The following is a 140,199-nucleotide window of genomic DNA, read 5'->3' on the forward strand; positions in this document are numbered from 1 at the left end:
CTCGGTTCCCTCCTCTCACGCAGGAAGAGGACGGTCGTGTCACGCAGCTCATAAAATCGGCTCCAGAAGAAACTTTCGGTGAATGGACCCGGAGCCAGCCCCGCGCAACCCCAGCGCTCTGGAGCTGGCGAGGCGAGCCACCGGCTGCGGGGGCCTGCGCCGCGGGCGGGGCGACCACCGAGCCTCGCGGGCCCCGCCCTCGGCCGCTGACGTCACCACATTCCCGCCGCGGCTCCTCCCGCCGCCGCTGCAGCCGCAGTGACAGGCGAGCCGGGCGGGTGACGGGAAGTGCGGGCCGCGGGCGCGGGCGGGAGGTGACAGCAGCCACGCGGGGAAGATGGCTGAGGACTTCGGCTTCTTCTCGTCGTCGGAGAGCGGGGCCCCCGAGGCCGCAGAGGAGGACCCGGCGGCCGCCTTTCTGGCCCAGCAGGAGAGTGAGATTGCTGGCATCGAGAATGACCCGGGTTTCGGGGCACCTGCCGGCAACCAGGTGGCTTCTGCGCAGCCGGGACTCGCGAGCGGGGGTGAGTCAGCGCAGCGGCCTGGAACCGGGGGCTGAGGCCAGCATCGGGGGCAGGAGGCCCAGTCTCGGGCAGACCCGGCCTGGGTCCCTCCCTGCAGTAGTCTGGAGCCAGGCTATCTGGGCTGACCAGGGGCACCCTGGGGGCTGTGTGTGTCGGTGGGGCCTGGGAAGGCAGGGAGGAGCCGGGAAATGAGTTGGAGTCTGAGCTGAGACTGGATCCGCTGACTCTGGGGACAGGAATTTAGTCGTGACATTTTATCCCCAGGCCAGCTCCTCCACTGTCTGGCTCTGGAATCCTCCCCCTGCTCAGTTCTGAGAGTCATTCTCTGTCCCAGTGTCCTAGCTAAGTGGTACAGGTGTGGGACGAACGCAGTCCTCCTGACCCAGGGCTTAGCCTGCATTCTGCTGGGAAGCAGGGGGCACTCCAGGAACTCGCAGCTCTTCCTTGGGGACCACCTGCTGTCCTGCAGCAGTGGAGGAGACATGTTAATTACATTTAATAATTTCACAGACGTTACTGAACCCATTTCCGAACTGGCCACGGGAAGCCTCAAAAGGTACACTGTTAAAACAACTAGGAAGTAGCAACCAAGAATTAAACCCCTTGTCCGATTCGGAGTCCTTCGTCCCCTGACCACACAGTCTTCCATGTGTCGGGCTTTAGTCTGGACAGGGGCACAAAGGGCCATGAGTCCTACCCTTCCTGTTGGTTAACTGTTTAGTGGATTCACAAGGGTGGCCCAGGACCTTTGTGGATGGCTTCAGACATAAGGGTTCAGGACCTGTTTCCTGCAATGTTATGTTTATCATCTATACTTCTTCCTCAAGAAACAATTTCTTATAAATATTTAGTAAAAAACATGGACTTTCCTGGGAACACTCCTAATAGACCTTGTTTCTCATTTTTTTGTTGTAATTTTAGGGAGGTTCAATGGGCTTGTTGCAAGTAAATATTATATGTATATGTTCACAAGGTTCGTTAACAGTCAGATTTCTTCCATTCAACATTTTGCTGTGTTGCCATCCCCAGTTGAGGGGTTATCAGGATGGCTTAGTGGGTAAAGGTGAATCCGCCTGGTGACACCTGAGTTTGGTTCCTGGAACCCACAGATAAGAGATATCTCACGTGCATGTGTGCACCAAAACCACACACACACACACACACACACACACACACACACACACACATACAATGAGTAAATAAAGTGTAAATAATAATAATTAAAAAGAAGAAACTCGGGTCACACAGCCATGAGTGAGGTCTGGGGCTTGATTTCAGGTCTCCTAGCTCCATACTATGTTATTCCAAAGACTAACTGTGGAGGTCTGCCTAGGAGATGATTGGATGTGACAAGGAGAAGCAGGGGCCTAACCAAGCCAGCTGTACAGGTCTACAGTAGCAGCTCTCAGTTGCTCAGCAAGGCCCTTGTTTTCCCAGGGAACCTGCTCAGGTTCCTCCATGGAACTCACTTGTCCAGTTACCCCTTGAGAACATACTTCCCTTAGCAGGAGGAGGTCTCAGGTCGTTAGAAACTCATGAGAAAGGCAGATGGAGTTCAGGCTGAGGATGGCCATACGGGCCTGGGATTTAGCAAGCTGTGGTCTTTCCAGGGACTTACAATCTGGACGGTAGGGCACTGCCTGGCCCTAGATATGAGATGATGTGGAGAGAAACAGTGGGTGATAATCCTTGGGGAAGCCGCCAGGGACACGGCCCTCTGAGAGTCTTCCAGACTCCTACATTTGATGTTGCAGGTGCCCAGCTGCCCTCCTGAGTGGCAGTTTGGGGGAACAAGGAGGTACTTCAGGATGGAGCTCAGCGGGTGTTCAGGCACGAACAGAATGGACCTGATGCTCTTAAGCCTAGCACAGGCAGCCACCCTCCTCTGAGCTGCAGGGAGTGGCAGGAGCCTTGGCGGTCCGAGGGAAGTGGCCTAGGCCTTCTGGGAGCTGGGAAGAAGCTGGGTCCAACAGCAGCCCCCAAGGCATACCTCCGAGTGACCTCCCCTTAGACAATGGAGTCTCCTGAGGAGCAGTTCCCATGCCGAGTTCACTAATGCTGGCTCTCAGTAGGCCCTGGGGAAAGCCCTGTCTGGTGTAGGCCTGAGCCCGGAGCCCCATGGAGCCTTCCCTCTAAGCAGATCTGCAGCGGGTTTTAGCCATGGACACTTTGTTTCCATTCATCAGCCTTGGGTAGGGCCCAAATGGTCTACGCTTTCACACCCAGTTCTCTGGGCTCTTAGCCTGACTGACTTATGGGCCAGCTCTGTGTAATCCTGTTGCCCCTGCTGGGCCTCAGAAGGTCACGGGAATGTTCTGGATTCCCAAACGGGCCAGGCATCTGAGGAGGCCCCACAGGGAACAGCTTATCCTTGGGACTTGCATTGCTGTATTTGTTCTGTGGGCTCTGTTGTAGACTCGGGACCATAAATGTGTAAGAGCCAGAGAACACTGTGGATTAGACTCTGGTGATTCTGAGTGGGTGCGTGTGTGGTCCCAAAGAGGCTGACCATGCTCCATCTTTCTGGAGGCCGAGGTGGGCACCAGGAAACTCATGTGGCCTTGCCAAGAGAGGTAGTGCAACTTCTCCAAAGGCTGTCCCCACAGGCACACAGCATCAGGAAGGGACCCTGGCAAGTAAGGCTAGGTAGAGAAGCTGCCCAGAAGCCCCTCTGAGGAGGCTGCTGCCACCCATCCCCTTTGGGCTCACCCTCATTTAGAGAGCAGGCCTCCTGTACAGTAGAAACCCTGAGTGGGCGAGGGGAGAGCTGTCCTAGAAATCTGGATTATCACGGCTGGACACTGTAAATAAGTTCTAATTGATATCAGTGGCAGACGACTGACTTTAGGAGGAGTACCCCCTTCAGTCTTTCCAGGCTCAGGCCGGAAGTACTGTTGTTCTTCACAGCCCTGTCCTCCTGTGGTGACTACATAAGCCCTGCTTCGGCTCACAGCTAGGAGGCACGACAGTTTTCAGAGAGGCCTTACCAATTACAATGAGCCCCAAAGAGCAATTCAGCTCTCAGTTGGCCAACTGTCTCTGTTCGCCCACTCTATGCAGGAGCCCTTAGCTAGGGAAAAATATGCATTAAATGAGTTGCACACCATTTAAAAAAGAAAAAAAGAATTCATTTGTTTATTCAGCATCTAGTGACAACTTGTACAAAGGCCCAGGTCCCCAGCATGGGCACGGCTCTGAAGAAGACAGCCATGGTGCTCTTCTGGGTGTCTGCCACCAGCAGGACAGACCAACCAAAGCAGGTGTGTAGGTATGAGCTGGTGAGGGCCCAGGCTGGGCTGGCATAGGAGTGAGGGGGCAGGCAACTTGGAGAGTCACTGTTGCAGCAGGAGCTACAGGTAATTTGTGACTAACTAATGTTGGACAGAGGGGCTGGGAGGAGTCACTGCGAAGGCAAAATGAAGCCCTGGGAGGGGCACAGAGAGGAAAATAGGCCAAGTGTTGCCCAGGGGGAGCTGTGAGTCCTGCTCTCCCAGGCAGAGCGGTTGCTCAAGGTTCCACCAGGACATGCAGAGACACAGACCCCTCTCTTCCTCATCCCTGGTGGCCTCTCCCTAAGCCTGCAGTACCCCTGTCTACTTACCAGGTCCCAGCTCCACAGTTGACTTCAGGTAGGTAAGGAACAGTGCCCTGGCTAGGTAATCTTGAGCAATCACAATAGGCTTTCTGAGCCTCCACTTGAAAATCTGTAAAATGGGTCACTAAGTTTTAACACAGGGCTGTAGTAAACATTAAGTGTGACAGTGGGTGCACAGGGAACAGTCAGGGTCTGGGTCTCCGTTGTTTACATATCCATTATGTTTGTGGGGGAGGGTGTCAGTACACCCATGGGTGTATGCACAGGCTGGCCAGAGGCCACCATAGGGCACCCTGTGCTTGTCAGCTGGACCATGAATGATCCTGTCTCCTTGCTCTTTGCAGCTGGTTCCGAGGACATGGGGACTACAGTCAATGGGGACGTGTTTCAGGTAAGCAGAGGTGAGACAGGTTGCCCCAGGCTCAGGAGCTTGTCTCCACCGGAGGTCATTTAGGGCTCGCTGCTTGCTGTGTTACTGCGTTCTTGTCCTGTTGGGGAGGGGACCACTGGAGACAGTGACTGATGAGTCGCTCAGGTTGTCCTCAGGGGCATCTAGCTTCAGGAAGGAGTGGCATGGGGTGAAGGAATTAGAGCTCTGCCCAAGCAGGTGCTTCTGGTGGAGGCTGGCCTGACTTGAACTGAGTACTTTAACTGGCTGGACTCTTCGACTGGGAGATTACATTCGGAGTCTCTCCTAAGTGGATAACTGGGAAAGGATCCCCAGATCCTCTGCAGGGTGATTTCTAACAGAGACAAACTAGAAACAGCCCAAATGTCCCGAATCAGGGGCCTCAGTAGACTGGTAATCAAAGCTCCTGTCACAAAGGGCTACCAGAGCTTCCTGTCCCCATAGGCATACATGCCCTGATTAAACCAATGTGCAGAATGAATGATATAACATCATGGCACATCACTTTCATTTCTTTAACTGTTTGCACAAAATATTTGGGAAAGGCATTCCAGTTGTAAACGATGGTAGTCCTGAGACTGAGAAGCCCTGGCTTCCTATTTCCACCACAGGGAAATGTGGATGAGGGTAGAGGGTGTTGTAGTTAAAGGTAGTCTGGGGATGGAGCTCAGTGGAGAAGCTCCAAGTTAAATCTCCACAAAAACAAAACAGAACAAAACAAAAACACACAGACTGAGAAAGTGCAGATGCCAATGGCATTCCCAGAACACCAGACGTCTAGGTGGGGCCTAGCCTCCACTGTGTGAACTTTGGTAAGCTCTGATGTTGGGGCCTGCAGCTTCCTGATCTCCTGAGCCCCACCCTGTGGAGGAGTTGGCCTCTTGAGTCCTGGAAGAATAAACAATACTTTCTTATGTAAGTGGGATGGGCTTGTCCTTAGACAGGGAAACTTGCCCAGCCCCATTTCTGGAAAATGACTCAACATCAGGGAGTTAGAAAAGTCTCTCCCTAGGACCCCTCAGCTTCATGTCCAGTTGAGTATAGCAGAGCTAAGGAATAAGTGTTATTCTTGTACTGTTAGGACTTTTGACAGGCCATTTCTGGGCTCTAAGAACGCTTATAAGGATTTTAATGACTCAAACGGTCTTTGTTCTAAAGTAGACATGCTGGAGCAGCTCTTGGAACTGCAAGAGTATCTAGAACATTCTGAGCAGCATACTTTCACTTTTCAACTGACAGCAGGTTGAGATTCACAGATGTCACAGAGTGACATCAGTCATTGCTGGAGTTTTCCTCACTTGGATGATCTGGCTCTCCTGACCCTGAACCCCTAACCCCCACCCCAATATCAGATCTTTGGGGATCTGAAAGAGCACAGTCTCAGGAGTAATTCTTATTCTCTGCTGTTATAAGGCACTTTGATTTGTGAATAACATCACATCCACGCTGCCCTAGAATCCCCCTGGGAAAGGGAGGGTCATGGAAGAGACGTTCACTTAGTTTAGTAGCAAAGCTCCTTCCTACCTGCATGGGCGTACACTCTGAACTGTCCTTCACTCTGCTGCTGGACCCAGAAAACTATCTTTAGGACGAGCACAGCAGTATTTGGCATGCAATTGCAGGGTGGAAGCCTTGGCCTGTGCAAACCCAGCACATCCAAGAGCCTTTGTGTCTCAGTCTTTCCTGGTGGACTATGTGGGTGACCAGCTACAAACCTCAGGCCCAACAATCTGAAGGGAAGCCTACCAGCACCTATTCCAGCTCCTCTGGCCCCATGGGGACAGGGACAGGGATGGATGGCCCCTGTAGAACTCGTCTCCTTTCCGACCTCCAGCATCAATCCTCTTCCCCCCAACCCTCGCATCTCTGCTCCTCTTCTGTGAGCTACTTAGAGGAATCAACAGCTCAGCCCAGCTTAGCCTGAGCTGCTCAAGCCTAAAGGTGGATATGCCTCATCATCCTGGCCATCCCTGGAGTTTTAGCATGCACTTGGCCAGCAAGAAGTCCCTCAGAAGGGGCGGGGTGTGTGGCAGGAGGCTGGGTGGAGACCAGCTGGCCTGTGTGGCCTCCTGCCTTCAGCTCCTGGCATGCCTAGCCTTTTCCTCAATGGAGCTCTGGAGTTCAGAGTACTTCTTACTTCTTCTGACACTAGTATGGCCTCTGTAGCCCTGGGTTGCTACACCTTCTGGAAGTGACCCCGTCTCCTACCTAGGAGGCTCAAATGGATATGGACGAGCCTCAGTGTGGCCTCTGATGCTCACTAGCACAGACAGGAAAATAAATCCAAAGCAGCCAGGAGAAAAGCCAGTGAAATATTTCTCAGGACCTGCCTCCCAGCAACCCTGCTGTCCTCACACTGTCAGGAAGTGAGGGCCCTAGCCACATGACAGTGTGGCTGAGTAGTCATGCTTTTTTTTTTTTTTTTTTTTTTTTTTTTTTTTTTTTTTTTTTTTTTTTATGTGAGTGGGCCATAGGATGATTCCATGGCCGTTGCTTTATATGAGCCTCACTAGTTTCCTTGAGTGGGATACTGTCACTCTCATTTCACAGTTTTGAAATCAAAGTTGCCCAGGGAAGGGATTTTTCTCAACAATCATCACCCAGTGCATGGCAGAACAGGCTCGATAAGCCAGGCCTCTCTGATACAATGTCCAGCGCCTTTCCTGGGCCCTCCCCCGGCTTTATAATCAGCCATTTGTTCATTCCCCTCTCGGCTCACATTCTTTGTGGGCCAGGCCCAGGCTTCGCTGGTGGATGTGAAGGCAAAGCCAATAGAGTGTGTGTCCCCAGAGTTCATTTCTAATGGAGTCCAGAAACCTGGAGAGAAGTCACGATTGCCCAGGAGCTTGGATTTGAGGGTACTGCTGAGATAGGAGGGTCATAAGTTCAAGGCTGGCATGGGGCACATTTTGAGGCCCTTAAAAATAAAATCTAACAGCTTGAGTGTTTTTGTATCCAAAACCAACTGAGAGCTTTACAGGGATTAACCTACTTAATCCTCCCAATACCCTATTACGCAGTTTCTTTTATTATCCCCATTCTTCTCCAGGAGGTTTAATGGCTGTTCCAGTTACATGGCATCAGTAACTTCAGGAGCTGAAGTCTGGGAGCCCAATAGGGAAGTGGGTTTCAAGGCTGCTTAGGGAGGCACTGCTGGTCCTGGCTGAGGGAACAGCATATATGAAGGAACGGAAGATATGACATTTGGCTCAGGGCTCACCCAGAGTGCCTATGGAGTCTGCTGTATAGAGGGATGTGTCAGCAAAGCCCCAAGAGGCAACAGATATGGGGCTGATGATTTCTTAAACGGGAGTCACACCTAACTCCCAAACATAGCACATCAGTGGCCTCTTGTGTGGTGTAGGAAGTGGTCCCAGCTTGGGCAGACTTCATGTCCTGGCCCTGGAACAGGCCACATCTACCTCCTGTAGAACACTGTGCCCTGGGTGTGTAGTAGAACTGCTCCAGGGGCTGCCCAGGCTTCATCCCCACACCACAGACAGCAGTGGAAGCCTACAATTCATATTCTGGCTTTCCCAGCTGGATGACCTTGGGTTAGTGACTTAACCTTTCTGAGCCTGGTTTCTCATTTGTAAAATGGGAATTCAAGGCCCTGGCCTGCTGTTCCCACAGGGTTGTTGGGAAAAGTACTCTGTAACCATGGCAGCAGCTTCTTCTTCTTCTTTTTTTTTTTTTTTTTGTTTTTGTTTTTGTTTTTCGAGACAGGGTTTCTCAGTGTAGTTTTGGTGCCTTTCCTGGAACTCGCTTTGTAGACCAGGCTGGCCTCGAACTCACAGAGATCCACCTGCCTCTGCCTCCCGGGTGCTGGGATTAAAGGCGTGCGCCACCACCACCCAACCCATGGCAGCTTCTTATAAGTTACTGACTTGTTCACTAAGTGAGCTAAGGAGTGGCCTGGAGGCAGCAAAGTGTGTGTGTGTGTGTGTGTGTGTGTGTGTGTGTGTGCGCGCGCGCGCACACACACACACACACACGTTCATAGGCAGGGACCATGAAGGAACAAAGTCTCTAATCTTGAGAAGATCACTTCCCAGCAGCTAGACTGGGGCCTGGGTGTGTGGCTGGGTGGTGGGGTATTTGTCTAGCATGCATAGGGCCTGGACTCAGTCCCCAGCACAGGGGTGATGGTGGGCAGAGGGGACCAAGGGAACAAAGGGCAGCGCAGGAGCCATCAGACGGAAGCAGCGGTGTTCCTGTCAGCTGTCCTGTGGCAAGCATGTTCACACCCAGTTACTCAGTTTGAACCTGGCTTGCCAAGGGTGGCGAGGCACTTTGGAACCAGAGTCCCCTTACCTATAAAACACGGGCAATAAAACTTTCTAAGGGGAATTATAACGATCAGAGACATCCATTTAGTCACAAGTGCTCTGGAATCCTAACTTTAGGTGAGGTTTCTGGAGATGATGGAAGTGTAATAACACAGACAGGAGGAGATGCTGCCCAGGGCGCTTCTCCAGTGCCTCCTCACTCTTCTTCCTATGCCTGTTAGCACCCACACAGGCTTAGCATAGGCTAGCACCCACACAGGCTTAGCATAGGCTAGCACCCACACAGGCTTAGCATAGGCTAGCACCCACACAGGCTTAGCATAGGCTAGCACCCACACAGGCTTAGCATAGGCTAGCACCCACACAGGCTTAGCATAGGCTAGCACCCACACAGGCTTAGCATAGGCTAGCACCCACACAGGCTTAGCATAGGCTAGCACCCACACAGGCTTAGCATAGGCTAGCACCTACACAGGCTTAGCATAGGCTAGCACCCACACAGGCTTAGCATAGGCTAGCACCTACACAGGCTTAGCATAGGCTAGCACCCACACAGGCTTAGCATAGGCTAGCACCTACACAGGCTTAAGAGTTTCCCGAAGGCACTGGCCCTACTTGGTCCTTTAGCTAGATCTTAGCCTACAATGCCTTTTCCCTATCCTTTCATCTTCTCTCCCTCAGACAAGAATGGCCATGCCTTTTTTGTCTGATCTCTTACCTGTCCTGTACTACAGTACACCCCATCAGCTGTGGTCCTCATCTCTGAGGGACTCCCCATCTCAAGCTGCCAGAAGACAGGTTATCTTGTTCATTCCTGTCCATAAGTACCTACACATGTGATTTAATAAGTTATCTCTTCCTTCTACTCCTTCTCTTCCTTCTCCTTGTCCTTTTGGTTGAACTGGGGATTGAACTTGAACCCAGGGTCTTGTGACTGTTAGGGATGCACTTTACCATTGAGCTGTGTCCCTGGCCTCAATAAATCCTCATCTAGGCCCTCCTGCTCTGGATGCTGTATGAAGACAGTCAGTCTCTAGTTTAATGGAGCATACTTTTTAAAAAATGATTTATTTATTTTTATGTGTATTGGTATTTTGTCTATATGTATGTCGGTGTGAGGGTGTCAAAAACCCCAGAGCTGTAGTTACAGACAGTTGTAAGCTGCCATGTGGGTGCTGGGAATTGAACCTGAGTCCCCTGGAAAAGTAGTCAGTGCTCTTAACCACTGAACCATCTCTCCAGTCCTGTGAAGCATACTTTTTTAGGTAGCTAGAGGGCTAGGGGAAGGGCAAAAAGTAACCATGTAAACAAGTAAGCCATTTCAGACAGTAACAAGGGCTCTGAGGACAGTAAGATACAGTTGTCCCCTGAGATCCAAATGGAATTCGTCCAGAACTCTGGAGATAAAAAATCCAATGATTCAAGTTATTGTAATAAAATGGTGAAGTATTGGGGTTGTGGTGTGGCTTAGTAGAACACTTCCAAGGCCCCAGGTCCAATCTCCAGCAATGTGTGTGGGGAAATTTGCATCCATCTTACACTCATCCTTCTGTGTACTTTAAGTTATCTCTAGATTATGAATAATCCCTAATACAATGTAACTGCTTTGTAAGTAGTTGTTACATGATACTATTTAGGAAATAATGACAAGAAACAAAACTCTGCATATGTTCAATACAGAGGCCACCGTTGTGGAAATAACTTCATAGTTCAGGATCAGTGACTGATGAGGAGACACAGAAGGAAGGCTAACTGTAGAGAAATTGCTTAGAAAAGTGCTCGAGCCCAGGGTGGTGGCAAATGCCTGTAATCTCAGCTACTTGGAGGCTGAGGCAGGGGGATCAACAATTCAAGGCCAAACTAGATAACTTAGCACGATCCTGTCTCAAAATAAGAAGGAGGGCAGGAGGGATGGAGGGAGGGAGGGTGGGAGGGAGGGAGGGAGGAAAAATGTAGCAGTATGGCTCACCATAAGGAACTTGTCCTCAATCCTGATGACCTGAGTTTGATCCCTGGGACCTACGTGGTGGAAGGAGAGAATTAATTCCTGCAAGTTATCCTCTGACTTCCATATTTACACCATGGTGTGTGCATATACACATAAAATAAATAAAAGTAATTTAAAAGGAAAGTGGGAGGGGCAGGCCTGGGATGTAGCTCAGTGGACTTGAGTTTATTCTGTTACTAAGAAACAAAGCAAAAGTGGCCGCCATGGTGAGTGGGAAACCTCTCTCCCAGCATTGGGCTGAATTAGACAGAGAAGATCAGTGAAGATGGAGCCCTAGATCTAAGGGGAAGAGAGCTCCAGACTAGGACACTTGGGGTGGGGAGGTACCAGATGAATTGTTCAAGGACAGTGTGTCAAGAGTACACTGACCAAAACAGAAATCAGGGAGCAGGAGAGAGCAGACACTTTGGATTTTTATTCAAATTACAGTGGAAAGCCTTTGGGTTTTGTTGTTGTTGTTGTTGTTGGTGGTGGTGGTGGTAGTGGTGTGTGTGTGTGTGTGTGTGTGTGTGTGTGTGTGTGTGTGTGTGTGTCTGTGTGTGTGTGTGTGTGTGTGTGTGTGTTTTGGTTTTTTGAGGCAGGCTTTCTCTGTGCAGCCCTGGCTGTCTTGGAACTCACTCTGTAGACCAGGCTGGCCACAAACTCAGAGATCCTCCTGAGTGCTGGGATTAAAGGCATGCGCCACTAGGCCTGGCTTTTGGGACATTTTAAAACTGGACAGGACGTTATTTTAGTTAGGCTTTGCATGGGTCATTTTGCATATGGGGATTGAATCCAGGACAAAGTCACCAGGGGCTGAAAGGGAAGAAAGGGAGGTAATCTGCCTGGGGACACATTTTAGAGAGTGCCAACAGAGTTTCCTGTTAGACTGAACATGGGACAGATAAGGGAAAAAATCAAGGACACACACAAGGTTCTGGCTTCAACTACACGGTCTGATGAGGTGTGGTTCTGTGTAGGAAAGAGGCATCAGCCAGTCCTAGGTGCAAGGGCTGGGCATGTTTGGACCTGGGCACTTGGCCCAGGGCTGGCCCTGCCCTCACTGCTTCCACACCTGCCATGGAACCCTGCTGCTTCACAGAACTGCTTACCAAGTTCCTTCCCACAGCCACATACTGCTAGCTCTGGGGTCTTGGAGCATTCAGCCACAGCTCATTGAGCACCTACTGTGTGCTCAGGAGAGTGGTGGGACAGAGGACTCCCCGACGCTGTCCTGTGGGGGAAAGACAGTAAACAACAGCGATACTGAGAGTTGGGTAAATGCTTGAAGGAGGACAGGGAACCGAGATCTGGGGGAAGAGAGGGAGCTGTAGTGTAAGTAGGTCCTGCCCCGCACAGTGGGAGCTGTGGGTGGATAGTAGAGGTAGAGAAGACCGTGATGGGGCGCTGGGGTGGAGGAGCCTGGAGCGGAGGGCCTGGAACATGCTAGGAGGAGGGGATCCCAAGGTGGAAATGCCTACGGTGGAGGAAGGAGGCAGGGTACACGGCAGGAGCCCTGTGGGGTCAGTGCCCACAGGAAAAGTGGAGGGCAGAGCACCAGCCAGGCATGGTGGCAGGATCTACACTCCCCTCCTTCAGGAAGAAAGGGTCTCTCAGACTAGAGGTGCCCCACTCATACTGACCCAAAGGGCACAACCCCCAACACTTCTGTCCCAAGCTGTAGCAACTGTCAACAGATCTGAACCCCACTACATCTACCCAGCTCTCTTGGCCTTGGTGTTCTCTTCTGTCCAATGGGAATGAAAAAATGACAGTGATGGGCTGGTGAAATGGCAAAGCAGCAAAGGCACTTGTTGCCAAGCCTGAGGACTCAAGTTCAATCCCAGAACTCACACTGTGGAAGAAGAGGACCAACTCCCTCAAGCTGCGCTCTGACCCCGACACTCAGGTTCTCTCTGGCACATACAAATAAATAAATAGAATGTACCAGGTGGCAGTGGTGCACGCCTTTAATCCCAGCACTCAGGAGGCAGAGCCAGGCGGATCTCTGTGAGTTCAAGGCCAGCCTGGTCTACAGAGCGAAATCCAGGACAGGCACCAAAACTACACAGAGAAACCCTGTCTCAAAAAACCAAAAAAAAAAAAAAAAAAAAAAAAAAGATTCTAATACGACCCACTGAGCCATCATTCTGTGGTAGAGTGCTTGCTTAGTCTGCACAAAGCTTTGAGTTTCATCCATAACACTGAATAAACCTGCTAGATTGGCACACACCTGAATCCTGCACTCTTGAGGTAGAGGCAGGATAATCAGAAGTTCAAGGTTATCTTCAGTTAGAACAAGTTCTAGGCCATCCTGGGCTACATGAGTCCCTGTCTCTACACAAAGGAAAAAAATACTTTGCAAATACTGTTGCATCAAATTCCAGCATCAGGTCTGAGAGGCCATCTTACTATGAATCCCATTTTCTGTGAGGATTGATATGTTGAGGAATTCACCCAGCCAAACACACATCTTCCAGCTTCCAGCAATGGGACTGTATGGCTTTAGAGCCCAAGTTTACCACAGCAAGGTTTTATTATTTATGTGTATGAGTATTGTGCCTGTGTCTTGTTATTTTTCTATTGCTGTAATAAGATACCATGGCCAAGGCAACTTAGAGAAGAAAGAATTTATTTGGGGTTTACAGCTTCAGAGGGTCAGAGTCCATGACCATCATGGTAATGAGTGTGGCAGCAGGCAGGCAGGCATGGTGCTGGAGCAGTAGCAGAGAGCTTACATCTTGGGCCACTAGCATGAGACAGAGAGAGCTAACTAGCAATGAGGTGGGCTCTGAAACCTCCAAGCCAGCCCCCAGTGACACAGCTCTCCAAGGCCACACCTTCTAACCCTTCCTAAACAGTTCTACCCACTGGGGACCAAGCATTTAAATATATGATAATATAGGGGTTGTTCTCATTCAAACCACCACAGCCTGCATGCAAGTCTTCCCCAGAGCCTACAGGGGCCAAAAGAGGGTGTCAGGTCCTCTGGAGCTGGAGTGACAAAAGGTTGCGAGCTGCCATGTGGGTGCTGGGAACCAAACCTGGGTCCCCTGAAAAAGCAGTCATGCTCTTAACTGTAATGAGTCTTTTTCTGTCCCACCAACAGAGACTTCTTATTAATTACGCAACTTGGCCTACAGCTTAGGCTTGTTCCTAACTAGCTCTTATGACTTAAATGAACCCATTTCTATTAATCTATGCTCTATCACGTGGTGTGTCCTCTCTTCCATCTTGCACCTCCTGTCTCTTCTCCGTGTCTCCTGCACGCCTCAGTTCCTCCTGCTCTTACTTTCTCTTCCTGGAAATCCTGCCGAGACATTAGCCATCCAGCTCTTTATCACACCAATCACAACAAGTACATCTTCACACAGTGTACAAATACCCCACAACACTTAACTGCAGCCGTTCCCTCCCCACTGCCATGGCAAAGCTTTAGTCATGCTTCTTCTGCCTGTCTCTGGGCTGCATGTTCACTCAGCAATGTCTGTTGTCTCCTGTGTGCCAGGCACCATGGTGGGCTCTGTACACAACGTAACAGAAAAGGTCCCTGCTGTCACAAAGGTGGCACTCTGATGGACAAATGAGCACATCAGGAATGAGGTCATGTTAGACTGTGTAAAACATCATGTAGCACAATGTAGCAGATTTTAATGATGGTAGTAGCACAAGGGGCTCATTGTGTGCAAGACAGATGACATCTACAGCTTTTAAAAAACGTTTATTTTATGTGTATGAGTGTTTTGCTTGTATGTATGTATGTGCACCACCAGCATGCAATGTGATCCATTGGAACTGGAGTTACAGACAGTTGTAAGCCCCCATATCGGTGCTGGGAACTGAACTTGCGTCCTCTGAAAGAGCAGCAAGTGCTCTTAACCATGGAGCCATCTCTTCAGCCCCAAATTTAGTTTTAGAACTCATTTCATTCTGAATCAACTCTATGGGAGTGGATGTTATAATGTATCCTGTTTTATGATCGACAAAAGGGAGTATAAATGAATTGTCTGGGCTTGAGACAATGATCAGGCACTGAGAGGTTGAGTGACCTGCCTGAGGCCACATGGGAGCAGTGGTGCTGGCCGAGGGAACACAGAGTGTAAAGGTACAGTCACTGGTGGCGGCAGGGTGGGGTGGGTGGGTGGCCTGTTTGCGGGCTATCTTGGTGCAGACGTGACAGGCTGGGAACACTGTGCTTACGTTGTAGGAGGCTAACGGGCCTGCCGATGGCTACGCTGCGGTTGCCCAGGCGGACAGGCTGACTCAGGAACCCGAGAGCATCCGAAAGTGGAGAGAGGAGCAGAAGAAACGGCTGCAGGAGCTGGGTGAGGGCACAGCTGGGAAACAGCTGGGAAGAGCTGATCCCAGCGGGGTGGCCTCTGGGACATGGGCAGTGGGATGCCTTGGGGTCTGTGCAGGCAGGCCCACTTGGCTGAGGGTGGGCCAGGGGTGGAGCATCTGGGGTGGCTGCTCTGCACAGAAAAGTTGTACTCATTCTCCTGCCGGGCTCACAGACGCTGCCTCCAAGGTGACTGAACAGGAGTGGCGAGAGAAAGCCAAAAAGGACCTAGAGGAGTGGAACCAGCGCCAAAGTGAACAAGTTGAGAAGAACAAGATCAACAACAGGTGAGTGAATGAGGGGACTTGAGGGGAGCTAAGGAGACTATGGGAAGCCATGGAAACATGAGTCATGAGAAGATGAGGAGAGCTGTGAGAACATGAGGGGAGCCGTGAGAAGATGAGGGGATCCGTGAGAACATGAGGGGAGCCGTGAGAACCTGAAGGGAGCTGTGAGAAGATGAGGGGAGCCGTGAGAACATGAGGGGAGCTGTGAGAACCTGAAGGGAGCCACGGAGGCATTGAAGGGAGTGGTGTTGGGGACTGTTTTGAGATGGGTGATGTAGTCATGGAGAAAAGAGCTGCTAGAAGCCTAGGGTTCCTCATAGCACACCCACTCCTAAGCCCTTACCCCTCTCCATGACCGAGAGGAAGCAGAATGGGTGCCAAGGACTGGAGTGTAACTAGACTCTCCAGGACCCTGAGCCTTCTGTAAGTAACTTAGAGAAGGCCCAGGCCTGGCAGGGAGTGGAAAGCCAGCCTGAGAATTAGATTTCATTTCTTGGAGAAATGACAGAGACAGTACTTCAAACCAGTGTGACTAAGGGATGAAAGGACATTAGTGGCCTGTATAAATGAAAAGCCCAGGGCAGTGGCTTGGAGCATAAACAAGTCAGTCAGCATTCGTCTCCCTGCCACTCAGCTCTGCTTCCCTCCGTTCTGGCTGTACTACTGGACACACACCCTGTACGGGAACAGCACTTCAGGTTGCTGCTCTGCTGTGTTGGGACCCAGCAAGGGTGGAAGTTGCATCTAACCACAGGGACCGCAGGGGTAGCAGCTGATCCTGCAGAGCACAAGCCTGGCAGGGCCACGGGTGCAAACCAGAGAACACATTTGTGGAAACGGATGTTCTCCTGCTTTGGATGCTGTGCCCTTCAAGATACAAGATCTTCCCGGGAGGGAAAGGCAGTCAAAACACTGCATGTAGAGCTGGACACTGGCTGTCACATGAGGACCCTCTGTGTCCTTGAGGAGTTCAGAGGAGAGAATCACACATGTACAGCCAAACTTGGATCCACCGGGGCCTCGTGCATGAAGACCACAGAAGCAAAGAAGTTATTAGCATGCTAGAGGAGAATCAGTGTCTAGACTAGTGTTTCTCAACCTGTGGATCACAAACCTCCCCCTACCCCCAGGATATCGGATACCCTGCATATCAGATATTTACATTACGATTCATAACAGTAGCAAAATTAGTTATGAAGTAGCAATGCAATAATTTATGGTTGGGGCTCACCATACGAGGAACTGTATTAAAGGGTTCCAGCATTAGGAAGATTGAGAACCACTGGCCTGGAGACTTGTCTTCAAAGGATGACTATGGTTCATTAGGAAAGAAGGATTGATATACGGCAAAACAATCTAGACCTGGGAGCATGTAGTGTGTTGGTCTACAGGGAGTCAAAATGTAGAAGGAATGGTTTTAGGAAGTAGGTGGCATATGGGAGTGACATTGGAAGGGCCCTGGGAAGAGACCTCATTGAGCAGTAGGGAGCCATCAAAGGTACAGGCCTCCCCACTCTCTTATGGGTAATTGTTAGCTTTTAAATTGTACTTCCTAACATGTCTCCTACGGAGGTACTAACACACTGTTTCTCTTTCTCTTTAACCCTGTGCCTGCCTGTCTTGCTGTCTGTCTTCCCCCACCTAACTCCTCCTCCTAACTTTCTCCTCAAGGGTCGCTGACAAAGCGTTCTACCAGCAGCCAGACGCGCATATCATTGGCTATGTGTACGTGTCTCCTTTGCTCTCTGCAGGGGCAGCTGTGGAGGGCAGCCCAGCGGTCTTGTAGTCTCTTGTCTGTGTGGTATCAATGAATGTGGCTGGGCAGAGCAATGGTCAGAGCAGGAGGCAAACTCCAGGACTGCTGCAGTCCTTGCCTTCCATCCTTCTGTCTGTCCCTCCAGCAAACTGGAGGCAGCTTTGCCCATTGGAGTTCCCAAGTAGGGGCGGAGGAGGGGATGCATTACCCAGCCTCACATGGGAGGGGCAGAGGACACCACAGCCTAGCTCCTCTCTGAGATGCTTCTTGGGGATGGGTAGGTGAGAAGAGGACTTTTATTGGTCCAATACCAATCATAGAGTGCTGAAGGCATAAACAGTAAGAGATGTCTTCATGTGTCAACCCCTTGCCCCGACCCCTAGGCACGCTGACTTGACCAGGAACCCTTGCCCACTCCACAGCAGCTCCTCTCCTGTGCCTCTGGGTTTGAACTGGCTGGAACTGTGCTGCTCTGGATTCGGGATGGCAAGCAGGTTTCCGCTTATGCCAGCCCCAGGTGATAGGTGGTGTGTTCTGGACAGCAGTATTGGGGAAGCTACAGTGAAAAGTGATTTCTGAGGACTGTTTACTCATTTCATACATTCCCTTACTGTTCCCGCTGGAGCTGGGCCAACTGGACTGGCCCTCCGTACGCAGCACAGGGCCCAGCAGGCAGCAACCTTCCTTTCCTTCCGCTCAGCCCCTCCTCTCCCATCTGGCCCTTACCTGCTGGTGCTAATGCTATGCCGGTCACTGGTCAAACCGAGAGAGGAGACACATGGCCCTCCCCTGCAAGTTGCTCCTGGGTTGGAATACATTACATTATGAGCTCTGGAAGCCACCCTCTTCACTGGGGACCCAGTGCCTGATTCAGACTCATGACCCCCAGCTGCACCTTAAGACTTAAAAATGAGTTGCTGGGTAGTGAGGGTTGAGAAGGACACTCTAGGTGGAGAAGCGGCTGGGGCAGAAGTCGAGAGGGGACTGAGGCTGGGTTTGTAGGATGGATGGAACCTGAAGCGGGGGGGGGGGGGGGGGGGGGGCAGTTTCCCTCTCCTTTGTGCTAGGCTCAGAAACTTAGATTTGACCCTCAAGGCAGTGGGGGAGCCACGGAGGCTTCTAACGGGAAAGGGATACCTGGCAGGTGTGGGTGCTGTAGAACACTACTGGGTTCAGTGCTCCTATTGGACCCACGGAACTGGTCCAGAGGACCCAAGAAGGCTCCGAAGGAGACAGAATTGGAATCGAGACTTCTCAGCCTTCCACCTGCCCACGTATTTCCAAGGGGGCTTGAGCACAGCAGATTCTGGTTCCACAGGACTGAGGTGAGGCTCAGCCGGTTCCTAACAAGCTCCAGGGTGATGCCCATGCTGCGAGGCATAGCCCACGGATTAGCAGTAAAGACAGACGGGAGCCTCCTGACCCTGACAGGCAGCTCTAAGGATAAAGCCTGCATCCACACTCACTGTCCAGCCTCACACAGCATAGACTTGTCACCACACTGGCTGCTCAGGTCAGAGAACAGATCAGAAGAGTGGGGACCATGCGTCTCCTCACAGGCTAGCTGAGCATACTGCAGAAAGGCAAGATCACGACAGATGGTCACATCACTGAGCCTGGGCCAGTTCCTCTAGTAGCACAGCACAGTGAGATCACCTGGAGAGCTCTCTGCCATCACCCAGATCCACCTCCAACTTACCCCCAACTTTGTATCCCTTTTCCCCCTCCCAAATAACTGAGTCCAACCTGTGTATTCATAAACTCCTCAGTGTGGACGTATCGGGAGCCACGCCCTTAAACAAAACTGACTTTCCCTCCCCCAGAAGACTGTCTATATAGCTCGTGAACCTCTCCCACTCCATGCTAGAATGTTGACTAGTTTGATCTTGTACAGGTAACCACAGCTACTGTGAGTTCATGACTGCAAGGGTCCTGTCATGTCCAGAAGACACTGTCTCTCTCCATTCCTCCTGACCTCTGGCTCTTTAAGATCTTTCTGCCCTATTTCCACTATGGTCACTGAACCTTGGAGTGTGTTATAGATGTCCCATTTATGGCTGAGCACTCTATAAATCAGTGAGTTTCAAAACTGTCAACCAGAAATTCTTAAGTGTAGTAGAGCTCTTGCCTGTTATACAGACAGACAGAGATTCAACACCTAGTATCATCAAAATAAGCAGACTCCTGAAGCAGAGACCACCCCAGCTTTTATCCTAACATGATTCCAACTAAAGCAAAGCTTCCAATAGCACCTTCCCCAGGCTGTGGCTCCATCCAGACAGGACTGTTCTGAGCTCAGAAGGTTTCTGTAGTCAGACATGCTTGTAGAGAATCCTACATCCATTACATAGTTGACTAGATGATTAGGCAGGTCGTCTTGGTCAAGGTCTTGGAAGTACTGAAAATAGTTGAGGTAGAGAGGTAGAGACGCAGCTCAGTGGTAGACTTACCCAGAATGTCTGAGGCCCAGGTTCAATCCCTAGTACTGAAAAATAAGAAGGGAAAGGAAAAAAAAAAAAAAAAAAGCTGGTGGTTTTTTGTACCAGGAACCCCACTGTGGGAACTCATGATGGAAAGATACTGAGCTAGCCATGTGTGATGGCATACACCTGTAATCTCAGCAAGATAAGGAGTTCAAGGTCAGCCTTGGCTATGCACCTAGCCTGGCCTATGTGAAACCCCATTTAAACAAACACAGACAAACAAAAACAAAAGGGAAGGTAGGAGGGAGAGACTGAACAGAGTGCCCAGGCTAGGAAGGCCTTGCTGAGGAGGTAAAGCCCACTCTGGGAATGAAATGACAAGAACAAGCTAGCCAGGTGCAGTGGTGCACAGCTGTAATCTCCCCCGGGGGAGGCTCAGGCAAGAGGATCTCTTGAGCTCAAGAGTTCAAGAGCAGCTTGGGCTACATAGTGGACCACAGGCTCAAACAAACAGCAATAGGCCACGAGGCGGTGAGAAACCCTCAGAGGAGGGGGGGACACTTCAAAAGCCCTGAGTCTAGATGACTTAGGCTTCCACACTTAGGCCTAGGTTTCTTATGTCAAGACTGTTCCTGGTGGCTGAAGTAAAAGGACACAGGGCTGGGGAGACTTCTGCTCATGTCCCAGAGTAGGCTACACACCAGACTGATGGGGGCAGAACATTAGTAACCCAAGAGAAGACAACCATGAAAACCTCTGTCCTCTCTCCACCTTCAGGGCATCTGAAGAGGCGTTTGTGAAGGAATCCAAGGAGGAGACCCCAGGCACAGAGTGGGAGAAGGTGGCCCAGCTGTGTGACTTCAACCCCAAGAGCAGCAAGCAGTGCAAAGATGTGTCCCGCCTGCGCTCGGTGCTCATGTCCCTAAAGCAGACACCGCTGTCCCGCTAGGTGCCTGCCATAAGGATGGCCACAAAGCATGGGCCTTGCTGGGGCAGAGGAGCAGCTGCTTCAGCCAGGGTGGAACTTCCTCTGGCAGCTGTCACACACAGCCTGTTCTGTTCCTCTGCATCTCTGGGAGCTGGGAAGTGGGACCCTTACCCCTTTCAACCCCAACTCCCTCCTGGCCCCATGTTCCAGCCCCTCATGACTCCTCTCAGTCCACTCAATTGTGACTGTCCCTCCTGATGTATTTTTTCTTGGCTTAAAGGGTATGTTAACTCTTTTTACACTTATTTATTATTATCCTCATTTCTCTGGAAGCTGCAACTGGTGTCAGGGCTCAGTTTGTGCTTAGAACTTTCCCAGCTTCGTGCCCTTAAGAGGTAATAATGTGTTCTTGGAAACTCGGGAGCTCCCAGCTGAAAGTAGGAACCCCAAACTATGTCTGCTGTCTCCTCCAACAAGAGGAAAGACAAGCTCTCACAGAACACTTTTGCAGCCTTGCTCTTTGTGATTCTTTAACAAGCCTGAAGGTAGGGTTTCTTCTAAGAAAACAGGCTCCCAGAACAGAATCAGCTTGCAGTGTAGAAAGCAGCTGAGGCCAGTGGCCTCTACGGTGGTGTCTAAGACTGAGTACATCACCTGCCAGACCTTCTTTCTTGGGAGTGACCAGGGCCCTCTAAGATGTGGCAGGGCCTGCTGCATTGCAGATGTACCTCCCCTCCTCAGCCCTTCCTTCCTGTGGACTTGGGATAAACAACAATGACCACACCTCCTTCCCCTTCAGCAGAGGCTGTAAAACAGAACATTTAAGCCATTATGATCTACAGTAACTGCCAACAGTACAAGTTCCCTAAGTCTGCCATAACAAAGTACCAAAAACCCAGGTGTCTTAGAGCATCAGAAATTTATTGTCTCACAGTTCTGGAGGCTAAATTCCCAAATCAGGGAACCACCAAGCCACTCCTCCTGTGGCTGCTGAGCTAAGACCCGTGCCTCTTTTCTAGCTTCCAGTAGTTCAGGCCTTCCTGGGCTTGCAGATACAGCCCTCTAGTTCTGATTCCATCTTCCTTCCACATATGTCTTGTGTGTCCAATTTTTAAAAAAATATGGATACTAGTCTAACTGGATTAAAGCCCATCTTAAAGACTGTATTTTAACTATTAATGGATATAAAGTCCCTATTGCCAAAATAATACCTAAAGAATTGAGAATTGGAATTCAACTCTCAACTGTATTTTAGGGGTGGGCATCAAAACACTAACACAGTGAACATAACCTTTAAAAGTGGTGACATCTTCAGCTCTGTATGCCCTATCTTTGCATCTGGTGGGCTTCAGGATGCAGTGCTCGGCACTGGCAATCTGCTTCACAGCTAAGATCACGATGGAGGTGCAAACACCTGGCTCTAGTCATGGACCTTCTACTCAGAGATCTAAGACATGTCAGGCACAAGAAATGGATCTTCACTTTCTTCCCTTTTCCCAGCTTGAAGCAGGTGTTGAGAGGGTCAAAGTCACACACAGGAGGAGCTCAGCTCCTCAAGTCAACACATTGATGACCACAGGCCACAAATGCCTGTTGAGACTCAGTGTCAAAAGCTGGATGATACAGATGGGCAGAGCCTGAGGGTCTCAAAGGAGGCAGAACTGGAGTAAGAAGTAGACAGAGAATGGTGGTGGTCTGAGTGTTGAATACCGACTCCATCCAACAGGACTATGACAGCCCTTATCCAAAGGCTATAGAAACCTGAAAGTTGCTGGCAAAGTTCCCCCTATTCCACCAAACCAATTTTGGCTCATTAAACTAGAATCCCAAGGATGAACATTTGGGAATCTCTCCTTTTAACTTGTGGCCATGTGATTTGACTGTTACCAGGAAAGTTTGGGTGGCACTAGGCTCAGTGTTCCTCTCTCACGACTGGAGATTGAACCTAGGGCCTCACAAGGACCACATTCTGTACCAGAGCTGTAGCCCCAGACCATTTTAAATTTTGATACAGGGTCTACTAGCTGACCTTGAACTTTTGAATTTACTCACAGGCAAGATTCTTCTCCCTCAACCTTCAGAATAGTTGATGCTATAGTGATTTCTAAAGGCCAGTCCTACCAACATCCTGTTCCTTCCTAAAAACATAGACCAGGCCGGGCGGCGGTGGCGCACGCCTTTATTCCCAGCACTCAGGAGGCAGAGCATGTGGATCTCTGTGAGTTCGAGGCCAGCCTGGTCTACAGCGCGAGATCCAGGAAAGGAGCAAAGCAACACAGAAAATCCCTGTCTCGAAAAAAACGAACAAACCAAACCAAAGAACCATAGACCAAAAATCATGGTTTTAACCGTGGGAGTGAGATTAAAGAAAGAATTCATCACATTACAAGTGTATTAAGGTTTTATTAAGTAAGTAGTTAAGGGGACGCATCACAAATTTTTAGTATGCAACCCAATTGAAGTGAACCTGGGATTTTGGGAGGGGATGGAGAGGAGGCAGAAATCAGTCACAAAAACCGGCCACTCCCTCACCCAAATGACAATAGGGTACTGTCAGAAAAGGACGGAATAAATCTGACAGGGCTGTTTGTTGCTCCTGGGTTTTATAATGATTTCCATGGAGCTTTCAAGGCCCGACCATACACTCAGGGTCGAGACTTCATAGCAGACGCCGCTAATCCCAACAAGATGGCTACGACCGTGAAACCCTGGGCAGCGATCCGGGTGCGCATCATTATCTGGGAGCGATGGCTCTGGCCGCGGTGGAAGCAGTAAAGGCCATAGGAGAGGGCAGCCGCCGTACCCAGACAGCCTGGGGGGAGGGCAACACACAGAGGGGGCAACAGGTTGGGTCCCGCAGGTTCCTTGAGGATGTACCCCGCCCCCGCTTTCCCAGAGCCATGATTTGTAGACGACAACAGGAGGGCGGGAGTGGGTTGTTCTAGAGTTGGCTTCATCAAGCCCCGCGACATGTTCCGATCCGTTTCAGTCCTCCCCACCCCATCCTTTCGTCATATCTTCGGTCAGCTCCCCTTCCCATACCCAAAGCGTACCTGGTCCTTCCCTATTTCATTCCCCCAGGAAACCACTGTCGCCTCGGTCTTCGGTTCCTAAAGCACACACTTACCTATAGGGACCAATGGGTTCTCACGGGTCTTGCGAATAAATTTCTCCTTGAAGCTCTCTGAGTTGCTGTACACCGTGGGGCTGAAGCCCTCGATGACTGGGCTCTTGGACGGATCGAATGACGCCTCTGGATTCACAGGACCGGGAGCCGCCATACCAACCGGCACAAGAGCAGGTAGGACAAAAATCCGGACGCCGAACCCCGCCTTCTGATGAGGTCACCATGAGGGCGGGGGAAGAGCCTGCTGAGGGTAGTACGCAGGCGCCATTGCCAGGTGCATTCTAGGAGTTGTAGTAAATCCATGTGGCGGCGCCACTAAAAAGACTACATTTTCCGGGAATCCCTGCGCGCGCTGGGGGACGGAGCGTGTTAACACGCGGCTCTGAGAGTGTGCTCTAGAGTTTGTGCTGTTGCTTCGGAGTTTGAGCTTCTGGTGCGGCCGTCTGCGCGATGCCCAAGGCCAAGGGAAAGACTAGGAGGCAGAAGTTCGGCTACAATGTCAACCGAAAGCGTTTGAACCGGAATGCTCGTCGGAAGGCAGCGCCACGGATCGAGTGGTGAGGGGCCATTTCGGAGGCAGGGGCCTCGGCTGGCAGGATCGACGGCGAGGTGACAGAATCACGATCTCTGTCTGTTTCTTTGCCGTTAGCTCCCACATCCGACATGCCTGGGACCACACCAAATCCGTGCGGCAGAACCTGGCGGAGATGGGGTTGGCCATGGACCCCAACAAGGCGGTTCCCCTCCGTAAGAGGAAGGTACTGATGCAGCAAGGTTCAGGCATTTTCCTCCTCTCCACCCTAGCCCTTTCCTGTTTTCCTTCTCCACCACCTTCCTACATTGAGCTGAGTTTCAGAATTTGATCTCCCACACACACCCTTCCCATATTTTCGACAGTTATTTTGCTTGCACTAATTCTGGTCAAAGCCCTGTAACGACTCACACTCCCTCCTCAGCACACATATGGGCTTGGTTTGTAGTATCATTCCTCCCCCACTCACCATTTCTTCTCGGGCCTGTTTGGGAGCTCAGTGGAATCTTCTAGAATGTATCTTTTTTCTGTCCTTGACTGTTCAGAGCTTGAGATCTTTGTTTTCTATACTGCCTTCGGTTATTCTTCACCTGAGACATCTAGTTACTTCCCAACAAATCTATCTGAACCACCCTTTGCACCTTTCAAAAATAGCACCCCACTTCATCCACTAGCGTCTTTCCTGCTTTATTTCAATTCATAGTAATTTGAAGTACATTGTGGTATATTCATTTGCACAGCTGTATCTTGAATGTGCCTCTTAATCCCTTAACATAATCTTGTGTTTTGTTCTTTACTAAATTCCCAGGAATCCTAAGATGTGGCAGATTAGTTAACCTAATAGATAAGCTTGCTGACTGAATTTGGTCCATTGACTTTGGGCAGGCTTTTCTCTATTCCTTCATGGAAGTGGAAAGTGGCACACCGGTTTTTTTAAACAAACGTAAAGCTGTATCTAAGTACTGCCAGGTAACTGACATGGAGAAGATATCTGATATCACTCTCTTGTAACTTACAAAGCATTTTTCATGTGCATTGTTTCACTGTGTTACCACACAGCAGAGTAAGAAAGAAAGAGTCACAGAAAGATGAATTGCTTGTTTCTTAAAAAAATATGGGTGTAATATCTATGAGAATGGATATGAGCATACTATGGTGCTTGGGTGGAGGTCAGAGGACAACTTTCAGGAGTTGGTTCTCTTTCCACTGTGGGTTCTAGTGATTGAACTCAGGTGGTCCATCTTGAAAGCCCTGCTTGTACTTCTCTTGGTAGAGTTATTGGGACTTCAGGGGCCTAGTTCTTGTTATCTAGTTCTGTCTGACCTCTGGCAGGGATTTTCTTATATCAAGTATAGTTGTGTTGTGGTTGGCAGTGTCCTTTAATCCTGGTCAAACTTTCTCTGTTCAAAGTGCTTGTCTATTGGCCTCATAGGCTTTGTTCTTTACAGGTAAAAGCCATGGAGGTAGACATGGAGGAGAGACCCAAGGATCTTGTGCGGAAGCCCTATGTGGTAAATGGTGAGTGTGGGCTGTGTCAAAAAAAAAAAAAGGTGTGAGTGCCGCCCTGTCAAAGCTGGAAAGGCACTCAGTCTCTTCACTACAGTGGGAGAGACCAAGATTCAGAGAGGAGAAACAATCTGATCCAGGGCTCAGAAGTAGTACTGTGTCATAGCCGAGACATTCTCTAATATTGATGAGATTTGAATGTATGAACTAAGGTAAGACAGAGACACTCACAGAAGATAAAATTAGGTGTCTGAAAGGATGAAGAAGCAGTACCAGGTTTGTTCCCAGTTTCTTAGGAACTTAAAAATGAACTATTTGTAGAGATTCTGCTGTCTTTTAATCTTTCCAGTGACAAATCTAAATTCCCTGTATGTTTGACCCTGCAGGAAAGAAAGAATATTCTGCAATTCTTACCTATCCTTCCCCTTGCTTATTGTGGGCTTATTTTTATTTCTATATTTGTGAGTTGGGAATTGAACCCAGGGCCTCATGAATGCTAAGTATAGACTCAACCTTTTATCTATACATACCTCCATTCAGGTGGGGATTTTTTGTTTTTGTTTTTTGTTTTTCTTACCAAATCTGATTTGAATAGACATGTTTGATATGAAATTACTTGAGTCCTGTCTTTAGCTTATTTTTGTGATTCACATAAGAATTTTACACAGTTCAATATGGGGGAAAAGAAGAATTACTACACCTGACTGTATATACAAAACCACACGCACTTAATGTAGTATTATTTATAATTGTTTTTGTTTTTTTCTCTAGACAGGGTCTGTGTTGCCCTGGCTGGCCTTGAACTCACAGAGATCCACTTGCCTCTCTGTTTCATAAGTTCTGGAATTAAAGGCATGTGCCACCCCTGTAAAAATTAATTTTTTTTAAATTTTTAAATTGTAGCTAAAAAATTACATAAAGTTTACCTTCTTGGCCTTTTAAAAATGTACAGTTTGGCTGGGTGGTGGTGGCGGCACATGCCTTTAGTCCCAGCACTTGGGAGGCAGAGGTAGTTGAGTCTCTTGAGTTCAATGCCAGCCTGGTTTACAGAGTTCAAGGACGGCCAGGGCTACACAAGAAACCCTGTCTTGAAAAAGCAAAAAACAAAAAAATAAAATGTATAGTTCAATCATGTTGAATATATTCATTCTGCTATATATCAGCTCTCCTGAACTTTGGTTTTGCAAAGCTGAGGCTGCCTTTGACAACCAGGTCAAAGATGATTTTGACTGTAAGAAATTTTAGTGCCTTACACTTAGATCAGATTTGACTACATCATTTCTATATTTTGCCCATTTGCCTAGCTTTTCTTTTCTCCTAGCTGTGCTGAGATTGAATTCACGGTCTTGTTTGTGCTGGGAAAGCACACTCTGCTTTTATTTGTGGATTTTGTTTGCTTGGACAGAGTCTAGTTATACAGCTGAGGCTCTCCATGAACTGGAGGTCACTTTGGTTTAGCTCCATGGCTCCGATTTTCCCTTCTTATGGAGCAGTGAGGTATCTGGGTCTAGCCCTGCAGCCCTAGTGTTCAGCAATTCAGACCTTCCCATTTCAAATACTGGCAGAATACACCAGGAAGAGCTCTTCTGGGGTAGTAGAGCTGGAAAGGAGCCCAACTTTCCTTGTTTGTGCCCTCAGGCCGGTACTGATTAAGACTGGGAAGCTTAGTGTATTTCATTTTAAATCATCACTTGAGAATTACTTTTCAGGGAGTTACCACACTGGTGGATGAGTAGTGGTGGGAGACTGACTTGGAGATTTTAGGGCTTGAAAAAGAGAGTTCTAGCTTTGAATATGGGAATGTGCTGTTAGTATAACAAGTCTTGTGTCATGGGATTGGATGGAGGGGTGTTTGGGCAGCTCAAATAAAGCAGAAGGTAATGCCTTATTCCATTTCTGGCTTCTTTTACCCCAGAGCTGGAGGCAGAAGCCAGCCTCCCAGAGAAGAAAGGAAATACCTTGTCTCGGGACCTCATTGAATATGTTCATTATATGGTGGAAAATCATGGGGAAGACTATAAGGTGAGGCCTACTGGGAAGAACCGCTTGGGCTTATTGGGAAAATACACTGGACTGTTTCAGCCTGATCTGCAATTAAATAGAATGAACGAGGAGTCTAAGAAAGCATCCCATTGTTTAGAGGTTGTTATGTGTATGAGTGTTTTGCTGTATGTATGTTTATGTGCATCACATGCATGCTTGGTACCTGTGGGGCTCAGAAGATATTGGATCCTTTGTAACGAGATGCCATGTGAATGAGAACTTAACCTGTGAGCTCTCTCTCCAGCCCTTTGGGCCTTCTTTGGATTGTGTGTGGGTGTGGGTGTCAGAAGACAATTTTCAGAGGCAGATTCTTGACATCCATCTTACTGAGGCAGGGTTTCCCATTTTTGCTGCTGTGTTGCGTAATCCAGGTTAGCTGGCCTTGTATTCCATTCTTCTCTTTCTGCCTCCCATCACACTGTGGAAGTACTGGGATTATGGATGCACACCACAGAATTTGTCATTTTATATAGGTTCTGGGGAATGAACTCAGAAAATGAGGCTTACATAATGAGCTGGCTAGGTTTATGTCAACTTGACACAAGCTAGAGTCACTGGAGAGGAGGAAGCCTCAATTGAGAAAATATATATTAGGGTGTAGGCAAGCCTATAGGGGATTTTCTTTTCTTTCTTTTTTTGTTTTGTTTTGTTTTGGACAGGGTTTCTCTGTGTAGTCCTAGCTGTCTTAGAACTTGCTCAGTAGACCAGGCTGGCCTCGAACTCATAGAGATCCACCTGCCTCTGCCTCCCAAGCGCTGGGATTAAAGGCGTGTGCCACCACACCAGGCTCCAATTTTCTTAGTGGCCCTGGGTTCTATAAGAAAGCAGGCTGAGGGGCTGGAGAGATGGCTCAGTGGTTAAGAATACCGACTGCTCTTCCAGAGGTCCTGAGTTCAATTCCCAGCACCCACATGGTGGCTCACAACCATCTATGAGATCTGGCACCTTCTTCTGTATACATAATAAATAAATAAATCTTTAAAAAAAAAAAAAGAAAGCAGGCTGAGCAAGCCAGTAAACAGCACTCCTGTGGCCTCTGCATCAGCTCCTGCCTCCAAGGAACATGACTCAGAATATATAAGCCAAGTAAACTCTTTCCTCCCCAAGTTATTTTTGGTCATGATGTTTTGTTACAGCCATAGAAAACATAACCAAGACATGTAGCAAGTGGTTTTTTTTTTTTTTTTTTTTTGGTTTTTCGAGACAGGGTTTCTCTGTGTAGCTTTGCGCCTTTCCTGGAACTCGCTTTGGATACCAGGCTGGCCTCGAACTCACAGAGATCCGCCTGCCTCTGCCTCCCGAGTGCTGGGATTAAAGGTGTGCGCCACCACCGCCCGGCTGTAGCAAGTGTTTTTACTTGCTAAACCATTTCCTTGTTTTTTGTTTGATTTTGAGTGCTAACTTTTGCTTCATTTTGCAAATTCATTTGATTGAATTCCAGCCTCCTGTACAAAGGCACATGTGTTAAGAATTTCCCTGGCTTTTTAAAAAGATCTGTTTACCCGGCCTGTTTGCACACGTTTGTTTTTTGACACAGGATTTCACTGTGTAACAGCCTTGGTTGTCCTGGATCTCGCTCTGTAGTCCAGGCTGGCCTCGAACTCACAGAGATCCATCTGCCTCTGCCTCTTGAGTGCTGGGATTAAAGGCGTGCACCAGGATAGACAGGACTATTAGAGAGACCCTAAATCTGGTATGCTGGACCTCTGCACTTAAATGGAAGTAATTGATTATGATGCGGTGTGAACTCCCTACTGCTCTCTCAGGCTCGTCTGGTCCCCTCTCTAAGGAGGGAACCCTTTTTCTAGCCCTGCAGTGCAGGAGGGCTCCATGTCTCTGGCTGTTTTGTTTTTAAGACAAAGTCTCTCAGCAGGGCAGTGGTGCCTTTAATCCCAGCACTTGGGAGGCAGAGGCAGGTGGATACCTGTGAGTTCAAGGTCAGCCAGGGATACACAGTGAAACCCTGTCTTTAAATTAAAAAAAAAAAAAAAAAAAAAGACAGGGTCTCTGTACGTAGCCCTGGCTGTCCTGGAATTCAGACCAGGCTGGCCTCAAACTCACAGAGATCTGCCTCCTCTGCCTCCTTTCTTTTTTTTTCCTTTATTATTTTATGTATGTGAGTGTTTTGCCTGCATGTATGTATGTGCACCACATGTGTGTCTGGTGCCTATGGGAGTCAGAAGAGGGCATCGGATCCCTTAGGACTGGAGTTAAAGACGGCTGTGAACCATGCTGGGTCCTCTAAGAACAGCCAGTGCTCTTAACCACTGAACCAACTCTGCATATCTCTAATGGCTTTTGAGGTGAGAAATCTGGACCTCAAGGATAGGAGGCGACATGTTCAATTTAGGCAATCCAGGATTTAGATGTGGCCCTCCTCATGTTGTCTTTCTTTCTAGGCTATGGCCCGGGATGAGAAGAATTATTATCAAGATACCCCAAAACAGATTCGGAATAAGGTCAATGTCTATAAGCGCTTTTACCCAACAGAGTGGCAAGCCTTCATCGATTCTTTGCAGAAAAAGAAGATGGAGGTTGACTGAGTGGTGTATACCCCCCAGACTTAGGTCTACTGGACCAAAGAAACCAAAGCCAGGTTTTAAGGCGAGGAGTGTATAGTTTCATATGATGCTGGCAAAGTCCTATAGAATCAGGTTTTACTCCTTTCTCTCTCTCTCTCTTACGAGAAGAAACTTTTTTTTTTTTTTTTTGAGAGAGAGTGAGAGTCAATCTAATAGCCCTAGATGTCCTGGAACTTGGCTTTGTAGACCAGGCTGGCCTCAAACACACAAAGAGCCACCTGCTTCTGTTCCGAGTGCCGGATTAAAGGGGAAGGTGTGTGCTCCCACACCTGGCTGGAGAAGGAACTCTTTAGAAGCCATGGTTTATGCTTTCTTGGGGGGCTCACAGAAAAGCCAGGGCTTGCTGTTCAGTGTCCAGAGGTGATGCTTTATTTGAATGTGATCTGTACATGATAAAAGCATTTTACCTGTGTGATGGGGTTTTGGTGGTTGATTTGAGTCGGGGTTTCTCTGTGTAGCCCTGGCTGGAATTAAAGGCATGTCCTACTACTTGTGTAATGGTTGTGTTTACTGTGCCCAGCTAAGCTCTGTCCCAGGGAAAACTAACTTTAGTTTTCCTCCAGAAACTTGCCAGGAAGCCTGGGCTGCCATGGAAGGGTAAGGAGCCAGGTCCTGTTTGCTCACTTTTGATGGCTATGGCTTAAAGAAAACATCAGGGACCTAAAGCTGCCTTCTGGGACTGGCAGACCACTAGGTTCCACTCCATTGTGTGGCACCCACTGGGTTCTCCACAGTGTGGCCATCCTCTGGGCCCAGGCCTGCTATGTGCATTGGCCTGAGAAGGTGATGCCTGTTTTACAGCAGGACCATGGGCAAGGTGAGCATTTGAAGACCTAACTGCCCCCAACTATGAATCATGTAAAAACTTCAGTTGCCAAGAATTCCTCTTGGGAGCACCTAGAGTTTGTCTTCAGCATTCTTAAAAAGCATGGCTTTATACCTATGGCATTTGGTCAGATGCACTTCTTATCATATCCTCTCCCTACCAGGGTTTTTATCATATCCTCCCCTAGACAGGGTTTCTTCGTGTAGTCATGGCTATCCTGGAACCTGCTCTGTAGACAAAGCTAGCCTCAAACTCAGAGATCTGCCTGTCTCTGCCTCCTGAATGCATGTGCCATCACCCGGCTAAGGTGCACTTTTATCTTTGTTATAGGGAAGGAAACAGGTCGGAAGTATCCAAAGTGAGGGTGGATATGACATCAAGTTTGTTCTGAAGGTAGCAGCCTATCCTTCCCACAGTATTGAGCCCTACAATCTTATTTGGTGCCTAGAACAGTCCTTAGGACCTAGAGTGTACAGAGCTCCTGTCATTTGGCTTTGTATCTTCTACCCTCTACAGAATGTAAATTTGTCGTTGACTAGGTCTCCTTAACTCTGTCATTTGGGTGCCTGCTTCCTGAGGCCACCTCTGCTATGTCCCTTGCTCCCAAGGCATGTAAGCTTCCTGTGTCATGGCTGGTGGTGCCTGTTTTTGCAGTCGCTGAAGATGAGACCACTGTGCAAGCATTCTTGTCGAGGTGCACTCACTCATGATGCCTTTCATTTTGCCTGGTGTCCCTTGCCAAACTGAGCTTCTGGACAAGGACTCGGCCTGAGACTCTAGTGTCTGCCCCCGGCATGTGCTTAGGACATGCTTCCACAATGTTCTCTGTGTGTGTTCTTCTCCCTCCTTGCCCTGAGCATGGAGGGAGAAGACTTTTTTAGCTCTGGCTTATCTCAAACTATGTAGACCAGGCTGCCCTCCAACTCACAGGGATCCATATGCCTCTCCTTCCGAGTGCTGGGATTAAGGGCGTGCTCCACCATGCCCAGCTGGCAAAAGGCTTCTGAGCTGGTTTCTATCCCTCTTGATCTGGCCCCAGCAGGTAGATCCCCTTCCAAGGGTTTGAATGCTCTGAGTCAAGAAAGAAACAAAACAAAACAAAATAACAAAAGAAGGTGGCTTTGGGTCACTGTCTGTCCCAAAGGTCAAAGGGGTAAGTGACTGGAACTTGCTGTCTGATAACTCACTTTCCAGAACTGCCCAACAGGAGCTATAAGCACTGAGCCCACTCCTTCCTCAGGATGAGGATTCACTGAACATACCCATTTTGGCATTGTGTACCTCAGAAAGCTGGTGACACTCTAGTTTATGCAGTTGTCCTTTGTGGTTCTGTGCATCTGGGTTCATAGAATGGACAGAAAGACCCTTTTCATACACTGAGGAACTCCACCCCTGGTCCCTTGTGTCATCTTCCAGGGACAGCAGTGGGGGAAAAGTTGGAGATTCCTTCATCATAGAACCTAGAAAGGTCTTTGCCCTCTGAGGCTGGGAGGTCAAAGTGTCTGCTCAGCTCTGAATCTGGTCTGAGATCTGGACCCATGGTAGGTGGATGCTATAGACAGCCTGCAGGTGGCTTGTAATGTTGGCAATTCCTCCCAAACTAGTAAGTACAGAATGTCCAGAAAGTAGTTATGTGGTTTGTTGGGTTTTTCTAGTACTGGGGATTTGAACCTAGTACCTGCTAGGCAAGCACTCTACCAAACTCAGGTCACCATCAGGCTTTCACAGCAAGTTGCCTACTGAGCCACCTCATAGGCCTTTTTACTTTGAGTCAAGATCTCACCTAATGTCCAGGCTGTCTCTGACATGACTCTGTAAACCAGGCAGACCTCAACTGTGCCTTCTCCCAAGAAACTGGGACCACAGGTAAATAGACACAGTGAAACTCTTTATTCTGAAATTCATCCCCTCCACCTGGGGAATATGACAACTATACACGATGATACTCATTAGACAAAGGACTTTAAATCAACAAGTCTGATTCCAAGGTAAACTTTAAGCACTGGAGAATAAGGTGGAATCCTTAGAGCAATGATACAAGTTTCTCACCTTTCTAATGACAAGATGAAAAGTTGCCAACAAAATTTCAAATACTCTAAACTCCAAGTCATTCCTTAAATATTTAATACAAAAGCAGAAAGCACTTCTAGCAAGACTGATTTGTCTTGTGGCAATTCCATTCTCGTGGGCAGGTGTCAATGGCACAGAGGGACTGATTTGTCTTGTGGTAATTCCATTCTCATGGGCAGGAGTCCAAGGGCACAGTGGGCCTCTCTTCTGATGACTTTGCTCACTTCAACTTGGAAGCTTTCCACTTCCCAGGTTTTGTTGGCCAACTGGCAAACAGCACACAGCCTCTTCTCAAAATGCAAACTGAAAAGCCAGGCATGATGGCCCAATGCTCCCTGCAATCCCAAAAAAATTGAAGGCTGAGGAAGGCTGACTGCCATGAATTCAAGGCAGCATGGGCTGGAGCAACACCCTGTCTCAAAAGGAAAAACAGCACGGGATACTGCCTGGAAGGCAAGCAGTCCGCTGGTGTTCTCTCAACAGCGCTGGCAGACCGAAGGCCCCTTTGCCTGCACCAGTGTCAACACAGACCATATGCACTGGTAATCATCACAGTCATGGAATGTTCATTGCAGAAACAGAACCTCATTCTCTGCTTTGCTGGCAAATAAAGGTCCCAGAAGGCTTGATGATGTGCCCAAGGCCACTCTGATGGCTCTACTAGTCCTGTTCTGTGTCCTGGGCCATATGCTAGAATCTAAGCACTAGGTTCCCTTCAAGTACTTGTCTCCAGTTATGGTCTCAAGACCAAGTTGCAGCAGGGGAAGCTACAGTTCTGTCTCCATTGATACCTGTAGGTTTCCTCACTGTCCATCATGATTCCAGACAGTTCTCAAATTTTCTGACAGTCTAGGATTTTGATTTCAGCACCTAGAAACAGAACCTTGAACTTTGGCCTATTCCTTTGATAAATAAATAAATAAGTAAAATGCCCCCTCCCCCAACTCCAGTCTTGTTCCAGTACTCAGGATGCTTCCTTCTCTAGACTTATGTAAACATGGGCATTGGCACAGTTAGTACAAAAGCAGCAGGTTTCCAGACCTGGGGAAAACCGTCCTTCACCTGTGTGGTGAACTGTACTTTGTGGTCAATAAAGGCAGACCTTTATTGGCAGGCCAGGCCTTAACAGTAGGGAGGTGGTCAGAGTATTCTTTAATAAAGTGTTCAGGGTGATCCTCATTTGGCATTGCCAGGGCTGGCATTTAGAAAAAAGCTAGGAAATTACCTCCCCTTAAAAATGATGGCTCTGGGGCCAGAAAGGCAGAAACACAAGGCCACAGACAAAGCAGGGGCTGGAGGATGAGGGCCTGGGAGCAAGGATTTACTGTGTTCCACCCAGACCCTTCCCATGTGGAAAATGTGTGATGTCACTAGGAGTGAACAGTGAAATGGGAGACCTGTGAAGCCCACACAGGTTTGTCAACTAGTGGGAGCTGCAGGGAGGAAGCACTAAGCCAATGAGCATCACACTATGTAGGAAGGCAAGGGAGCTGGAGCTACACTATGGCCTTAGGTGAGGCAGTCACCATCTCTCCTCTGCCTTACACCTCCTGCCCCAAGTGCGCCTCATCAGGAAGGCTTCTGCATGGTTCTGGCCTTGCTCTTGAGGGGACAAAGGAGGTGTTGCTATGATGCTCCTGCCCAAGGCCAGGGCTGGCAATGAAGATGCAGGAGGAAGCAGAACTGTGGTCTCCATGGCTGGGCAGTAAGAGGTGGCTCCAGCTTAGGAGAGAAGCTGCAAGAGCAGTTTCCAGACGTGCACAGTGCCGGGTGCCCCGAAGCCAGATCCTGCAGGGGCAATGCTGGCTCCCAAGAGGAAAACCTCCCTCTGGTTGTCACTGGAAAGCAGGCCCAGCTCCTGCTGCAGCTCCACCATACTCATGGCCCCGCTCAGGTCCTGCAATGAACACAAGTGCAACAGGGCTGTCAGACAATGCTTGCGGTGTGAGACCACCCTTGTCAGCCATGAAAGCCATACATGTTCAGCTATTACTCGGGGGAAAAGCAAGACACTACATTCCAGGAGGAACCTCTAGATCCTATGGAAGAAACTCAGTGCCCTCCTTCATCCTGACTCTTTGAGGCACCCCCTTTTCATGGAAGCATCCACCAGTGTGGTAAGAAGTAGAGCCCTTCCTACTTGTTAGGCACCCTGAAGGGCATCTGCCTACCAAGTCTCTGATTCTCACAGCCCACTTCAGTGATAAGGAAGTTAGTTCAGTCATTTAGTTCCAGTAAAAGTGATAAATGGCAGAGTTAGGTTCCAAATTCATGTTGATGACCAAACTTTTGATCCTTTTGGAATCTCTCCATTTCTTTTCTTTCTTTTTTCTTTTTTTTTTTTTTTTTTTTTTTTTGGTTTTTCGAGACAGGGTTTCTCTGTGTAGCTTTGCGCCTTTCCTGGAACTCACTTGGTAGTCCAGGCTGGCCTCGAACTCACAGAGATCCGCCTGGCTCTGCCTCCCGAGTGCTGGGATTAAAGGCGTGCGCCACCACCGCCCGGCCTTTCTTTTTTCTTTTACTTCTCTTTCTTTTTTCTTTTTTTTTGACACTGTTTCTCTGTGTAGCCCTGACTGTCCTGGAACTAACTCTGTAGACCAGGCTAGCCTTGAACTCAGTGATCTGCCTGTCTCTACCTCTCAAGTGCTGGGACTAAAGGCATGTACCACCACTGTCCATTTCTTATACCGACTTCTTAGAGAAGGCAATTATGCTGATATACAAAGACAATTTTTATATGATGACCACACCCTATCTTTATGCCGCATGGCAGCCTTGACTGCTTGGGACAGAACTGAAGAAAATTGAGTCATTTACAAAGTTATACAGGGTCCAAAGGAAACCTGCACTGATTTCTTACAAAGACTGACTTCAGCAGTAAATAGAATGATACCAAAATCAGAAGCTAGATAGATAATAATTGAATCTCTGGCTTCTTTTTTTTTTTTTGTCTTTTCTTTTGGTTTTTTTGAGACAGGGTTTCTCTGTGTAGTTTTGGTGCCTGTCTTAGATCTTGCTCTGTAGACCAGGCTGGCCTCAAACTCACTGAGATCCGCCTGGCTCTGCCTCCCGAGTGCTGGTATTAAAGGCGTGCACCATCGCTACACAGCTGAATCTCTGGCTTTTTTTTTTTTTTTTGGTTTTTCGAGACAGAGTTTCTCTGTGTAGCTTTGTGCCTTTCCTGGAACTCGCTTTGTAGACCAGGCTGGCCTCGAACTCACAGAGATCCGCCTGCCTCTGAATCTCTGGCTCTTTAAAATGCCAATGCACAATATAAAAGGATAATTAGGCCATTAAAGGCAAGATCAACACCCTTGGAGGAATGGATCCGAGATACAATAAATATTTAATCTCATGATCATGATGATGCTTGGATAAGAGAGATGATTTCCAGAATTTGAAGAAAAATAGTAATGTCAGATATTTCAATTGCAGCAAACAAGATCACCTAAAAAGGGACTGTAAACAGGCCATTCCTAGAAACAATGTTTTTGCTAGAAATAATCCCAATAAAATGACCCTTCCTTCTGGAGTATGCAGAATGTGTGGTAAAGACAGACATTGTACTAACAAATGTAGATCAACAAGGAACAGTCAAGGTGATCCTTTGTCATCAGGAAACTCCCTAAGGGGCCTCTTGCAGACACCATGTCAAATTAGGTTCAGTACTTTTCTGTCACTACGGCCAAGGAAGAAACTCCTTCCCAGAGCAATTAAAGAACCTAATGCCTATTATAAAAAACCATACTGCTTAGGGTGATAGAACAGCTATAGAAGAGAGAACAAAAAATTCAGGAGAACCATAAAGTGAATTTTTTGGCAAACTTCTATAAATGAACAAAGACCAAAATTAAAAATACAAATAGGGGTTGGGGATTTAGCTCAGGGGCAGAGCGCTTGCCTAGCAAGTGCAAGGCCCTGAGTTCGGTCCTCAGCTCTGGAAAAATTAAAAAAAAAAAAAAAAAAAACCAAATAAATGACGTTCTCATTGAAGGTCTTGTAGACACAGGTGCAGATGTAATAATAATTGCACCAGAATCTTGGCATCAAAATTGGCCTCTTCAGGAGGTAAATGTTCAGCTTTTAGGGATTGGAACATTATCTTAAGTGAAACAGAGTGCAAAATGGGTCGAATGTATAGGGCCAGAAGGACAGAGAGGAAAATGAAAGTCGTATGTGGCTAATACAGCTATGAATTTATGGGGATGTGATTTATTACAACAATGGAATACCGAGATTAACATTCCTCCAATCTCAGAAACAAACCATAAACTAACATATGCTTCTGAGAAAAATATTAGAAGGTATTATAAAGAACAGTCACCGACCATCCAGACAGTACAAGAACAGGGCACGACAGCCGCTGATCTTTCAAAGACACCAACAGCCCTACCTTTAGGTTAACAGAAAAGCCTGTATGGGTTCAGCAATGGTCTTTAACAACAGAGAAACTACAGGCCTTAGAACAGCTGGTACAAGAGCAGTTAAATGCTCAGCATATGGAAGAATCAACCAGCCCTTGGAATTCTCCTATACTTGTTATTAAAAAGAAATCTGGTAAGTGGAGAATGGTAACAGAGCTGTTACCAAGGTAATTCAGCCAATGGGCTCTACAATCTGGAATTCCTTTGCTTTCACTGTTACCTAAGTTATGGCCTCTTACAGTTATCGATTTAAAAGACTGTTTCTTTTCAATACCCTTAAGAAAAAGATGGAGAAAAGATTGCCTTCATGGTGCCTACTTAAAATAATTCTCAGCCTGTTAAGAGATATCAATGGAAGGATCTCCCACAGGGAATGTTAAATAGCCCAACCCTGTGCCAATATTTTGTATGACGCTGTTGGAATACATAAACAATTTCCTCAATCTATAGTTTACCATTATATGGGGGGGGGCGGGGTTTCGAGACAGGGTTTCTCCGTGTAGCTTTGGAGGCTGTCCTGGAACTCGCTCTGTAGACCAGGCTGGCCTCGAACTCATGAGATCCACCTGCCTCTGCCTCCTGAGTGCTGGGATTAAAGGCATGCACCACCACCACCCGGCTCCATGGATGACATTTTACTAGCTGATTCAAATGTACATACTTTAGAAAGAATGTTTGAAGAAGTAAAGAAAATTTTGCCATGTTGGGGATTACAAATTGCTTCCAAAAAGACACACAGAGGAGATTCTATTAATTATTTAGGATATAAAATAGGTCTACAAAAAATTAGACCCCAAAAGGTGCAAATTAGGAGAGATCGATTATGGACTCTTTTTGTTTTTTTGAGACAGGGTTTCTCTGTGTAGTTTTGGTACCTGTCGTGGATCTCACTTTGTAGACCAGGCTGGCCTCGAACTCACAGAGATTGCCTGGCTCTGCCTCCTGAGTGCTGGGATTAAAGGCAAGTGCCACTGCCATTCAGCATATATGGTTTTTCTTAGATTAGTTATAACCTTCTTTTATTATTTTAGAAAAAAGGGGAAAAGTGTTGATGATATATTGTGTACCCTAATATAATTTGCCAGAAGATCAGAGAACAGAACAAGCCACTATATTAAACATAGAGGTCAGGCAGTGGTGGCACATACCTTTAATCCTAGCACTCATCTCTGTGAGTTCAAAGCAACCCTGGACCACATGAGATTGACTCAGTCTAGGAGAGAAACAGAGTAGTGGCTGGCATACACCTTTAATCCCAGTACTTGGAAATCACATGCTTTCAATGCCAGCACTTGAGATCTCTTGCCTTTGCTTGGGAAACACACACGCCCTTAATCCTGGGAAGTGATGGCTGGGCCGAGAAAGGTATGAGGAGACAGGAACTAGAGGTTTTTCAGGGTGAGAAGTTGGTGAGGTTAAGAGGTGGTGGCTGTGGCTTGTTCCTTTGTCTCTTCAATCTTTCAGCATTTACACCAGTATCTGGTACCAGGTTTTTTGTTAAAAGACCATTTAACAATTTCGTGTTATACCTATTATGTAAGATCATATGGTAGGGTAACTTCCAGACAATCTAGCTTGGGTGGGGGTGAGGGAAAAGGCTACTTAAAATACTGTAGTTGGCGATGGTACCTCTGAGTTTCATCATTGGCTCAAGATTCTTGGAGCAGTCCGTACATAAGTTCCTCACTTGTTGCCTTCTGTGGTGGTTTGAATGAAAATGGCTCCCATAGACTCATATATTTGAATGCTAGGTCCAAGGTTAGTAAAACTGTTTGGGACAGATTAGGTGGTATGGCTTGGTAGGAGAAAGTGTGGTGGTGGTAGTATTCATGATTTCAAAAGCGAAACTGTAAGCAAAGCCACCAATATACTACTCTTAAGTCACCTTGATCACAGTGTCTCTCACAGAAACAGAAAAGTAAAGTACCTCCAGTTGGTTCAAAATGCTATAAAATATTTTTTAAAAGACAACAAAGTATTTCTAAGGCCCCAAGACACCATTAATAGTGGCACTAGGGCCAGGCACTTGGGAGACAGAGGCTGGTGGATCTCCCTAGGTTTGAGACCAGCCTGGTCTATACATCAAGCTCCATGACAGCCAGGACTACATATCAAGACGCTGTCTCAAAAATACAAAAACAAACAAAAATGTTAGGCCAGAACAGGCATAAATGGGAACTGTCCCAGGTATACCAGGACAAATGGTAGCCATATTTATATATAATTATCAAGTGTCCCATGATAGGCAGGGTAAATCTGAGATCAAAGAGACAAGTCAGAAACGTTGGCACAAGCCCCAAGGAACACTGACTGTGGCAGTTGCCCTGGAGTGGAGGATGGCATATAAAGTCTGTCTGTAATCCTGAAGGCTGCTGGACCCAAGAAAGATATAGTGTCAAGGACAAATCTTTTCTTACAGAGGAGCTGTGGGGGTTGAGAGTTCAGAACCCAGGGAATCATGCATACTAAACCAGCATCTTACCACCGAGTTCCACTCCAGCTCAACAACACAAACTCTGAGGAAGATCTCTAGTAACTTCAGGCATTTAGAGACAGCAGAGCCTGTCATGGGGTGTATCCAGACTTAAGTGGGGTGATGGCTGTCAGGTGTTCACACTGTGTCCCAACATTGTGCACTCATATTACTTAATGTACCCACTTCTTGTCACCTTTCAGCTTAGTGCAGGAGCAGGATGGTTCTAGAAGCAGGCGTTCCAACTCCACCACCCTGTGTGTCCCTGTGGAGATTACCCCCGCCCCCAGCTGCAGAGGCCCCACTTGTGAAGTGGAAACAGTATTCTGTCTTGGATAAGGCCAATAAATGCCATTTGAGCCAGGTGTGGTGGTGTACAACTACAATTCCAGCACTCGGGTAGGGACAGATTTATGAATTCCAGGCCAGCCTGGGCTGCATAATGCACCTATCTAAGTGCTGGAAACCCGGTCTCGAAAATCCAGAAAAACAAAGTATTTGAAACTATACCTGGTATATAGTAAATTCTTAATAACCATTTCTTGCATCTCTCTTTAGTTAAAGAGGGAGACAAGGAGAAACAACACAAGTAAGGCTGGGAAAGATGAGAGGTGGAAGGGGTGGGGACAGTATTTCAGGCATTCTCTGGACATGGAGCTTAGGCTCCAGTCCTTCTACGCACCCCCTCACCATGCCCAGGTATTTGTGACAAGTCCAACTGGCTTCAGCCCATCTCCCATAATTCTCACCTGCTTGTTGGCCACTATGACAACAGGCAGATCAGGGTCCCTGTCCAGCAGTTTCTGTAGTTCCTGCCGAGCCCAGGGCAACCGTAGCCGATCAGATGAGTCCACCATGAACACCAGCACGTCCACCTCATTCACAAACTCCTTCCAGTAGAAGCGCAGGTTCTGGCTGCCGCCAACTGAAGAGAGGCCAAGGGCCAGCTCAGAGCCCAGAGCTCCCTGTGGCCTGTCTGTCTCCATCCACAGCCACCACACCCCCCCACCCCCACCCCACCTCCAGCTCCTAAGGTTCCACCAGCCAGGGAAAAGCATTATAATCCAGAGCCAGCCAGCTCTCTTAAGAGAGACCACTACCTTTGTGTGTTGGTCTCTTTTGACTGAGCCAAGAGGTTTCAGCAGACCCCAGCAGACTGTCTGTGATAGTCCCTTCACAGGACTGGCACAGTGCTCTACAAGTGGCAGTCATTGGCTGTCTTGTCTTGGGCTGCCTGGCCTCTTACCAGTTCCTAGCTTCCTCGCTGTCAGTGATAACTATGATAAGAAGTCGGGGTCCTGATGTCTAGAAGCCTTGCCAGTATACTGCCATTCTCAACTCAGTCCCCATTCATCCTTGTCCTCCTTTTCTCTTTCCTTGGAAACACTGTACGGAGTCACACTGAACAAGGTTACCCATGTAGTGTCTGTTCTTGGGCTGCCTTTCTGCTCCTTTCTGCCCCTCTGCTCAGCTTCCCTTGGTTACTCTGCATCCCACTCTGGTTCTGCTTCTATTATCTGTCCACTCTAAATCCCCCCAAAGCCTCAGCACAATGCCTTGGCACATAGCAGGCACTCATCAAGTATTTACTGAGTGCTTACCAGGTGCCAAGCACTGATCTGGGTGCTGGGGATACAGAAACGACGAGGCTGGAGTCCTGCTCTCAAGGAACTCCCTCCCTTACCAGAGTGGACCAGGCCATCAGATACGACACTCTAGAAAGCAAGCAATCACAACATGGGGAAGTGGCTAGAGGCTGTGGGTGGTCTGGGAATGTCTCAAGGAGGCTGGATGTGAGCTGAGCAGAGGCTGAGCAAGAGCTAGCCATGGAAGAAGCAAAAGAAAGCATCTCAGGCAAGCAAAGAACGAGTTCCATGTATGTGAGAAAGAGAAAGTAATGTGGTAAGGTACCTCCAGAGAGAGAGGAGAAAGGACAGAAGCTGGCCCTTCCCGGTCCAGCGGCCAACACTGAGGACAGAAGCAGGAAGAGCTATGAGAAAGCAACTGCAGACCTGACGGGGGGGGAGGTGGACGTGCTTGAACCAGGCAGCAACAGAGGGAGTAGCAGAGACAGGCTGCCCAAGCACAGCTGCAGAACCAGCGCAGCTGCAGCACCAGCGCAGCTGCAGCACCAGCACAGCTGCAGAACCAGCACAGCTGCAGAACCAGCACACCAGACTTCGTAGGTGAGTTCAGGAAAGTGTCATTGGTATTGAGTTTACCCCTTACCAATTCTGCCCAAAGCGTGTGTTCTCAGGAAGACCCCAGGCCAGAATGCTGAGACCATGTGAAGGGACCGCTGTGGGGTAGAAAAGCTCTAGGACGTAATTAGAAATGTGGGATTTTTTACTGTTGTTGAGTTGAGACTGGATCTCACTATACAGACCAGGCGGGACTGAAACTTGTGGCAAGCTTCCTGCCAAGGCCTCCCACGTGCTGGGATTAGAGGTGTGAACCACCATGCCTGACAGCAATCTGTTTGAATCCCAGACGAGACTCCACTGAGCCTGGAAGGTTAGCTGTCAGAATACAGGCACACGAGAACACCTTCTCACATGGGTTCTGTCAGTACCCTCAATGAACTCATGTCCTTGGCACAAGAAGAGACAGAGGAAATTCGATATCAGGGAGATCCAAAGCCCTAACTAAACATCAACATTTGCTACAACCAGGGAGAAAGGTGTGGCCAGAGCTGGCCAGACCACAGTGCCGAAGAACAGAGAAAAAAGTCCGCTCAGGCCAAGAGTAAGGCTCCCAAAGCTCAATTCTGTCACCCGTACTTCATGAACACATCTACTCCTCATGGTTTTAGTCCTGTGGCTGGAAGTCCCCTCACTGCTTCTTCAAAGACTGAGGCTAGACCTAGGTTGCCAAGAACTGTCGCCTTCTCCATACTCACCCCCTTCCAAAAATCCCAAGAAGTCTAGGACTGACGGACGGTAGGCTCCTCAATCCTCTCTCTGATCACACACTCAGTAAGCCCTCAGACACCTCCTGAAGGTCTTGGGCCAGGGTGGATCGCATCAACCTGTGACCAGGGTGCTCGCAGCCTCACCAGGGACAAAGGGTGATGGGACAAACACTGTGGCAGAAGGGGACCCAGAGTCAGGACAGAGCCAGGGAAAGCTCCAAAGGATGTCTTCACAAACTGCAATTGAGAACTGGTCATGGTAATATGGACCTGTAACCCCAACACTCAGAAGGTGGAGAGGGGGGGGGTCCAAGAGTTCAAGAAGAGCCTCAACACTATGAGACCATCTCAAAACAAACAAAACTACAAAAACACTAAATAATGGAAGAAACCACAATTTAAAGAATGAGTAACTGTAGTTATTAAGCATTCCAACAACAAAAACAAAACAAAACAAAACAAAAAACCTTAAATAATGGAAGAAAAGAAACCACAGTTTAAAGAATGAGTAACTGTAGTTATTAAGCATTCCGACAACAACAAAAACAAAACAAAACAAAAAACCTTAAATAATGGAAGAAAAGAAACCACAGTTTAAAGAATGAGTAACAGTAGTTGATCGAACAGCGCATGCCAAGCAGAGGAGGTAAGAAACAAGTCCCTTCCTAAGGGCCTGGAGGAGGCTCTTCTGCATTAGAACACAGGAAAGCTGGGGACCTTTCGTGATTTACCCATTTCTACAAGTACCCTCTAAGCAGATTAACTGAGTAGTCTTATGAGGTTGTCTGGGGTATTTTATCAGCAATGCCTGTCAAGTGCTTGGCACATGAATCCTTAGCTGTGAGTCTGTCAATGGAAGGCACAGGTTGTGAAGGGTAGGAAGTCCATTTAGAGACACCGGAAAAGGAGGAATCCTAAATGCCAGAATGTTCTGTATCTTGTGCCCTGGAGAAGAACAGGAAGGATTTCACAAAGGGGAAATGTCCTGCTTAGATATGCATTTTACAGACTCCTCCAAAGAGTCTAGGCCCAGCCAACAGTGATGATGATGAGAAGGGGTCCCTTGCTCACTCTCTAACAGGTCCACCTGGAAATTCTTGGTGGGCAGCCTCACAGAGTTGAAGCCCCAGGTGGGGACGTGGCCTTCCAGTGGTGGCTTCCCAGAAAGCATGCGCAGGAACGTGCTCTTCCCAGAGCCATCTAAGCCTAGCACCAGCACTTCCCGCTGCTCCAGTTCCTCCAATGCCGGCTCATCTTCCTCGTCCTCGGGCTGCGGGACAGAGATCAAGGCTGCAGTCTCCAACATCCCTCCTGACCCTTCCTTCCTCAGGGACAACCGAGGCCTGGCGGTGCCCAGGCCCGCCCTCCACGCATCCCAGGGCAGGCAGTATGGCCTGGAGTAGCATGGCAGGAACTGCCTTTCGAGTTCTGAACTGAAAAAAAACTCACTTTTCTGTTTGACTCCTAGTGATCTCGGGCACATTCTTCCCCATCGCAGATCCTTGGCTTCCTCATTCTGTAACCCCACGCCATTCCCGAGACCTCAGGGTCAATCGCACCGGGCCTGAGGGCTCTACCCGGCATCCCCCAGGGCGGCGCCACTGCGCAGGTGCCAGGCAGCTCCTGCCGCGCCCTCAGAGCTCCCGAAACCCGACGCCTGTCTGGCATGGTCCAGGCCCTCGCACTAGCACTCCGCGCTCCCAGCATGCGCAGGCCGCCCAGCCCTGGGCGGCTCGCCACACTCACCTCCCATTCGTCCCACTGAGGGAGGCGGGCGGTTTCCGCGCCCCACCAGGCCTCGCCCTGGTCCCAGCGCCGCTCCCGACCGCGGCCGAAGTAAGCTTTCCAGAGGATAAAGAGCACCGAGCCCAGCACCGCCGCGGCGCCACCCAGAGCCAGCACCAATGGGCCCAGCGGCCGCGGCGCCATCTGGCCAGGGAGCGTCGCTGGGGCCGGAGCAAAGCCGACCAGCCAGCCGCAGAAGATGGTGCTGTGGCCGCGCCCACCCGCCCAACCCCGCCACACTACAAGCCCCACAATGCACCGCTCCCTGCGACGGCAGCGCGCTTCTTGCGGCGGGGTGGGGGGTTCGGGTGGGGCGGATCTTCCGGGTAGGGGGCATGGTCTGATATTTGGGATGGTAGGTTCAGCCCGGGGTGGATCCTCTGCTCCCTTTGCCCTGTATGGGAGGTGCGAGGCTGTGTGGGTCTGTTGATCCCCCTCAGTACTTCAGAGAAAGGACGCACCTTAGTACAGTGATCTAATTTTACGTTCAAACCCAAGCTGGTATCACTTGGGTATCTCTCAGAACCACAGAGAAAAATCGAAGCTGTTGCTAGGGAATCATACGCCAGTAGGGTGGCAGAAGGAACTAGAACCGGAGTTCCCAATTCGAAGCAGCTTCTAACCCTCCTTTGGTTGCCTCCTAGGGGCCAAGGCTTCTTGCGGTTCTGTGCATGGTGAGGTATGTGGAATCAAAGTTTAGAGCAATCATCTTGTAAGTCACTTCCAGAGACAGCAAGATTTCCAGGTTCCGAATTAGAAGGAGAAACTGGAAAAAATGATTCAAGCTACAGCACTCCCTTAGCCCTTCACTGTGGCTGCAGGATAATGGGAAAGAGCCAGTGAGTTACTCCTAGTGTCCAGCTGTGCCCGCCTTTCTCTTGAAAAGTTACCCACACTACACACTCCTTGTAGTGCCAATTTCTCTGTGTCCCAGGCTCTGTCCTTGTTGGATCCCCTTTCCTTCTGGCTACGTATCTGTGCTGCTCCCTTCTTTTTAAATTATTTTTCTATGTGCATTGATGTGAGGGTGTCAGATCCCCAGGAACGAGAGCTACGGGCAGTTGTGAACTGACATGTGGGTGCTGGAAATTGAACCTGGGTCCTCTGGAAGAGTGGCCAGAGCTCTTAATCACCGAGCCATCTCTCAAGCCCCGCTCCCCCTCTATCTTAAGTTCTTATCTCTTACTTAAATTTTTTTTTCTATAGGAGGTAGAGAGATGGCTTACTGGTTAAGAGTGTGGACTGCTCTTCCAGAGGACCCGAGTTCGGTTCTTTTTGTTTTGTTTTGTTTTTCGAGACAGAGTTTCTCTGTGTAGCTTCCTGCCTTTCCTGGAACTCGCTTTGTAGACCAGGCCGGCCTCGAACTCACAGAGATCCACCTGCCTCTGCCTCCCGAGTGCTGGGATTAAAGGCGTGAGACACTACCGCCTGGCTATTTCTTTTCTTTTTTTTTTTTTGGTTTTTTGAGACAGGGTTTCTTTGTGTAGTTTTGGTGCCTGTCCTGGATCTTGCTCTATAGACCAGGCTGGTCTTGAACTCACAGAGACCCGCCTGCCTAAGCCTCCCAAAATGCTGGGATTAAAGGCGTGTGCCACCACTGCCCAACCCGAGTTCGGTTCTTATCACCCACATAGTTGCTCACAACTGTAAGTCCAGTTCTAGGGGATCCAACCCTCTTATCTGTCTTCTGCAAACACATGCACATGCCTCCTTGGTGCTGGGATTAAAGGCATGCACCATCATGCCAGACAGCTTGTCTGTTATTTTAACAAACATCTTTCCAGGACCCTGATGATGTATTCCAGGGGGTCATTATGAAGCAGAATAAGGGAGAAAAGATCAATTATTAGATTTACTTAAAGCACCACTTGTACCGTTTATTGCCAAATATGACTTCACATGGCTACCAGAAACAGAATGACCTGAAGCAATATCTAAAACACAATAAGTTGTAGCCCATATTTACCTAACAACAAATGTTTAGACCTGTCTGTAGCACAAAACCTAATTGGTCTTAATAAAAAGCTGAAAGATCAGAGAAGCAGAGCAGCCAGCCACTAGTTCTCACTCTACGAAATCCTCCGCCTGAAAGAGGACTGAGTTCCTGTCTCCTCCCGCCTTACATTCCTCTCTCTGCCCAGCCATATCACTTCCTATCTCCATCTCCCCAGTGCTAGGATCAAAGGTATAAGATCCCAAGTGCTGGGATCAAAGGTATGTGCTATCACTGCCTGGCTCCTATGGCTAACTAGTGGCTTAGCTCCACACTGTGATCTTCAGGCAAGCTTTATTTGTTAGATCACAAACAGAATGTCACGCCTGTCCATGTAACATATACCTTTGAAACCTCAAAACTAACTGCCACCTTGTAGTCGGACTTTTTCATCAGGACCGTTGGCTCCCCAGCAATGACAAGAGACTTATTAATTATGGAAGCTCAGCCTATAGCTTAGGCTTGTCCCATTAGCTCTTAAAACTTAAATTAACCAATTTCTATTCATCTATGTGTTGCCACATGACTCATGGCTTTTACCTCTCCTCTTGCATGTTGTGCTCTCTGATTCAGCTGGTGACTCCACTTTTCTTCTTTCCAGACTCTTGGTTGCCAGAAGTCCCACCTAACCTCTTCCTGAATGGCTAATAGCCATTCAGCTCTTTATTAAACCAATCACAGTGACACACACATCTTCACACAGTGTAAAGGAATATTCCACAACACCACTCTATGCTTCTGTTTGCTTGCCTGCTTGGCCCCACCTTATGGTTTTATAGTATAAAATGAGAATGCAAACTGGACCTGATGCTGGGTGGTGGCGCACGCCTTTAATCCTAGCACTCAGGAGGCCGAGGCAGGTGGATCTCTGAGTTCAAGGCCAGCCTGTTCAGCCAGGGCTACACAGAGAAACTTCTCAAAAAATCAAAACCAAAACCAAACCAAACAAAACAAAAAAAAAAACAAAAAACAAAAAACAAAAAACAAACTGGACCTGAGACTGAAGACTTTCAGGAGATATCTTGGCTTCCGTCCACTGGTGACATCCCCTCTCTCTGACCTCACCTAGTTGTGGCTTAAGCTCCATTTTATGCTAGGTATCCATCTTGGTACCCACTAGCTGTTTGTCACTGACTGGAAGATAAGGTCCTAGTAACTCCAAGATCTGACATCCTCACATAGTCATACATGCAGCACAGTCATACATGCAGCAAAACACCAATGCATGTAAAATAAAAATAAATAAATTATTTTAAAAAAGATTTGTTTTGCAGGGATGGAGAGATAGCTCACCATTGAAAACATTGGATACTCTTCCAGTTGACCCAGTTTGGTTCCCTGCACCTCGAAGTGGCTCGCAGCTGTCTGTAACTCCAGTTTCAGGGATTCCAATAGCCTTCTCTGGCCTCCATGGTTACCAGGCACACATATGCACATATGTATATATGTGGGCCAAGCACCAATACATATAAAATAAAACAAAAATTTTAAATGTTTATTGGGGTTTGGAGAGATGATTCTGTGATCAAGAGGACTGGCTTGTTGGAAGCCATGCAGCCTTGTCTTGGATCAGCATATGACTGACTACCTGTCCAATGGGTTTCCTCGGGGCAAGGCACCTGTGGAAACGGATTTTCAATTGGCAAGGACCAGTAGTCCAGGGGACAATGTACGAATTTGCAAAATTCATGCAGTTTGCAGGCTCTTCCTTATTATATTGTTGATTCCTTTTTTTTTTTTTTTGGTGGTGATATTGTGTTCCCAAATATATTGTGCACCCTAATAAACTTATCTGGGGTCAGAGAATAGAACAGCCACTAGATACAGAGGCCAGAAAATAGTGGCACACACATCTTTAATCCTAGCATTCTGGAAGGCAGAGATCCATCCGGATCTCTGTGATTTCAAAGCCACACTGGAAACAGCCAGGCATGATGACACACGCCTTTAATCCCAGGAAGTGATGGCAGGAAGCAGAAAGGTATATAAGGCGTGAGGACCAGGAACTAGAGCCTGGTTAAGCTTTCAGGCTTTTGAGCAACAGTTCAGCGAGATCCATTCTATTAGAGGCTGAGGACTTACGGGCTTCCAGTTTGAGGAAACAGGATCAGCTGAGAAGTTGGCAAGGTGAGGTTAGCTGTGGCTGGTTCTGTTTCTCTGATCTTTCGGTGTTCACCCCAATATCTGCTCCTATATTTTTATTAGTAAGACACTTTAAGATTCGTGTTACAGTTTTTAGTTTTATTTTGTCCGTCACACTTGGAACAGCTGTAATTTGCCCTGGGAATTCTGTTCTTGAATATTTTCCCCTAAGATTCAGCAGTGGGCTAATGTTTCTCAAATCTCTTATCTGGAATTACTAACTACAATGTCTGAGTCTGGGAACTTTTCTGACTCAATAGAGACAGTTAGGTACATATGAGAAAACAACACTTGGAACATTAACTATGTCTCACAGTTCTGGAAAGGAGAGTAAGGCAAGAATATACAGAATAGGGAAAAAGCCTCAGGAGTACACATTGTGTCAACTGTTGAGAGTAAGTTCCCTGGACACCAAACACATAGAATCAATGATAGGATCTAGTGTGATCCAATGGGAAAAATGCAATGTAAATACGGGATGGAGAGATCCATCTTTACCACACACAGGAGCTTATATTGGTGGAAGAAGTATGGTATAGTGGGATGGGAAAAGAGTGCCTTATCACAGTCTGCCTTGTACAGAGGGATTGAGACATGGGACCTTCTTGTAGAAAAAGGAACTGGATAAAAGCATATCTTGCAGACACGAAAGAATTGTCTGGGTTTGAATATTGTTGTCCTTTAAACATTGTTCCCATCTCTATTACTTTTTAACTTTGTAACCACAGGTAGCTGCCGGCTGACATAAGTGCTGCGAGAGCAGGATGTGTCTGGCCTGATATTTAGTTAAGCTGGCAAAAATGCTGAACTCTGTCTAGAGTAAGGTTATGTAAGGGATGAGAAAGTGTATTTGGGGACGCATAAAGAGGAACAATGGGGCTTTTTATAATAATTGCAATGTATTTTTTTCTTTTCTTTTTCTTTTTTTCTTTTTGTTTTTTTGAGACAGGGTTTCTCTGTGTAGCTTTGGCGCCTTTCCTGGAACTAACTCTAGCCCAGGCTGGCCTTGAACTCACAGAGATCCGCCTGCCTCTGCCTCCCGAGTGCTGGGATTAAAGGTGTGCACCACCACCTCCTGGCTGTATTTCTTAAAATATGATATATTTCTTAAAAGTCAAAAATAGTAGCCAGGCAGTGGTGGCGCACGCCTTTAATCTCAGCCCTCGGCGGCAGAGCCAGGTGGATCTCTGAGTTCGAGGCCAGCCTGGTCTACAGAGCAAGATCCAGGACAGGCACCAAAACTACACAGAGAAACCCTGTCTCGAAAAAACAGACAAAACAAAACAAAAAAGGAGCCAATAATATAATTGTTCATGTAAGCCTGGTAGAAAAAACTCTGTTAAAGTATAAAGACAGCTTGAGCTAATTGGGCCACTTGAGTGCAAATCCACCTGTGGGCAGACTCTTTCCTTGTGCTGACACACTCCTTCCCCATCTCAAGATCTGAACCTAGAGCTGAGGCTGAATCCCAGCACTAGCTGCTCTTCCAGAGGACCCAGGTTCAATTCCCAGCACCCACATGGCACCTCACAAGTGCTTGTATTACAGTTCCAGGGGATCCAATGCCCTCTATGACCTCTTGGGACACCAGGCACTCATGTGCTGCACATACATACATACATACATACATACATACAAACAGACACTCACACATATACATTAAATAAAAATAAAGCTGGGTGTGGTGGTGCACATTTTTTTTTTTTTTTAGTTTTTCGAGACAGGGTTTCTCTGTGTAGCTTTGCGCCTTTCCTGGAACTCACTTGGTAGCCCAGGCCGGCCTCGAACTCACAGAGATCCGCCTGGCTCTGCCTCCCGAGTGCTGGGATTAAAGGCGTGCGCCACCACCGCCCGGCGGTGGTGCACATTTTTAACCCCAGCATTTGGGTGGCGAAGGCAGACAGATCCTTGTGAGTTGGAAGCCAGCTTAGTCTACACAGAGAGTTCCAGGTCAGCCAGGGCTACATAGTAAGACAGTCTTGGAAAAAAGTTTATAAAATTTCAAAAAATTATGTGTATGTGTATATGGATATGTGCACATGAATGCAGGTACTTGCAGAGTCCAGAAGAGGACATCAGGTCCCCTGGGGCTACAGTTTTCAGGTGGTAATCAGCCTGATGTGTGCTGGGAACCAAGCCCTGTCCTCTGCAAGAGCAGTATACTCTCAGCTGCCTCCCTTTGAATTTTGTATTAAAATTTAGTTTATGTCAGAGTCCCACAGGTGGCCCTGGTGCTCAGGCTTTGCTTGATCAGTTTGTTCCTCCTAATGTGGCTGCACCGAGCAGGCTTTCCTTGCCTCACTACTGCCTCTTTAAACAGTGTGTTCAGGCGAGCGGCTGAGCAGAGTTATTGGGGCTGTGGAAGCACGGGCCTTTGTTTTGAAATTCCTATGATAGTGTGAACTAAACAGAATTGGGACTAAACACTTTCACTTTATGTCAGCACTACCTTAGAAACCAACTTGGTACCATATACAGGACGTGGCAAACCTGAGCACATGTGTAGACCATGCATAAACACCTGCAGATTACACGAAGTTGAACCAAAGGATTTTGTATCTTTTCATTTAGTTTTCATTTGTTAATTTTAAGTGATTTCTGCTGATCTGATTATTTTCTCCACAGCATTAAGTAATATTTATTACAAAATATGCATATCTAAGATATGACTATTAGAAATAAGGTAGATTTTAGGACATTTTAAAATTAAAAAATATTTATTTTTAAAATGTGTGTGGGTGTTTTTGCCTGAATGTATGTCTGTATGCCATTCACATGCTGAGGCCATAAGAGGGTGTCGGATCCCCTTGAATTGGAGTTACAGACACTTGTGAGCTGCCATGTGGGTGCTGGGAATTGAACCTGGGTCCTCTGGAAGGACTCTTTTTTTTTTTTTTGGTTTTTCGAGACAGAGTTTCTCTGTGTAGCTTTGCACCTTTCCTGGAACTCACTTGGTAGCCCAGGCTGGCCTCGAACTCACAGAGATCCACCTGGCTCTGCCTCCCAAGTGCTGGGATTAAAGGTGTGCGCCACCACCGCCCGGCCTGGAAGGACTTTTAATCACCAAGTCTTCTCCCCAGTCCCCATTTTAACCTTTCTGTGATTTGTGATTGAATGAAAAAAAGAAATAAAAAGGAAAGAAAAGGATATGACTGCTCCTAGGTATGGTTGAGGAGAAAGTTTACTGTAGATAAAAGCAAGAGCACAGGCAGAGGCAGAGACATCTGGGATGTTCAGAGTGGATATAGCCAGGCTGAGCTAGGTCAGGTGGAGAGAGGGGTATAGCAGCCAGGAGGCCAAAGGTACAAAAGAGGTGGGTAATAAAAATGTCTGGATTATATAGGGAAGAGCCTCTGGGTAAAGGGCAGCCCAGCTCCTGGACTGGAGAGTTCAGGGTAGAGGCTGGCCATACCCTGTGGTGGTATTGTGTTCCCCAAAATATTGTGCACCCTAATAAACTTATCTGGGGTCAGAGACAGAACAGCCACTAGATACAAAGGCTAGAAAATGGTGGCACACACACCTTTAATCTTAGCATTTTAGAGGCAGAAATCCATGTGTTCAAGGATACAGCCAAGCATGGTGACTCACGCCTTTAATCCCAGAAAGCAAGCCTTTAATCCCAGGGAGTGGTGGTAGAAAGCAGAAAGGTATATAAGGCGTGAGGACCAGAAACTAGAATTTTGGCTGGTTAAGCTTTTAGGTTTTGAGCAGCACAGTTCAGCTGAGAGCCGTTCGGAGATGAGGACACAGAGGCTTCCAGTCTGAAGAAACAAGATCAGCTGAGAAGTTGGCCAGGTGAGGTTAGCTGTGGCTTGTTCTGTCTCTCTGATCTTCCAGCGTTCACCGCAATGACTGGCCTCAGGTTTGATTTTATTAATAAGACTCTTTAAGATTCCTGCTATAATACCCTTTAATGGGTAGGGACTGAGGGATGTTGGGAGAAACCGGAGGCCAGGTCCCCTTTGATATGTTAAATAGGCACCTCAGCCTTTTGTTCCGGGTTTGAAACTTAATAGTGATGTGTACTCCTCCCTAGCAGTAGAAAAGGGCAAGAGTTAAAAAAAATTGGGTATATTTTCCCAAAAGTCACAGTGCAACTCAATTGTGGTATTCACAAACCAAGTATAGAATTTACAGAAGACCTTAATTCCTGGTGCACTCATGGTCCTAACAGAAGGCAGGCAAAGTCTAATGCTGGACTCTGGATGTAAGATTTCCCTTCCTTCAACAACCATTCCTTCCCCCAGAGGTGACTGCAAACCTTGGACTTGGAGCAGAATTGAAGGTAGATGTTTTCAGCTTTTTCTCAGGAGCAGATTTTTTTTTTTTTTTGAGACATCTGTATGGCGCTGAGGAGGCAAGGTTGTGGTACGCTCTATTAACTGAAACGATTAACATTATTAGACCTACTGTGGGTGGGATGGGGGTATGTATGGTTTATGGACAGACCTCGACAAGACAGAGAGGGGACGGGAAACGGTGACAGGGCCACAAGCCCAGGGAAGTTTGTTGTGAGCTTTTTGGCTTTGATTTTATGGTATATTTACTGTGTTGTCTCCATCGCCTTTTTTAAAAGATTGATTTTATTTTTATATGTATTACGTTGTGTGGGAATGAGCGTGTGCATGTAGTGTCCTCGGAAGCCAGAAGAGGGCGGCAGATCTCGTGGAGCTGTAGTTACAGGAGGTAGTGAGATCCCGAAAGTGGGTGCTAGAACCAAACTCAGGTCCTCCACAAGTGCAGGATTTAACTCTTTAACTGCTGAACCATCTCCATCTATCTTCATTCTTTTTCCCTCTCCTCTCATCCCACCTCCCACCACGCTCCTGTCTCAGCCTCCAAGTGCTGGGATTACAGGAGCAGAGAAAGTGCTGGTAACAGGTAACCCTCCCTCCGGGAACCCCGTGGAATTACCCTTTAGAGTCCAACCTAGAGGGTAGATGAAGGTGGTGATGGTGATGATCCCAGATCGTGGACTACAACTCCCGGCGTGCCCCGCGAATCTGCGAGTCAAGTCTCGCGTGACGTGCTGGGGTCTCGGTCTGGGCTGTGGTTCAGCTGCCGGCAGGCTGCAGTCCTCCGTCGGGGAGCTTTCACGATGGCTTTTCTCTGCTCAGCTCCGCAGCCTCTTGGGCCATCTGGAGCCTCGGAACCTCTTTAGTGCCGGAGTTCGGGCCGCAGGCGGCGGGCGAGCAGGTGACAGATCGCGGCCTGGCGCCGCTGGGGACAGTCTGAGCCTCCGGGCGCCGCGGCCTCCGGCCGGGTGGGAACCCCGAGTCCCTCGGCGATCCCCAGTGAGCCTCCGTACACGCGCGCCGCGCACCCACGGGCCTGGCCTCGAGGGGTGGGACCGTGGAAGGGTCTGGCCAGGCGTGTACAATCCAGAGGCTTTGTTTTGTACCCCCTGAAGGAGAGACGTGGGCTTGGGGTCGCTGGGGGAGAGGGAAGGGCGTGTGTTTGTCTTGCGGATGCCCTCTAGGCTGCGGTGAGTGGCCCCTGTGAACTTGAACAAAAATTCGGGTCAGTAATGCCTGCTGTGCAGTGCGTCGCAAGGGGTTTTAAAGACGAGTTTTCTGTAAGGTGCGATTACTCTTAGCCGGCGTTAGTAATAGCGAATTGTTCTCTGTTTCATAGCCCGTTTCTGTCTAGCGGAAATGCTAAAATGGCTTGTGAAGCTGATAGTGGGGCATGTACAGGGCATCATTTGGTGGACTTGGGAGCGCTGTATCAACCCCGGTTGTTTATTGTTATTAGAACCTCTGGATGGACTCTTCCTCGGAAGCTTTGCTAATTTGCAGCAGCTGGGCAATGCTCCTCATTACCATCTGTCTGTCAGCATAGTCCAGCATCATTTCACTGTGGTAAGGTGTCTTCACTGTGTCTTGTCTTTACCCTCTCAGGTGTTATTAAGATGAGCCAATGGATACGGTGAACCTTGAACTTTACCCTTTTGGGGTGTGTTTGTCACACATTGGTTGTAGTATATGTATGTTTCAACCTTGTTAACAAGCCATAAATCGCTGTGTGTCTGTCAACAGAACAGCACTGGAGTGATCCTCTGCTGTTCAGCATAAGAAAATGCCCTTATTTTTATTAGGTGGCAGGGACTCAACTCCGAATTCTGTGTAGAGAAAGCGCCTGGATCCTAATCTTTCAATGGCTTCAAGACAACCAGAAGTGCCTGGTAAACTGAGTTTTTTTTTTTGGTTAAATCTGTTTTGCACTTACTGATCTAAACTTATTTTCTCCAAATCACATATTAATGGTTCCTTTTTGCCGCTAGGGAAATAGATTGTCCTCATTTTAGTATTATCTCATTACCCTCCCAGCCATGCCCAGATCTAAACTTCGAGCGCTGCCCTTAAGTGTATGACAAATACATTATTTATGCCAAAGGAGAAGAATTAACAGTGTGTTTGTAGGGTATATCAGCATGATTAAATTACCCTAGGATGGAGAGGGCTGGGCAAAAGGTACAATCATTGTTACATCTACCTTAGTTGTAAAAATGTTTGCATCAACGTTTAGTATGTTCTTGGTTTGTGTTGCACAGTGCTGTCTGGGTTACTGAAGTCATTGATTTCTCCGTGGACTGTTACCAGAAAGGAAGGTGATTTTTAAATCAGTCTGAATCGCCGAGTCCTTGATTCTCAGGAGTGTAGATTGTCTTGCCTGCCCATCTAGTGTGAAGATTAAACAATTTTTTTTTTTGTTTTTTTTTCTCTCTGTGTAGTTTGTAGTTCTTGCTGTTTTGGAACTCTGTTTAGGCCTGGCTGTCCTGGAACTCACAGAGGTGCTACTGCCTCTGCCTTCTGAGTGCTGGGATTAAATGCACGTGCACCACTTCTGGCTCAAAAAGTTTTTGATCTCTTTGTAGGAACATTTTTCCTAGTAGAGGTTAGCTGGCTTTATGTCTTTGTTTTAATGAAGCCATTGGGAGAAGTCTTAAACATGGTTTTGAAATTGCTCCCCAGTTAGGCAGGTTAATGGAAGCTCCCTCTGTGTGTCCTAACATCTTTGTCTCTCCCATTACGTGTGTCTTCCATTCATACCACATTGCTGTAAACTCACGGTAACCGTGCGGAGCTGTGGCGGTGCACTCATTAGGCTAGTGCTTTGGAGCATGGAAGCTTGGGGGCCCTGGCTTCAGTGTCTACTGCACACTTGCTAGCTGTATGATACTGCTTATGTTCTGTACCAGTTTCCCAATCTGGGAATAGGGAGAAAACTTGTTTACTGAGGATTAGCTACAAGGAGGGATGTCAGTGCCTGGTAATTTTTATTTGTGTGTCTGTTTTAGTTGAGATACAATGCACATACTGTAAATTCACCCACCTAAAGTGGGTAATTTAATGGTTGGTGTGTTCTTAAGGTTGTGCATCCATCAGATTAATCTACTTACAGAGCATTTTCATTCTCTCAGAAAGACTTTGGTCCCATTAAGAGTTATACCTCATTGCCCTCTCTTCCTGGCCTTTGGCAACCAGTAATCTCTTGGGTTTGTTAGTAGTTCTTTTTTTTTTTTTTTTTTGGTTTTTCGAGACAGGGTTTCTCTGTGTAGTTTTGCGCCTTTCCTGGAACTCGCTTTGGAGACCAGGCTGGCCTCGAACTCACAGAGATCCGCCTGCCTCTGCCTCCCGAGTGCTGGGATTAAAGGCGTGCGCCACCACTGCCCGGCTTGTTAGTAGTTCTTAATATTAGTTAATAGTCACATGGTAGCTCTGGGTCCCTTTGCTGTTTAAGTGGCTGCCAGGCAGGTTGGTATCTTGAAGGATATGATGATGTAACAGGAAACTACCACTTTGAGGAAGGTTCTGGATCAGTAAACCAAACAAAATGAACCTTGCTCTCTGCTCTGGCACAGCTGAGAGTGCCCTTGAAGCATGATGCCTGCGTCACAGCTGGACATTCTGGCCGTCAGTCCTGTGGACAGGAATGGCAGGATCAAGCTGGTAGTGTTGAACAGAGTGCCTGTCTGTATTGTCTTTGATGGAAATGTTTAAGTCTCAGAACACTGGAGCTAGAGGTGGTGCCAGACCACAGACCACTGCTGCTTGTAGTTCTCTTTGTGAAGGAGACAGGAAAGGCGGCGGAGGGCTTGTCATAGGTGTGGTCAGACCTCAGCCAGCCATTTTCTCTATGAACTGAGGCAAATTCGTTCACCACTAGGGTTTAGTTGCCTCGTCAGATGAGACAGTGACAGGCTGTGGAGCGAGGGGAAAAATGAGAGAAGATACCTTTAGTCTCTTTATAGTCTCCTTAGTCCTGTGTGACTGAAGAGTTTAGTATCCAGGCTTTGAAATGGGACAGGTTTGCATTTGGACTGGAAATTGTGCTTTGAAGTTGAGACTTTGCACAGGTAAATTTAAATTGAGCCTAAGATTCTTTAGTCTATAAAAGTGGGTTAGGGCCTGGTGTGGTGTGTGTGCCTGTGGTCCCAGCACTTGGGAAGAGCTGAGGTAGGAGGACTAACAGAATTTGAGGCCAGCTGTGCAAACTACACGGTGAGTCCCAGGTAGTCAGGACTCCATAGCAAGACCCTACCTGAGAAAGGAGGGGTGAGAGAGAACAGTGTTGCTGGGTGTAGTGGAGGCTCTGGAGTGTAGTGGAGAAAGAAGGCAATTGGCCCTGTATTACTCTCCTTGGAATGGGTTAGTTGCATACAAACTGGCCTTAAGTTTCACAACTTTCTTGTCCACAGATTAACTTAAAGCCACTAGTATGTGCAGTTGGTATCCCATATTGACAGGTGTCTCTGTTCTTAGCTCTTGCGCCCAGTGGGCCTCTAGGCAAGATGTCCCTGCCCATCGGGATGTGCCGCCGGGCATTCAGCTATGATGATGCCCTGGAGGACCCTGCGCCCATGACTCCTCCTCCATCGGACATGGGCAGCATCCCCTGGAAGCCAGTGATTCCCGAGCGCAAGTATCAGCATCTTGACAAGGTATCTTACCCTGCTGACGGCTTCTGGCAAACTTACCCCCTTTGTTCTCCTCCTGCTTCAGAAGCCTTCGGTGATTCTCTCCCTACAAAATCGGGCAGCAGTTGTTCTCTTTGTACGTTATTTGTGGTTTTTAAAAAATTCAAAACTTGAACAGTAGTGTCACTTGCATGAGAGTCTTCTGGACTCTACTTCCCAACTAAAAAGCCAAACTCCAGAACCTCTCAATGCCTGAGTTCTGATGAATCCTGCTTTCCTCTTTGTACCGTCTGTTATCTAGCCATAGAATTATTGGGATATTTGCATAGACATAATGAGCTAGTTGAGGGAATAGGACCCAAGTCTAAATATGAAATTAATTTATGTTGTATACATACCTCCTACCCATAGCCTGATTACTCTTATGTAGTCATTTATTTTATGTACAAAATGAAGTTTGTGAGGTGTTTTACTTCCTCTTGTGGTGTCATGGCAGTGTGAAAATGGCTTCAGATCTTTGGTCACTTTGAGAGTTTAGTTTTTGGATAGTGATGCTCACTCAGCCTGTAATCTGTTGCAGTATTAAGCCGAAGGTTTGTCATAGAGTCCAAAAGAGCCTTAACAGGTTGGTTTTGTGATTGGCATAGCACAGGTCTCTTGAACAGCTGCTGTGTTCTTGCTGTGCTTGTGTGCCTTTCCCTTGCTGGCAGGGAGCACAGCACCTCTCCTCAGCCTCCTACACAGCTCCATCTGCACTCAGGGCAGGTCAGCCCCAGGCCACTGTGTGCACTGTGCTGCTGAAGCCTATGCCTCTCACCTGATTCCATCCCCGGAATACAAGAAAGATCATCCTACTGCCTGAGTAAACCAGGCCTCCAAGAAGCTCAGAGAAAGCCATTTTACCTGCAGCTTCAGCTGGAGGCCTCAGAGGAAGCATGCAGTGAGGGGCTGCTTAAAGCAGACCTGGAATGGATCCCAAGTGGATTGACTTGGACAGTTTAAGCCCCAAGTGCAGTGCCTCTCTGTCTGAGAGCAGGGAATTCTTTGTCTTAGAGGTGGTGAGGGAGTAATAGTCTTAAAGACTTGGTGGGTGGGTGGCTGAGCTGACCGAGGGCTGTCTGTGCTCTCCTTTCTGATGAGTGCTTTCTGTTTACCTTGTTACACTTGCAGAACGGGGACTTCTTGCCAAGACCCTGTGGAGAGCTCCTTAGTCGGTTGTCAGCTGTAGTCTGAATCAGGTAGCTGTTGAAGAGAAAATGTTGTAAAGACTGGGAAGCCAGGCGGTGTGGCACACAAGTTAGAAACACAAGTTTTATGTGAAAATATTATTATTATTTTCTGTGGTGCTGGGGATAGAACCCAGGGTTTCACACATGCTGGGCTAGAAACAAATTCTTTTTTCTTTTGACACAGGATCTCATTATGTAGTCCAGGTTTGGCCTTGAACTCATGGCAGTCTTTAGCCTCCACGGTGCTGGGTGTCACCATACTCTGTTTATTTGGTCCTGCAGATGGAGTCCTTGTGTCTCACCTCTGACAGCCTAGACCTGCCAAGCAGGCCTGAAATGTATTTGGTCAGTACTCAGGTCACTGATACGTGGCCAAGCCTGAGGGAATGTTCCGCTCGGGCTGACTAAGACTTAGTACTTGGCATATGGTTAGTGCTTTGTAAGAGGTGTCTCCATTTTGTTTCTGTTCCCTTGTGTGTCCTTTCTTTCCTCTTCCCCTCATTAATTTTTCCTCAGTTTTGGAGACAGGGTTTTGGTAGGTATTCCATCCTTGCCTTGAACTCACTGTGTAGGCCAGACTAGACTTGAACCCACACCAGTCCTGCTTCAGCCTCCAGCACTGGGATTCCGTGTGTGTGCCATCACGCCCATTCTGCATCTGCAGTCTTAGGTTAGACAGACTGGAAAGTTAGGCCAGTGTGATTCCAGGCTCTTCTCCTGAAGTCCTTTCCTGTTGTCACTGTGGGCCAGTGGAGGTTGCTGCTGTCCCTTTCAGCTCTGTCTTCCCTTAGAGGTTACATATTCTTGTAACTCTTTCTCTAAAGAAGTAAGTTTAGGTGTGTGGCCCCCCTCACCTGCTTCCCTTACCTCTCTTGAACAGACAGAGGAAGGAGTGGCCAGTGTCTCTTCCCTTGCTGTGATTCCATCAACAGCCACTGACAATTCAGACAAGGCTCCTGTGGTGAAGGCTAAAGCTACCCATGTCATCATGAATTCCCTGATCACAAGTAAGCGCCTGTGGTGGTATTGTGTTCCCCAAAATATTGTGCACCCTAATAAACTTATCTGGGTAAGAATAAGCCACAATATTAAACAGGTTAGGCAGTGGTAGCACACGCCTTTAATCCTAGCATTCCAGAGGCAAAAATCCTCTGGATCTCTGTGAGTTCAAGGCCACATTGGAAACAGCCAGGCATGGTGACTCACGCCTTTAATCCCAAGAAGTGAGCCTTTAATCCCAGGGAGTGATGGCAAAAACAGAAAGATATATAAGGCGTGAAGACCAGAAACTAGAAGCATTTGGCTGGTTAACCATTCAGGCTTTTGAGCAGTTCAGCTGAGAGGAATCCAGTTTGAGGAAACAGGATCACCTGAGGAATTGGCGAGGTGAGGAAGCTGTGGCTTGTTCTGCTTCTCTGATCTTCCAGCATTCACCCCAATAACTGGCCTCAGATTTGATTTTATTAATAAGTACCTTTAAGATTCATGCTACAAGCACCCGCCCTTCAGTCTCAGCAGAGTAAATTGAGGGAGGGAGAGCTTGAGCCTCAGCTGTAGATGATGCTCAGACCTGCTTTCGGAGGGCCCACATCTGACTGGCTCTGAATTTCGTCAAGGAGGAAGATGTACTGACTGTTAAGCACCCATTGGCTTAGATAGAGCCCTGCGGTTGCTTGATATAGTCTGGTTTTCCTGTAGTGACCAGTGGCCACTTAACACTAGATTGGGCACCTCACTTTCTGAAATCGGGGATCTAGCTGGCAGGTTGATGTTAAGGTTAGAGTTCATTAGCAGGAACTTTGGATCCATTACTATTACAGGCCTAGGTGTGTTGCTAGAGAAGGTGGCACACTGGAGGGCAGCCCTCTGGCCATGCACTGCTACACGTTTGTTTGGTTTTGAGACAGGATCTTACTATGTACTCATTGGCTTCAAACTCAAAGCAGTCCTCCTGCCTTAGTGTTTGTGAGGGCTGGTATTGGTCATGCACTACTGTACCCAGCTACTTTAGAAAAATTTACATATGCATTTATAAATAATTTATACATATTTTCACAAATTTTTGATAGTGCTGACCAAGACCTTGTACATGTAGGTCCACCAGGAAGAAGACCAGGTTTGGTGCTTCAGTTTCTTTCCTTTTTTTAAAGGTTTATTTATTTATTATGTATACAGCATGTATGACTGCAGGCCAGAAGAGGGCACCAGATCTCATTACAGATGGTTGTGAGCCACTATGTGGTTGCTGGGAATTGAACTCAGGACCTCTGGAAGAGCAGTCAGTGCTCTTATCCTCTGAGCCATCTCTCCTGCCCCATGCTTCAGTTTCTTTAGTTTTTTAGAATGTGTTATTGATGGCCCTAATGAGGCTTGATGAGAGCTTTTTTTTTTTTTTTTTAACTTACTTTTCTTAAAAAAATTTGCCGGGCAGTGGTGGTGCACGCCTTTAATCCCAGCACTTGGGAGGCAGAGCCAGGTGGATCTCTGTGAGTTTGAGGCCAGCCTGGGCTACCAAGTGAGTTCCAGGAAAAGGCGCAAAGCTACACAGAGAAACCCTGTCTCGAAAAAAACAAAACAACAACAACAACAACAACAACAAATTTATTTATGTGTATAGTATGTGTGCTTGAGAGTGTTTGGAGGTGGTGAGGAGGCCAGAAGGTATCAGATCCCCTGGAGCTATAGACGGTTGTGAGCCACCCAATGTGGGTGCTGAAATCTGAAATTGGGTCCTCTGGAAGTGATTTAATCACTGAGCCATCTCTCCAGCTCCTCTTTTTAAACTTCTATCACAAGTTACCTAAGCTTCTTCCTTCTCAAGGGCCATTCTAGTTGTTGTGAGAAGTTAATTATTCAGTACTTGGCTCTGCATGTCAGCAATAATACCTGCCCCAGGCTGAGGTGCGCAGAGGTTCTCCTTGGTTGGCTCTTTTTATGTCAAAGCTCTTTACTTTCTTCTCCAGGAGGGCATCAGTTTGTTTTGGTCACTTCTAGAAAGTTGCCTCAGAGAGTCCAAACCCACTCTGTTTCTCTGTGACTCCACCGTCTGAAGCAGTAACTGCTAGTTGTATTCTGTAGTTTGACTATTCTGGCATTAGAAAGCACAGCTGTTGTGGCTTCTGAGGGCACCAGGCATGCACGCCGTACACAGATATACAGGCAGGCAACACACCTGTAACATAAAGGAGTGGAATGTCTAGATCCTAAAGTCCACCTGGTGTGGGGACTGTTCACAGCTGCCATGCTCAGGTGTAGTGTTCAAGGTTTGTAGCTTAAGAAAAAAGATTATCTCTTGTTCATTTCACAGTAAGTGACTTGTGAAATAATAAACCAAGCTGAAAGAACATTGTTGGCTAGGCCAGGAACAGCAACAGGCAGATCATACATAAGAAACACGGCGTCTATAGGCCTGGGCTAGTTCAAGGCAGGTGGTTGTGCTATGAATCTGACTGGTACCTTGGTGCCAGCTGGCAGGAACATGACCTGCTGCCCTTTGGCAAAGCTTCTGTGCAAGTGGTAAGTCTCTTAGGGAGCTTAGTGATTTGGGAATTCTGGATGCCAGGTACCTCTGCTTGCTGTTGCTGAATATGAAGGTGTTCCGGAGTCTGAGTGAGAGGAGGTAATGCATCCAGCATCCCTTTAGGGCAACCTGCTTTTAGTGTGCTGTGAGGGAAGGCTGGCTTCCGAGGGATCAGAATTACCATGTCAGTGCCTGTTTGGGCACCCTTACTTTCCACTAGTCAGTGTGGCCTCTTGCTTCCAGGAAGAACAGCAGATACTTTTGTCCCGCCTGGTTTGTGACTTGTTAGGAGTTGAGCGTGACTGTTCTTTCTTTTCAGAACAGACTCAGGAGAGCATCCAGCGTTTTGAGCAACAAGCAGGACTGAGAGATGCTGGCTATACACCTCATAAGGGCCTCACCACTGAGGAGACCAAGTACCTCCGAGTGGCAGAAGCCCTCCATGTAAGCAACCACAACCATTCATGGCTTGAAATACGGCTACAGATTAGAAGTTTACAGCTTAGCTATTGGGCAGCTGAGTCAAGTGACAAGAAGATAATGGCAAAGGGACCAGGACTGTCCTCCTAAAGCCTGGAGGTCTTAGCTGCGGATATTATGCTTGCTTGTCTGTAAATTTAGGGCATGTTTTGCTTATATGTGACATGTATGAAAACTCTGTGAACTGTGGACTATTTTATATGCCAGAGTGGTTGGCTGTGATGAGTGAGAGGAGAATCCCACAGTTCTAAGAGTTGATAGTTCAGCTGGATAATATCATTCTGTTTACTTAGAGATAGGATCTTTACATATAAGCCTAGGCTAGTATAGTAGCATATTCTTTTTTTTTTTTTTTTAAGATTTATTTATTTATTATGTATACAGTGTTCTGCCTGCATGCCAGGAGAGGGCACCATATCTCATTACAGATGGTTGTGAGCCACAATGTGGTTGCTGGGAATTGAACTCAGGACTTCTGGAAGAGCAGCCAGTAGTAGCATATTCTTTTAATCACAGTGTATATGTGAGTGTGGGGGTGTGAGTGTGGGGTTTTCCAGGCTAGCCAGGGCTACATAGTGAGATCCTGTTTCACACAAACAAAAAACTCAGGCTAGCCTTGAACTTGTGATCCTCTTGCCTCTGCCTCCCAAGTATTGAGGTTATAGGTATGTGCCATCATGCCCAGCTTATACTTAACTTTTTAAAAATTAAATTCAGGAGCTAGGTGTAGTGGCACACGTCTTTAATCCCAGGATTTGGGAGGCAGATGCAGGCAATCTGTGGGTTCGAGGCCAGCTTGGTTTTGCATATTGAATTCCAGGCTAGCTAGGACTACTTTGAAAAACTCTGTCTTGGGGGTGCAGAGATTATTTTGATGAGGGTTTATTTAATGATGGTTAAAATTTTTCTTTGTGGCCAGGCATAGTGGTGCACACCTTTAATCCTAGAACTCAAGAGGTAGAGGCAGGTGGATCTCTGAGTTTGAGGCCAGCCTGGTCTACTGTGGGGGGCCAGCTCCCACATTTATTTACCCCAAGGACTCTTGAGGAGTGAGGGATAAGAGATGTAGATAGAAATATAGAGGAGACAGACAGAAACACAAGATAGCCTCGGGAGGGCCTGGATCAAAACCCACGGGCCCCTTCTGTCTCTACTAAGGGGCTTTTAAAGGAATGCCAAGGGGTGAAGCAAAATCCTCCCCTCAGCACAGCCAAGTGCAGACCATCCCAAACACCTGGTAACCATGCACGTGGTCAGTCCATCCCCTGATATAGTCCTGCTGTGTAAAGAAAGCAAGCTCAGATCTCGCTAGAAAATCTCTGTGGGCTCCTACAGTCTACTAAGCAAGTTCCGGGACAGCCAAGGCTGTTACCCAGAGAAATTGAAACCCTGTCTCGGAAAACCACAAAAACCAAACCAAACAAACAATTTTTTTCTTTGTGCTACCAGATATTGAACCCAGAGCTTCATGCGCACTGCAAAGTATTCTACCACTGAGATACATCTCCAGCCCCTCACCCCCTTGTTTTTTGTTTTATGGATTTTTCTGTGTATGGGTGATTTGTCTACATGTGTGTCTGTGTACCACTTTGGAATCTGGTATCTGCAGAGGCTAAAAGAGGGCATCAGATCTGGAACTGGAGTTACAGACAGTTGTGAGCTACCATGTGGGTGCTGGGAACCAAACTCGGGTCCTCGGGAAGAGCAGCCAGTGCTCTTAACTGCTGAGCCATCTCTCCAGCCCCTTCCTCTACTTTTTTTTTGTTTTTGTTTTTCGAGACAGGGTTTCTCTGTGTAGCTTTGCGCCTTTCCTGGAACTCACTTGGTAGCCCAGGCCGGCCTCAAACTCACAGAGATCCGCCTGGCTCTGCCTCCCAAGTGCTGGGATTAAAGGCGTGCGCCACCACCGCCCAGCCTCTACTTTTTTTGAGATGCATCTTTCTGTGTAGTTAAGGCGGGCCTCAAAGTCATGGTTTTCCTGTCTCAGCCTCTCAAATGCTGCGATTCCTGGTATGTCGCTATGCCTGGCTGTGTTGAAATGTTTCAGTGACTTCCTTAAAAATTTTTTTTTTACATTTATTTATTCATTTATTTTGTGTGTGTGTGTGTGTGTGTGTGTGTGTGGTTAATTCATGCCATGGAACATGTGGAGGTCAGAAAAAACTTGCAGAAGTTGATTCTTTCCCTCCACCCTGTAGGTCTAGGGATCAGACATCGTTGTCAGCCTGGCAGCAAGTGTGTTTACTCACTGAGCCTTCTCACTGTGGTTCACATGGTTCTTTTAGAGAGGCCACTTCATATGGAATGGTGTTCTGTGACTTACGAATTCACATAATCTTTGATCCTTGGTGATAGATACTATATTCTGTTTTGTAAATAAAGGAGATACTGGAGGGATAAATCAGTAAGGTGCTTGCTACAGAAGCATGAGTGTCAGTCCCTAGAAACCATGTTTAAAGCCAGATATGGTGGTCCATGCTGGCTGCCTCAGTGCTAGGGAGGTAAATAAAGATAGGCGTATTCCTAGAGTTGGCTGCTAGCCAGCCTAATCTAATCAGCTCCAGATTCCAGTGAGATACGATCTCAAAACAAACAAACTACAGTGGTGAGAGACCTAGTGATTCATGCCTTTCCTTCCAGCACTCAGAGGCAGAGGAAGGCGGGCAGGTTTCTGTGAGATCAAGGCTAGCCTGGTTTACATAGTGAGTTCCAGGACAGCCAGAGCTTACATAGGGAGACCTTTCTAAAAAAAAAAAAAAAAAAGCCCAAACCAACAAGGTGAGTGGCTTTTTTTTTTCCCCTGGAGCTGAGGACCAAACCCAGGGCCTAGGCAAGCGCTCTACCACTGAGCTAACTCCCCAACCCCAGTGAGTGGCTTTTGATTAGTGATGGGAAGATGACCTCCTTATGCATTCCTACCCTGTGTGCACCCCCCCAGTACATACACACATGCAGGCAAACACTCATGTACGCCTTTAATCCCAGCACTGGGAGGCAGAGGCAGGTGAGTCTTTGTGAGTTTGAGGCTAGGCTGGTCTACCGAGTGAATTCCAGGACAACCTGGGCTGTTATAAAGAGAAACCCTGTCTAAAACAACAAAACAACCCATATACATATACATAAATATGTATGTGTGCGTATATACATACACACACATATATATATAAACATCTTTTTGTTTTTTGTTTTTTCGAGACAGGGTTTCTCTGTGTAGCTTTGCGCCTTTCCTGGATCTCGCTCTGTAGCCCAGGCTGGCCTTGAACTCACAGAGATCTGCCTGGCTCTGCCTCCTGAGTGCTGGGATTAAAGGTGTGCGCCACCACTGCCCGGCATATTATTTGTTTTTTTTTTTTTAAAGAAAGAAAAGGCTGGGCAGTGTGGCACATGCCTTTAATTCTAGAACTCAGAACTCAGGAGGCAGAGGCAGGTGGATCTCTGAGTTTTAGGACAGCCAAGGCTACACAGAGAAGTCCTGTCTCAAAAAAACCAAAAACAAATGAACAAACAAAAATCCAAGTAGCCATGGCAAGTTCCTTTGGGCATAGGAAGAACCTAAAAAGCACCAGGAGATGGTGTCCGGTGTGTGTATGTGGGGGTGGGGAAGATGCAGGACACCATGGATGGGCTGCATGTGGAATGAGTAGTCCAGATGAATCTGCAGGCTAAGTTTAAAAGGCACTGCTGTGAGAAGTCAGTGTTGAACTGGTGTCCATTTGAGCTTAGACAAGACAGATGTTTCTGGTGCTCAGTTTTTGCCATTCATCGTGTAACAGATTGTCAGCTTACACAAACTGATGTGTTGAAAGTCAGCTTGGGTCCAGCAGAGGTGTAGCCCTCATGGAGGACAGACCTGCTTGCTACTCTGGAGCTTCAACTTAGACCTATAGCTCTCTAGTATAGTCTTAGACCTATAGTATTTTAACAATGCTGTGGAGGTGGTTGGTTATGGGAGAGGAGGGAGAATGAGGTAGGTTTCTTGGAGGAAACATTTCGCTAAAGAGGACAGCAAGCCTGCGTCTTAATTTGAAAGCCTGAGCAGAGCAGGTGTTGTACTGAAAGTCAGGAGAATTGAAGGCCAGACCTAAGAGGTTTGCAGCTTGGTGCCTCTTTCCCTGAACGACTTGGCTTTTTTGGACACATAAGTTCTAGTGCAGGAGTGTGAGGTGCTCTAGAGCACAGCTCCATAGGAACATGGTGTCCATCCAGTGTAGAAGAAACAAAATCGCTGAAGTTAGGGTGTGTATCCGAGGGCTTCTGCCCAGACTGCACTGCTTCGTGTCTGCTCTCCTCTGAAAAGTCTCTTCTTGCCATCTGAACAGAAACTAAAGCTGCAGAGTGGAGAGACAACAAAAGAAGAGAAGCATCCTGCATCAGCCCAGTCCACTCCGAGCAGCACCCCCCACTCATCTCCCAAGCAGAAGTCCAGGTGAGTCCTTCCTTCAGGAAAGCCAGTGCTGAGATGGTGCTGGCCTCCAGCCTGTGGTTTCTTGTTGCTTTGGTGGAAGACACTTCTTGTGACACGGAAGAGGCCATTCAGAAATATCTATTTACTTCTCTGTTCCAGAGGCTGGTTCCCCTCTGGTTCCTCCACAGCCTTACCTGGCCCAAATTCTCACACCATGGATCCTGGGAGTGGGAATGACAAGAACTCAGCAGAAAAGTGGAGCCTCTTTGGACCGAGGCCCCTGCAGAGATCTGACTCTGGTAAGGCAGCTCCTTCAGAAAGAGCAGCGAGGCCCTGGCTGCTGTGTGTGCTGGGGGCTGTAATCATTTGCTTTTCCTTGGCAGGTTTTGCTGTCCAGGCTTACAAAGGTGCCCCGAAACCCTCTCCTATGGAGCTAATGCGTGCTCAAGCCACACGAGTAGGTGATGATCCAGCAACCTTCAAGCCGCCTAAGATGGATATCCCAGTGGTAGAAGTGAAGAAACCACCACCTCGAACCCATAATCTCAAACCCCGTGACCTGAATGTGCTCACACCCACTGGCTTCTAGAATGCTTTCTGTCCAGGGTCTGCAACTTTCCCTGGGCTCTGACATAGGAGTGATGTAGTTAACTGGAGGCTGGAGTGACATTGTGCACATTGTCCTTGTGTGAGAGAAACCATTTTGCACTGCTTTCAGGTTGGTGGGAAATGTCAGTGGTGCTGAGTGGGGACCTCATTTTTTTTTTTTTTTAAATCATTTATCCCAGAGGAGAATTTGACCCTTGCTTTCTTAGGTAAATAGTGCTGGTGTGCTTCCAAAACTATCAACATGAGCAGTTACAAATCATGATAGAGGTGCCCACCAACTCATTTGGACAGCCATGGCTTCCTGACATGCTTTACCCTTGTGAGTGGGCCTGGACTTGTCTGAGAGCTGGGTATAGCTTATGACCACACTTGGCAGGACCCTGGCTCTCTAGGTTGAACCACAGGTTCTTTTTCCTGATTAGTCCAGTGTACACTTTGTCCTGGCCCTGCAGCTGGAAGGTTGTCTATCTGCTGTGTCACAGAACAAACACTAGTCTCGCATGGCGTCTTTTGCACTTTAACATGAAATTAATTGAGCTCCTAATTGAGCCTACTGGTTTCATGCTGATAAATGACTCCTTTTCCCCCTTCCCTTACTGGGTCTTGCTCATGCTAGGCAAGTGCTCTACCACTGATTTTTACCCCTAGTTTCTGAATCCTAAGCTTTTTTTTTTTTTTAAGTTGTGTGTGTTTTGGTTTTTGAGGTAGGGTCTTACTATTGGCTAGGCTGGAACTCACTCAGTAGACTCAGAGAAGATCTACCTGCCCCTGCCTCCAGTGCTGAGATTAGAGGTGTATACCACCACACCCAGCTCAAGCTTTTGTTAAAGATAGGTACAATTGGATTATAGTCTTCAGGTTCATCTGAACTTGGTGTCACCTTATTGTGATAACCTTGAGAGCATTTTCCACCAAGTTAGCCTCACATGTTCAGTAACACATCTTACTGAGGAAAGGATTCTCATTATTCACAGGTCTGTTGGTCTTGCACACTGTCACATTTGCTTGCTAGATCATTTTAGCTATTAGTCTGTTTACATAATGAGCTAACCTCACAGAGAGGCTCTGGAGTCTAAGATTGTTGTAAAAATTAATTTATTTGTGTTATCTTGTATTGACAATAAAAATCTTTACTACTTTCTCAAACCTGGGTCTCTCGTCCATTCTGCCTGCCCTGTAGTAGAGCCAGAGCGTTGTAAACTTAGTGCCTTTTGTTGTATCTTTCTGACATCATGTGTTTCATTAACAGGCTCTATCCTTTCTTTCTTTGCCTGTTTTGTTATCTTAGCTTTAATTAACTGGCTACAGTCATATTCATAGGCAATATGATTAACTGGCCACAGTCATATTCATAGGCAATATGAAAAGTCTAATATAGAATGTGCTCTATTCAGGAAAAACTGTCTTTCCAGAAACAGGTGATCAGTACCTTGACTGATGTAACACTGATGGAGATTGCTCAGCAGAAGGGGGTCTTTCACATCTTGAATGGAAATGTTGGACATATAGTGCATATCGTATTGCCTGTTTCCAAAGCATAGATAAATAATTTAATAAAAAATATATACACATTGTATATTTAAGCCACATTTGAATAGGCTAGGATAAGGATTATAAAAAAAGATACACTGAAGAGTTTCAAAGTGAGTACAGCCTACAGATAAATAAGATAGGTTTGGTCCTATGATATTCTTAACTACTGTTTGTACTTCAGAGCTTCTAAGTAGCTGGCGACAGTCAGGAGGTATTCTTGGTACTCAATGCTTAGAAGTCTGGCTGCCTCAGTGCTGTGGGGCAGGCTCTGTGTCGGGGTTCAAGTCGGCAGCATAGAAGAGCAGCAGCTTCAACAAATGCACTTTGTCTTGGAGCTGGGGGACTAGAGGTTCTCCTAGTATGTGGATCAGGCGGCTGCGGAAGGCCTCAATCTGCTTTTCCACGTCCACCACCGTGATGTCATCTCCTTGCTGGGGCTTGGGCTTGATTCTTTTGATGATCAAATCTTTCCGATCAATCACTGAACTCCGTAGGTGCTCTGCAAGAAGGAAGGGGTCAAACAAGTGCCTTTTGTTCCCGGGGATTTAAAAGTTAAAAGTCCAATTTTATAAGCAAGGCCTGGCTCCTGGCTATTAGGAGACAAGTCAAAAGGTCATGTGAGTTACTGTGGGAACTCCATTTCCTGAAGATTAGTGTTCTTGGCTCAACACTGATTGTCAAGAAAAATGTTGCTGGGTAAAGCAGTCATGACTAAATAGACCCTGTCTCCAAAAAACCAAAACCCAAACCCTAAAAGATATTTATTGTATGTGTGCCATGTGTGTGCAGGTGCCCAGAGGCCAGAAGGACATCACATTCAAGTGGAGTTACAGTTTTGAGCTGCCTGATGGAGGTGCTGTGAACTGAACTGCAGTTCTGGAAGAGCAGTAAATGGTCGTACCTACTGAGCAACCTCTCCAAGAAACTTTACATATTAAAAATATTCTAGTTTCTTTCATTTGACTTAAACAGTAATAACTCTGTACTAAATAAAACTATAATAACCACTTAGGGGTTTGGGGAATTTAGCTCAGTGGTAGAGCGCTTGCCTAGCAATCGCACGGCCCTGGGTTCGGTCCTCAAGCTCTGAAAAGGAAAAAAAAACCAAAAACCAAAAAACAACAACAACAACAAAAAAAACCACTTAGGGAAAAATTCATGTGATTAATTTTTTTTTTTAAACTATTTAGTGTGTGTGTTTGGGTGTGCCTTTCATTGAGGGTGCTAAAAAATGCACACTCTATGCAGCTGTGTACTGTGGCCTGAAACTGCACCCTTTGACATCTAGTTATAAGGTCTGGGGTACAGTTAAGTGGAAGGTGCTTATCTAGCATGCAGGAGGCTTGGGTTTACTCCCTAGCACCACAACCCCAGACCTCTGAAGTTTTAGATGTAAGAGTATGAAACAGAAAAGACTTGTCTGCCCCCAGACAGGCAGGCTGAAATTCAGATACTGGTGAGAAAATTTACTACTTTTTCTCATACAAGAATAATCAATTCTAAGTTACAGATCACCAGCATTGTAGAGAAGAAGTGAACCTAGAAGCCTATATGTAGCTCACCCTATAGTCCAGGATTTAGGAGGCCAAGGCAGGAGGATGGCCATGAGTTCAGGGCCAGCTTGGGCTAGAGACAGACTTTAAGTTAGTGCTAGTATTTAAAGAACGTCCTGCACAGCATTCTTGTTTCCAGGGCTAAGCAGGTCATGAGGTCTCTTTACTTTCTATATGACATCACTGAGTTAAAGTCAACCTCAACATAAGCATGGGCAAGTAAAATTTCCTCATTACTATGTGAGGATAATCTACAGATACCATGATCAATAATGCAGCATGTATTTCCCAAGATCAAGGACATTTACTATTGTAACCTGGTGTAATAAGAATAAACAATATCAACACAATATCAACACTTCAGATTCCCCAGCTGTACCCTTCATTTTTGCAGTCCTGGGACTGAACACATGGCCTTTCATGTGCTAGGCCAGCGCTTTATTGCTGATCCTCAGCCCTCCAATGCCACCTTTTCTTCTAATTTAGAATCCTGTCTAGGATCACATGTTATATTTAGCACTTACACGCTTTAGCTGCTCTTTAGTTGAGAACAGTAGTTTTGAAAGAAAGGGACAGGCCATTCATTTATAAATGGTCTCTGTCCCAGCAAGTTTAAAATCAACTTGATTTGGGAGGAGGGGCTCTGAATTGAGAAAATGCCTCTATAAGATTGGACTGTAGGGTATTTTCTTCAGTGACCATGTGGGTGATGCCAGCACTAGGCAGGTTCCTGGGTGTTATGAGGATGCAGGGTGAAGCCGGGTATGGTGCCACACACCTCTAATCCCAGCACGTGCAGGTGGGTCTAAATTAGAGGCCAGTCTGGTCTACAAAGCAGAGTTCCAGGACAGCCAGGGCTGTTACACAGAGAAACTCTGGTGGTTGGGGGAGGCTGAGTAAGGTAGGGGAGCATGACAGTCAACAGCAGCAGCAGCACTCCTCCATGACCTCTGCTTCAGTTCCTGCTTCCCAGTTCCCCTGGATGATGGACTGTGATAGGAGGCATAAGTGAAATCAGCCCTTTCCTCCCCAAGCTGCTATTGGTCATGGAGTTCTATCCCAGCAACAGAAACCCTGACTAGGACAGCCAGGCTATGTGAAGAACAGCATGTGAGGCTGTGTTCTCCATCCAACATGTCCAGGGGAAATGCCCCCGTTTCTCCCCTGTGATGTCACTATTTTTTGTCAGTCGTGGTGGTGTACTCCTGTAAACCTAGCACCTGGGGAGCTTGAGGTAGGAGAACCTGGGATACATAGTAGGTCTCAGACCATCCTGAAATACAAAACAAAGTCCAATCTCAAAAAAGAAAAAAAAATCTCTGTACTTAGTACTGTGTTTACAAACTTTCTTAGCGACAAAGTCTGTATCGCAGGCTGGCCTTAACTTGCTAAGTAGCCAAAGGTAACCTTGAATTTCTGATTCTCCTAGAATTCTCCAACTGAATGCTAGTTTATGCCGTATTGGGACTGAACCCAGGGCTTCATGAATGCTTGGAAAGTACTCAGCCAACTGAGCTATAGTCTTAGTCTTTCTAATCATTTATTAATTTGCCATTTCTTCAGCTTTACCAAGGTCCTCAATAATCCCTAATGAAATCATTCTTTCTTGATGAAGTTATTCAACCATGATCCTTGCCAGCATGTGCAGCCTGCATGCTATCCAGTCTAACTCTCCCAGGAACTCTGAACAGCACTATTTCATAGACTTTAAGGTTTCCCTGTCCGCAGCACTGGGGATTGAACCCAGGGACTCACACATTCAAGGCAAATGCTCTAATCCTGAGCTACAATCGCATCCATTTTAAAGATGTATGTCCATCTTGCTGCAGATATGCTCTATATTTGTACTTTACTGACAGCTGTTTATAATATTGCTAGTCTGTGAATAACTGACTCAACAAAGGTGCTGGAGAAGCCACCAGGGTTCTCATGATAGGATGGTTTTGCTTATCTACAGAACCTCAGAACTAGGAGGTCCACTGTATTACCATCAGCTGTAACAAAATAAGAACTTTTCTCATCAGTGATTCCAGCTGTGCTCCCTGTACTTGTAATCAAGGAATAATGCTTTAAATTTTTGATTTTGTTACTATTATTGGTTTTTTGAGAGAAGGTTTCACTGTGTAGCCCTAACTGTCCTAGAACTCACTCTGTAGACCAGGCTAGCCTCTAATTCACAGAGATCCACCTGCCTCTGCCTCCTGAGTGTGGGATTAAAGGTATGCACCACCTGATGTGGAACAACCCTTTCTACACTATGAATATGTATTACTCTCATTGGTTAATAAAAAGTTGACAGGCTGGTAGCTGGGCAGGAAGTTAGGCAGGTAAGCCAAACTAAGAAGGATGGGAAGAAGGAGGGCAGAGTCAGGGAAGATGCCAGCCAGCTGCCCAGGAAGCAAGACATGCTAGAGGACAGGAAAGCCATGAGCCATGTGGCAATACAAAGATTAATAGAAATGGGTTAATTTAAGTTGTAAGAGCTAGTTAGTAACAAGCCTGAGCTATCACTGAGCATTTATAATTAATATAAGCCTCTGTGTGGTAATTTGGGAAGCAGCTGCCAGGTATTTGGGAGCAGGAGGTCAGGACAAGGAATGTCCGATTATACCACCTGGCTTCTTATTTCTATCCCCCACCCCTCCCTGAGACAGGGAGGGTTGCTCTGTGTAGTTTTGGTGCCTTTCCTGGATCTTGCTCTGTATCCCAGGCTGGCCTCAAACTCACAGAAATCCTCCTGGCTCTGCCTCCCGAGTGCTGGGGTTAAAGCCACCAACGCTCGGCTCGTTTCTATTTTTAAAAGTTAAAAAAAATTATTTTTATTTTATGCACGGATGTTTTGCTTGCATCTCTATTACTACATATGTGCTATACCTATGGAAGACAGAAGAGGGCACTGGGTGTCCTGGAATTGGAGTTACAGTTGTTAGTTACCATGTGGGATCTAGGAATGAACCTGGGTCCTCTATAGGAACAGCAAGTGCTCTTAATCATTAAGCCATCTTTCCAGCTGGTAGTATTATTACTTTTTTTGAGACACACTATTACTATGTAGCCTTCAACTCTTCATCCTTCTGCCTCAGCTTCCTGGGTGCTGGGATTACACCAGTGTCACCAACAAGTGAGAATGATCTGAGAAACTGTCCTTTATATAACGTCACTGTGAGACTTCTCACAGGACCTCCTTGTGAGCAAGTACCCCTTACCTCTCAGCACATGCTGATAACTGGACAGCAGGAACTGCAGATGCTCAACCAGCTCATCCCATGTCTGCCACTGGGCTTTATCTGACTGCAGAGATAGTAAAAGCAGCAGGTAATGAATGCTTGCCCAGTTAAAGGTCCCAGTTACAGCATAGTTTCCAAAGCTCTTCCATGATGCCCAAACAACAGGATTAGGGGAAGTGCTCTGGGCAAGGAGCTAAAGCAGAAAGGAAAGTACCTGACACTTGAGCAGTGATGTGGAGTTGTTCAGAAAATAGAGGGCCTGGGCCAGAGACAAGGGAAGCCGGGTGGGCGTCTCACAGCTGTGGAGGAATATGATCTCTAACACTTTGCAGCGCAGAAGATGGCTTTCCATAGTAGTAAAGAACATCTCCCTGTGTGGAGAGGAGGGAGTTAGACAGAAGGACATTCAAAGAGCACATGGCACGGTTTGCCCTGAATGTTCTGACATAATGGATGTTAGCATTTAGGCATCTGTACTAGCCTGCTAACAGTATATACTGGGTCCTAACAGTATATAACCTCAGCTGCAGCCACTAAGAGCACCCCTTGTGTGCATTCGCTATGTTTCCTTATAAAAGGTGGGCCTTGTACACCTCTCGTGTGTGTGTGTGTGTGTGTGTGTGTGTGTGTGTGTGTGTGTGTGTGTGTCTTTCTCTTTACCTTCCTTGTCCCCAGGGACTGGTCCCTGCCCCCTTCTCTGCCCCTTCTCTCCAATAAACCTCCTACATGGGCCCTGTTGTATGGTATGACTCCTTCCTACCCTTTTTAAAATGCAGCAATGGAGGTCTACAAAACCACATGCTGTAGACAGAAATGGATTTGTTCATGAAGTAGTAACTTACAGGATGAGGGAACAGTCTGACATTTGAAAAAAAAAAAAAGGTATCCTGGTGCACACCCAGGGAGGGAGGCAAGGGAGGAACTAGAGGCTGGCCAGTCATGGACTGAACTCAGGGCCTGTGCTTCAGTATGTTGTCTACCATTGAGATGGACCCTTGACCTAAAGTTCCTAATGCTTTTCATCAGAGATGATATACTCGAGGTAAGCAGAACATCTTTAAAATACATAAAGTACTTAGCAAATTAGGAACTGTACTCAGCAAAAATAATGAAATAAAACCAAAATCAAGATAAATAAAACAGTGTAGCAAACCAGGCATGGTGGCGTATGCCTTTAATCCTAGCACTCGAATCAGAGGCAGGAGGATCTCTGTGAGTTTAAGGCCAGCCTAGTCTACAAAGCTAGTTATAGGACAGTCAGAGCTGTTATGCACAGAAACCCTGTTTCACCCCACTCCAAACAACAACAATGTAGGTTGTTTCTCTTGGGTTGATTCTCTTGCCTCAGGTTTGAGAGTTGAGATCACCAGCTTCAAACACCAGGCCCAGCTCTCACTATTTTGTATTTCACAATATATCCTGGAAATCAGTTAATAGAAATTTCCTTATTTATATAGCTACATAATGTTCCATCATATAATAGGTATTTATCCTAGCCTGTGTATGGGCATTGGTTGTTCCCAATATTTTGTAATTGTGAATATCACTGTAGTGAATATCCTCATGCACATGTTTCATTATTTATCCCAGCACTCAGGAGGCAGAGGCCAGCAGATCTCTGAGTTCAAGGCCAGGCTGGTCTCTAGGGATACACAGAGAAACCCTGTCTCGAAAAACAAACAAAGAAAGGTAAACTCTAGAATGCACGTGTAGTTCTGTTAGACACTGCCAAATACTCCTACATGTCTCTCTAAGGCTCATATCATTTTTATTCTCATAAGCAATGAATAAGCACCTGTTTTCTCATAACCTCTTTAATAGAGAATATTATTGGTCTTTAAGTTCTACTGTGTGGGTAGGTAAGAAATGGCATCTTGGTGTAGTTTTTACTTTTTAAAAATATGAAACTGAACATCATAGGAGAATAAAATTACAGACTATTATCCTTTATAAACATAGATGTAAAAACCTTAAATATTAGCAACATGAATTCATCAATATCAACATATTAAAAGGATAGCATGCACTGGGTTGTGGTGCACACTTTTAATTCTAGCACTTGGGAGGCAGAGGCAGGCATATTCCTTTGAGTTTGAGGCCCACCTAGTCTACAGTGCTAGTTCTAGGACAGCCAGGGCTATACAGAGAAACCCTGTCTAACCACCCCACCTCAAAAACAAACAAACAACAAACAAACCAACCCAAACCAAACCAAACCAAACCAAAAAACCCAACCAACCAAAAGAAATGACAGCATGCAACCAAGTAGAGTTTTGATTCCTGGCATGTAAAGCTAATTAAACTTTATTTATTTAATTTATTTTTTTAAAGATTTATTTATTTATTATGTATACAGAAGAAGGCACCAGATCTCATTGCAAATGGTTCTGTGCCGGGCGGTGGTGGCGCACGCCTTTAATCCCAGCACTCGGGAGGCAGAGCCAGGCGGATCTCTGTGAGTTCGAGGCCAGCCTGGGCTACCAAGTGAGTTCCAGGAGAGGCGCAAAGCTACACAGAGAAACCCTGTCTCGAAAAAACAAACAAACAAACAAACAAACAAACAAACAAACAAACAAATGGTTCTGTGCCACCATGTGGTTGCTGGGAATTGAACTCAGGACCTCTGGAAGAGCAGCCAGTGCTCTTAACCTCTGAGCCATCCCTCCAGCCAGCCCCTAATTAAACTTTAAGAAATTAATTAGCATAATTCCCCACATGAAGAGAAGAGGAAAAATTATGATTATCTTAATAAATGCTGAAATCTTCCATATTTATTCTTTAGAAAAGTACCAGTCAAGTAGAAACAGAACTTCTCAGTGTGACAACAGGTGCCTACAGACATCTATGACTTACATGTAATGCTCAAGACTAAATGGTTCCCTGAGATGAGGAATGAGGCCAGGGTGTGTGATCTCACCACTTCTCTAACACTCTACTTGGAAGTCTTGGTGGAGTAAGGCAAGAGAAACAGGCGAAGTCATACAGACTGGAAGGGAGGATGTCAACCTCCGTCTGCAGACATGAGTATATATATGGAGAGAGGGCTAAGACAATTACAAAGAGACAAAAGTCCTATTAGAATAGGTGAATGTGTCAAGTGTGCAAGATTTTCTTTTTTTAAACATTAAGGAAACCATCTTCCATCTTAATTTTTTTTTTACATTTCTTATTAATTTTGTCTGTGTCTGTCTTCATGCCATGGCATGCGGGTGGCAGTCACAGGACATCGTGTTGGGACTCAGTTCTTTCCTCCCACTGTGCGGGTCCCAGTGATTGAACTCACACTGGCAGGCTTGGCAGCAGGTACCTGTACCTACTGAACCATCCCACCAAGGCTGCAAGATTTTATATACTGCCAGCAAGCCACTGGAAAATGACAGGTCAGGCTTTGTCAGGACTCACGAATACTACCTGTGTAAACCTGTGTAGTTTAACAGTTAAAAAAAAGATAACTACAAATTATACCTGAATTAATAATGAATCAAAGTAAACGGTACTTCATGTATCTTCTAGTATAATTTGGGTGGGTGGCCAATTTACCCCTTCTGAGAAAAACTTAGTGTTAGCTTTTATTTATTTTTGTCTATTCCAAGTCTAAGCTTGAAGGATGACTTGTTAATCAAATTGCTATGGTAGGGAGATTCAGGATGCCTTGACGGTGTCCTGCTTCTTCCCAAGGAATTATGCCTTGACTGCACATAGATTATTTGGGAACCTCCGCCTTTCATCTCAAAGACATAAGCAGTTCTCCTACCCCTTTCTTCCTTTTTCAATTAGTTTGTGTTTTTTTTCTCTTAAAATTCTGTTTCTGGCAGGCAGAGATTTCAAAAAAAAAGTTAATTAAAAAAAATGGCTTTTTAGTTCTTTTAATGGAGAAATCAACCCAAACTAAAACAAACCAATCCCACTAGACTTACCTCTGACTCCTCTCAGGGATGTCCAGCACAAACCCAAACATCATCTCAGCTATTTTATTGGAGCTGCAGGTAGGAGTCCTGTCCACCTCCACAGCGATGGACAACATCCTCTGAAGCTGACACACAACCCTGGATCCAGAGCACAGGATATAAGTGAGTGGGAAGACTTGGTGAGAGGCTTCCTGAAGCTGGAGGTCCCCACCAGTATATCCCAAGAACAGACTGCTGGATGTGCAGGTGCATGCCTTTAATTCCAGCACTCAGAAAACCTCTGAGTTCAAAGCCAGCCTGGTCTACACAGTGAATTTCAGGCCAGCCAGAGTTACATGGTTAGACTCTCTCACAAACAAAACAAACCAAAACAAAACCAACAAGCAAACAGCAACAACAACACAAGGACAGAGACTATTAGAGGGTCAGCAAAACACAACAGGCCAGGGAGAATAATCAAGTTATTAGCTGGCTCTCAGTGAGCAATTCATCCATATGAATCCCTTTGCCAGATCATATGTGAACCTTTCAGAATTTGAGGGTGAAATAAGCAGAAGCACACAATCCTAAGGGTCTAGAGAACTTAAGACACTGTAATGTCCCTACTTTGTAAATGAAGAAACAGGTCCAAAGTGACTAACTTTATTTTAATTTCTTTGTTATGGGAGAAGACAAGCATCTGCCATTAAATTTTTAAAAAGTTTAAATTAATTACTTTTATGTATGAATATTTTTCAGGCAAGTATGTCTACATGCCACATACTGCCTGGTGTCCTTACAGGTCAAGAGGGCTCTAAATCCCCTGCAACTGGAGTTATAAGTGGTTGTGAGCCACCATGTAGGTGCTGGGAATTGAACTGGGTGGGTCCTCAGGAAGAGCAGCCAGTGCTCTTAACTGCTGAGCCATCTCTGTAGCCCTACCATGTAATTTTCCTATTCCTGGTTTCTTTATGACACAGTAGTTCTTACCAAGACTAGTTCAGAATGTCCACCGCTAGACTTTCACCTTCTCTCCCTTCAGACACAAATATGGGAAAGAGGCAGAGACGCGGCTGGGAATCTTGGGCAACACTTCAGAAGGGTGAGTCTGGCTTACTAGTTATTTAAATAGGTATTTGATGGAAGGGCATTGTTTTCAGAGGAAACAGCAGACAGTGGCAAATAACCGACAGATTCTGGCCTACAATGATAGGTTTATAAGTTACTATGTTGTCTCTGTCCAAATCTAATCAAGTTTTTTTTTAAACATGAGGACAGTTTTATTAGAGTTTGAGAGAAAACAACAGGACAGGCAAGCTAGAGGTCTTGAGCAGCCAGGAGGTAGGAGATGGATCAGACTAGAAGTCAAGGAGCAGGTAGGGGGTGTCCCCAAAGGGAGCAGGTGCCCAGTGTCGGGCAAAGAAGGCTCAGGACTTTGGTTAGTGTCCACAAAAGGGAGCTGAAAAGGGGGGAAGTGACACCGAATGAGAACTGGAAGGTGCAGGCATGGAGGCTTAGCAGTGAGGACCTGTAAGCAGCAGCCCTCCCTTCCTTTCTGCTGGTGGAATCCAGGTCCTAAAGCACGCCACACAAGGATCCTATCATCATTACACTCCTAGTCCAGACTAAGTCTTTAGTGAGAATCAGTCTGTTACAGAGGTTGGTAATCTGGGGCAAGCTGCTCTTTGGGACTGGTCCTACTCTTTAAATACCAACTCTTTGCAGCCCTGGAAGACAGCTCTTTGTTTGCTCCTTACAGCTGATTGGTGTTCCTGGTCAGGTTAGGCTGGGGAGACAAGTGGTCACTGCTAGCTTTCAAGACTCCTGCTCCTGAAGAGGTCTGAGTCCCATCTGGGGGCTGTGTTAATTCATTTTCAGTCACTGCTTTGACCAGCCACTTGATAACATCTCTGGAACACAGAAGAGGCGAGAAAGAAAAGGTTTGCACTGCTCTTGCACCTATAGTGTTCAGACCTGCATCTTACACTGGACTCCCAGACCAGGAGGTCCCTCCAAAGGCAGCCAAGGACCTTCAGGTTTTTTTTTTGTTTTTTTTTGTTTTTTTAAATTTTTTGTTTTTTTTTTTGAGACAGGGTTTCTCTGTGTAGCCTGGAACTCTCTCTGTAGACCAGGCTGACCTCTAACTCACAGAGATCCTCCTGCTCTGCCTCCTGAGTGCTGGGACTAAAAGTGTGCACCACCACTGCTAGGCTATTTTCAAAATTTAAATAAGTCTAATGAAAATCACACATTTAACTGCAGCCTGATTATAAAAGCAAACTGAAATACAAACATTTTTCTTTTTTCTTCTTTTGTGGTACTGGAGACTGAGCCTAGGACCTTGTGTATGAATGCCAGCCAAGCACTCTACTACTGGGCTGTACCTCTAGCCTCCAACACTTTCCTAGAAATTATTATATATTAGTTGCGTTTTACCATTGTGTGGTAAATACCTGACAGAAATACCTTAAGGGAGGAAGGCTTTATCTCAGCTCACAGTTTTAGAGGGTTCAGCCAATGGGTGCTTGAACCCGTGCAGTCAGGCAGAACATCCTGGAAGGGGAGCATGGGGCAGAGGCTGTTCTTCACTTCTTAGTAGATAAAAAACAGAAAAGGGGAATGTAGGAAGTGGCCAGTATGAGTATGTGGCCCTACTTCCCCCAATCAGTGTACTATGAATTCATAAAAGAATTAACATTCATTAGGGCACAGCCCCCAAGATCTAACAATCTCTGGAAACACCATCACAGCCCACTGAGGTGTGCTTTACTAGTCCATTCAACTGGACAATCAAAAGTGGCTACCACAAGTTGTAATTACAGAAAAGCACCTCTGGGGCAAAGATGACTTTCTGACCAGCAATCTTACCTAGAGGTGGAAAGCAGGACTAGGTGAGAGGTGAGTCATCTATGAAGGCAAGAACTAGGGCTGGAGGATGTGCAGTTGGACATACTTCACATGGGGCTCAGGCACTATCAGTAAGATGGAAACAGCTCATATTGTTAAGATTTATTTTGTTGTTGTTTTTTGTTTTTGTTTTTGTTTTCCAGACAGGGTTTTTCTTGGTAGCCCTGGCTGTGCTGGAACTTGCTTTGTAGACCAGGCTGGCCTCAAACTCACAGAGATCTAGGTAGATCTGCCTGCCTCTGCCTCCCAAGTGCTTAAAGGCATGCTCCACCACTGCTCAGCCCTAAAATTTATTTTGATGATTACTAATTGCTTAAGTAACCAAGTTTAAAAAAGTTGTATTGAATACACACACCTAATTGTTTCCCTCCTAAAACCACAGTAACACTAGAGAAAATAAAATTGTAGAGTACTGACTTGGGTGCAGTGGCGCACACCTTTAATCCCAGCACTCGGGAGGCAGAGGCAGGCAGATCCAGCCTGGTCTACACAGTGAATTCCAGGCCAGCCAGGGCTACATAGAGAAACCATGTCTTAAAAAACCAACAACAGCCAGGCAGTGGTGGTGCATGCCTTTAATCCCAGCATTCGGGAGGCAGAGGCAGGTGGATCTCTGTGAGTTTGAGGTCAGCCTGGTCTGCAGAGCGAGATCCAGGAAAGGTGCAAAGCTACACAGAGAAACCCTGTCTCGAAAAACCAAAAAAAAAAAAAAAACAAAACAAAACAAAAAAAACAAAACAAAAAAAAAAAACCAAAAACAAAGAAACCCAACAACAAAAAAAGGAATCAGAGACCCAAATAACCAAAACAACCCCACTCCCCTGCCAAAGGCAACTAACTTGGGGAAAACAGATGTTATGCACAAAATCAGAGAACAATTACCAAAGATAAGAGATGTGTGAGCTCCAGCCCCTTTCTATTATTTTTCTCTATAAACTATTACTGGTGAAATTTAAGCAGCTTTATTTTTTAATCTTAGGTGTTTGCTCATTTTACCTATATGTATGTCTGTGTACCACATATGTATGTGCCTGGTGCCCATGGAGGCTAGAAGGTGGTGTCCTATCTTCTAGAACTGGAGTTATTTATGTTTTTGAGTTGCCATGTGGATACCAGGAATCGAACCCAGGCCCTTTAGAAGGGTAGCCAGTGCTCCTAACCACTGAGCCATGTCTCCAGCCCTGCTTCTGATTTCTAAATATATATGTGCTTTATTTGCATGTATACCTTTGTGACAGAAGAGGGCATCAGATCCCATTACAGATGGTTGTGAGCCATTATGTGGTTGCTGGGAATTGAACTCAGGACCTCTGGAAGAGCAGCCAGTGCTCTTAACCTCTGAGCCATCTCTCCAGCTCTGCTTCTGATTTCTTAACAGCACTTCTGACAGCTAGAAGACAATTTCTTCAAAGTTCTGCACAAAATGTATTTCTAAATATCTAAACTAAACTAAAAGTAATCAGCCTACTTATTAGTCAATACACAAGAGAAAAAAGATTTTCAGACATATGAGATCTCAAAACTTTTACTTTCCATATAATCTTCAGAACAAGGGAGTAATCCCCACTACTTAGACACATTTTCAGTTCAGTTCTTTTGATGGTCCACAGTTTTGTTATTGATCCAATTTATGGTATTTAGCAATGAGGAAAATCTCATCCCCTTGTAGTCTCTGGGTTCATGAGTGACTGAGAACACTAGCAGATTAGTGTGTCTGTGAGAGAACTTCCTAAAACAATTATGCCTCACCATCACGAAAGCTCTTCTCTAATGTTGGTCCAATCTACTGATGAATTCAAAATCTGAGTAGACTGTTGAGAGGTCAAACTGTGGAAGGGAGAGCCTAGTTGGAAAAGTGGATCATTGGGGATAGGGCCTTGGGGATCATGCTGCTTTGGCTCCTTCCTTTATTAATCTCCTTTGCTTCCTGGCTGCCATGAGCTGAATAGCTCTGCTCCTGCTACGACAGATGAAAACCCCCAAAATGATGACCTTAAATAAACCCCCTTTCCTTGACTTTTCACACACTGTCAGTGATGAACTAACACACTTGTTACACACTACAGTCCCTATTCTTGTCATACCAGAGGGCTAACAGCTCATTACCTGACGTTGTGGGGCTGTTTGTCACACGAAAGAACAGTGTTTGCAATGGATTGCTGGAGGTGCTGCCGCTGTCTCCTCAAAATCTGCTGGAAGTCATCTTCCAGGGTTTGTACTACATAACGTAGAAAGAGGATTCGTCCTGGCAGAGTCTGTCCCTGTGGAAGAATGAATAAGTCAGGCTTGCTTCTCAGTCTCTTGAAGACAGGAAACCATAGGCTGTCATAACCCAAAGTCCAAGAAAATGCCATGAGTCAGAAAGTCTGTCTATCAAAGAGAGGTTGTGGGAGACAGCAGGTACTCTGAGTCATGGCAATAGAAACTCAACTGCTTTGTAGAGTGCTGTACCATTTGCATTCTCACCAGCAATAACACAGACTCATTCCTCACAGTCTTGCCTAAAAATGTAAAATAGATACTATATCAAATTTCTATCTTAGCCCTTTTAAAATAGTGTTAGAGTTTGAATGTGTGTCCTCTACAGGCTCATGTTTTGGAGGATAACACCTCAGCTGGTATTCTTTTAGGAGCTTTGGCACCTTAGGAGATGAGGCCTAGGTGGATTGAAACAGGTCACTGGGAACATGCCTTGAAAGGACGTATCTTGATCCAGCCCCTTCTCCTGCTGTTTGAATGCTTTTAAGTGAGTGATTTCCCTTCACTGCCACCCTTCTACTGGGGTGTTTGACTCATTACAGTTTGGACTGAAATCTGAGACCAAAAGCCCAAATAAATCTGCCCTTTTAAATTCTTTCAAGTATTTGTCACTGTGAGGACAATCCTGATACAACTATCAGCTTATTCATAGTCATGCACAAGGATCCAAAAATTGGTCATCCTGCAAAATGGAGCTGCACTGAGATAAAAATTCTTCAATGGAATGTCCCAGAATGCCTTTAGTATCCAACTTCCTCCAACCAGTACCAACCTCCTCTAATGCCATCCACTATGAACCCACCAATGGACTAAAAGCCCTCATTCAGTCACCCTTTGTTTTATTTTGATACAGGGTCTCTGTGAATTGCTGTCCTGGAACTCACTCTGTAGACCAGGCTAGCCTTGAACTCAAAGATCCACCTGCCTCCCCAAATGCTGGGATTAAAGGTACACACCACCTCTGCCCTCTATTCAGTCACCTTTTATCTACAAGCTGGGGACAAAGCCTTTAACATGTGAGGAGGTGGTAGTTTTATATTTATATATAAATATAAATATATATTTATATATAAAATATATATATATATATATATTTTCATGATTTGCTCATGGCAAGATATACATGTCTAAAAATTTATCCATTTCTTATATATTATCTTTTTTTGGCATACAGTTGTTTAATCTCATCTTTTTTTCCTTCTTTTTTTTTTTTTGGTTTGTTGAAACAGGGTTTCTCTGTGTAACAGCCCTGGCTGTCCTGGAACTCACTTTGTAGACTGTTGGACCATGGGCCTGGGTACCAGGTGTTTCCAAGGTCTAACCAGCAAGAGGGAGGTCTTTCGATCCATCCCTTGGCATTATTATAGACCTTTGGATAAGGATCCAGGCCCACCCAAGTCTATCCTGTGTTTTCTTTCTCCCTCTGTTTTTAACTAAGTCTCTTATCCCTCATTTTTCAAGAGTTTCTGGGGTAAATGTGGGGGCTGGTCTCCTACAGTAGACTAGGATGTCCTCGAATTCACAGAGACCAGCTTGCTTCTGCCTCTGCCTCCCAAATGTTGAGATCAAAGGCGTGTGCCACCACCCCCAGCTCCTCTAATGATCTCTGTTTACCTCCTTTTTCTTAAGTCTAGCTAACAGCTTTATTTATTTTTATAGTTTTTAGAGAATGAACTCTTAGGTTGTGACCTTTTTTTGGAATTAGGTATTTGAAGAAAGTACCTTTTCTAGTATGTACAGATTGGATTTATTTAGGGTAAGACATTTAGCAATCAGTATGGCTTGAAATTCTGGACCTGTCCCTTTTCTAGTAATACCCACTTTAGACATGTACATGTACTGTCCTTATTCTGTTTTGTATATGTGGTGTGTGTATGTGTGTGTGTGTGTGTACCCATGCACTTGCAGGGAGGGCAGAGGAAGACATCAGGTGCCCTGCTCTATCACATTGTCTGATCCCCATGGTCTCTCACTTAACTTAGAAGCAGGCTGATGGCATGCAAGTCCCTGTAATCCTCTTGTCTCTGCCCCCACAGTGCCAGGGTTATAGGTGTATATAGTCACACCCATCTTTTTACATGGATGCAGGGGATTTGAATTCAGGGACTCATGCTTGCACAGGAAGTACTCTTACCTACTGAGCCTTCTTCCCAGCCTCATGCACTATATTTAAAAAACTTTTTGTGCTGGGCCGTGGTGGTGCACGCCTTTGATCCAAGCACTCAGGAGGCAGAGGCAGGCAGATTTCTGAGTTCAAGGTCAGCCTGGTCTATGGAGCGAGTTCTAGGACAGCCAAACCAAACCTTATTGTTTAAATATTAATCATATTTATATGAGCGTCTATGCATGCACACATGCACATATCTATACATCTGTGGAAGTCAGTTCTCTTCTTCTGCTGTGTGGGTTCAGGGGATTAAAGTCAGGCTGTCAGCCTTGACACCAAGTCCCTTTCCTTGGTGAGCCATCATGCTGGTCCCCATATACCATGCTTTTAAGTGCATATTTAGCATTCCATGATCTATATGTGGCAGTTAAAGGCCAGAGGATAACTTAAGAGTCCTTTCTTCTCTTCCACTTTGTTGAAACAGGTTCTCTCTTTTTGGTTTTTCAAGACAGGATTTCTCTGTGTAACAGCCCTGGCTGTCCTAGAATTCTCTTTGTAGGCCAGGCTGGCCTCGAACTCACAGAAATCTGCCTGTCTCTGCCTCCTGAGTGCTGGGATTAAAGGCTTGCACCACCACACCCAGCCTGAAACAGGTTCTTTGTTGATCTGTTTATTCCAGCGTACCTAACCTGACATCTCTTAGGGGATGCTGTCTCCTTCTCTCAACTCACTATGCTCACTACAGGAGTGCTGGGATTACAGATTTGAAAACTGCAATGAATTTTTAACACAGGTTCAGGACATCACGATGTTACCCACTAGCCTCCATGTAGTATACTTTTGACTGTCCTAATTTCCCCAAGTGGCTTGCTTCTCTCAGCGCTCTCTTGCTTCCCCTGGTGTCTGTCTATGGAATTGCAGACACTATCGGTAGTTCTAATACTTGACATTATCGCCTGTTTTCAAACCATTCTATTGTTTTTGCCACGCTCTGACGCAGGCAGGACAAAAACTAATCTCTTGAGCAGCTCCCAGACAAACTGGCACTCTTGGGGTATGGTAAATCTGTTTCTAAGAAGGAGCTGGGAATGAGTGGTTTCTTTCTGGATGTAGCTTGTTACATTGAGTAAGGGGAAGTACCTGAGCATGGTAAACACTACAAAACGGCTACCTCTATTGATGGAGCACCTTCATGGTCATGAGTTAGACTATACTCTGCAGCTACTCTATAGTCTCTGAAGTTCTCACAAGTCTTGTAGTCCATATGTTGTCTGGTGGTTTGAATAAGATGTCCCCCATAAGTCTCAGGCATTTGAATACTTGGTCTCTAGTTGGTGGTTGTTTGGGAAGGCCTTGGAGGAGGTGTGTCACTAGGGGTGGACTTGAGGTTTCAAAAGCCTACCACTATTCCTATTCTCTGCCTCCTGCTCTTGGATCAAGATGTGAGCTATCAGATGTTCTGCCATCATGACTTTGCTCGGTTATCATGGACTCTAACTCTCTGGAACCATAAGTTACTTGTACCTTACAAGAGTTTTAATGTGGTCATGTCTTAAGCTTTATGTGCACATGGGATTGAGTTATTTATCACCAGGAAACTTTCCTCCAAGGTTGTGCTCTGCTTAAATATGCCTAACTACCAGGTGTCAGACTCTCAAAGTTTGAAACAACGCCAGAAATTGAGTCATGTTGAACCAAATTTCCTTCTTGCCTCCCCTGGATCCACATTCTGCTGGCCTTGGTGTATGCAGAGACCTCTCCCCCACTCTGACTATGTGGTGTTTTTGGATGAATGTGGACAACTTTGAAATTTTCAACTAAAAAAGTGACTAAATGCTGTAAGTTTAATGGGCCAACCTAGTAGGAGCCTGGCAGATAGTGCAGAGCCATGTGGACTTTGGAGGCCCATTCAGAGGTTTCAGGGGAACAATATTTGCAGCTGGGCTAAAGACTGTTCTTGTGATATTCTGGCAAAGAACATGGCTGCTTTTTGACCTTGTCCTAAGAAGCTGCCTGAGGCTAAATTATGAAGTATTAGTTTCCTTGTAAGACATTCCAAGACAGTCCAATATTCACTCTGTGTTGTGGTTATGACTCTATTCAAGTCTACAATGATGAAAGGCAAGTGGGGCAGGAAGAAATACAAATGTCCAGTTTGACAACAAGAGCAGCATCCCAGGAAATTTAAATGTTGGAACTAGCTTGTGTGAAAGACATGAGGAGATTAAAAAGGCCTGACCACATTAGAGTGAATGAAAGGACACCTTGATGGAAGACCCCACCCAGCTAAGCTTCTGGCTTTTGAAAGGAAAAGACAAGAGGAATTTTCTGTTCCTAAAAACTGCTGCAAATATGATTCAAGGGGCCACACTTCATCTCAAGCAAGCAGCCAAAGTTGGCACTGTTGCCCATGTAGTTCAGGACACATGAGTAAGAGGGTTGTGCAATCTTCCTCCACAGTTAAGGAGAGCTGCTGAGACCAGTTATGTGGCAAGGGAGTCCTTACACAGAAGCCCTGAGAAGTTATTGCACAAAGCTATGAAAGTGAAGCCTGGACTGCATTGGAAACCCCAAAATATTGGAGACGCCAGAGCCATTAGACATCTATCTGCCAAGGGGAACTGAATACAGGGAGTAGGACCAGCTCAAGAGAGATGTATGTTGCAGGCAGCAAAGCCAGAAGGGTGGAGTCATCTAGCTCTTTGACATTAGACATGAGATAAAGGATTTGGAGTTTGCTCTGCTGTTTCCCTGTGGTCCAGCACTTCCCACTCTGCCCCATTTCCTCCCTTTTGGAATGGTAATGTTATTCTGTATCATAGTAGAGGGAAGTATATAATGTGCATTTTGAGTTTAGAGGGTTACAGTTACATCATAAGAGATGTTAGACTTTAAACAATGTTGAGATTTTAAGACCATGAGGCTTTTGAAGTTTTGCATTTTGCATTATGATGTGGCCATGAGATTATGGGGCCAGGGAATGAAATGTGGTGGTTTGAATGAGATTGGCCCCCATAGGTTCATATATTTGAATACTTGGTTCCCAGTCAGTGGGACTACTTGGGAAGGATTATAAGGTGTGACCTTGTTGAAGGAGGTGTCTCATTGTGGGTGGTCTTATGGCTTCCTGTTTGTGGATCTAGATGACTTTTCAGCTGTTGCTCTAGTGCCATGCTCCTTGCCATGATGGTGATGGGCTCTTATCCTCTGAAACTTTATGCCATAAATAAACCCTTCCTTCTTTTTATTTTACTTGTTTTTCAAGACATAGTTTCTCTGTATAACAGCCCTGGCTGTCCTGGAACTCGCTTTGTAGACCAGGCTGGCCTTGAACTCAGAGATCACCTGCCTCTGCCTCCCAAAAGGCGTGTGCCACCATGCTCTAAATTCTTCCTTCTAAGTTGTCCTTGGTCATGGTGTTTAATTACAGCAATAGAACGGTAACTGAGACCTGTTGCTGACACAGTGTCTATTGGACAGCAAGGGCCTGGAGCATCTTACTTCGCCATCCTGTTGATGTCTCTATTACTGTCATTATACCTTGTTATTCCATGTCATTCTGGAATTACTGCTCCCTTGGTTTTCTAGTCAATATCATTTTGGAATTTTTCTTTAATATTCTTTTGGATTCCATCTTGTCTCCTAGGATCCCATATTTCCCCTTTTTGGGGCACTCAACCTCCTGAGAAACAGAGTATGAGAGTATACTTTCAAGTTCCTGCATATCTGGATATCTGGAAATTTATTTAATGGGTATGACTATTTTGCCTGCATGTATGTATATACCACATGTGTTTCTGTTGCCCACAAAGGTCAAAAGAAGGAGTCAGATCCCTTGCAACTGGAGTTACAGATGGATATAAGCCACCTCGTGGGTGCTGGGAATTGAATCTGGGTCCTCTGCAAGATCAGCCAGTGCTCTTAACCACTGAACCACCTTTCCAACCCACATCTTTATTTCATCCTCATACCTAACTCACAGTTTGTCTGAGTATAGAATTTGAAGTAAAAAGTCACTTGCTTGATTACTTTAGGGTGAGCAGATAAAATAACTCCAGCAGTTAAAGTTGGATGTCACTAAAGAGAGAATGTGGAATTTTTTTTTTTAACTAACTTTATAGCATCTGCTTTTGCTTATTACAGATGGTTCATGCCATTTCTTTAGACTTTTCTGCCTACTATGTTCCAGAATGTAGTAGCTGACAGCTCCATGTAATGATTTTCAGCAGATACTCACCATCCGTACTGGATTCATTCATCCTGCTCAGCATATATATTGCATTTCTGAGTGGTAAACTCCTTTGGTGCTCCAAAGTGAAGATTTCCTTCCCTGGCTACGGTCTCTTCTACAAGTGTTCTAGTTCCTGGCTGTCTCTGACCAGCCTCTGACTCATCACCTTAATGTCTTCTTCCTTAGACCCCTTGAATCTTGACTCACTTTCCCCTATTTTCACAGCTATGGAGTATAACTTTCTTCATTCATTCATTCATTTTTTGTTTTTTCAAGACAGAGTTTCTCTGTGTAGCTTTGTGCCTTTCCTGGAACTCACTCTGTAGCCTAGGCTGGCCTTGAACTCACAGAGATCCGCCTGCCTCTGCTTCCCAGTGCTGGGATTAAAGGCGTGTACCACCGCTGCCTGGCTTCCTTTCTTCATTTATTTACTAGCATTAATGTTTACTTGTCTGCAGTACTAGGGACTAGATTCAGGGTCTCATGCATGGCAGGCAAGTGCTCCACCACTGAGCTGTGTCACTAACCCTCCCACTAATATTCTTAGTTTGGTTTCAAGGAGAGAAGACATGAATATATTAATATCTGAGTTGGGAGACCACATTTTTTTTAACAGTAATTTTTTGGTAGGGTAGGACTGTCAGCAGGAAATAATGGCTCAGAGGGTAAAGGCAATTGCTGCCAAGCCTGACAATGAGTTCAATCCCCAAGACCCACAGGATGGAAGGAGAGAACCAACTCCTGCAAGCTGTTTTCTGACTTCCACACACAACATGGTGTTTTCAAATAAACAACCACACACACAACCACACACACACACACACACACACACACACAAATAAATGTAGTTTAAAAATTCCTCCGCAAGGGCTGGAGAGATGGCTCAGCTGTTAAGAGCACTGGCTGTTCTTCCAGAGGTCCTGAGTTCAATTCCCAGCAACCGCATGGTGGCTCACAACCATCCATAATGAGATCTGGTGCCCTCATCTGGCCTGCAGGCATACATGCAGACAGAACACTGTATACATAATAAATAAATAAATCTTAAAAAAAAAATTCCACTGCAAAAGATATATCTTCATAATTTATGTTACCTCTTCTTCCATGACATAGGTGAGCAGTTTCCAGTCCCATTCCACAGTCTTGGCATTGGCTGGATGCAGCCTGAAAGTTAAGTGACATCAATCAGAATTCTGGGGAATTTAGTGGCAGAAGGGATAGGGTCTGCACGAAGACAGGAGACAAAGCATCTTCTCACCCTGAGATTCTGGCCTACCCTCCAGTACCACACTATGTCAGTCTCTGGCCAGCTCATAGCCATTGAGCTTTACCTACCAGGACTGCATGAAGCATGTGATTTGCTGAGTTAATTACAATATTCTATCATTCACTGTGATTGTCTCAAAAATGGATTCATGTATCATGTTAAGCCAATTATGACTCAGTTTCAGAATTGTTATGTAATTATGGAAGTTGATTTTCTAACTCAAAGTACCATAAAAATCTAAATCTGAAGACTATAGTGTACAGCCCCAAAACTAGAACCAAGGCAGAGTTAAAAGCTGGGTCCCAGTAGCCACTTAGGAAAAGAGTATCAAATAACATCTTATTCCCAGGTTTCTAGTGAAAATAAGTTATTAAATTCCTTTACCAGCAATTGAAGCCAGTTTTGATTGGGTTTCCTGTCACTTACAACCAACATTATTAAGAACCCTCCCCAGGTCAGCTGAATAAAGCTTAGATAAGGGAAACTGTGCCCTGAGTGTACAGTCCCTAGAAGACTTGGTCAGCCAGTGGTAATGATTCATACTGTTGAATTTTCATGAGAAGCATGTAGGCCTCCTTGAGGACATCCACAGTCTCAGAGCCACTGAGCAGGATTTTCTGGATGATGTGAGCCACAATTTCTCTGGGTGGGTAATGCTGGGGTGAAACAAAGTCCATTAAGAACTGCACAGTCCCCAAAGGAAAGTTTTCTTCAATAGTGTTTGTCACCATTCTTAGTCTTCGATGAGGGATGGGCTCTAATTTCTGACCCTTGCTCTGTAGAGACAAAGAGATAGACAGACATCAGGATGGACTCTACACTTCCTAAAAGCAAGAGGTTCTGCAACAGGTTGAAAACAGCAAAGTTTTCTATGCATTTGAAACATTTTATTACAGAGACAAGAAAGCTCTATTTAAAAAAAAAAAAAAAAACCTCTTAATGATGGATGTAGAGAAGTTAAAAGACAAGAATTCTAAACACAACATGATTTCATCTATATTAAAATGTAACAGAAAGCTGGGTGTGGTGGCACATGCCTTTAATCCCAGCACTTGGGAGGCCGAGGCAGGCCGATCTCTGAGTTTGAAGCCAGCCTGGTCTACAGAGTGAGTTCCAGGATAGCCAATGCTACACAGAGAAACCCCATCTCAAAAAACAAAAAACAACAACAGAAGTAACAGAAACACAAATACCAAAGAGCCACGAGCAGTCAGAGACTGGCTTTGAGTTCCTAATCTTCCTGCCTCCATCTTCTAAGTGCTAGGATTATAGGGTAGTGACAAAGGTATAGTAGACATTTTAATAGTGATAAGAAGACTTAAGTGGGGCTCAGCGGTTAAGAGCACTGACTGCTCTTCCAGAGGACCCGGGTTCAGTTCCCAGCACCACATGGCAGCTAACAACTGTCTGTAACTCTAAGATCTGACACCTTACATAGACATAGATGTAGGCAAAACACCAATGCACATAAAATAATAAAATAATAAAAATAAATAAATTAAAAAAAAAAAGAGCACTGGCTGTTCTTCCAGAGGTCCTGAGATCAATTCCCAACACCCACATGGTGGCTCACAACCATCTATAGTGGGATCTGATGCCCTCTTCTGGCATAAAGTTGTACGTGCAGATACATGAAAAAGACATAAAAAGACTTGAGCCCATTATGTTGCTAGAAGAATGAATACCACTTTCTTCCTCCTCCTCCTCCTCCCAATCTTTCTCTTTTCTTTTTGAGAGGGTATCACACAGCCCAGGTTTGCATCAGTACTGGCCTTGAACTCCTGATCTTCCTGCCTCTATCTCCCAAGTACTAGCATTACAGGCCTGTATCACCATGCATGGTTTTAACTATTACATTCTATAAACAACAAAACAATAACAAATACATATATATATATATATATATATATATATATATATATATATATATAGTTTGTTTTTTTGAGATAGGGTTTCTCTGTTTGGCTTTGGAACCTGTCCTGGAACTCACTCTGTAGACCAGGCTGGCCTTGAACTCACAGAGATCTGCCTGCCTCTGCCTCCCAAGTGCTGGGATTAAAGATGTGTGCCACAATCACCTGGCACAAATACGTATGTTTAAAAAAATACCAATTACTTTAAAAATTGAAATGGTTATGTATAAAAGGCAACTGGGAAGGGAAAACATGGAATTATTCATAGTAAATGTCTGACAACACTATGAGTGAGTTTAAACACATTAAATTTTTTTTTTTTTTTTTTTTTTTTTTGGTTTTTCGAGACAGGGTTTCTCTGTGTAGCTTTGCGCCTTTCCTGGAACTCACTTGGTAGCCCAGGCTGGCCTCGAACTCACAGAGATCCGCCTGGCTCTGCCTCCCGAGTGCTGGGATTAAAGGCGTGCGCCACCACTGCCCGGCATTAAAATGTTTTTTAAAAAATACTTTTTAAAAAAAATTTTAAAAAAGATTTATTTTTATTTTCAATTTTATATATGCATGTATGTCTAGGTGTGGATTTGTGCACTGAGTGCCCTGGAGCTGGAAGTTCAGGAGGTTCTGACCCACCCTATATGGGTGCTGGGAACTGAACCTGTTCCTCTGGAATAGTAGTAGACACTATTAAGCACTGAGCTATCTTCCAGCCCTGCCTTTTTGACTTTTAAAAATCACATTTCATTTATCTGCCTGTCTGTCTATCTATCTACCTATCTATATCTATCTGTGTGTGTGTGTGTGCGTGTGCGTTTATGAGCACAAGTGTATACCACAGTGCAAATGTGGGGGTCAGAGGACAATTTATAGGAGCCAGTTCTCTACTTCTACCATGTGGGTTCAGTCTATATATAGAATACAAGTTGCCAGGCTTGGCAGCAAGTGCCTTTACCTACTGAGCCATTTTGCCAGCCTGCCTACCTTTTGACTTTGTTTGTTTGTTTGTTTTTTCAAGACAGGGTTTCTCTGTATAGCCCTGGCTGTCTTCAGACTCAGAGATCTGCCTGCCTCTACTTCCCAAGTACTGGGATTAAAGGCATGCCCCACCACTGAGTACTTTAAACTTCTCTTCTTAAGGTTGAGGGTGTGGTTTTGGATAACAAAAAGGTTTCATGCTGTGAGATTGTCACATTTTTGTCCATATATATCTAATTTAGTTCTCATAGGTCAATGAAGACAAATGGAAAATGGTATTCACATTAAAGTTTTAAAATTTAGTTTCTATTCCCAGATTCTAAGGATGATTTGAGGCACTGAAGTGACAAGAGTCTTCTGTGATATAGGGGCTGTGTGGGTATCAGGAAGAGAGAATAAAGGAATGGAAGACAAGAACTGATGAAGGCCAATGATGAGGCTCACAAAGGGAATGACATGCACAGTGCTGGTTTTTAAAGTGTGGGCTGAGATCTGAACACAGATCTAACTCCACCTTCAAGTGGGAGAAAGATAAAAATTCCATTTATATTTGGTCCATTCTCTAATGCATGGACTCTAGTCATTGTAGCACAAATCTAATTAATCTTATCAATAAAAACCAGGAGTCAGATATCAGGGTAATAACCTGAAAGATCAGAGAAGCAGAGGAGAAGCCACCAGTGACTTCTTACCTCTACGAATCCTCAGACCAAATGGAGCCAAGAGCCTGTCTCTGCCCCAACCTTATTACTTCCTCTCTCCGCCTTCTGCGTGCTGGGACTAAAGGTGTGAGCCACCACTGCCTGGCCTCTATGGTTAACTAGTGGCTAGCTCTGCCCTCTGATCTTCAGGCAAGATTTATTTGTCAGAACACAAACAAAATATCACACAAGTCATTGTAACTTTATCCAGGACCTATGGGAAGGAGACATAATCCCCAAGGGGTGAGTATACTTAGCTTACCTCCCGTGTGTCTTTATCTGGTATTAATGTCTGGAAGAAGAGATGATGCACTGGCGGTCGTAAGAAGTATTTCAGTCTATGCAGGCAAGGTCTATTGTATACCCCAACTTGTGGTATTTGTCCTTGTATCTGGGCAGACCCAGGGTTGGCAAGCTGTGGAAATGATCTCTCTTTTCTGGCTAAGCTGTCTGTGACAGAGAGCCAAGGAACTTTTTCTAAGGAAAATTCAGACTGTGGAGATAGTGGGCTGGCAGAGCAACTTGGAGAGGACGGAGCTGAGATATCCATAGGAGTGTCACGATTCTGCACATCATCTGGGGCAGATTTTGGCTTGTCTCTTGCTAAGTCCAATAACCCTTGTGGTGAGTGAGACACATCTCCTGGTAAGTGTGGTGCATCTCTAACTGACTGTGGCACACCTGGTGACTGCATCACATCTCCTGATGACTTTGACACACCTGGTGACTGTATCACATCTCCTGATGACTTTGACACACCTGGTGACTGTATCACATCTCCTGATGACTTTGACACACCTGGTGACTGTATCACATCTCTTGATGACTGTGACACATTTCCTGGTGACTGTATCACATCTCTTGATGACTTTGACACACCTGGTAACTGCATCACATCTGATAACTGTGGCACACCTGGTGACTGCATCACATCTCCTGATGACTTTGACACACCTGGTGACTGTATCACATCTCCTGATGACTGTGACACATTTCCTGGTGACTGCATCACATCTGATAACTGTGGCACATCTGGTGACTGCATCACATCTCCTGATGACTGTGGCACATCTGGTGACTGCATCACATCTCCTGATGACTGTGGCACACTTGGTGACTGCATCACATTTCCTGGTGACTGTATCACATCTCCTGATGACTGTGGCACACTTGGTAACTTCATCACACTTCCTGATGACTGTGTTACACCTCCTAGTGAGTGTATTGCATCTCCTGATGACCGCATCACACCTCCTAGTGAATGTGTTACACCTCCTGATGACCTCATCACGCCTCCTGATGACCGTATCACACCTCCGGGTAACTGCATCACATCTCCTGATGACTGTGTCACATATCCTGGTAATTGCATCACTTCTGATGACGGTGGCACATCTCTCAGCAGTGGTGGCACATCTTGCAGTGACTGTAGCACTTCTTGTAGTGACAGTGGCATGTCTTGCAGTGACCATGGCATGTCTTGCAGTTGTGTCACATCTTGTGGATAGGACAGGTTTTGAGGTCGACCTGGCGCATCTTGAGGTAGGCCCAGAGTGTCTTGGGGTGGGTATAGTGGGTGTTGATGAGGATGCCATGATAAATTTTGACGTGTGCTTGGCATATTCTGCTGAGGGCATGGCACATCTTGAGGAGGGCATGGCACTTCTTGAGGTGGATGAGGCAAAGCTTGGAGGTGGCACTGCACAGTTTTTGATGGACATGACAAAGTTTGTGATGGACATGACAAGGCTTGTGGTGGACCTGACAAGGCTTGTGGTGGACATGAGGAAGCACGTGGTGGACATGGTGAAGCTCTTAGTGGGCATGATAAGGCTTGTAGCGGGCACAGCAAGCCTTGTGGTTGGCAAGGCACATCTTGCTGTGGGCATGGCAAAGAGGCCCTCTGATTGCTGCTGCTACTGTTATTGCTTGTTGAGGAGAAGGAGGTAACATCTGAAGAGAGATGTAGGCTTGTCAAGAAGCTGAGGCCACCTTTGTACATGACTGAGCTACAGTTTGGCTCTGATGGATAAACAGAGTCCTGGCTGATAGCTGTAGGGGGTCGAGAACCTTCAAACATGTTTTCCTCCAACAAATCCAAATCTACAGGATCATTGTTGACCATTCTCTGTGCTGTAGGCTGAGAGCCTCTATCTCCCTGGGCTTCCATCACCTCTTTGCCTGATAGACTGGCACATGTCTGAAGACTGGGTGGCTCCTTCTGAGAGGAAGCTACAGGTTCCAAAGTCAAATCAAGAGTGGCAATAGGTCTATTTTCTTCCTCACTTCTTGTCAGATCAATCACACAAAGTCCATTACGATCTTTTGCCCTTGTTCTGGTCTCTCTAGTTAGGTCAATGAAGTCCTATTAAAGATTATGACAAGAGTAGAGAAGGGCACATTAACTTTGAGAAGGCTGAGGTTTTAGCTTTTAATGATAAACATCTCTTTACTTTTTTTTAAATCTCATTGATATTCTATATATATCTGCAGTGCTAGTGATTGAACCCAGGCCTTGTGCATGCTGGGTAAATGTTCTACCTCTGAGCTATATCTCAAGCTTCCTATATATCTTCTATAACGTAAGTATTAGTTTTATTTTCTTTAGTTAACATTTTGCTAATGTGTGGTAGAATATTATTTTAACTAGGCAAAGATGCGTTAATGTTGTTTATGCTGCAGAATATTACTTTAATTGTGTAAAGGTGTGTTACATTTGTGCTGCATGTTTACGTAAAGTGTGTTTCATCTGTTTTACCTTGTTTGCCTAAGGCACCTGATGGGTCTAATAAAAAGCTGAACAGCCAATAGCTAAGCAGGAGAGGGATAGGCGGGGCTGGTGGGCAGAGAGAATAAGTAGGATGAGAATCTAGGCTCCAGAGAGAAGAAGGGGAAGAGAAGGAGGGAGAAAGAGAGGGACATGCCCAGGGCCAGAAGTCAGGCAGCAAAAGCCAGACATGGAGACAGCAGGAAAGTAAGATATACAGAAAGAAAGAAAGGTAAAAAGCCCTGAGGCCGAATATATATAAGAGAAACGGATTAAAATAAGAGCTAAGATAAGGCTGAGCATTCATAACTAATAAGTCTCTGTGTCATGACTTGGGAGCTGGCTGGTGGCCCGAAAAGAAAGCCTAGTACACTAACGTCAAAGCTGTCAACTTCTATACATTCATAAACTATCTAAATGCCAGATGTATGTGAGAATGCAATGGGTTTTTTTGTTTTGTTTTGTTTTTCTGATCCTAGAAAGACAGGTAAATAGTAGAGAATATTGTATCCTTCACAAAGAGAAATCCCAACCTTTGCTTGAAAAGCAAATTTCCAGGATAATCTGCAACAGAAGCTAAGCAAGATGGTAAGTTAATATGAGAACCTAAGTACTAAGAACACATTAAGTGTTTGTCACTGGATTCAGGATTCCCAAAGATTCCTAGTCTCACCAGAGAAGGCTCTTGAGGATGGCTATGTAAATAGGAACAGATTTATTAGGGGAAAATTTCAAAAGTACACTCTTAAAAGGGAGAGAAAAGTAGGCAACTTAGCTGGATAATTGAGCTTTTAAGGGCTAGAGTAAAATCCTCCATAATATTATGCATATGCAAGTGTAAATTTTTTTCTGGAAATTGGGAGGACATTTTGAGACTCAGAGGAGAGGTTTGACTAAACACAAAATGTCAAAGGCAGCATCTATGTGAAAGTACAGTCATAATGAAATGCTAAAGAAATGATGGGGCTTTGGGGTCTCTGAATCTCCAATAGAGCACAGCTAACTATAATAGCAGGATGCTGTGCAGTCTGTATCTGGATGAAGCCATAACCATCAGGTTAAATTTACATTCAATGGGGCTAGAGAGATGGCTCAGTAGTTAAGAGCATTAGCTACTCTTCCAGAGGACCGGGTTAGACTCCCAGCATCCATAAGATGGTTTACAAGCATCTGTAGCTTCAGTCCCAGGGGACTGAATACCCTCTTCTGGTCTCCATGGACATAAGACACATAGTTGATAAACAGACACAGACACAGGCAAAACATTCATACATATAAAATAAAATTAAAAATATTTACATCCCATTATCTTGTCTCCCTGATTACTCATGTCATTTTCCTATGATTTCTTAAATTTTCACAATGATACTGCAGGACAGTATTGCCATCTCCATTATATACATGCAAAAATTAGTTTTGCGGGACCAGGTTACTTACCTAAGGATTATACAGCTAAGTAATAGGGGCAGACATTCAAATCCAACTGTCTGCCTTTCCTGTTGAGGGCCTAGGGATGCATAACTTTTTCCAATATGCAATCAGCTTTATTGTCTTTGTCTTTTCTTTTTAAATGACTTATTTATTTTATTTTATGTGCATTGGTATTTTGCCTGCACATCTGTCTGTGTGAGAATGTCATAGCCCCTAGAATTGGAGTTCCAGATAGTTGTGAGCTGCCATGTGGGTGCTGGGAATTGAACCTGGGTCCTCTGGAAGAACAGTCAGTGCTTTTAACTACTCTAAACCATTCTCCAGACCCCATCTTTCCTTTTTGGAGACAGGATCTCACTTTGTAGCTCTGGCTGTCCTGGAACTCACTATGCAGACCAGGCTGGTCTTGAACTGACAAACATCCACTTGCTTCATCCTCCTGAGTGCTGGGATTAAAGGTATGCACCACTACACCTACCCTGTAATCAGCTTTAAAGATTGTTTTTAAAACAATAAGGGGTAGGTATAAAAGCAATGGTCTGAATTTTAACTAATGGAAAACCACTAATCTTCAATCCCATTCCTCATCAGGTTGATCAAACAAATTATAGAGTTGATGATGCCAGCCAGAGATACTGTCACCACCTGTTGTGCCATGAGCCTGGAATAACACTGTGTTAGTTTCCAGGTGTCTTCTCACCTGACTGGGTACCATCACCATTGCATATTATGGTCTGGCCATGCTAACTATTGCCCATAGCCAGCATACAATTTCTCTCACTTTTAAATGTTATTATTGTTATTTTAGTTAGCATACAAAGTGTTTCACTATGATACTTCTTTACAAATGTTTGTCTTCTTGGTGGTCATGAATGGCTTTCTTCATCTCCCCGACTCCTTTCCCTCTGCTTTTATGCTGTTTCTCCTAATAGATGTGAAGGTCACCATTGTCAACAGATTCAAAGATATGGAGTTCTGAGTGGGTCAAGTACAAGTCTGGTATGTACCTAGTCCTGGAATAGGAATTGTTTGGCAAAATCAAAAGCCTCAGTTTCTAGGAAAGGACCACACCGCATTGGTGCCTTTGACGATACTCAACAGCCAGTTGAACATACAGAGCTAAAAGTCTACTCCAAAGGTCTGAATTTAACTTGCCTCCCACAGACAACTGCTAAAATGCAACGTCACCAGATTCGGGGGTATAGCTCAGTGTTAGAGTACTTCCTTGCAAAAGACCCTAGACTCAAGCCGGGCGGTGGTGGCATACGCCTTTAATCCCAGCACTCGGGAGGCAGAGCCAGGTGGATCTCTGATTTTGAGGCCAGCCTGGGCTAAAGAGTGAATTCCAGGAAAGGCGCAAAGCTACACAGAGAAACCCTGTCTCGAAAAAACAACAACAAAAAACAAACAAAAAAACCTTGTTTGCCAGGTGGTAGTGGTGCACGCCTGTAATCCCAGCACTTGGGAGGCAGAAGCAGGTGGATCTCTGTGAGTTTGAGGCCAGCCTGGTCTACAGAGCTAGTCCAGGACAGGCTCCAAAGCTACAGAGAAACCCTGTCTCGAAAAACAAAAAAACAAAAACAAAACAAAACAAAAAAAAGTTATTTATGTGTGTGAGTGTTCTGTATGTATGTGTGTCCTGATGCCCTCGGATCCCCTGGGATTGGGGTTACAGATGGTTATGAGCTGCCAGGTGGGACCTCTGGAAAAGTAGGCAGTGCTCTTAACCACAGAGCCATGGTTCCAACTCCTATTTCTTAAAGTGTTAGTTTTTAAGCCTATATTTAGAATTTCTAATGCTCTTCATTTCTTTGTGGAAATACACATTTCCACTTGATGTCATTTGTTTTCAGCCTAAATATCTTGTAATGCAGGGGTTCTAGTGAAAAGTTCAGATTATATTTAAAAATGTTTTTATTTTGCTTTCATTCTTGGAGGTAATTCTGTAGACACAGAATTCTTAACTGAAAAGTTTCTTCCTTCCATTATTTGAACATGTCAATCTGAGTGTTTTGGCCTCCACAATTACAAGATGTATAACTGTTTTTTATGTGTAACATGTAAATTTTCTCTGTGTAGATTTAAAAAAGAAGTTTTCTTCGTTTATTCTTCCATGTTTCTTATTTTTTGGGTCTGTACATTGGTCTCCCCCAATCAAATCTGATAAATTTCATCAACTGTTTTTTCAAAAACATTTCTCTCATCTATCCCTGCTCCTTTAAGACTCCATTACACACATTTTGGTAACCTGCATAACTATATAGTTATTAAGTTTTATTAATCTCCCTGTCCATTCTGTTTTTGAACTTGGTGATTTCTATATTTGTCTTGAACGTCCCTGTTTGCTCTGTCACTACTTTCCATTTTCTGATGAGCTCATTTAGTATATTTAAAAAAAAACATTCAGTTATGGCAGATCTTTACCTCTCCCTCCCCTCCTCCAAATCCAGCCCCTCAGTTTTGTAGCAGACAACCTGCTTCAGCTTCCTATCCACCATGCCCCCATCTCCAGTGGACCCTACAGATCTTCCCTCCTAAATTCCCTCCCCCACTCATTGCTTTATCCCAGTCCCCAACTCCAGCAGGCACCTCCTGGGAACCTGTAGGCATCTCCAGCCAGAGAAGCAGCCCCCAACTCCAACACGTATCAGAAGTTATCAAAAGATGGAAAGATCTTCCATGCTCACAGATGAGTAGGATTAACATAGTAAAAATGGACAATCTACTAAAAGCAATCTACAGATTCAGTGCAATTCCTTTCACAATTTCAACACAATTCTTTTTTTTTGAAGATTTATTTATTTATTATGTATACAGTGTCCTGCATGCATATATGCCTGCAGGCCAGAAGAGGGCGCCAGATCTCATTACAGATGGTCGTGAGCCACTACATGGTTTCTGGGAATTGAACTCAGGACCTCTGAAAGAACAGCCAGTCAACACAATTCTTTACAGACCTTGAAAGGGCAATTCTCAACTTCATATGGAAAAACAAAACCCAAAGATAGCTAAAACAATCCTGAACGATAAAAGAACTGCTGGAGGTGTCACCATCCCTGATTTCAAGTTATATTTCAGAGCTATCTATGGTAATAAAAGCCACGTGGCTTTGACACAGAAACAGACACACATTGATCAGTGTAACTGAACTGAAGACCCAGACATAAATCCACATACTATGGACACCTAGTTTTTGACAAAGACACCAGAAATACATACTGGAAAAAAGACAGCCTCTTCAACATATGGTGCTGGTCAAACTGGATGACTACATGTAGAAGAATCCAAATAGATCCATTCACACTTATCACCTTGCACAAAACTCAACTCCAAATGGATCAAAGATCTCAATATAAAACCAGATACACTGAACCTGATAGAAGAGAAAGTAGGAAATAGCCTTGAACTCATTGGCATAGGAAAAGACTTTGAACAGAACACCATTAGCACAGGCACTAAGATCAATAATTAATAATTGAGACCTCATGAAACTGAAAAGCTTCTGCACAGCAAGACATCATCATTCAGACAAAGTGGCAGCCAACAGAATGGAAAAAGATTTTTACCAACTACACATCCAATAGAGGGCTAATATCCACAATACATAAAAAAACTAAAAAAACTACATATCAAGAAAACAATCCAATCAAAAAAATGGGGTAGCATACAATCCACTGTAAAGAACTCATTCTACAAACATCCTATCATAGTCTTCAGTAGCAAAAGCAAAAAAGATTCTCTGTGTAGTTTTGGTGCCTGTCCTAGATCTTGCTCTGTAGACCAGACTGGCCTCAAACTCACAGAGATCCACCTGCCTCTGCCTCCCGAGTGCTGGAATTAAAGGCGTGCAACACTACCGCCCAGCCCAGTTGAATCATTTTTATGTCAGAATAGCATAAGCTGATACAGAACTGTATATCAGGATCCATACTTTATACAGGGAATAACAATATTAACAATATGGCCTATAATCTGAATGAGGTAGAGAAGTTCAATTTAAATGCCTAAAATTATTATGAGATTTTAAAAAGTTACTACAATCTCAGAGCTGGGGATATATCCCAGTTTGTATGGTGTCTGCCTAAGAGACATGAAGCCCTAGGTTTGATCCCCAGCACCCCATAAACCAAGTACAGTCATACATGTCTGCAAGCTCAATATTCAGGAAGTGTAATAGGGGGAAGCAGAAGGTCATCCTCAGCTACACAGGAAATTTGAGACTAGCCTGAGCTACAGGAGACCTTGCCTCAAAAGAAAAAAAAAAGTTAGTACAACCCTATTAGAAAAGAATTAGATACTTAAAAACATCTGTGCATCCATATAGGGAAATTTTTCTGTAAGTAATACACACAAAAAACTGTAGCTCTCCAGACAGTGGAAATGGTTTATTATTGCTTACAATCCTAAATTTCTTACCTCTCCTTAAAATTACGTTTATAATCTAAAGTGGTGAAAATTCATTTTTCCAAAGATGATTGTGGACCTTAAGAACAGCAATAAGTTTTCCCTTTATGGTGAAGTAAATGATTTATTAGCTATGATGGCTGTACAATCCAAGGTATTGTATGAATGGATTTTATTATGTGGATATCATATCATAAAGGTATTTTTAAAAGATGCACTAGAATAAAGACATTTATAATCTGGATAATACAAAAATACAAATTAAATTCCTCTCCTAAGAGAGAGAACACCTACTGTGCTGGCTAGTTTTATGTCAACTTGTCACTCTAGAGTGATCTGAGAGAAAGGAACTTCAATTGAGAAAATATCTCTATAAGATCAGGCTGTAGGCAAGACTGTAGGGTATTTTCTTAATTGGTGATTGATGGGGGAAGCCCAGTCCACTGTGAGTGGGGCCACACCTGGGCTGGTGGTCCTGGGTTCTGTAAGAAACTGATGGGCTGGAGAGATGACTCAGAGGTTAAGAGCACTGATTGCTCTTCCAGAGGTCCTGAGTTCAATTCCCAGGAACCACATAGTGGCTCACAACCATCTATAATGAGATCTGGTGCCCTCTTCCGGCATGCAGGAATATATGCAGACAGAACCCTGTATTCGTAATAAATAAATAAATGTTGAAAAAAGAAAGAAGAAAGCAGGCTGAGCAAACTAGAATGAGTCACTCCTCACGGTCTCTGCATTAGCGCCTGCCTCCAGGTTCCTGCCCCATTGGAGTCCTGTCCCTTCTTCTTTCGATGATAAACAGTGATGTGGAAGTGTAAGCTAAATAAGCCCTTTCCTCCCCAAGTTGCTTTTAGTCATGGTGTTTCTTCACAGCAATGGTACCCCTAACTCAGACACCTACCTTTGGGTGTAGGAAGAACCTCCAAAGGCAACCTAGAATGAATGAGCACTCCACAAGTGATTTACAGGCTTATGTAGTAGCTGACCTTGATTTAGTACATCTATTAGGAAGAACAGAGAATGACTCCTGGACTAATAGAAGCCACAGCATCTGGAGCATGGTAGGGGTTCACTAGATTTCTGTGGAGGGTTCTAGAAAGGCAGATATTTCTATTCACCACTTCAGGAGTAAGGACAAAGATAAAAGGATCTTGAGGAAAAACAAAGGTGTAAGTGCCCCGCCCCCGGGCTTTGTACGTGATTCGTATTTGCAAAGCAAAATAAACCGTCCTTCTCCACAACTCAAAAATCGGGCCCCTGGCTCGGAAAGTAGGCCCTGGAGCGCAGCCGCCTCCGTGCCAAGGGCGGCGCTTCCCTCGCTCGCAGCCGGGGCTCCTGTTACCTCCCTGCACACATCTGTGCCCATCACAAGCCAAACAATTACGCGCTCCCGCGCGCCCGCCTCGAGGTCCGGTGGCGGCTGCGGCCTGGCCGGGATCCCCACCTCCTCCCGCTGCCAAAAGCTCTGGTGCCACCCCGGGCCGGAGGCCGCCGGCGGCCGCGGCATGGCAGTCCGCCCCGGGGCTCAGTGGGTCGCCCATGTGCTCGGCCCGCTCGGCGGCGCAGCCCCGGAGGGCTGTGCGCTGGCCAGCCCGAGGCCTGCCGTCCCGGCGGCGCCGCCGCGCTCCTCGAGGCCCGAGGCCGCCAAAGGCGGGAAGACACGGCGGCGGGGAACCAGGGTCGCAACGCCCGGCTCCCGTGGGGCGTGGCGAGCGGCAGCGGGCTCACTCACCACGGTTCGGCGGGGCAGCGCGCCGGGGGTCCGGGACAGGGCCCGGCGCAGCCTCCGCGCCCTGCCCGAGCGGGTCCCGGCCGAGCTCTCGGAGCCGCTGTCGTCGGAGATCACGATGAAGTCCTCCATGGCTACGGGCCCGGCTGAGCCACGCGCCGGCGGCCAGCGACCCTGGCGACTGCGACTCCGGTTCCAGCTGCTGAAGCGACTGCAGCGACCGCTTCGCCTACACTGGGGTTAGTACCCCGCCGGCCCCGCCCCCTCCATTGCCCCGCCCCGCCCCGAGCCCCGCCCACCGCGGGGCCGCGGCGCGAGGGCCAGGGCGCTGCCGTAGAGCCCTGCAGGCGCCCGGCTCCCTTTTCCTCAAAGGGAGGGAAAGGAGGAAGGGGGCGGGGGAGGGGAGGGAGAGAACTGAGAGGCTGGGCCGTGCGGTTCGCGGGCAAGGAAAAACGTTGATGCTGAGGGGTTGTCCGCCGCGGCTCTCAACTGACCACGGGGTGCCGTCCTGGTGACGGGCCCCGGCTGCAGGTGTGAGGAGGTGTGATTAGCCAGCTCGATTTACAGGGAGAGCGGGCACGGGAGGTGGGCCGACCTGGTGACAGGCATCTCATTGACCAGGTAGCGGGGCCTCCAACTGCCAGACAGTGGGCGACTCGACAGGTTGAGGAGGCCGCGAGGGGCTCAGAAGGGTTACCTGAACTTGGTGTCTTACTGACTGGGGCAGAGCCAGTGGATTAGACGGTGACCTGACTTCTGGCTGAGGCAGGGGAGAAACCCCACGTCTTCGTATGTGCAGGTAGATGCGTAGGGTAAATTCCAGAAGTGGAAGTATTGGATCAAATCTATGTGGGGTTTTTTGTTGTTGTTCTTTGGCAAATACTGCCAGATTACCCTAAAAACTGTATCCCCAACAGAGGGAATGTTGGTAAGTAGTGAATTCTTTGGTTTGTTTGTTGTATGGCAGGGGCATTAAAATAAAAACCGGGCCCATGGTTATTTTTAAAATGTGGGCTATTGACAAAATCCTGCTGCTTGGGCTAAAATAACTTTGAAAAATAGAGTAATGCATTCAAATTAAAATGTCTTTAGCAAAAAGAGGTTTTTCCTACAGGAATAGCTGTTGGGTGCTGTAAGCAGTGTCCAGGGGAGTGTTTTTTAATCTTTAGGTGAACTTCTGAATCAGCCAGAGGATATGATAATAAAGATTGCAAGACCACACACCAGCATTTTCAACTGAGAAACTGAATTTTTGTGAGTGAGGCCCCCAAATTGGTATTTCTTTCAGGCTCCTAGGTGATTCTGACATTGCTTAAAGTCTGGTAAACACACTTTGAGACTTGCTGGTCTGAGCCAGGCATGGTGATACATGCCTTCAATCCTAGTACTTGAAGGCTGAGGTCAGCCAGGGTGAGAGAAAAGAGAAAAAAAAAAGGGGGGGGGGAGCTTGAGTGATGGCTCAGTGGTTAAGAACACTGGCTGCTCTTCCAGAGGTCCTGAGTTTAATTCTCAGCATCCACATGGTGCTCACAACCATCTGTAATGAGATCTGGTGCCCTCTCCTGGCATGCAGGGAGAACACTGTATACATAATAAATAAATAAATCTTAAGAAAAAAAAAAGAGCAAAAAGGAAGAAGAGGAAGAAAATGAGACAGAGGGAAATGAAGGAGACAGATCACTGGCCTGGTGAGTGTGGGGGACCCGCCCCCACTTTTTCCCCCAGGGTACTCTTGAGGAGTGAGGGACAAGAGATTTAGATAGAAATATGGAGGAGGAGAGAGAGAGATAGAAACACAAGATCGCCTCAGGAGGGCCTGGATCCTTATCTACCCGCCCCTCCTGTCTCTTCTAAAGGACTTTTTAAAGGAATGGCAAGGGGTGGAGCAAAGACCTCCCCCCAGCACAGCCAAGTGCAGACCCTTCCAAACACCTGGTACCCACACACGTGGTCAAGCCATCCCCTTGTGCAGCCGTGCTGGATAAAGCAAGCTCACATCTCACTAGGAAACCTCTGTGGGCTCCCACAGGTGGGCAAGTAGTTCATGACCACAGATTTCAGTTGTTTTGGTCCAATAGGTGAATTGGATAACAATAAAGGGAGTCGGTAAGTTGAACTCCCTGTATTGCTATCAAACATTCATTTTAACTCACACAGGCCTGCACACTGGGGATTGAGTCTAGGATGCTATACAGGCGAAGCTATATCCCTGGCTCTCCAACATGGTGTATTTTAGGCTTTGCGACTGCATTTCTCTTATCAGTTCTTTCAGTCTCTCGCTGACTCCTATCCCTTTTCTCAGACCTTAAATTTTTTTTCCTTTTGGTTTTTCGAGACAGGGTTTCTCTGTGTGTAACCTTGGCCATTACAGAACTTGCTCTATACATCAGGCTGGCCTCAAACTCAGAGATCTACCTGCCTCTGCCTCCTGAGTGCTGGAATCAAGGCGTGTGCTACCACTGCCCAGCTAAAAAAATTTTTTTAAGTTTCTTGTTTTTAAAAAACTTTTTTAGATTTTTAATTTTATTTTATATGAGCATTTTGCTTGTATGTATGTATGTATGTATGTATGTGCACTACATGGATGCCTAGTGGCTTCAAGAGGTCAGAAGCAGGCATTGAATCCCCTGGAACTGGAGTTGTGGATGGTTTTGAGTCATGTGGGTGCTGGGAACTGAACGTGGGTCCTTTGCAATAACACAAATTCTCTTAACCACTGAGCCATCTCTCCAGCTCCCAGTCCTTAAATCTTAGTGCTCCTTAGTGTTTTGACATGGGCCACTTCTGAATGTCATTCTCCTCAACTATTCCTGTGACTTCAGTGACCATCTTAATGCTAGTAACACCCAACATGTTTATCTCCAGCCCAGCCTGTCCTTAAAGTTCCATTTGCAAATCTCCAAATGGATATTGACATTTCTAGGCATCTGAACTCACCTCTGTTCTCCCCACAGAAACTATTTTCTCTTAAAAACAAAACAAAACAAAACAACAACAACAACAACAAAAACCCAAAAAACCCCTTCTTGCTTTCTTTTAGTATTTTCTAAATATTAGTATTTAGTATGAGTGGATGGTGAAATCATCAGCCAGCAACTGTTCACATGAGCAATCTGCTTGATTTCTACTTCAAGTCTTATTTTAATTCCTAACTATCTTTTGCATTCATTCACTTTTTTTAGGCTTCTGCTAATGTGATTCTAGCCAGGTTACTGTCACCTCTGGCCCAGTCTTCCTGAAACGACTTGTCTTCCACTCCTTTTTTGCTCACTCAGCCAAAGGAGTCTATAAGAAAGTATGTAACATAGCTGGGGCACAGGCCTGGAGTTCCAATACTAGGGAAATGGAGGCAGAATCAGCAGTTTGAGACGAGTTTGGGCTCCACAGCAAGACTCTGTTTCAAACAAACAAACAAAAAGTATGAATGCATCATTTTTCCTTCAGCCACTTTCTTTCAACTTTGTCTTAACTCTGCCGTAATAAAATACCTCAGACTGTCTGGTTTAAGCAGGCATTTATTTCTCCAAGATGAAGGTTGGGTGCTGGTCCATTCGGTTCCTGGTGAGGATTTTCTCACTTGTGTTGCACATGGCGAACTTAAAACTATGTCCTCACATGGCCTCTGGGTCTCCTGGGAGGAGAAAGAGCGTCCTGCTTTTCCTTTGCAAAGCCGCCAATCCCACTAAATCAGGCCTCCTGTGCTGCTCAGTTGTTGACAACTTGACACAAACTAGAGTCCCCGAGGATGAGGGAACCTCAGCAGAGGAACTGTCTTTTCCTGTAGCACATCCGCGCGCAGGGACATTTTATTGTTTAATGATTGCTGTAGGACTTTACTGTGGACAGTGCTACCTCTGGGTGGGTGGTTCTGGGCTGTATAAGAAAGCAGCTTGAGCAAGCCATGGCGAGCAAGTCAGTCAGCAGCACTCCTCCATGGCCCCTGCTTCAGTCCCTGCCTCCAGGTTGCTTCCTTGAATCCCTGCCCTGAATTCTCTAGGGATGGACTGTTACCTGGAAATTATAAGATAAAACAAACCCTTCCCTCCCCCAAGTTGCTTTGGGTTATGGTATTTACCAAAGCAGCAGAAAGCAAACTAGGTCACCTCCCAAGTGCTCCAACTCCAAAGACCAGAACACTGAGGGTTAAGGATTCAACGTATGAGTTTGGAGAAAATGCAAACATTCAGTCCCCAAACACATTGTGAACTAAATATAAAGACAAACATAGCTTACTACATGTTTTTAGTTCATATAAATATTTAGCTACTTCTTAAGCTAGGTAGAGAGTAAATGTATTTACTCACTCAAAAGCTACGCCAACGGAGGTGAGTGCCTTGGTCCTGGTCTCACAGTGCTTTTACTTTAAGGGGATCAGATTAGGAAATCCTGGTAAGACTACAATCAGGGTGAGAGGTGTCAACCTGTGAATCATAAATATAAAACAGTTTAATTTTCCCCCAATAGCCACTACCACTGTCTCTAGAATCCTTTTGCTTTCTGGGTAGCCACTTTCAAAGGAGTGATTCATGTGGTCTCGTTCCAGGTGTTAAAACTTCAGCCTGACCCCTTAAAATATTTCATCTCCCATTTAATGCACAGCCTTTTCTGTTCTAGTACAGGTTAATTTGTGCCTACAGTTGCTCTCACTAGAAGGGTTGATGATGTCTCCTACCTTTCTCTCCCCCTTCTCAAGTAAGAAAAACAAAGGAGAAAGAACGTTCTGTGTGTGTGTGTGTGTGTGTGTGTGTGTGTGTGTGTGTGTGTGTGTGGAGAGGAAAGATTTTAATTATGCTCACTTTCCATAAGAATGTAAGTAGTCTACATAGATTTAAGAAAGAATTCCTTAACATATTAATTGTAAGAAGAGAAACCTCTGAACAATCAAGAGGACACAATACACTTCAAGGCTCCTAGGCATGCAGGGCACAGTCCCTGTCATAAGACCCCAGAGACAGTATGAGGGTCTCACCAAGTTTCTCTGGTTCCTTCCAGGGAATGGATTGAAGGATGCCCTGATGGACGCTATCCATGTTTGGGTGACTTTGAAAGAATGCTCTTTGCAAGACTGTCCTTGAAGAAGTGGCAGTTGTCACTCTGCTTTCTTGAGTAACAGCTCTCCCATTGTGTAATGTTGGCTCTGTCACCTGTGCTGTGTGCACACTGTTGCCTTCTGGGGCTCCTAAGTTAAGAGATTGCAGGCTCAGCCTCTTTCTCCTGGATACTCCCACCAATGTCTTCCAGGGACATCTAACAATCTTTTATTGTTGAGGGATCCAGAGGAGCTTCTCAAGAAATGCCAGCCACCTTCTAAGCTGTGCAAGAGACTCACAAACACGGAGGACTTAACATAGTTCAAGGAGGAAGGGAATGCAGGAAGCTCCCACCTTAGTGCCCCTCTTTATTACCAGCCCTTTACTCTCATGAGTATCAGAGACTCATTCAAATCAGTCGATGAGTCAATAAATTCAGACAAGTTCTTAGCTTGGGGAAAGGAGTGAGGGATACCTTGTTTAACCTTACTCTGTGGGAAGTGAATGGAAAAGGCAGAACAGCCCCCATTTCCTTCAGCTGGGAGGAAGTAATGGCTTGCTGTCATCTGGTATGGAACAACTAATTGGAAAATTTCAAATGCCCACTGTTTTGCTAAAGAGTTTATGATAAAATTACTATTAATAAATGACTTTCAAGCATGAAATTGGTCATATAACTGTAGGGGTACAGCAGTGTTCTGATTGTATATATCTTTCTCTTCAGTGATCCTGCCTAAAACTTGGTAAACACAGAGTCCCTGACTGCATCATCTGAGAATTTCTGAAGAATACCTTGCCAACCAGATGGGATGAATATCGGCCCTGGAGTTACTTTCCTTAACTATAAGTCACATAACTAATGGTTTCTTGGTCATCCTGGGTTTGTCCTGAAACAACTTGTTTAACCAAGACTTCAAAAATGATGAGTCTTTTTCCGAAGTGTGTATGTGTGTACTTGCATACACTCTGTGTCACTTCTACATAGATTTACTCCCCTTAGATAGTAAAATAATCTCATGGCAACTGAGAGGCCAGTGTAGTCTTTTGTACTTAGTAAGAATATTTATATATTCTTTTTGTTGTTGTTGTTTTGTTTTCAAGATGGGGTTTCTCTGTGTAGCCCTGGCTATCCCTGAACTCACTCTGAAGACCAGATTGGTCTTAGAGATCTACCTGCCTCTGCCTCCTGAGTGCTGGGATTTAAGGTTTGCGCCACTACTGCTGGGCATTATTTATATATTCTTTATTGAGTGCCTGTTGTGTGCCAGGTACCATGTAAGAAGCCAGGGCCAAAGCAACGAGCAATTGGGGTGTAGCCATGTAATCTGTCATCCTAGTACACAGGTGGCTGGGGTAGGAAGATCACTACAAATTTGAGGCCATCCTGGTCTACAAGGCTAGTGCCAAGCTAGTCAGTGCTACATGGTGACACCCTGTCTCAACAAACAAACAAACTGAAACATGTGGGCAGTAAGGCAGCTATTGCCTTTATCCAAAGCATTGCAGCTGAGGAGGTATCCTTGGTTTGTAATGAAGAAAAGAAACCCTCCCTCGCAATGCTGGGTGCTGGTGGCACACGCCTTAATCCTGGCAGAGGCAGCCAGATCTCTGTGAGTTCAAGGCTAGCCTGGTCTAGAGAGCTAGTCCCTGGACAGCCAGGGCTACACAGAGAGACACACTGTTTCGAACCTACCCCCCCCCCCCAAAATGTTCCATTCCTGTACTTTAAAATACAGTAATAAATCTTAATTAAGTTGAAAATTAAACTTGGAAAAACTATAAAATTCAAATTGAAACCACAATTAGATACTACTTCATACCCATTAAGATTATTGTTAGTTTTGTTTATTTATTTTTTTTGAGACAGTGCTTCCCTGTGTAGTCCTGGCTGTCTTGGAATTCACTCTGTAGACCAGGCTGGCCTCAGACTCAGAGATCTGCCTGCCTCTGCCTCCTGAGTGCTGGGATCAAAGCTGTGTGCTACCACTACCCAGCTAAGATTTTTTTTTGAGAGATATTATTCCTTCATAAACCAAGCTGACCTTGAGCTTGTTATGTAGTTCAGAATGGCCTCCAGCTTATAATCACCCTGTCTTAATCCCAGGAATGCTGGTATTGCAGATGTGCATATAACAGATAATTCTGCCATAAAAAGTAATAAAGTTCTGATGTATGCAACAAATGGATGAACTTTGAAGTTATTGGGCTAAGCAAAATAAGCCACACAAAAACACCAATGAGCACTTCTCGCATCCCCCATATCTGAAATTGAACAGTGTTATAGAACTCTGTTGTCTGGTCTTGAAGTGACTGACATGGCTGCTGATTTTTTACACCAGAATCGTTACAAGACTGGTCCACTAACATTCCCTCATGGAAGACGGGGAGGCATGGCCTACTCGGGTAACATGCCTCAGAACATTTAAGCCCTTAACAGTTGCTGGTGGGGAGACTCTTTTAAGTTGCCCATAAACCTGTAAGTAACCCCAGTGACACTCATCATTCACGCAAAGCTGCACTTGGCGGAATTGTTTCCTCTGTCTCTTTGTTCCTTACCTGGTGTGAAGTCATGTGTGTTCATGTCTCCCAGAAAAGTCCTGCAGCAGTCTTTAAAGTTTAAAGAAACATGTCTATGAGACCAGAAAAGGCTTGCTTCACCAAGTTACAAAAGCGAAAGGCTGGTAGTTAAAAGCTGTACATATTTGTCTGGCAAGGTAGGTCAATGAGTAAAGACAATTGCTGCCTGGCAACCTGAGTTCAGTTCTCTGAACCCACATGGTGAAAGCGAGAATCATCTCACAGAAGTTGTTCCCTGACTTCCACCTGTCCCCCTCCCCCCATGTAAAAACAAAAAATGTACCTATTATCCATCGAGTAGTGTTTACATTGGCTGATCTTTCTCTTTTTAATGACTATATTCAAAAGTCACTGTAAAAGGATGCTTTGCAATTTATTTAAGTAGATCCTGTGGTAAGTATTCTGTTTGTTTCTACATTTTTGGTTTTTGTTTATTTGTAGAGTTTTTTACTATTGCCAATAATGTTTCAAGAACTTTTATTTTTTATTTTTTTGAGACTGAATGTGAGGGGTGCAGTAAAGAAACTGAAATGCCAGTCTGTAGATGAAAAGGGAAAAGTTTATTCTAAACAGCCAAGGCAAGGGCGGGGGTGGGGTGGGGTGGATCTTCAGGGTTATAAGGGATTGGGTACCTGGCAGGAAGAGAGCCAGTGAACTGGGGTCAGGGATTTGAAGTGTATAACTTGTGAGTCCAAACTGAGGGAGCCTGGAAGCCAGCATGGACCTAGATATGCTGATAGGCACCACAGGCACATGCTAATGGCAGAGCCATATGTCCCTTTTGTTAGCAATAAGGAGAATGACTCCTTTTGGCAAGTGGGTACTAGTTTCCTAAATCCCTGAGGGAATGCTGGCTTTTGTCTAATTGCCAGAATTTGGGAAAAGGAGTTTCTTTGGACCTGACAGGCACAGGTATTCACTATATAGTCCTGGGCATGAACTTACTATGTAAGCCAGACTGGCCTGGAATTCACTGTATAGACCAGAGTGGCCTGGAACTCACTATGCAGAGTCTACATTGTAGACCAATATGCTTTCAAACTCACAGAAATCTGCCTGCCTCTGTCCTCTGAGTGCTAGGATCAAAGGTGTGGGCTACCACAAAACTGGCTTTTCTTACTAAGTCTTGCCAGTGCAGCCACTGGGAAGTTCCTACAACTTGGCAACCAGGCTAGAGGATATGTGTATGTCATCCTTGTTGATAAATTCCAAACTGTCATCCAGAAAGTCTGTGCCAAATAGTATTCCAACAAAAAAGTTTGAGAGTGCTCATTTTCCAGCCCCTACACGCCGGTTATCTCATTCTCTAGTTCCAGTCAAGTAATAAAGTCTGGCATCTTGTTCTGACTCACATCTGCTTTACTACGAGTGAAGAAGAAGTGCTTTTAAACATGCACTGCCATCTGTAGTTTTTTCTTTGCAGCTTTCATAGATACTGCTCCCCAGGCTAATGACCTGTTTCAGTAACAATCAATGGCATTTATGTGACTAGCTAGCATGTATTAAAGAAAGTATTATGTTGCTTAGATAACTTATTCAGTAGTCACCACATAACAAACACTGGTTTACAGGAGTACTGTGCAGCTGTAAGTGTACTGGGCTTTCTTTCCACCATGGGCGAATATCTCTAATTAGATTTTTAGAGGTGGACATAAATACTAATTTGAAGTTTAATTATTTATCTAGATGGAGTAATGGTCCAAATTGGGGTGTAGCCTACAATAAAGAGGAAGTAAACAGTTGTTCCTAACCACAAAGCCAATCATTTTTGAGTGGAAGAACTAGCAGGCTAACTGATGATAAAGTCCCAAATCATCTTCTCCATTTGAGCACTCAACCCCCACCCCATCCCCCAGTCTGTAAACTATAGGTTTAAAAGAAAAAGATAATTTCAACAGGATGTTAGTATTAAAACTATGATAAACCCATTCTAAATCATTTAAGTATATTGGTTTTTCTTGCCATCCTTCAAATTAGATTTTTAGAGGTAGAAATAAATACTAATTTGAAGTTGAGTTACTTATACTTTAAAACAGTATTATATGATGGAGTAATGGTCCAAATTGTGGAGTATTTGTTGGCCGTGTAATTCCAGCATTGAGCCACTTAGGGACTGTTGGACTCAAGTTATGAGCAGAGCTCTAAAGAACCTGTACATGCCGGGCATGGTGGCACACGCCTTTAATCCCAGCACTCAGGAGGCAGAGCCAGGGGATCTCTGTGAGTTCGAGGCCAGCCTGGTCTACAGAGTGAGATCCAGGACAAGCACCAAAGCTGCACAGAGAAACCCTGTCTTGAAAAACCAAAAAGAAAAAAAAAGAACCTGTACACAAAACAATACATTAAACTAAAAGAATATAGGCTGATTTGGAGGAGGCTAGACTACTCACATTTCTTTGTATTTGAGTACAGTATGAAATACAGAGTGAAATAGTTTTGCATTTCTGATCTGAATAGTAATGAATTGGGATGCCAATTCAGGGCCAATGGCACTAATGACTACAAGGCCACCTTTTTGTTCAACATGATTTATTGAAGATGACATTGTATTCAACTTGACATTTCAAGAACACTTGGGGCAATTTTGAGCAGCAGGAGGTGTGCCTTGAGTTAACTGAGGATTGAAGTTATGAACACCATCTTGCAAACATAATTACCCAAACGGTCATTTCTTTCATCCACATTACTGACAGGCAAAACAAAGTAGACAGACATTTGCCATCAGCTGGTTTGTTTTCAATCATGTGAAATGTCAATTGATTTGTTTCTTCCTTCCAAAACAAAAATCTGCTCCACAAACGACGGGGTTCTGTCTCCACTGTATGCACATCAGTCTTAGAGACTTGCAGTAACAGGACAGCTAGATGTTTTATCTGTTAATACTCATTTCACTTAACATATATTTTTTTTGTTGTTGTTTTTGAGACATGGTCTCATTATTTGCCCTGGCTGTCCTGGAACTCACTGTGTAGACAAGGCTGGTCTTTGAACTCACAGAGATCCACCTGCCTCTACCTCCTGAGTGGTGCTGGGATTAAATTAAAGGCATGTGCTACCACTGCCTGACTCCCCCATTGTCTTCGTAAACTAGTGCATTACTTCCTTGTCAGGCATCCAAGAATGAGAGTTCCCATTCATTGGATCACACAAACTTGGAGGGCATTAGCAAGAGGGGTTTGTTAACTTACCAATACTGCCAAGGCTCCTGGGCATCAAGGTGGGAGTGCATGGCTTCTGAGCTAAGCTGAATCCATTTGCTTCAAAACCTTCTGCTGCTTCTCCTCCCTATGTTGTACGGTACAGCCACAGTTGGGCAAGGTCTGACCACGGAAAGCAGTGTCATCATGCCAGGAAGGACAGTATTGGTTTCCGTGAAGACAACCTGGAGAGAGGGGAGTCCCTGACCTTAGCCTGAGTTGTCACATCTGAAGGCCTCTGTTGGCGCCTGCTTCTGCTGACCAAGATGACAAATAAGATAATGATGGGAAGCAGACCTAATGTAGGGAGAGGTGGCCCTGGCAGAAGCCAGCTTCCTGGGATTGCTGAGGTCTCTCTTCTAGGAGGTGGTGAGCCTCACGGAGATTTGTAAATTGACTGTTTGACTATGATTTCCAACAAGAGGAAACTATAGCCTTCCATTCCTCCAAGGCTGAGGAAGCCCTGGTCATTCATGACCCCGCCCCCCCAGCCCCCTTTAGGAATGCCAGAATAAATCTACTATAGCTTTAGCAGTTGATTCTTTGGCTGCTTGAGGGCCTTTGAGGTTTTGCCCCAGGGCTCTGTGAGATTGCTTTGTCAGTTCCTTTAATCTCTTCCCACAGGAATTTATGATCTGTATAAAGCTTTGAGGCTCCATCTGCTTTCCAGAGAGTCCATATCACAACTACAGATTCCCTGGCAGCCATAAGATACCATGTTGTGAATAATGTCAGTCACATGCCTTTTCCTCTGTGGTTTTTGACAAGCTTTTTTGATCCTGCTGATGTACTATCAAAATTCAGTGGAGTAGTTAAAAAGGGTAGAGATGGCAGAGCTTTTTCTTTAGTTTTTTTTTTTTAATGTGTTTGAGTGTTTTGCCTACATGTTTTTGCACCACATGAGTGAAGTGCTCTCAGAAGCCAGAATAGGGCGTCAGATCCCCTGAAGCCAGAAGAGGGCATCAGGTCCCCTGGAGCTGGAGTTGTGAGCTGTAATTCGGGTGCTAGGACTCTATAACCTGGGTCCTCTGTAAGAACAGCCAATGCTCTTAACCTCTGAGGCATCTTTCCAGCCCCAAGATGGTGGAGATTTTAATAGTTAAAATGTATATAATTGTGTGGCCAGGTGTGGTTATATACACTTTAAAAAATCTCAGTACTGGGGGGAGGCAGAGGCAGGTGGATCTCTGTGAATTCAAGGCCAGTCTGGTCTACAGGATGAGTTCCAGGACAGCCAGAGCTATGTAGAGAGAACCTGTCTCAACAAACAAAAAAATATATAACTGTGGTATGTACACACATACACAGGAGAGAGAGAGAGGGAGAGGGAGAGAGAGAGGGAGAGAGGGAGGGAGAGAGGGAGGGAGAGAGAGAGGGAGAGAGGAGAGAGAACTTCCAAATTTTACCAGAGTAATTCCATCTTGCTGCAAGCTACTGTTTATTTGTCCCATGTACCATTCATTTGTTGTAAGTCATGTTTGGTCTGTATTTATGACCAGCATGATACCCAGTAAGGGTAAAGGCCAGTTGTGTCTGTGCTCTGATGTCTGAACTGTTGTCACACTAGGCGTGCTCTAAAACCAGGTTTACGTCAAGTCTGTTGTAGATGTAGAGCCATGTAAATAGGAGCTTGTGCTATGTGACAACAATTTTCCTGGGGAGACTCAACACACGTTTACTCACCTCAGATAGGGATCCCTTGACAAACCAGAGTATGGATACCACCAAAGTTCAATTTGGTAAGCCAGTGAGTTTCACTGGGGTGACTTACAGGAGAATGGGTGAGGGGAACTCACAGGAGTGGGGGTGACTCAAAGGCAGCTGCATCACCAAGGCCCACCCCAGCATGGTGACAGCTCACAAAGCTGGGAAATGTGGAGCACACTGCACAGCCTTCAGACAGATCAACAGGTTGGAGAGTGTCCTTTCTAAGTGGTTTCTACTTCTTCCAGAGTTTTCTTTGCGGCTCAGCTCTGCCCTCCTGAGAGGCACTCAGATTTTCTGCTTACTCTAGCAGGAAGGGGCCTAGTAAATCTGGTCAGTTTCAAGGACTTGCTGAAGTTGTTTTGAGTTGTTGACCTTCCCATTCAATGTCTCAGAGGAAACTTCAATGGCTATTCTCGGGTGTGAACTTAACTGCATCTAGAATTAACTAAAACCCAAGGACTGGACACCTCTGCGAAAGATTTTTTCTGAGGAAGACCCACTTCTAATCTGGATTTTTGGGGTGGGAAGAGCCACCTTTAATCCAGGTTTTTTGAGGTGGGAAGAGCCACTTTTGGTCTGGAGCACACCTTCTACAGCCTATGTAAAAGACAGAAGAGGAAGCTTGTTCTGTCTTTGCCTACTTGCTCTTGCTCTACTAGAAAATCCATTCCTTCACTGGCATTAGAGCCTGCTTCTTTGGGAGTCTGGAGTGAACTGAGACATTCAGCCTCATGGATTGAACAAAATCACTGGATTCTTGGACTTTATGTTAGTAGATAGCCATTGTTAAACTAGGTGGACCACAGCCTATAAGCCATTCTAATAAATTTTACACACACACACACACACACACACACACACATACACAGACCCCTTTAAATTTTGTTCTTCTAGAGAACCCTAATATAATGTTACAAAATAGCTTGGTAGGCAGAAGGTTGGTGACTTTGGGAAAATGCAAGTGGCTGTAGTTGTTCAGCATCCATAAGTATAAGAAGTTCACTTTATTCATCAAGATGAACCTGAATAAATTATTCTTTCAGCCATTGGTACCATCCCAGAAAGGGAGCTGATGTTAATTTTACATATCCCTGTAGAGAGCCGTGCACGGCCGTGCCTCAAGGATGGCGCAGCGTCTGGCTTCTGCCTTCCCGATGGCAGATGCTCCTTATTTGGCTAAGGCTAGGATCTGGCTTGCTTCTGCACACCTGGACCTAATCTGGCTTGCTTGCATATGTCTGACCCTAGCGGCATTGTCCACGTGGCACCACGGGGTTGATTGCCCAGTGGTATAAAGGGCGTGGGCTGACTTTCCCAAAAAAGGTGACTGTGAGAGTGACTGTGGGAGTGACTGTGAGTGAGAATGAGAGAGAAAAGAAGAAGATGGCTTTCCCCGGGGTCAGAAGATTGTTCAAGGTTCCTGAATAAACTGCTTGGAGAAGAGCCTGGCGTCGCGTCGTCCTTGCTGGTCGAGGCGGACGCGACAAGTGGTGGCCCGTACGGGGACCCCTTTAAGGCTCAGAACTCTTCGCAGTCAGGGCAGTGCACTGGTAAGTCCCCAGGTAAACGTAGAGCCGCGACCAAAGCGGACAGGAAAATTAAGTAGAGCTGCGACAAAAGCAGACGGGAGAATTAAGTGGAGCTTCGACAAAAGCAGACGGGAAAATTAAGAATAAGGCATAGGGTAGTAATATAGTGTAGGAAAAACTTAGTGTAAGATTGTGTAGGAAAAAATAAGTAAGGCAACTAGACAGAAAAACTCTTCAATTTTCTAACTTTGGGGGCTCTGAGTGCAAACTGGGGAAAAAAATCTTTCTTTGGGCTTTACGGGTAGTAAAAAAGCTCTTTGAGCTTATGGGGAAGAAAAAGTTTCCTATGGAAGCTTTTGTCCTGGGGACAGCTGAAATGCTAAGTCCAAACGGCAGGAGAAAGTAACTTCTCCCTGAGGCAAAAATGGGGGTGTAAGAAGTCAAAGTTTAAAGTTGCGAAGTTTTGGGAAAAGTTGGTCTTTCTCTCTTGGGGAAAAAAAAATCTTTCTCAAACTATAAAGCTTTTCTTGAAAAATTTTTGGGGAAAAAATCTCTCTAAAAAGCCTTCATCTATCTCAAAAGCTCTCTTAAACTTAAAAACTAAAGCCTTTCAGAACTCATTCTCAGAAGGACAAAAATTAGAATCACCTGAAGATTAGTATGGGGACCACCTGTGATTAGCTCTAAGGGAAAACAACAAACCTCTTAAGATGGCAAAACCTCTCTAAGTTCTCTTTCAAGCTTTAAAAATCCTCCCTGCAATGCAGGAGGCAGGGACAAGTTCCTAAAAACCTCTTGTAAGCTGTGTCTCTTCAAGCTAGTAAAAGACAGTGGGTCAGAGTACCCTGAGGGAAACGCTTGGGAGAGTGTGGGTAAAGAGCTACGGAGAGCCCAAAAGAGCAGGAAACTTTACTGGGAAAAGCAAAAAAGCCAAGCTTTTCGGTTACAGCCGAGCTGAGGCATCAAGGGTTTTGTTTCTGAGTGAGCATTTCAGAATGAAAAGGTGCTCCTAATGGTCCTAATGCAAAGATCCCCTGAAGCATGCAAACTGTTAGCATTGTATCCTCGCTTCTGATCAAAAACCCAGAGGCGACTGGCCAGCGTTTCTGAATTGGAGTGCATTTCGGGGATACTAGGGTTCCTGCAGTGGTAAACTTCCTGGAGCACAGAGCTGAGGCAGGAAGGTGCAGGACCCAGGGGAAGATTGCCAATGAACAAAACTAAAGCCAGTGGGAAAGGCACAGTTGTCCACTTTCCTACAAGTCCCGGGTTGATAGGTCCATAGCTGCAATCAGAGTAAGGACCTTTCTGGGAAAACAGTAAAGCCGAACTGTGTCTGAAGCAGTTGTGCTGCTGAGTCAGAACGCTGTCTGGGGAAAGAGCCCAGCCAGGGCAGAACAGAACTATCCAGGAGTAAAGCTTTCTTTTCTGTCAGAAAGCACCTCTTAGAGAAAAGCTTTGTTTCAACTGACTCCCATGAGATGAGGGAGTGTAGCCCTGAGGGGTGATTGCCTCTGGCATAAGCTCTGTCCTTGAGCACCCAGACAAGCAAATGCAACCCACTGGGGGACTGAGCCAGGTGAAGGTCTGATAAGGCAAAACACCTGTCCTAACGGGAGTTTAGAAATGGCAAAAAACCTCCCTTGTTAGATTTTCAGTCTGTACGCAAACCACACAGACCCCGAAAACAGAAACAGACAAAAAGCCCTACCTTCAGTAGCAGGGAAAGCCACCACTGTAGTATCGGAAACTGTTTCTGGAGTAGAGGGGATAAACTGAGACCAAACTGGGAACTGTCTAGGAGAAAGACTCTGAAGAAACAGAAAAGGGACATAATCCTCCCCAGAAAAATATGACCTGAAAAAGCTGCTAGAACTTGAGGCAGATTCGGGGGGGGAAAAAAGCCCCTACCTCCAAAAGCAGCTAGCAAAGGTACAGAGCTGCAGATACCTGAAGCTCTGCATCTGGGGGAGGAAGAAACAAGCAAAATGAGATAGATCAGTGGGAGAAAATCTCTCCGAAAGAGCTATGGAAAAGCTGTAGTACATGATCTTGTTTTTCACTGACTGGCTAAGGCAAACACAAGCCCCAAGGAAAGTTGCTATCAGAAATTGCCCACCTCAATGCAGGCTAACGAGGCAGGTGCGGTTCTGATTTGGGGGCCAGTGTCAAATAAAGGAGAGACACCTGCTAAAGCCAGTTGAGGAGAGAATAGGAATCTCCCAATGTCCCATAATTGAAAATGTAAAATGCCTGTTCAAATCTCCCGTTGCAAAAGCAAAAAACCTTGTTCAAACCTCCCGGGCAAGAATTTGTAAGCAAGTCTGGTAAAAGAGAACCAGTTGACTCTCAGACCCGAAAAGAACTATGGGAAATGACTGATATAAGGGAAATGATATAAAGGACTGATATAAGGGATTGATATTATTATAGACTGATATAAGGGAAATGCATTCTGGGAAAGGTAGTTTTTCCACTAAAGATGGCGACATTGCCCTGAAACACGTTTGTCAGCTCGAAAATACGTTCATGGTAAATTTAAAATACAGCTTTTAAAAGAATAAGGAGGAGCCGGGCGGTGGTGGCGCACGCCTTTAATCCCAGCACTCGGGAGGCAGAGCCAGGCGGATCTCTGTGAGTTCAAGGCCAGCCTGGTCTCCAAAGCGAGTTCCAGGAAAGGCGCAAAGCTACACAGAGAAACCCTGTCTCGAAAAACCACAAAAAAAAAAAAATAAATAAAATAAAAGAATAAGGAGGAAAATGGTTTAAGTGTCAGTTCCATTGGAAAAATTGAAAGGATATGGAACTAGGCGCTTCACGGTTTGGGGCTCCATTGGTGGAATGCCTTATTTACCCTAATAGCTGTGCAAAGTTTTTACGGTAGTTGGATGACAAAAGCTACCTTTAAGAGCAAACAAGCCACTTTAAAATCCTTAAAGCAAGAGAGCAGTTTATACACTGAACGTTCTTAGATATGAAGAAACTTACGTGAAATTAAAAATTATTTACCTCTTGAACAAACAGCCTGCAATGAGTGATTCCTTTGCAAATCTAATTAAAGGGATAAGAAACAAGCATTCAAAAAGAAATGACTGCTTTATAGATGGGACACAAACTTCAGAAAATCTAGCTGTCTTACTAAAGAGTTGCTTCACCTGAAAGTTCCTTATAAGAAATCAATGCTAAATATTACAGCCGCTAATAACATCATGAGTTAAAGCTAATGAAATACAGTTCGGAGCTGTGCCACTTGTGGCTTTACTCGCTCCTTTAGAAAAATACTTTATATCACCTTATAGCTGTGCAGTATTTGGTGAAGAGCTTTACAGCAGCTAAATATGGTAATTTCACCCTCAGGGTGAAGTGAAGTTTTTCAATGATAGAAACGTTTGTCTGAATTGAAGCACTTAGGGGAACTACTATGAATTTGGGTGAAGGGACAGCCTCTAGTTAAAAACCATCTACCGCTGACAGTGCATCTCTGCCGGTTTCGGAATGGCTGAGAGAACTGGCAACTTTGGAGTGTGGTGTCATCCCAAGAATGTTACAGTCCCCTAACAACAACTATCACAATTCTATAACAACACTCACTAAATCCCAGTGCTTTATAACAAAGCTGACTATAAACTCCAAACTTTAGAAATGATGTATGTACTTCCTGTCTAGTTAAGAGAATCTAATAGAGATAGTGATAATAATTAAGAGTAAGAAGTAAAAATTCTGTCTTGTTAAATCTGTGTTAAGAAATCTTTAAGTGTTTGCAAAGTTAGATGTATGTTAATGGTAGCCCTGTAGAGTTTGCTTAATAGTTATTATGAATATAAGTGTGAAAATAGAGCTGTAAGTAAATAAGTATAAGTAATATAAATGTAATAGAATATAAAAGAACAAGCTTGTAAGAAGTAAAGATGCTAGTTGTAAATGCAAGTTTAAGTAAAAAGATAGAATGAATATAAGATGAAAGAAATAAATGCAAGTTTAAGTAAGAAGATAGAAATGAATATAAGATGAATATAAGTGAATAAGAAATATATGCTAATGTAGTTCTACAGTTTCCTTAAGAAGCATAGATAAGTAGATGTTAATGTTATATGTGATAGAGTTCCTTTAAGAATATAAGCTTGCAAGAAGTATCTAAGGTAGTCTTAAGACATGTAGTAATAAGCTTGTAAGAAGTAAAGATGTTAGTTGTAAGTGAAAGTTTAAATAAGAAATAAGATAAGAAGTATATAAGAAGTAATAAGAAATATATTTGCTAAAGTAGTTCTATAGTTTCAAAAGGTGTAAATGTTGATTGTGAATCTAAGCTTAATGTATGTGGTGAAAGAACCTGAGATACAGAGTTAGTGTCCTAGGAGATTGCAAAGCAGGCAGTCTGAGCGGTTTTCAAAAGCTCCAAAAGCCGCTAAGAAACTAAGAATGGTGGATGCCAGAACCAGCACAACAAGGCATCCGCAGCTGAGATCTGTGGAAAATCAATGCAACACAGAAAAACCTGAGCTAACCGCGATTGAAGCCAGGCACGGTGGGTTTATTGATAGGAAGATCCTCCACCACCATAAGAGGTCTTAATCCATACAGCCCTATGAAGGGCATGGTGAAGTGGAAAGATATTCTCATGGGTAGCCGGCATGGCCCCGATCCCGTGCTGACATGGGCGGGAGGTTCTGTTTGTGTTTTCCCACAGGACCGGCTAGACCCTATCTGGGTACCTGAACGATTGGTGCGACAGGCCCCTCAGACGGAGAGACGTGATGACACCCCGGAAGCTGATGTGCCTGATCCTGATAGCCCTGATTTTGACAAGCGTGCCAGCGGGAGCAGCTGACTACTCTGGGCTCTTATAAAAGCCTGGCTATACCCTTTGCCCATAACATCAATTCTATCACCTTTTTAAAGAAGTGGGCGGGATTAGGTGCCCTGGCAGGCCTACTGGTACTTGTCTCCCTGATGTGCCTGTGGTGCATTGTTCGTTTAAGGGTTTCTCAGCAACGCAATGCAGCCATGATTATCCAAGCCTTTACAGCCATAGAAGCTGGACAGTCTCCCCAGGCCTGGCTGGCCGCATTAAAAGCTTGATTGCGCAGGATGCGAGGCTAGTGCACTGCACTTGGGTCTAGCTGTATTGCAAAACCCAAGAAGAGCAAGTCTAATTGCATGTGGGTTGATGCCCTAATTCCCACCTCTGCAAAAAAGGGTATCGGACGGGTCAAGTGTTCTCTGGGTGGATGACACCTGGACTAACACCAGTACAATGTCCAAGTTGTATTTTGGCAGAGATTAGACCTCTGGTCTTGCCTGCTGCTTAAAACAATAAAGGGGGAGCTGTAGAGAGCAGTGCACGGCCGTGCACGGCCGTGCCTCAAGGATGGCGCGGCGTCTGGTTTCTGCCTTCCCGATGGCAGATGCTCCTTATTTGGCTAAGGCTAGGATCTGGCTTGCTTCTGCACACCTGGACCTAATCTGGCTTGCTTGCATATGTCTGACCCTAGCGGCATTGTCCACGTGGCACCACGGGGTTGATTGCCCAGTGGTATAAAGGGTATGGGTTTCTCAGCAACGCAATGCAGCCATGATTATCCAAGCCTTTACAGCCATAGAAGCTGGACAGTCTCCCCAGGCCTGGCTGGCCGCATTAAAAGCTTGATTGCGCAGGATGCGAGGCTAGTGCACTGCACTTGGGTCTAGCTGTATTGCAAAACCCAAGAAGAGCAAGTCTAATTGCATGTGGGTTGATGCCCTAATTCCCACCTCTGCAAAAAAGGGTATCGGACGGGTCAAGTGTTCTCTGGGTGGATGACACCTGGACTAACACCAGTACAATGTCCAAGTTGTATTTTGGCAGAGATTAGACCTCTGGTCTTGCCTGCTGCTTAAAACAATAAAGGGGGAGCTGTAGAGAGCAGTGCACGGCCGTGCACGGCCGTGCCTCAAGGATGGCGCGGCGTCTGGTTTCTGCCTTCCCGATGGCAGATGCTCCTTATTTGGCTAAGGCTAGGATCTGGCTTGCTTCTGCACACCTGGACCTAATCTGGCTTGCTTGCATATGTCTGACCCTAGCGGCATTGTCCACGTGGCACCACGGGGTTGATTGCCCAGTGGTATAAAGGGTATGGGCTGACTTTCCCAAAAAAGGTGATTGTGAGAGTGACTGTGGGAGTGACTGTGAGTGAGAATGAGAGAGAGAATGGGAGAGTGAGAGTGAGAGAGAAGAAAATGACTTTCCCCAGGGTCAGAAGATTGTTCAAGGTTCCTGAATAAACTGCTTGGAGAAGAGCCTGGCGTCGCGTCGTCCTTGCTGGTCGAGGCGGACGTGACATATCCCACCAAAAGTTACACAATTATCTATCATCTACTTACCTACCTACCTATCATCTCTCTCTCTACACCACACACACACACACACACACACACACACACACACACACACACACAGAATTCCAAGGCGATATTGTTTTTTTTTTTTGCATGGGGAAAAATCTCATCAATATAGTTTAGAGACTATAATTCTATCATCCCTGTAGTAATCAAGAAATCTGTGAAATGTAGGATAAAACACTGCAAAAATAGATCTATGTAAGCAAGACAAAATCAAGACAAGATAGATATGAGTTAGACTAGATACACAAACTGGTACAAGAGAAGAGACTGGAGAGACCTTTGTAAGACTTAAGGCATAATTCAATGCTTGAATTGAAACTTTGGCTTTGAACAGGGGTGTTCAAAAGGCTGTGCAGTGTGCTCCACATTTCCCAGCTTTGTGAACTGTCACCTTGCTGGGTTGGGCCTTGGTGATGCAGCTGCCTTTGAGTCACCCCCGCTCCTGTGAGTTCCCCTCACCTATACTTCTGTAAGTCACCCCAGTGAAACTCACTGGCTTACCAAATTGAACTTGGTGGCAAAGTGAAGACAGAGACAAGTCAGCTAACTCTTAAGAAGATAAACAGGCTGGGGATTGGTTCAGTGGGTGAGCAGGCTTACTGCACAGGTGGGAAGACCTGAGTTCGGATCCCTACTACCCACTTAAAAGCTGAGCATGTCAGGGCATGCCTGTAACCTGAGTGCTGGGGGGCAAGACCTGAGAAGAAAGGACCTATGGGGCTCGTTGGCCAGTCAGCCCTGCTGGAAAAGGGCCAGGAAATTGAGCTTTGAAGCTATGCCAGGGAAGTGACATGTAGTGATTGGGACTCACAGCTTCATTGTTTGGTCATTTATTAATTTGTTAGTGCAGATGTATCGTGCAGTTCTTCTTAACTGGTAGTAAGCAAGGCAGGATGGAGAGGTCAGTTATGGACCAGTTATTGAGTTGGAATGGCCAAAGCCCAGGCTGTGCCAAGTTGTATCACTGTTGATTATAGGGAGATCTGTATCAGCACATTTTCCATTGCCGTAATGAAATAACTGACTTACCCAGTAACTTATAAAGAAGAGGGGTTTTAGCTCACACTTCTGGGATGGAAAGCCCAAACTGCACGGCACAGCACTAGCTTCACTGAGGAGCCTGCACTGTCCCACCGCAGAGGCGACATGATGGCAGTGATTGCAACAAGGACCACGTGGTGAGACCAGAGGCCATGAAAGGACTCAGGGACTGGGGTTCTTTAATCTTGGAAGAACTGACCAGGGCTGTTCTACATCAGTTTCCTCTGAGGATGCTACCCCCAGTGATCTTCTACTATGCCACACTTTTTTTGTTTTTGCGTCAGGGTCTTACTATACAGCTTGGAGTAGCCTCCAACTCAGAGTCTTCCTTTTTTGGCCTCCTGAGTCCTGGAATTACTGATACTGGTCACTCTACTCAGCTTAAGCCCTACTTTTGAAAGGCCCACTATTTACTTTGATTGGGAAAAAGGATTGAGACATACATCCAAGGTTGGCCTCAAACATACTATGTAGCATACGATGACCTTGAATCCCTGACCCTCCTGCCTCTATCTCCTAAAGGCTGGAATTGTAGGCTTGTGTCACCACACCTGATGGGAGAATTCCCACAGAGCTACAGCTGGTTTGATTACAGAGTGTTAGCACCTAGCTTTGATCTGCCTTTTATGATTGCCACCTTCTGTTTGAGGTCTTATCTGAGTTTCCTAGGGGTTCGAAGCCCATGCAAACTTTGTTTAGGGATAACCCAGAACACTGTGGTATTCCTTTTCTGAGAATTTGCATTTGGCATTGTCCCTTTGTGGGGCTCAGATAAGAGGTTTGAGTATACAGAATTGACTTGCTCAAGTTGTGAACTGCATAACAATAAAGGGGCCCTTTGCTAAGCTACAGCAGTTCAGTCCATAGAGACAATTCACCTTGCAGCTGGGAAAGGCTAAAATCATCCTTGAGGTGCCTGTGTCTTATGATTCCATGAACCCACGTGAACACCCACACCTGATATACAACAACACTCATCTTTAGGGTCCACCATCTCTTAACATTGCCATATGGGCATCAAGTGTTTTTCTTTTTTCTTTCTTTTTTTTGGTCTGGGTACCAAGTTTTCAACACATAGATTGGAGAATAATATCCAAATCAAGTACAAACCATTCTAAAAAACAGTAAAAATTATGGTGTAACCTAAAGGAAAACAGGCCTCTGCTACAAACTGGTTCCTTGTTGTTTTGCAGGTGTCTCTGGAGCATGTGAAGTGGGGTGAGGGGGAAGCTGTTTATCACATCAAATGGGAAGTCTGTGAGGTGGATGTGTGTGCCTTGTGCTGACTATTCCCTCTCCAGCTTTTGAGCTGATAAGAGTTGTGGTGCATGGGCCCTACTTGAGGACACTGTATGGAGGAACAGGAATATGCAGGAGGGAGTCCTGACTGCAGTAGGTGCATTCATGCCCTGTGGAGATTAACTTCAGGCTGAGGTGTGGATTAGGAAACACCAGAGAGGATTAGGAAAGGCCAGCTCCAGAATGTGGGCACATGCGAGTCTACTAAGAGACAGAAGTGTAATGTGATGTGTGAATAGGCTCAGTTTAAAAAGCGGCTAGGGAAGCCAGCAGTGGTGGCTTGTACCTTTAATCCCAGCACTCAGGAGCAAAGACGGGTGGATCTCTGAGTTTGAGGCCAGCCTGATCTACAGAGTGAGTTCCAGGACAGCCAGAGCTACACAGAGAAACCCTGTCTCAATTTTTTTTTTTTTTTACAAAAAATAATAGTAAAAAAATAAATAAAAGTGGTAGGTGTAGCTAGAGGTTTTCCTGCCTTGCCCACAGTCAGGACAAATCTTTGTCACCCGCCAGTCCCACAGCTGCTCAGACCCAACCAAGGAAACACAGAGACTAATATTGCTTATAAACTGTATGGCTGTGGCAGGCTTCTTGCTAACTGTTCTTATATCTTAAATTAATCCATTTCCATAAATCTATACCTTGCCATGTGGCTCATGGCTTACCGGCATCTTCACATGTTACTTGTCATGGTGGCAGCTGGCAGTGACTCCTTCCGCCTTCCTGTTCATTCTTTTCTCCTCTCTGTTAGTCCCACCTATACTTCCTGCCTAGCCACTGGCCAATCAGTGTTTTATTTATTGACCAATCAGAGTAATTTGACATACAGACCATCCCACAGCAGGTAGGTTTGTCCTGGAGTTGCCTAACATTCTGAAAGGCAAATTCTATTGCCAAAGGCATATTCTTTTAGTCATGGAATGTTGACCCTCTGTGCAAGGAAGAAACCCTCACAGAGTAGAAGGGTACTCCCTGTCTCAAAGACCAGGGAGCAGCTGGGATACACACACTGGAGCGCACTGCAGACTCGGCATACCTACGTGCAGAGCTCTTGCCTTTTCTCCCCTGACACCAGCACTGTCCAAGTGACGCCTCTTACTCTGAACCTGCCAGTAGTGATGGAGCAGAAGCACTCTGATCACGAAGCTGTGGGCTAATGAGTCAGTCCCCTTTCCCTGGGCTGTGCGGAGAGGGAAGTGAGGTACAGTGTCCCACACAGCACCCGGCACAGGGGTATGCTTAACAAATCCCTTCTCTGGAGTGAGGTGGGGCAGCTCCCAGGGAGAGCACAGGGCTGGCTGCAGAGACCTGTCACTTGTCCCTCCCTGTCCCTCACCTTGTTGGGCCTCCTGCTCCCCACCCCACAGCTGAATGGGCCACATTAATCACTCGGGCAGGTGCTCTGGAGAAGGCTCAGCCATCACACCCAGGCAGAGCAGGTGGTATGGTGACATGGTAGAGGTACTTTCTGCTTGCATCCTGTTTGGGTCCATGATGGGTCTGTGTGTAGGAAACAGAGTGTCACTCAAAACTGTGCGCCAGTGGGTAGTATGGGGAGGAGGGCAAACAAAGCTCCAGGTAGCTGGGGTACCTAGGAGGAGGTGGGTGTGGAGGAGGAGGTCTCTGCAAGTTTTGAGGAGAGTGGGTTCCCGTGTGCAGCAGAGGCCACAGGAGGAGGGTGCTGCAGCTGGCAGCACAGTCAGGTGTGGTGGAGAAGATGGTCAGGTGGAGTGTGAGGGGACTGGAGAGGAGGGAAGGGGCAGTGCCAGGCCCTGGGTTGGTAGAGTACTGGGTGAGCAGAGATGGAGACCTGGGCTCAAATTCTCTTTCTGGAGGAATCTGGACAAGCTACTCCACCTTCATGATTTTTCTTTCTTTTAAACATGCTGTGGGATGTATGGCAAATGTGTTGCTAATTAATCAATAAAACACTGATTGGCCGTTGGCTAGGCAGGAAGTATAGGCGGGGCAAGGAGGAGAATAAAGCTGGGAAGTGGAAGGCTGAGTCAGAGAGACACTGCCAGCCACCACGATGAGAAACAGCTTGTGAAGATGCCGGTAAGCCACGAGCCATGTGGCAAGGTATAGATTAAAGGAAATGGATTAATTTAAGCTATAAGAACAGTTAGCAAGAAGCCTGCCATGGCCATACAGTTTGAAAGTAACATAAGTCTCTGTGTTTACTTGGTCGGGTCTGAGAGGCTGTGGGACTGGCAGGTGAAAGAGATTTGCCCTGACTGTGGGCCAGGCAGGAAAACTCCAGCTACATAAACATTTTTTGAATTTTGCTTTGCTGGAGATCAAACCCAGAGCCTCACACACACTGCAGAAGTGCTCTTCCACTGAGCCCATGGTTGTAAAATGTGAATAATAGCAGAGTAACTGGGGTAGAGTTTGTTGGTGTGTTAAAGTGCCTGGCACATTCCTGACGTTTGGTAAAAAGCTCTGTTAGTCATACAGGTATGGCACATGCAGGTGTAGCATCATAGCACATGCTATGCTGTGCTGATGGTGTGTAAACTTTGCTGTCTTAGGAAGGGCTTTCACTATGGCCTGGGCCCATCACCTTCTGAGCAAAGGAGAGATGGAAAATAGTCTAGTGTAGGCTTTAGTAAGGATGGTGTGGGGTGGGAAGGGATTCACAAATGAACATTTAGTGTTCGTGTCTTATTTACTGTTCTAGTGCTATGGAGAGACACCATGGCCAAGAAACTTATGGAAGAAAACAGTTAATTGGTTCTTGCTTACAGTTTCAGAGGGTTAGTCCCTAACCATCATGGTGGGGACATGGAAGCAGGCAGGCGGGCAGGCATGGTGCTGGACAGTGGCTGCGAGCTCACATCCTGATCTGAAAGTAGCAAGGAGAGGAGGGGGAAGATGGGCTTGGCACAGGCTTTTGAAACTCCAAAGCCCTCTCCCAGTGATATACTTCATCCAACAAGGCTGCATCTCCTAATCTTTCCTAAATAGTCCACCAACAGGAAACCAAATATTCAAATATATGAACCTTTGGGGGGCATTCCTATTCAAACCACCATATTCTACTCCCTGCCCCCCATAGGCTTGTAGTTACATCATAAAGCAAAATGCATTTAGTCCAACTACAAGAGTCCCCATAGTCTATCACAGAGGGTTGGCACGCCCAAGGCAAAAGTGCTCCAATTAGAAACTGAAACTGCCTGACAGAGCCAGGGCTTGGTCCCATTAAGCCCCCATGAGCCCAGGCTTACCTTGGGGGGGGCAAGCCAGTCAGCCAACTTCCTGGTAAACACTGGGACAACTTTTTCAGTCCTAAAGAAACCCAATGGACCCCTGGCAAAAAGAAATTAAATCAAAGTCCAAGGTATGATGGGGCATCTCCAATATCTTAGGGTCTTTAACAAAATCCAGGCTTCAGCATCACAACTGTAGTGGGCCACTGAACTATAGTTAACACCATCTCATGAAAGCATTCTTAAGAAAAACTTTAAGTGCTAAAATTATCTTGGATAAACCAGTCATGTAGAGAAGCCATACATTTCTATACAGTGGGTCCTCGACCTCAAAGTTATGAGAACAGCCTGACCCTTAACTGCTCTTTTTGCTTCTGTAAACAGTATCTTTTTGCTTCCTACAGATGTTCACAGCTGCCTTTCTGAATATGTGACACAATTATAGTTTTTGCCTGTAAAAGTTCAAGAAAATTGTAGGTCAGGGCTGCTTCCCTCTACTCTGTATGGGACAGCCCTGTTGTTAGTTGCTTTTGACTTTTGAGGGGCCCACTGTCCAGCCCCCAAATAAATCACACACGGAGGCTTATTCTTAATTATAAATGCCTGGCCTTAGCTTGGCTTGTTGCTAGACAGCTTTATTTAACTTAAATTATCCAGTCTTGCTTTTGTCTTTGGGCTTTTACCTTTATTTCTGTATTCTTTCATTATTTCTTACTTTGTGGCTTGCTGTGTAGCTAGGTGGCTGGCCCCTGGAGTCTTCCTCCTTCCTCTCATTCCTTCTACCTCTTCTCCTACATTTTTCCCTCTACCTAGTCTCTCTGTCTACCAGCCCGCCTAACCTTTCTCCTGCCTTGCTATTGGCCGTTCAGTTCTTTATTAGACCATCAGGTGCTTTAGACAGGCACAGCAACATAGCTTCACAGAGTTAAACAAATGCAACATAAACAAAAGTAACACCTTAAAATACAGCCCTGCTGGTGGAAAATAAAGGCTCCATGTCACTTGACTAATTCAGGCCTCTCAAGTGATGTCTCTTCATGCATCCCCATAACATTTGTAGGTCCCACTGAGATCACCGAGGAAAAAACCCTGACTCCTGAGGTGCAGCTCCTCCGAGGCAAGGGTAAAGGTTGGTAGTCCTAGTGGAGGCCACTGAGGACATTCCTCAGCTCCAGGGATAGACTACCCCTCACCAACTTGCCCCCTAAAACCTTTGGAAGGAATCCACCTGTGTACTTGTATTTGGGACCTCTAGAGGTAAGATAAACCTGGGTTTCTGGTTTCTGGCCAGTCTGGCACACCAATTGAGGACTTGTGTGATAACTGAGTCCGGGATGTGGCTGGTATACTACCACACACCCTCAGGATCTGGTTTGTCTTGGTGTCCATCAATCTATGTCCTGTGTCCATTGGTTTCTGGTTTGTTTTTGTTTTGTTTTGTTTCTCCAAGACAGGGTTTCTCTGTGCATCCCTGGCTATCCTGGAACTCCCTCTGTAGACCAGGCTGGTCTCAAACTCACAGAGATCCACCTGCTTCTGCCTCCTGAGTGCTGGGGTTAAAGGCTGGGATTAAAAGTGTGCACCCCCACCCCACCTGGCTTGTTGGTTTTGTTTTCATTATCTTTGTCCCTTGTCTGTGCTTCTGTGGTCCCATTCATCTTTTCAAGTTATAGGCAGACATGGGAAACTGAACCTCATTGATGCTTTCAACTTCCCATTTGTAATGAATGTTACAAAATGGCTTCAAAACAGGAGAATCAGAGTCTGAGTCCGCTTTTCCAAGGGAATGCCACTGGCCAGGTTTCAGTGTGTTGGCCAGATACCTGGTTACTTAACATCCAAGTTGTTGTGAGGGTTTAGTCTATTGTTCCAGGAAGACCTGGACACCTGGACCAGTTTCCCTACATTCCAGTGGCTAGGTATCCTGAGAACACCTTTCTGGCTGCTGGAGATCATAAACACGGTATCCAGAAGGGCTTAGCAGTGTGGGAGAAAAAGGCCCCCATACTGCTAGAGACTCCTGTGCCCTATCTCCTGGCCCTCAGTTGTATCCATGGCTTCTGACTTGTCCTCACAGGACCCAGGTGGAGCCTTTATGGGTTCTTGGCCCCCCTCTCCCAAGGGAAGCCACAAGTGATAACTCCTCTCCTACAGCTATCTCCACTTCTGGGTTATGTCCCCATTTACACCAGTGATCTTCATAACTGGTAAACCAACCCCTCCCTCCCTGACAAAACTCAAGGAGACAGTTTTACACTTAGCAGCCTAGCCGGGGATGACTGCCAGCAGCTTCTCCAAACTCATCTTTACCTCAGAAGAGAGAGGGGGTCTGGAGGGAAGCAAGGAAGACCACAGCCTCTGAGGGCCCCATCACTGAACAAGGTAAGGGGGCTTTTGATACCTGTCACCAGACTCTGAGGGGCTCTGAGATGCTGCATGGAAGGTCACAGATTTTCTAAGGTAAGTGAAGTTTTGCAAGGCTGAAACCTCTGCCAAGTTTCTATAAAGGCGGCTGGCTGCCTCCCCGACCTATACACCCACTGATCTGGAAGCCCCAGAGAACAGCTGGATGGTTATCACGGCCTCTGTCAGCCCGTCAGCCCTGGTAATAAAAGCACTCTCCAGAGGCTAGGGGGATTTGAAGGAGAGGCGTTGTCAGAGTAGAGTCTTTAATACCAGAAACTTGCCAGAAGATAGGCAGGCAGAGGGTTAGCAAAGGCAACCACGCTAGTGCTGAGAAACAGGGATGGATAATCCGCCAGAAGGTAATGAATGAAGCCTACAGAGGTGACTGGGGATGCATCAAGACCACTCAGACCCACTCTATCCCTAAATCAATGTGCATATTGTAAAAGAGAAGGACATTGGAAAAATGATGTCCAAACCAGAGGGTTGGCACGCCCAAGGCAAAAGTGCTCCAATTAGAAACTGAAACCGCCTGATGGAGCCAGGGCTTGGTCCCATTAAGCCCCCATGAGCCCAGGCTTACCTTGAGGTGGGGGCAAGCCAGTCAGCCAACTTCCTGGTAAACACTGGGACAACTTTTTCAGTCCTAAAGAAACCCAATGGACCCCTGGCAAAAAGAAATTAAATCAAAGTCCAAGGTATGATGGGGGATCCAGTGATTACTCCGGGACAAGTAATCAGGTTGTGGACCTCACTACTTAAGAAGGGGCAACATCACCCATATGTCCCTGGTTATGCCAGGCTGCCTCTACCCCGAACAAGGCCAAGACCATTACACAAACCACAGGCCACTATCACTTTTAAGGAAGACAGGACAGAATTAGATTACAAACTCTCACTAGAATTCTAGTTACTTGTCCGATTGTAGAAGAATACCAGTTACTGTCTAAGCCATCCCTAGCCCAACTGAGATCCATCTCACATCTGGCTGAATTACAAGCAGTGATTCCAGGGGTGTGGGCAGAAACAAATCCACCTGGACCGGCAAAGCCCCAAGCCCCAATAGTAGTTCAGCTACTACTACCACGACCCCAGCCAGAGTGAAACAATATCCCATGGGGATGGAAGCAAAAAAAAAAAAAATTGCAATTCACATCAGAGACTCAGGGAAGCTAACATTTTAGTCCTTACCAGTCACCTTGGAACACCCCTCCCCCAATCCATAAACCCAGCACTAACCATTACAGGCCTATACATCATTATTAGATGGTGTATAAGTTGTGTCCAAACAACCACTCGGCCACCATCCATGGTACCCAAAGCAGTTAGGACCTGAGGTGAAATGCCTGGAGAACACTGGGAGGTAGACTTCACTGAGGTAAAACCAGGCCAAAATGAGTTTTGTTTTTTACTCTTTTGGCTCTTTACTCTTGGGGGCCCACCCTCCAGCTCCTAAATAAACCCACACAGAGGCTTATTCTTAATTATAAATGCCTGGTCTTAGCTTGGCTTGTTTCTTGCCAGCTTTTCTTAAATTATCCCATCTACCTTTTGCCTCTGGGCTTTTACCTTTCTTTATTTCTGTATATCTTTTCTTTCCTTCTTATTCCATGTCTGGCTGAGTGTCTGACCCCTTCTTTTCTTGCTCCTTTATCTTTCTTCCCAGATTTCTCCTTCTATTTATTCTCTCTGCCTACCAGCCCCACCTGTCCTTTCTCCTGCCTCATTATTGGCCATTCAGCTCTTTATTAGACCAATCAGGTGGTTTTAGACAGGCACAGTAACACAGATTCACAGAGTTAAACAAATGTAACATAAAAGAATGCAACACATCTTTGCATCATTAAACAAATGTTCCACAGCATAAACAAATGTAACACATCTTAAACTAATATTCCACAAGTATCTCCTTGTATTTTCAGATACTGTCTAGGGTTGGGTAGAGGCTTTTCCTATCAGATTGGAAATGGTAAAGAAGCTGTTACAGGAATTAGTTCCCCCATTTGGCACCCCATTGGTAATGGGGTCCCACAATGGCCTGGCGTTCATAGCTCAAATCTCTCAATTACTGGCTAAGGTCTTAGGAATAACATGCAAATCACACTATGCCTACAGACCTCAAAGCTCAGCACAGGTAGAAAGGATGAACCAAACCCTGAAGGAAACCCTAACCAAATTAACAAGACTCTGTGAAGACAGTGAACCCCTTTCCCTTTCCTCTTACAGGCCCCATGTGCTTCTCATAGAGGGATAGAGGGTTTTTTTTTCTCTGCATTTGAAATTCTTTTTGGCTGACATCCTCTTCTCCTACCTAGACCAGAAGATGTATACTCAGCTGAAATCCCTAACCGTTACCTTCCGCAGTCCATCCAGGCCCTGAAACTGCTTCTTCAGCATGTCCTCCAAACTGTGAGAGAGACCCAGCCAAGAGGCTGAACTGATTCCCCATCCTTATCAGACCAATGACGCTTTCTTCGTCTGGGTTAAGAGACATTATCCAAGGACACTTGCACCTCGCTGGACCATAACCTGTGGTCCTCACCACACCTGCAGCTGTTAAGGTGGCTGGGATCACTCCCTGAATTCATCACACCCAACTCAAGCGGGCAACAGACACTCCTGACCCGTGGGCCATCACTTGTTCAGAGGATCCTTTAAAGGTTAAATTTACCTGGTGGGATTCCAGAGGTGGAGCCAGGTCCACAATTTCCAGATAAAATATAAAAATTCGGGTTTGGGGATTTAGCTTAGTGATAGAGCACTTGCCTAGCAAGCGCAAGGCCTTGGGTTCGGTCCTCCGCTCAAATGTATATATGAATTCCCAAGTGCTATTCAAACCTGGTTCCCCTTTCTACTATGTCTTCTCTGCATTGACTACTGTTCTAGATAGCTTTATGTCAACTTAATACAAGCTAAAGTCATCTGAGAGGAGGGAACCTCAATTAAGAAAATGCCCCCATAAGATCAAGCTATAGTGGCAGTGGTGGCACACGCCTTTAATCTCAGCACTTGGGATGCAGTGGCAGATGGAGCTCTGTGAGTTCAAGGCCAGCCTGGTCTACAGAGCTAGTTCTAGGATAGCCAGGGACACAGAGAAAATCTGTCTTGACCAAACAGAAAAAAAAATAAAGAAAAAAAAGAAAATCAGGCTGTAGGTAAGCTCTGTAGGGCATTTTATTTTCTTAATTAGTGATTGATGGGGGAGGACCTGGTCCACTGTGGTGTTTCCATCCCTGGGCTAATGGTCTGGGTTCTGTATGAAAGCAGGCTGAGCAAGCCACCAGAAGCAAGCCAGTAAGCAACACCCCTCCATGGCCTCTGCATCAGCTCCTCTCTCCAGTTCCCTGCTGGTTGAGTTCCTGTCCTGACTTCCTTCGATGAACAGTAATAGTGAAGTGTAAGCCAAATAAACCCTTTCCCCCCACAACTTGCTTTTTGGTCCCATAGTGCTTCATTGCAGCAATAGAAACGCTAAGACAACTACCCAATTCTAGGACAGAAATAAACAGAAATAAATCTGTAGCAGGAAGTTTCTGTGTCCAGCCAGCAACTCCCAAATAACCAGCAGCTGCTTCCTAAATAATTGACTTGGAGGCTTAACATTACTTATAAACCCTTGGCCGGTGGCTCAGGCTTATTACTAACTAGCATGTAGGCTTAAATTAACCCATAATTCTTGTCTATGTTTAGCCATGTGGCTTGGTACCTTTTCTCAGTGCAATATTCTTCATCTTGCTTCCTCTATATCTGGCCAGCTATTCCTGACCTCGCCCTTCCTTTTCCGAGCATTCTTAGTTTTGGTTGCCCCACCTATACTTTCTGCCTGGCTACTGGCCAATCAGCATTTTATTAAATCAATTTGAGTGACAAATCTTTACAAAGTATGAGAGGATTATTCCACAGCATAAATCCCCTACGACAGCGTTTATGTTCTAACACCTGGGTAAAATTAGCTCATATTGTAAATACTACTGACTTTTGTCTAAAAGAGGAGTTAAATGCTGAAAGTATGTTAGGTGCATGTCTTGTTCCTGTTTGTAAACCTGTCTAGGATATGTTAACCTATCAGGTTAAACCTACCCGTTATAAAGATTTTTACAGTCAGGGAAGGGCTTCTAAAGACAAAGTAGTAAGTGCAACAGAACTCCAACTTCCCTGTGTTACAGTACATCCAAATGATACATGCTAAAATACACCCCCAGGACATCCCCAAAGGATAAACAAATTGTTCCCATACTGAAGCTATCCTCTATGGGATGGCCATATTCCTTTGTCTGAAGGATGGTTTTTCACTTGTGCACAATACGCCTATAATTATATTCTTGCTAACTTGTTTCACAATACCCACTGTTGTTTAAGCAGACTGTCTGTATTTCCCCAACATCAAGGAAGGAAAAACCTCAGTCAGGCAGTGGTGGTGCACATCTTTAATCCCAGCCCTTGGGAGGCAGAAACAGGCAGATCTTTGTGAGTTTGAGGCCAGCCTGGTCTACAGAGCAAGTGCCAGGACAGCCAGGGTTACACAGAGAAACCCTTTCTCAAAAAAACAAACAAACAAACAAAAGAATACTTTGCTCTGTCATATGTTAGTCCTGTGACTTGGGGTAGTCCATGTGGCCTCTAAAACAAGGAAGTATAAATCTTCAGTGGATGTAAAAATATGTAATCATATGAAATATTTGAAAAAGAAAGGTAAGGAGGGAAAACTAGATAGCCAATAGTTTTCTACCCAAAGACTTCAGTGATTTCATTGGTACTTTATTTTAGTCTAAAATCTTTGCAGTTTCCAAAAATTTCTGATTGCAATGAGATCTAAAGAGACTGTGGAAACAGGAGCTACATGCACATGTGGCTTCACTTATTATTTAGGACCTATATTTCCTTACATGGCTGGATGCAGACTCTTAGAAACTCCTCATTAACTGTTTTGGCAAAATTACCTGAATAAAGTGTACAGTTCACAATGAAGTTTGTATAGAGATATTCACTGCAATATTGTTGTGAGAATAAATTCATTAAGGAAACAAAAGAAAAAACGATTATACGTCTCTATAATTTAAAACTGCATCCTTGAAGAAGAGACATCTGTATATCCCAACAGGAAACACCCTCCTGGCTTGGAGTGGTAATACATGCTCAGAATCCCAGCACTGGGAGAGAAAGGCAGAGCGATCATAAGTTCAAGGCCAGTTTGGGCTATCAGGTGAGTCCTCGAGCCAACCTGAGCTACATTTCAAGTCCCTTTCTCAAAGAAAAAAAAGAAAGACAAGAAGAAATCTCCAAACAATTAGAAGTCTGTATATCTTTCTGAAAGAGCAAATTATGTAAGGAACGCTGCATCATGTTATAAATCTTGCTAAGATGCTCCACTATGTCTCTGCAAGTCCCCCCCCCCTTCCCCGCCCCCATTTAAGAAAAAAAGATTTAATACTGTGTGAATGAGGATTTTGCATGGGACCTGGTGCCAGCAGAGGCCAGAAGAGGGAGCTGGCTCTCCTGGAATTAGTTACCCAGAGTTGTGGGCCACTTTCTGGGTGCTGGGGAGGGAACACCCGTCCTCTGCTAGAGCAGCAAGTGCTCTTAACCACAGAACCATCTCTCCACCTCCTCTGTTTTCTTTTAAAAAAATTAATTAAAAATATTATTAGCTGAGTGTGGTGGAGCACACCTTTAATCCCAGCACTTGGAGGAAGAGGCTGGTGGATCTCTGAGTTCAAGACCAGCCTGGTCTACACAGTGAGTTCCAGGACAGGCTCCAAAGCTACACAGAGAAACCTTGTCTTGAACCTCCACACCACCACAAAAAAAAAAAAAAAAAAAAGTTCATGTATGTGTGTGTGTACATGTTTGTGCCTTTGTGGGTGTGGGTGCACATCTGTGTGTATGTGGAGGCCAGAGGACAATCTTGGAGGTCATTCCTCAGGCACCATTCATTGTTTTGTGGTTTGGAGACAGGGTCTCTCACTTACGTAGAACTTGCCATGGAAGCTAGACAGCTGGCCAGTGAGTCCTAGGGGTCTGCCCGCCTGTCTCCCCAGTGCTGGAGTTACAAGCCTGTGACGCCACAGCTGGCTTCGTAGGGACATTTTCACACAAGTATATATTATATCTGTGGCCCCTATCCCGAGCTCGCAGCTCTTCAGCTCATCCTGGACGTTCATCATTGATTCTTTTTCAGCTGGAAATCTTTTGTTTTAAGAGAGACGTAAGAAGTGGGAGGATCTGAGATGTGTGTGGCATACACAAATGGTCATTTTACTTTTCACTTTTTTAAAAATTTACTATCATACATATGCAATATATTCTAAAAACCAAGATCAAAAGACAAAGCAAAACCCCCCAACAAACCAAACCCCCAATCAACCAAGCAACCTTGCCCAACCCAAACCAACAAAACCACACCTCTTATCAACTCCTTACTTCTACAAACAGTTAACCTTTCTTCTGGAGCGAGATCTTGCTAAGGCCTTCTGGTTTAAGGGAAGGATGAGGGCCTTGTAGTGAAAAAACAACTCTATAAAAAGGGTACTTTTAGCCTGGCCCTAGGGGTTGCATGCCTTCAATCCCAGCACGGGGAAGGCAGAGGCAGGCTGATCTCTGAGTTCGAGGACAGCCTGGTCTACAGAGTGAGTTCCAGAACAGGCACTAAAACTACACAGAGAAACCCTGCCTCGGGGAAAAAAAAAAAAAGAGGAAAAAAGATATTTTACTGGTAGGTAAACTGGAGGCATTATCTTGCTTCTCTTATTCGTATAAGCGAGACTATCAAGAAACAGGTAAGAAGACCATTCATTAAAAAAGTTGAACTCTTC

At 45.7% G+C, this 140,199-nt stretch overlaps 6 protein-coding genes and 3 long non-coding RNA genes across 13 annotated transcripts; 5 read left to right on the top strand and 4 right to left on the bottom strand.

The window, feature by feature from the left end:
• Positions 1-235: 235 nt before the first annotated feature.
• Positions 236-20,842, top strand: Cltb (clathrin light chain B). Its single transcript, XM_059262915.1, has 5 exons — positions 236-524; positions 4,464-4,510; positions 15,012-15,129; positions 15,319-15,430; positions 20,387-20,842. The coding sequence occupies exons 1-5, from the start codon at positions 338-340 to the stop codon at positions 20,556-20,558; spliced, it is 636 nt and encodes a 211-aa protein (XP_059118898.1). The 5' UTR covers positions 236-337; the 3' UTR covers positions 20,559-20,842.
• A 2,078-nt stretch (positions 20,843-22,920) lies between these two features.
• On the bottom strand, positions 22,921-23,910 carry Higd2a (HIG1 hypoxia inducible domain family member 2A). The gene is made up of 2 exons (XM_059262917.1): positions 23,665-23,910; positions 22,921-23,349 (listed from the first exon to the last, which is right to left on the bottom strand). Exons 1-2 carry the CDS (start codon positions 23,816-23,818, stop codon positions 23,183-23,185), a joined length of 321 nt encoding a protein of 106 aa, XP_059118900.1. The 5' UTR covers positions 23,819-23,910; the 3' UTR covers positions 22,921-23,182.
• Positions 23,911-23,918: 8 nt separating this feature from the next.
• Positions 23,919-30,441, top strand: Nop16 (NOP16 nucleolar protein). The gene is made up of 5 exons (XM_059262916.1): positions 23,919-24,221; positions 24,314-24,422; positions 25,645-25,714; positions 27,618-27,724; positions 30,145-30,441. The coding sequence occupies exons 1-5, from the start codon at positions 24,115-24,117 to the stop codon at positions 30,286-30,288; spliced, it is 537 nt and encodes a 178-aa protein (XP_059118899.1). The 5' UTR covers positions 23,919-24,114; the 3' UTR covers positions 30,289-30,441.
• A 2,579-nt stretch (positions 30,442-33,020) lies between these two features.
• Positions 33,021-45,012, bottom strand: Arl10 (ADP ribosylation factor like GTPase 10). Its single transcript, XM_059262918.1, has 4 exons — positions 44,778-45,012; positions 44,103-44,301; positions 40,870-41,045; positions 33,021-35,120 (listed from the first exon to the last, which is right to left on the bottom strand). Exons 1-4 carry the CDS (start codon positions 44,958-44,960, stop codon positions 34,947-34,949), a joined length of 732 nt encoding a protein of 243 aa, XP_059118901.1. The 5' UTR covers positions 44,961-45,012; the 3' UTR covers positions 33,021-34,946.
• Positions 45,013-53,994: 8,982 nt separating this feature from the next.
• On the top strand, positions 53,995-69,263 carry Kiaa1191 (KIAA1191 ortholog). 2 transcript variants are annotated; one of them, XM_059262919.1, is made up of 9 exons: positions 53,995-54,150; positions 54,709-54,815; positions 55,052-55,138; positions 57,720-57,898; positions 59,984-60,110; positions 62,943-63,067; positions 67,423-67,529; positions 67,668-67,807; positions 67,892-69,263. In XM_059262919.1, exons 3-9 carry the CDS (start codon positions 55,111-55,113, stop codon positions 68,095-68,097), a joined length of 912 nt encoding a protein of 303 aa, XP_059118902.1. In that variant the 5' UTR covers positions 53,995-54,150; positions 54,709-54,815; positions 55,052-55,110; the 3' UTR covers positions 68,098-69,263. The 2 variants fall into 2 exon arrangements, with proteins under 2 accessions (XP_059118902.1, XP_059118903.1); XM_059262920.1 differs by lacking the exons at positions 54,709-54,815; positions 55,052-55,138.
• Positions 69,264-69,666: 403 nt separating this feature from the next.
• On the bottom strand, positions 69,667-105,266 carry Simc1 (SUMO interacting motifs containing 1). Of its 2 annotated transcripts, XM_059262922.1 has the most exons (11): positions 105,012-105,266; positions 95,629-97,039; positions 94,937-95,514; positions 91,632-91,864; positions 90,916-90,985; positions 83,331-83,485; positions 80,075-80,227; positions 78,348-78,476; positions 74,645-74,801; positions 74,410-74,494; positions 69,667-70,149 (listed from the first exon to the last, which is right to left on the bottom strand). In XM_059262922.1, exons 1-11 carry the CDS (start codon positions 105,138-105,140, stop codon positions 69,899-69,901), a joined length of 3,351 nt encoding a protein of 1,116 aa, XP_059118905.1. In that variant the 5' UTR covers positions 105,141-105,266; the 3' UTR covers positions 69,667-69,898. The 2 variants fall into 2 exon arrangements, with proteins under 2 accessions (XP_059118905.1, XP_059118904.1); XM_059262921.1 differs by having other exon boundaries at positions 94,937-97,039.
• Positions 105,267-105,343: 77 nt separating this feature from the next.
• On the top strand, positions 105,344-110,880 carry LOC131910944 (uncharacterized). Its single transcript, XR_009379248.1, has 4 exons — positions 105,344-105,549; positions 105,630-105,807; positions 106,178-106,262; positions 110,763-110,880. It is a non-coding gene; the product is annotated as an uncharacterized LOC131910944 (long non-coding RNA).
• LOC131910945 (uncharacterized) lies at positions 108,506-112,751 on the bottom strand. The gene is made up of 3 exons (XR_009379249.1): positions 112,595-112,751; positions 109,313-109,429; positions 108,506-108,639 (listed from the first exon to the last, which is right to left on the bottom strand). It is a non-coding gene; the product is annotated as an uncharacterized LOC131910945 (long non-coding RNA).
• A 20,497-nt stretch (positions 112,752-133,248) lies between these two features.
• LOC131910943 (uncharacterized) lies at positions 133,249-138,351 on the top strand. 3 transcript variants are annotated; one of them, XR_009379247.1, is made up of 3 exons: positions 133,250-133,363; positions 135,703-136,047; positions 136,655-138,351. It is a non-coding gene; the product is annotated as an uncharacterized LOC131910943 (long non-coding RNA). The 3 variants fall into 3 exon arrangements; XR_009379246.1 differs by having other exon boundaries at positions 133,249-133,363; positions 135,752-138,351; XR_009379245.1 differs by having other exon boundaries at positions 135,703-138,351.
• The last annotated feature ends 1,848 nt before the right edge of the window (positions 138,352-140,199 follow it).

Source organism: Peromyscus eremicus, chromosome 5 (genome assembly GCF_949786415.1).
Source record: "Peromyscus eremicus chromosome 5, PerEre_H2_v1, whole genome shotgun sequence".
In the NCBI taxonomy this organism is placed as follows: domain Eukaryota; kingdom Metazoa; phylum Chordata; class Mammalia; order Rodentia; family Cricetidae; genus Peromyscus; species Peromyscus eremicus.

What these genes read in the sequence shown, in the direction of transcription:
- Higd2a (XM_059262917.1), bottom strand. Translation starts at nt 23,818, where the DNA reads ATGGCGGCTCCCGGTCCTGTGAATCCAGAGGCGTCATTCGATCCGTCC. An exon ending in GAACCCATTGGTCCCTATAG is followed by an intron (nt 23,350 to 23,664) that starts GTAAGTGTGTGC and finishes CCCTCCCCCCAG; the next exon opens with GCTGTCTGGGTACGGCGGCT.
- Kiaa1191 (XM_059262919.1), top strand. Translation starts at nt 55,111, where the DNA reads ATGGCTTCAAGACAACCAGAAGTGCCTG. An exon ending in TCTCCCAAGCAGAAGTCCAG is followed by an intron (nt 67,530 to 67,667) that starts GTGAGTCCTTCC and finishes TCTCTGTTCCAG; the next exon opens with AGGCTGGTTCCCCTCTGGTT. An exon ending in CCTGCAGAGATCTGACTCTG is followed by an intron (nt 67,808 to 67,891) that starts GTAAGGCAGCTC and finishes TTTCCTTGGCAG; the next exon opens with GTTTTGCTGTCCAGGCTTAC.
- Cltb (XM_059262915.1), top strand. Translation starts at nt 338, where the DNA reads ATGGCTGAGGACTTCGGCTTCTTCTCGTCGTCGGAGAGCGGGGCCCCC. An exon ending in GAAACGGCTGCAGGAGCTGG is followed by an intron (nt 15,130 to 15,318) that starts GTGAGGGCACAG and finishes CCGGGCTCACAG; the next exon opens with ACGCTGCCTCCAAGGTGACT. An exon ending in AAGAACAAGATCAACAACAG is followed by an intron (nt 15,431 to 20,386) that starts GTGAGTGAATGA and finishes CTCCACCTTCAG; the next exon opens with GGCATCTGAAGAGGCGTTTG.
- Nop16 (XM_059262916.1), top strand. Translation starts at nt 24,115, where the DNA reads ATGCCCAAGGCCAAGGGAAAGACTAGGAGGCAGAAGTTCGGCTACAAT. An exon ending in TTCCCCTCCGTAAGAGGAAG is followed by an intron (nt 24,423 to 25,644) that starts GTACTGATGCAG and finishes TGTTCTTTACAG; the next exon opens with GTAAAAGCCATGGAGGTAGA. An exon ending in GAAGCCCTATGTGGTAAATG is followed by an intron (nt 25,715 to 27,617) that starts GTGAGTGTGGGC and finishes CTTTTACCCCAG; the next exon opens with AGCTGGAGGCAGAAGCCAGC.
- Simc1 (XM_059262921.1), bottom strand. Translation starts at nt 105,140, where the DNA reads ATGGAGGACTTCATCGTGATCTCCGACGACAGCGGCTCCGAGAGCTCG. An exon ending in AAACAGCCCCACAACGTCAG is followed by an intron (nt 80,228 to 83,330) that starts GTAATGAGCTGT and finishes TCTGTGTTCCAG; the next exon opens with AGATGTTATCAAGTGGCTGG. An exon ending in ATCCCTGAGAGGAGTCAGAG is followed by an intron (nt 74,802 to 78,347) that starts GTAAGTCTAGTG and finishes CTCTCCACACAG; the next exon opens with GGAGATGTTCTTTACTACTA.
- Arl10 (XM_059262918.1), bottom strand. Translation starts at nt 44,960, where the DNA reads ATGGCGCCGCGGCCGCTGGGCCCATTGGTGCTGGCTCTGGGTGGCGCC. An exon ending in CTCAGTGGGACGAATGGGAG is followed by an intron (nt 44,302 to 44,777) that starts GTGAGTGTGGCG and finishes TCTGTCCCGCAG; the next exon opens with CCCGAGGACGAGGAAGATGA. An exon ending in CCAGGTGGACCTGTTAGAGA is followed by an intron (nt 41,046 to 44,102) that starts GTGAGCAAGGGA and finishes GCCTCTCTTCAG; the next exon opens with TTGGCGGCAGCCAGAACCTG.